Source organism: Xyrauchen texanus, chromosome 39, assembly GCF_025860055.1.
Source record: "Xyrauchen texanus isolate HMW12.3.18 chromosome 39, RBS_HiC_50CHRs, whole genome shotgun sequence".
Classification (NCBI taxonomy): Eukaryota; Metazoa; Chordata; class Actinopteri; order Cypriniformes; family Catostomidae; genus Xyrauchen; species Xyrauchen texanus.
The window spans coordinates 26856938-26990031 of NC_068314.1; the positions used below are offsets into that span (position 1 = coordinate 26856938).

Below are 133094 nucleotides of genomic sequence, written 5' to 3' on the forward strand. Positions count from 1 at the left end.
TAGTGATTGAATGTTAGAAGATGTGTATCTATGTGTGTGTATGTGCACAGATGGGCATGCTTCAGTAAGGTCATTAATACAGAGCGACTGGGGCTACAGCTGGAAAGCGTGGGGCCATTTGGCACTGCAGGATTATCTCCAATGTGTGAGTGAGAAATTCTCTGTGAATGTTAAACAGTGCTGAGGCCTCATGATCTGAGGATTATGAGCTCTGAATAGCTCCATTTAGCTTTGGAGGTGCCACAATTTAGACGCATATCGTTCAATGTAATGGATTTGTGTAATGCCATTGTGGACAAATACCATAGGTTGCTGTAATGGTATTTCTGAATGGAAACAAACAGAGCAGAATGGATTGAAATGAATTAATTGTGTCTATTGGTAATATGTGTGTTATGGATAATTGTTTCTAGAAATGAAGAATAAATACATTGCAATTATTACATTGCTGCATGCATAACAGCTTGTGTGTATGGATCTGTTTTTCAGCATAATTGAAGAATGTTGACTGAAATGACAATACACTGTAAAAGAAAATCAGTCATTTTAAAAGGTAAAAGAATGTAAAAATGATACTATATTTAACAAGACAATACATGTCATTTAATGGAAAAACATTAGGGTATTTTTTAGATGTAAAAATTGTGATTTGAGCATATAATTGACAGTAAAAAAAACAAATTGTGAAAAACAATAACTGGGTGTCATCAGAAATCCCTACATGACCCATCCACATGTTTCTTCATATTTATATCAGTTATGTACATTAAGGTTATCTGTGTAATATTTTATGTAGTTTCACAGGACATGTTATCCTAAAGTTGTGTGTGACACTACATGTATTAATTATTTCTCCTGGAAGTTCCACTCTTGATGAGCTTTAAGTCATCATGTTGCCTTCTGTAGTTTCTACGGTGATAAATAATACATTTAAAGATGAAAATCAGACTTTTATAGTTCCAAAAGATTAGCACATCATTTATTTCATTAAATAATATAAACGGTGGTGAACCATAAAATATACATGGATCAAAATTACATCCCATAATTAAGCCTGAAACTGGGTCACCAAGTACATTTCTAGCAACCACAGCTGTCAGTATTTTACAAGTATTTGGCATTTGAATGTCATCCAGAACGTGACATGGGAAATGATCCCTTTACTAGATAAAATGAAAATTATGCAGACTGAAATGAGCTTCATACTTACTCCCTAACTTTCTGAATGTACAATGAATTTTAAAAGTAGATAACCCACACTGATTTGCAACCAGCCATATCGCAAAACAAACCTTAACTCTAATAACTGATCTTATGTCACCTTGTCTATCTCTACCTAAATGAACACACATGATGAGGGCTAGTCTAAGGGACTGCAATAGATAGCAATAGATGCAGCTATGTGGACTACAAACACTGAAGCATTGTAGAGCACTCGTACATAATTGAATCTGGCTATTTTAGGCTAATGTGAGCGTTGATTCAGTGCCGTTTTCTGCATAAGCATCAAATATGTGGTTCTTAATAACACCTGAAAGAGCCTCTGTGCTCCACTTTAGTCATAGAAGAGAAATGACTCCAGTTAAAAAATTGTCTCCATGCAGACAGTGTGGAATATTCTGATGACCTGTTCATGACCTTAGTTTTCTATATTACATCATGTTAGTAACGCAAAGGGAAACAGAAGTACTTGGCAAAACAATGGTATGCAATGTTAGAAAGCAAAAAAGCCCTCAGTCCAGCCTCTCCAGCCTATTGCGGACAGTCTGGGCACTGATGGAGGGATTGTGGGTTCCTGGTGTAACTCGGGTAGTTGTTGTTGCCATCCTGTACCTGTCCCGCAGGTGTTATATTCGGATGTACCGATCCTGTGCAGGTGTTGGTACACGTGGTCTGCCACTGCGAGGATGATCAGCTGTCCTTCCTGTCTCCCTGTAGCGCTGTCTTAGGCGTTTCACAGTACGGATATTGCAATTTCTTGCCCTGGCCACATCTGCAGACCTCATGCCTCCATGCAGCATGCTTCAGGCACATTCACACAGATGAGCAGGGACCCTGGGCATCTTTCTTTTGGTGTTTTTCAGAGTCAGTCAGGGCTGGACTGGTAATCTGGCATACCGGGCATTGTATTCCCCTTACATGTATTCCGTTACACCCCAACAAACAAATATATATATATATATATATATATATATATATATATAGTACAATTACAATTTGATGGAACTATTTGTTTTCTTAGATACACAAAGTATTTAGAGAGTTTACAGTATGATTGTATATAGACAGTTACATTATTATAGCTCCTGAGATAAATTAGCATCAAAATAAAGTAGCACTGGATAGAAGAGAACAATATTTAAATAGGAATGTTTGGCTGTCTCAAGTGGTTATTTCTTTTATCACTACAAGTGCTTTCTACATCAGTTACCTCTGACATAAATGCTCTAAAAGCATAACGTTAATCCACAAATTGCTGAAGTGACATATAACCCCAACAATAGATGGATTAACTATAAGCGCACATAATTTATATATATTAATTATAATGGTTTTATGTAAAATGCCTTTTCTCAACTCTAGCCCTTAGATTAATACAATGTCATTAAAAATAAGTCTCATTCTGGTTTGATGAAGTATTCCATCAACTAAATACAGTTTTTAAATGGATTATTCACTCAGAAATTTAAATTATCTTATCATTTTCTAGTTCTCTGGCATGCGTCAAGCACTAGAAAGTGTAATCGAGTTTGAATCATGATCATGCCCAGAGACTGAGTTGGCAACATGACAGTGAAAATGGAGTTATATTTTGGTCTGCTTTCACTCAAAACTGATTGAATTGCTCCAGAAGGGATTGACCATTTAAGTCAGATCCAAAAAGCACAAAAGCATCATAAAAATAATCAAAAGTAATCCATATGGATTACTTTTATAATGCCTTTATGTGCTTTTTGGACCTTCAGAGTTCTGGCCACCATTACTTGCATTGTATGGACCTACAGAGCTGAAATATTCTTCTAAAAATCTTAATTTATGTTCTGCAGAAGATACAAAGTCATACACATCTGGGATGGCATGAAGGTAAGTAAATAAAAACAGAATTATAATTTTTGGGTGAACTATCCCTTAAGTTATTGCTTAGCAGTGCAAGAGGACTCCGTATTTTATAAGTTATTAAATTAACGAAGGAAATGCTTACAAATATTAATATTTGTGGAAGAAAACATGTTATTTCTCATTTTACCAAAGATAAAACTATGATACAGGCCATCTCTATGTAGGTAAATGCAAGCTAGTATTAAAGGGATAGTTCACTCAAAAAGTAACCGTAATTTATTTCCAAACCCGTTCAAAATCTTCTTTTGTGTTGCACGATAGAAAGTAAACTATATAGGTTTAGAACAACATGAGGGTGAGTAAATGACAAAGTTACATTTTTTGGGTGAACTACCCCTTAATAAGTATTATTATTCAGAGACTGTGTCACATGACCATCTAAAATGTCCTAAATAAGCACAGACAGGAGCGTTTGTGTGAGCTTGTGCTTATTTGAGCCACAGTTCTCTATGCTTAACTCTGCCACATGATCTCATGATCATTCCAGCCAAGAGGAATACAAGAACATTGGCTAATTGGTGGCCACATGGCATAGCAGACTTCCATTTGCAAATGATCTGAAATCTTCAGGGAAAAGCAGACATGAGCCACTGCCCTTAACAGCAAAGACAGGTTTCACAATTTTCATTATGACTGTACTGTAAGTCAAGCTTGAGTTGTCTAACAATTTCATGCTTTTGCTTTGTCTACAGTATCATAACTCAGTGGTCCCCTGGGAGCTATTACTACAACACTCTATCATGCAATCTGTGCCATTTTCAAGTCGCATCGCTTTACTGTCAAAATACATGATAGAAGTAGCTCTTTCTGCTATAGCCAGCAAAACACACTTGAAAAAGTGTGACCAAGTGACCAGCAAACAGAAATGTGTTTCAAGTGCTGAAGTGGCAATACTGACCAACAGAGCAGAAGACAGCAAAAACAATCAATCTGCCCTTCTCTGCATTCACTGTACTCAATGATGCGGTCAATGAGAGGATTAACTTAAGGGTTGTGGCCTGCCTAGTGTACATAAAATACTTTTTGTGTTGGCCTTTAAAGTATTCCTTCACAAGTTCCAAGAAAGATCAAATAAGCATTTATTTGATAACATATTTAAAACGGAGGGACAAAAATAATTCCACCCGGTCACCTGGCCAAAGCTCAAATGTAGATCACGTGTTTATGCAGCTGGTTCCTCCATAACACTTCCAACTCAAGCTCTCTTCTGACCACCTCTAAATACATATGAGGACAAACATTCCTCAGAGAGTAGCACAAAGTCTCTAATGTTTCGGGTCTATCACGGGCATTAGTATTTGGCACTTTTAAGCTACAGTTCAGATACATTTTTCAGACTTAAAAGTGCATGGGAGTGTGGTAATGGCTTATAAATATATGAAAACCACAAATGTATTAGTTAGCAGTTAAAATAGCATTCATGGTCTGGGTGTAATAAGATAGCTTAAAGTTTTCTGCTCCACTTTGCCTTTATGGACTGGAATGTACTGACATACAGTCCAGATATCCAAAGGCGTTTCCCTTGCGCCACACTTTTTTTTAGCTTGGGCAAAACTGAAAATGACATGACTGTTCATCAAAGCTAAATTCAGTTCTCTGACCCTTTTTGACCAATGAATATCCATTAATTTTCCATTAACTGTCAGTAGTTTATGATTACTGGAAAAGGATTTTAAAAAAAAGTTTAAAATTCAGCAAACTGATTTTGCAGTGAAATCTGGAAAAAAATAGGTTGACTTCTTTAGCTAAAATCGGTCTGTGCTTACCGAAAATCGAAACTCTGTCCCCACTAGCCGAAGCAATGAGAATTGTTTTCCAGATGTGATGTCCACAGAGGGGCGCCAAAAGCAAGTTGTTGGCTGTAATACAGTGAAGGACTGCATATTTTATGAATTGTATGCCCCAACCCAAACCTAACCTTCAGAAGTTTAAAAATGTAATGTTGAGAGGGAAAAATGCACTTCGAGTCGTACCACAAAGGAAGGTAAACATGCTGGAGCCGATGCAAAAATGTCTGATAGGAGATGGAGCTTGTCGGCGAGTCGGCACAATGTGGCAGATCCGGAGGATGCTGGAACTCTCTGAAAAAACATGCTGACTTCACATGACCATGTTGCATTCAGATCAATGAAAAAAAAAAAAGATGCTTTGCAGAATGTTCATACTGTTCTTTTCATACAATTAAAGCATATAGTGACAATCTCTTTAGTCAAACCTGGTCTGATGCGTCTTGAAATCATATACAGCATACAAATGCAAATTAGATTTATAAAAATGAAAAAGATCTCCTTTACTGTTTCAAGGAATAAAGGGGATTTATATGGATTTTGAATAACGTGAGGCCCACTAAATGACCACATTTTCATTTACCAGTCTGTTCCTTTAAACCAGCATCTTAACGGGTTCACTCTGATGAGCTTCTAAACATCTGAAGATGGTAGTTTAAAACTAAAACACTGATTTTCCATAAGCAATGTAATTAGCAATGAGGTGTAGCAGTAAATCTGAGGCCAGACATTTGGATTCTTCATTGCACTGTGGTCTTTTGCATTTATGCATCGAGCAGATGGCGAGCGTGTTTGTTTCATCTAAGACGGAGAACACAGAAGGCTCTGATGATGAGGAACCAAGAGCCGTCAATCAAATCTCACAGAAATACTTTTTAATTTCCAATACATTAAAAAAAAACCAAATAAATCAGCAAATTAATGTGCATGCTTAAACTATTTTCTCTACATAATGCTTAGTACATAAATGATTCTATTGATACAAAATATAAAAATATGTGGTACATAATTTACAACTAATTTACATTACAACCTTAACTTAGTGAATTTTCTTCATTCAAATGCGTATATACATTTCATTATTGACTCAAATGGGATTTTCAGCCCAAAGCAAAATTTTTCTAAACTTTACAGGAAAAAAAGGGCACTGTGCCTGAATGCTTCACGTAACAAACAAATGCACATTAACTGTGACAATCGTGGCAACAGTACTGCAGAATGAAGGTGAAGTCTAAATAAATGTAACATCCAGAATAATTTAGAAATATCATATGGTTAAATTAAAAAACTGTGTATTATTAACTGATAAGCCTTTTTATTTTTAAACAGTTATTTGCAATGGACCTTAGTCAGGGTAAATGGCATATTTAACTGAGCACTCAGTTAAATGTTCATGTTGCGCTGAACCTAGTGGCGTAGATGCAGCATCATGCAAAAACAGAAGTTTTCAGTTACCAATGCCATTGTATAAATGCACTATTCACTGTCAGCCATGTTTGCAGACGCAACCTTTGTCTTTGGACGCGCACATTTGGAGCCTACGCTTATTTGTACTTTGCAATTGATTCTTTTCTAAGAAAAATATGGCACAACCAAAATTCACTCGCAAACAAGTTGTCGAAATCCTTTTTGACGACAGCGATGAGAGTGAGCACGGATCTGATCCAGATCGGTTTGATTCAGGTGAAGAGGATCAAATCTTGGACGGAATCGATCCATTTGAGGAGTAAGTAGTTATGAATGCAATATTGCTGCTAATAAATTGTCTAATATGTAGGCTATTGTATCGTTTTTTTAGTAAAATAATTTTATTTTAGCTTTTCAGAAATAACGGAGCAGTAATCAAATAATGTGCGCCAAAATAATGTGCACATTTGGGCCGCATGTAGTCCATCTTCATTTATAAGCTATTTCGATTACTTTGCTTGTCTATTTTATTGTAATGTTTTTTTTAGGGAAATTGTATTTCAGCTTTTCAGAAATAATGGAGCAATAATCAAATAATGTGCGCCGAAATAATGTGCACTTTTTGGCCGCATGTAGGGCCTAGTCCATCTTCATTTATAAGCTATTTTGTTTACTTGTCTATTTTATTGTAATGTTTTTTTAGGGAAATTGTATTTCAGCTTTTCAGAAATAACTTTTGATATGTGGGAATCTAAACTAATGACAACATCTGTGTGTTTTAGTCTAAATCAGGAAACCACAGAGCAGCCGAGTACATCAGCTGAATCCAGGACCCCGACCGCTCGCCCTCTTCCACACAGCACCACTTCTGCTCCTCCTGCAGCCCACAGATCTAGGTCTCCTCCTGCAGCCCACAGATCTAGGTCTCCTCCTGCAGCCCACAGATCTAGGTCTCCTCCTGCAGCCCGCAGATCCATTCGTCCTCGACCCGGCTCCTCCAGCACTGCCGCAGAGCCACTGAGATCATCTGCAACCCCTGCCTTGAGGTCGCGTCATAGGGGAAGGAGGCCCTCTGTGTCACAGAGTCAGTTTGGCTCCCCAGTAGGCCAGTCACTTTCACCTGTCAGATGTCCAGCACCACCAGACCAGCTGGAACAAGGATGGAAGACCGAAAAGGATCCTGATGTGGCCCCCATTCCACATAGGTTTTGCCCCAGACTGGAACCTGGAGTGCAATTGGACACCTCTGTAGAGCAAAGCCCCCTCTGCCTTTTCAAGCACTTTTTTAGTGCTGATTCAATCAGGACATTGTGTGCCAACACAAGCAAGCTGGCAGAGAGAAACATTGCTGCTGGGAAAAGGTACAAGTGGACCACCATCAACCCTGCAGAGATGTTCAAATTCATAGGTTTAGTTTTGTACATGGGAGTTCTAAAGCTCCCAGCAGTAAGTGACTATTGGAAGAGAAAAAACATTTTTTCTGTGAATTTTCCATACACTGTGATGACAAGGGATCGGTTCCGTACCATATCTTGGAACATCCATATGAGTGACCCAGAGGAAGATGTTGTGAATGACAGAAAGAAGCAGACTCAGCCAGATGAGTATGACACACTCTTTCGCTTGAAGCCACTGATGACTGATATAAAGGCCGCCTGTCAGTCTGCCTACCATCCCAGGAAGCAGCTTTCCATTGATGAGAGGATGGTGGCCACCAAGGCAAGAACTGGGATGACCCAGTACATGAAAGCAAAACCCACCAAGTGGGGGATAAAGCTGTTTGTGCTGGCAGACTCCAGCAATGGCTATACATGTGACTTCAATATATACACAGGTAAAAGCAGGTTGGCCTCTGGGCTAGGGCTCTCATTTGACTCTGTGGTGGAATTGATGAAGCCATCTTTCCTAGGCAGTGGTTATCACCTCTACTGTGATAATTTTTACACCAGCCCAAAACTCTTCAGGCACCTGCTGTCCCTCAATTTTGGAGCCTGTGGTATCATACGTGAGGGGAGGAAGGAGGCTCCAAAAACAAAAATAAACCAACTGACCAAGAAATCCCCCAGAGGATCCCTCAGGTGGATAAGAGATGGTAACCTTGTCTTCACCAAGTGGATGGACAACAGGGAGGTGGCAATGTGCAGCAGTGTCCATGTTGCTTATGATGGGGACACTGTCAAGAGGAAGCTGAAAAAGAGGGATGGATCCTGGGAGGAGACAAACATACCAGTACCAAAACCAATTGTTGATTACAACATGTACATGGGGGGAGTGGACTTATCGGACCAGCTGATACAGTATTACTCTGTTCACCACACAACCAGAAGATGGTACAGAACCATGTTCTTTCATTTTATTGACATTGCTGTGACCAATGGCTTTATAATGAGCAGAGAACTTCAAAAGCTGAGGAACACACCTGCCAACCAGCTCATCACCCACAGGGCCTACGTGGAGCAGCTTGTGGCTGAGCTGTGTGGTGTCACAGCCGGGGGCACTCCTCTACAAAGGAGAACTGGACATACACCTGTGCCAATCTCACAACCAGCTGCAAGGCTGAGGTGTGAGAAATGTAAGACTGATGGGCTCCCAAGAAAAGACACCTCATGGAAATGCAATGAGTGTGATGTGCCACTCTGCCTACAGCCAGAGCGTAACTGCTTTCATTTGTGGCACAACATGTAAGAAAAGTCAAATGCAGTGCACAGTGACATCTAGTGGTGTTTTTTCGATGTTACTACATTGAAATAGAATATTTCATTCAAAAGAACATTTTTGTTCCTTTTATATTTTCTTGTGTGTTTTTCAAAAAAAAAAAAAAACGTATGGTGACTAGAGTCACATAAATGTAAATAGTTGTTTTTTCCCTTTATATTTTTTAATCCAAATTTTTTTTTAATTTGTTCTAAAGCCTTTGAGGAATACATATTTATTGAAAAATTCCTTATTCATTTATGTTCAATATTTTTTATTATAATAAAAACAACAAAATTGAATTTCTGTTTTTGTATTTTTTGGTGATATATCACATCAGAACATGTACAAATGTCTCAAGAAGTGTATTTACAATGCATCAACATTGTAGATGAGAATCTATAGAATCCAGAAATATGACTCTCTTCACTCTGCTATGAAAATTGACCATTCCAGAAGCCAAAATATCAAAATAGTGCCAGGCGGACTTAAGACCCCTTAGACCTTGGAGGGTTAATATATTCTACAAGTGAAAGCATCAGATTACAGGGGATTATTGAAAAAAAAAAAAAGAGTGAGTAATATTTGGCTGGTCAAATGATCTCAACATGGTGGCACTCATGCCCAGCACAATATGTACAATAAAGTAGCTTTTTCTCTCATATGACGAGTCTTCATATCATGTAAATGTACTAAATGTTTAAAAAGAAATACTATTCTACTTGTTTCAAAGTTTAGAAATCAGCCAATTACATACTGAGTGCACCATTAATTTGACTCGAATCAAAACAAGACTTGCGTCAAATTAAAGATGACATCTACCCTGACTTAGTCTCTAGGGACGGATTAAATCATCTTGTGCAAGATTGTGGAGGGTGCAGCAGGCGTAACATTTAGGAGATAATGCAGTTTTTGCTTTTCCTACGTTTGCGTTTGTGTAATTGTCCACGGCTCCCCAACTGACTGGATGCGCCCAGACCTGAATTGTTATATTTGCGTAGTAGCTCTTCGCTAGTCATATACCTCAGCTGGACTGGTCTGGGAATGGGCTCACCCAGAAAATACCCTTCATCCTCTGACTCGGACGATGAGGAACATGTTGAGCAACAGTCGTCATCATAATCGTACTGGTCCCACGAATAGAGGCTTTGGTGTCTGTGTGGGGCGGGGTTTTGAAGCGTCAGGTCAGAGGTTGTTCGAGGGCAAGGTCTAAACGGCTGCTGCCTCAACCTACCGCTTCCACCACCATGCGTATCCCGTGGTCCACGAGGAGGAAACTGGTTGTAATCCTCACGAACATGAAGCTGAGAACGTTTTGGGGCCGGGCGGCGCTCTGCAGCAAGATTAAGTGCGTTTTCTGAACGTGAACGTCTGGAACGGCGAGAGCGGTGATGGTGTCGTTGCCGCGGCTCTTCCTGGTCAATGCTGCGGCGGCATGTCCGTTCACTCATGGGTGGTAGACGGGCGTTGTTGGCATTGCTGACCAAACTTGCTCGATCTTCCTGCTGATAGGCAAACCCAGGTGGCAAAGCATTAATTCCAGATGGTTCACGGGTGTATTTCCCAGGACATTTGACTTGCACTGGGGCTTCGAGCTCCAGGTAGGGCTGTGCGGAGTTCAGGCTGCGGAGTGATTCTGAGCTGTGGAACTGTACTGAAGAGTTGAGTGTGCTCTTTTCAGACACATTCATGCCAGAATCTTTGCTCAAATCTGGCATTGAGAAGCGAGACAAGTGTTCTTGCCGCTTTCCGCCACCATATGCAGAGGTGCCTGCAGATAAGAAACAAATGCAAGTTAGCCGTCAAGTCCTATAACGTCATTACCAGATCATAAACTAAGTGTAACAATATATAAAAACGCTGGACAAACAGCAGCACTGTAAAACAGTAAAAAAACAAATCACTTGAGCACATTTTTCTTTTGCTGCCATGACGTTTTTCTTGTTGAAACTGGGTGGGATATATTGAAGGGTTCATCCCCATGTTTTTTTAAATACCCAATAGTTTACATCAGAGCCACAAACCGTGATTTGCTACTTGCTATTGCTAGTCTGAGGCAGGTGGTATTGGAGAAAGGAGCCCTCTCATTCTAGAAATCAATTCATTGGATGAAAATTTTTAGAGCATGGTGGAGTCATCAATATTTTTTGGTCCGCAACATTTTAAATTAGTATATCTACTAAAGGTTTGTTTAGTCAACTTTTAGGAGTACATTAGCATACAGATGGTCTTAATGCTAAAATACATGGACTAAAAGGCACAAAACTTTTGATTTAATGGGGCTTTAACAGTTTCACCATTCAATCCAATTGAAACAAGACTTGGTTTAGTGGTAGACTGATATTAGTTTTTACAATGACTGATGCCATTACCAATATCATAAGAGCAGAATGGCCAATAGGCGATATAGTTGAAATGCCAATAATACAATTTAACAAAACCAAATCTGATTTGAGTTCTAAAATGAAAGTTCAAAATGTTGTATTCAATATTTACTCAAATTTGCACAAAATTGAAAAGAAGAAAATAAAAAGTGTTGACTTTGTCAATGGAAAGTCAACACTTTTTATTTTCTTTTCAATTTTGTGCAAATTGATTTTGGAACTAACACAAGGGAAAGATAATACTTCTGTTAATCGGCCAAGCGAACATGGATGTTCAAAAATGGCTAAATAACACCCGATTATTCATCCTGGCCAATATATCAGTCTAGTACAAGTTACCTGTTGCATTAGACAGAGCCAGCGATTCCATAGAGCCATGTGGAGTTTGCTCAAGTGGTGTGAGCTGCTCGCTAAAGCTAAGTGCACTGATGGGGTTCCTGCTGCGGCCCATCTGTGGCCCAACTTCCATCTCTTTCTCCCTCTGGAATACATGCAAGCTTATGGACCGTTTATCCATGAAGCTGTTCTGTGGAACTTCTTTAAAGCTAGTCTGTGTCCTCAGTTTGGGTGAGTAATAGTCCTCTGGTCCTTGTTGGAACCAGTTCTCATTCAAAGACTGTCCTTTTAGAGCAGAAATGGGGGTTCTCTTGGAGGTCACAGGTTCCTTAGGCCGGTGATCTGCTGGGTGACCAGGAGATGGAATTGAGGGACAAGAAGGTTGGATTTTGCATTGACTGAGCATATGAAGCGGGTTCGAAGAGAGTTCATCACGACCCTTATACCCATACATTTCTGTCTGCATCTTCCAGGATGGAGGTTCCCGCGTCAGACTGGGCGTTTGACTGGAAAGACTAAGCAAATCCATTTGAAGAGAAAGTGGGTCAACGTCAGCAGAATAATGCCCTGCAGAACCATTCCTCCCCTGGCTCCCTTCTCCTCTACTACTAATGTTATTGGTGCTCTTGTTGGATTTGGAGCTGCTGCGCCGGGCCTCGCGGGAATGAGCACTCTGGAAAGCAGAATCAGAGGAATCGGAGCCGTTTTGGTCATCGCCAACGCTACACGCCCGAGAGCAGAAGATCTGACCCTGTTTGGGTAGAAATGGGCAGCCAAGCAGTGAATTCTTACAGCGGGCACAGCTAAAACAGTCTTCGGTGGCATGCCAGTGTTGGCCGTCGTATGTCATCTGGCCTTGGTCAATCCCTGGAATAAAAAAAAAAAAAAAGAGGACCTGCATTACACACAGGTCAAATGTACATATGACACAGGGAAAGATGTTGTGCTCATAAGCCACACTGCATTACAGCAAATGCAAAAGAGGGTAATCTTTTAGGCATGGTGTAAAAAGATTACATAGAACTAAACGTTTTTTTATTCCTTGAAAAGTTCATATATATATATATTGTAGTTACATAAGTTTAAAATCCAAAAATGGATACTTTATACAATGGTGAAGCCTTTGTAAATTACAATAATTTTCCATGAGCTACTTTACCTTTATAGCCGGATTAATGCAAGTAAATATAAACGGAAGAAAAATTGCCTCCTTCCCATGAGGTGTAGAATTGTTTACAGAAAACTGATTATACAGCACACCGCATACTGCAGAAATACATTATATTTGAATCACAGCTCTTTTAAAAAAGCCCTAATGGACAACATCTGTTTTCAAACCCTTCACTAATGGTTCCTGTTTATAATCAGTTTTACAAAATTACTTTCTGTGGTCCAGTGTAGAAAGTAATTCCAGATTTGAATTTCTATGAAACAAGTTACCAAAACGTGGCTCAATGTGAAAGCCAGAGTCCTTAGACTAAACTCTTTAAAACAGTGTTGCAGCTCTTGATCTATACTTGGATATTATTCACAGATATTAAGCAATAATACAGTTACTAATGATAGACAAAAAGCAGGTATGTCATCCTTTGGCAGTTGCAGAAGTGCAATTTCTGCATGAGAATAGATGAGGGTAAAAACTTTTGTTTTGCTCTTTTGGGATAAGGAATAAAAAAAAAAATCTTAAACCAGCCTAAGCTGGTTTGCTGGTCTTGGCTGGTTTTAGATGTTAGTACTCAGCTGGTTGGCCTAAAGAAATGCTCAAAACCCCTTAAAAACTAACCAATAAAATCAGCCTGACCAAGCTTGGAGACCAGCTAAGACCAGCAAACCAGTTTAGGCTGGTTTAAGATTATTTTTTTCAGCAGAGATTGCGTAAACACTGAGAATGGCAGGTCGGCTCTGATAGATGGGCTCTTACCAATGTGTTCCCCACAGGAGTCACAGTATTCTGCGTACAGCGACTCAAAGCAGGTGCAACAGTAAGGACGGCCCTCTTTCATGATGTAACGCTGGCCGCCCAGAACCATATCACACTCGAAACAGCAGAAGTGTTTCATGTGCCAGTGTCTGCCCTCTGCTTCTGTGCACTCATCTGCAAAAATGATCTGAAAAAAAAACAAAAAAAAAAACAGATTCAAATAATGTGATTACAGTAATGTTCAGAGGAGGCAATGTTTGTGTTATTGCAGAGCATTCTACCTCTTAAGCCCCACACACACATGTAGCGACTTTATCACTTGATGTTCCTACTGCTGTCGCTCTAATGTTATTGGTGGACTGCATGTCTGGCCGTATCTTTACAAATTGTGATCACAAAAAATATCTATTGCCGGTACATTTTCCTGTCCACGCATCATTTTTTATTATATCCATGTATTCGGTTACAGACAAATCATATAGAACAGTGAAATCATTCCCAGAATCCTTTGTCCTCTGTCTTGCCTGCACTCGACTCCATTACCACAAAGGATACGGGTGATGTGAGCTCCAATGAACACAGTCTTCGCTCCTTTTAGTTGTCGCTCTGAAAGTCGCTCCTCATTTGCATCAAGTTACATTTCTCAACTTTGTCCTGTCGCTCGCCATGCCCACATCTAGTCGCCAGAGGTCGCTGTCAGTCATATCGCCGGAAGTCGCCAGCTCTCATTGAAAATAAATGGGATTGTGTCGCTTTATGTGTGTACGGGTCTTTGCTCATCAACACTGAGGTTTGGTTATTAAACTTTTCTGCTGTTTTCAAACTGTGAAAAGTCTTTATTTTTTATCTTTATATTAAACTGGGAGATAATACATACTAATAAGAGTATTTACTTATGCTAAGAGGTTTATGTCCTTTAACAGCAAGGTGAGAGTGTCTAACCTCATCACAAGCAGAACAACGTGGTTTGAGTCTCCCGGCGTGGTGACGGCCACAGAAGATCTTCCCATCCTGGTAGAAGTAGATAAGATCCACCAGCAGCTCGTCACATATGCTGCACACAAAGCACTGTGGGTGCCAGCACACCCCATGACCAGCTCGGGATGCAAAGACAGCAATGTCACCACCATTTATCTGTCCTCCACACTAAAAATTAAACAAAAATGTAAACAGATGGAGAGTGTTAATGGGCAAGTAAGAGATAAAGAGTGCAGAAGCAGCACAAAGTCTCAGTGACATATACCAATCAGCCACAACATTAAATCCACCTGCCTAATTTTGTGTAGGTGCCCTTTGTGCTGCCAAAGCAGTGCCAACCTGCATCTCAGAACAACATTCTGAGATTCTGTTCTACTCACCACAATTGTACAGAGCGGTTATCGGAGTTACCATAGACTTTTGTCAGTTTGGACCAGTCTGGCCAAAAGACATTTCCGTCCACAGAACTGCCACTCACTGGATGTTTTTTGTTTTTGGCACCATGTGGAGTAAATTCTATAGACTGTTGTGTGTGAAAACCCAGGAGATCAGCAGGTACAGAAATACACAAACCAGCCCATCTGGCACAAACAATCATGCCACGGTCCAAATCACTGAGATCACATTTTTATCCCATTCTGATGGTTGATGTGAACATTAACTGAAGCTCCTGACCCATATCTGTGTGATTTTATACACTGCACTACTGCCACATGATTGGCTGATATGTGTACATGGGTCATATAGCAGCAGGGTGAAAGATTAAATGAATAACCACTACCGGAGACTCACTCTGAGTAACCTGGAGATGAGTATGTCCAGTGACACAGCACGAAAACAAAAAAGATTATAAAACGGTTTTCTTCTCAGACTTGACACATTAAAATGTGCTGTCACATTTTACGGTGTGAAGTTGCTACACTGCTTGGCAACTAACTGCTAAGATAATGAACCATATTACATGTTGGAAGAATGCTTTATTCTGATCATTATTTATAATAAATTGAACTCTTTATTAAACAATGGTACCTTATCATATTGCTTTTATTAAACGGTGGTAACTGCACTAAGACACTCGATTATGTGCCTTACAGTTATTTCCCACAAGCAATGGGGTTTCCACTTTGCAATGTGCCCAAGAACACTGTAAACACAAGGCCTCTCAGAGCTTGTTTTTTTTTTTAAAGGGATAGTCCAACCCAAAAATGATTCTCTCATCTTCTACACACCCTTAGTAAGGACTTACATTTTGGTCAGTTTCTCACTCAAAGCAATTGTATCGCTTTAGAAAATATGGATTAAAAGCAAACTCGAGTCTTATGGATTACTTTTGTGCTGCCTGTATGTGCTTTTTGGAGCTTGAAAGTGTTGGACCCCAATGACTGTATTGGGGTGCAACATTGTATGGACAAAAACACATCATACATCCTTCAAAATATAAAATGTAATACGTGTTTGAGACAAAATCAGGGTGAGTAAATGATGAGAGAACACGCTTTTATTTGGGTGAACTGCTCCTTTAAATGGACAATCAGTGGCCACTATATCATATATATCTATGAGAACAAAATGTTTAGCTGACATTAAATGATTGCCGTGCTAGCTCCATTCAAAATCCCTTTCATTATTTCACAATATCTTACGCCATTTGTAGAGTGAGCAAATGTTTAATGTGATAGACAGATGTGTGCACCTAACCCCCCTTACACATCTTTGTCAGTTAGCTTCACGACCCATATTTACTGAAAATACTGCTTCCTTAGATAGCACTGGAGGCTAAATCTTTAACTGTGGCAAAGCTGGGGATAAATGTAAAACATGCTAAAACAAAAACAAACTGTGACAGTGTGACATCTGTTCCTGAGAGCTAACAGAAGGAGAAAGAAGCAAGGCAGGTGGTCACACACATACATATCCAGCTTAGACTCTAATTCACTTACACAACATCCCAGGTGGGTTAAACACGAGCGCACACACGCACACGTTGAGCGAAAAATAGGTTCCAAAATACTGCAATATTTAAAATCACAGTACTATATCAAAATTCTATAGCCAAGAATCAATATATTATGTTTCATTTTCATGTTCATATTTCAAAGAAAAACAGAAACAAACCACCATTCAGAGCAATTTCACTTAAGCCCATCCACACACACAAATATGAACAATTGCACACACACCTGTTCACATATTGCTCCAGTCATAGTCACAGGGAAGGGCCTGACATTACCACGGCCCAGATTCTCTCTCTTTCTCTGGTTACTGAAGTGCTTCAGCTCCCTCTTTTCCTCATCATCCAAGCCGTTACAGTATCGCACCTGCACAACAATAGCTCAGGTTAGTGGTGTATTAAACAGGTTTATATTCCTGGAAAACCCAGTTTACACCAGGTTTTAAGATGCGTTTCAGGTGATCTGATCACATGTGGTCAGTGCTAAATACAGGGGCTCTAAAAGGAAATAACCGTCCGATCGGAACATTTGAAAAAGCGGATACACGAGAACTTCAAGGATCTTCTACAGTGTGTCTGATGTCAACAAGCCTGACCACATGGGATCAGACCACCCGAGAGCATCTTAATATCAGTTGTAAACGAGGTCTAAATGATGTCATGCACAAATGCACATGCATTTCTTGACTGTTGACCTTATCATGCAAAGACCCCATGGTGATCTTACCTCATTGTCATGTGGGGGCAGCTGATGCAGAAGCTGCTTGATGCGATGTTTCTCCCCAGGACTGTTCACGTATGGTACCTTCTCCTCTGGCAATGAACTGTAATACTGATGAACCTGGAATGACATTGGAGAGCATTACATATATGAATATACATATATATACAGCAGTGTTGGGTGGTGCTTTTCAATAGTGGATGTCCCTTGACAATTGCAAAATAATACTCAGATTTTTTTATGTTGGTGCTTCTCTTAAAAAAGGCTTTTCATACTACTAAAAAGTGAACTTACTATATGTACCATATCTACAAATGGAGATAAGAAAGAAACAAGATAGTGAAAGCTGAACTAAATTATTAAACCAACTCTACAACAGACTTTAACTGTTTCTCCATCTCAGAGTACTCAAGAGTATGGCATTGTTTTTACATTTTAAACACAATCTGTCACATATTACACTTTCAATAAATCTTGCCAATTTCAGAGCTCGTCCAATCATCAGGGACAAAAATACACTGATTGAAAAGACCTAAGGTCCAGTAAACAATCAGATACATTTTCCAATACAAGCAGAACTCAGTTCTCATAGGAATCAAGCTCTCATGACTCCTAGTGAAGCCCAGAGTCCAAGTGGGACCAAAAATGACATATTTAGAGCGTCCAATGAAGCGTGATATCTTTACAGAAAGAGATTTTTTGAAGCGTCAACATGATTCATGCTTCCACAGCTGAGCTTTCAAAAACACCAGGTTTGTAAGAGGAGGTTTTTTTGGGGGACCTATGATGACATGTGTTCAAAAGGTTTGTTGATTAACCAAACACTAGACTGATTTTTGCACTTGGGTGACAATGTCACAAACACTAGATGGAATTTCTATAACCCGGTTGTTGTTGACCCCTTCCCCCCTATTTCTCCCAATGTCCTTACCTTTCACATACACACACAGCTATAAAAGTCAGGGTGATTTATGGATGACCAATAAAATCTGCCCTTCCAAACCCTCCTGACATGCTTATATTGGGGATTCTTTATCTCAAGATAATGTGAAATGTCCAGAACTCATTCCAGCTTAATTAACCATATGAGGTTTAAAAAAAAAGTTAAATGACTTAGGACATTATCATATAGTTATCTAATCAACATTATAACATTATTACAACACATCTTTCATTTCATAATTGGGGAAATTATAAAATAAAAAACTAAAATACACTATGATCATACTATAATTATTGTATTTTGGTAAAATAATGGCTCAAGTATTTAGGAAGCAATCAGACCAGCTTAGCAAGAGTCTTAATAAGGTCCTGCAGCCTCAGACCACTTATCCTAACCTATTACACAGTAATAGGTTAGGATAATAGGGTAAAGGCGTAATCTGAAATACTGGGGACCCATCTGCCTCGGTCTCCATACCATATAAACAGCAAGGAATAAATGAATATGCTACAAAATAGTGACGAGTAGCTACTGAGACACGAATTGTTACAGCTAATGAAATAAAATCTATGAAAGCACCAGTGCTCACCTTAAAGTTAAAGGTGAATTGTGTTATTTCTGCACAGGGTTTGGCTAACTGATATTAGCAATTAGCCTCTGCCAGTAGAAACTACAACTACATCACCGTATGAAAAATCATCTCTCTCAACTGATGGTCATTCAAAAGTAATTATAGTAGAATTTATTTTGCATAGAACATAAATTGCATTTCATTATATTACTGTAGATGGCTCTTAAAATTGTGAACTGGATTTATATTTTCACTGAATTCGTCAAGCTGTCTCCCAGATAGATTATAAAGGCTTTTCTAAAAACGCAACGTACACATGCATCAGACGGACGCTTTTGAGCATCTCACTTTGGTTGCGTCACATCATAAGCGCAGCGTTTTTAGGTCGTTGTGTCGTTAAATGTAGTTTGAAATTTAGAACTACGTCTCGAGATCCCTGCATTCGGAATCATCATGATCACATGGCAAGTAAGCATGTTTCCGAGAGTTCCGGAACCCTAGGATTGGCCACATTATACAGACTCACCAACAAGTGGCATCTCTTATCACACATTTTTGCATTGTTTACCTTCCACTGTTGCACGACCGGAAGTGCGTTGTGTCAGTAGCGTGGGTGACCTGGGTTTTCTGAACCATGCATTGAAACCATGAAGTAATCACATTCGCATAAGTGATTTGCATGATTCGGAAGTTGCATGTTTCCCCTCTAACATTAACTTTTTTCTCCACTGATGGTTAGCCTTAGTTTTGGGATTTGGGTTGGGCGTACAGTTTTTTAAATATGCATTCCTCTCACTGTATTACAGCCTGTACGTCTTAAAACGACTTGCTTCACAGCTCTCTTTTGCCACCCCCCTCCCACAATATTATGGACCGGGGACATGATTAATGCATTATTTTCACTGAATTAATGCATTAATTCACCAGCCCTTGTTTTCACGAGGGCTGGGAAGTACTTGAGACGCTTCTTCGGTGAGGTACGGGAGACGTTCCAGAACCCCGATCCATGTCCACTGTTCAATGCATCCCCCTAATGAGAAGCTGTCTCTTTAAATATGATCTGATGGCTCTTCCGTTGCTTGTTTTGGCCAGTACAGTGTTAGTGAGGGGTTTGTGAAGGACCAGCTTAGTGTTTGAGGGATAGCTGAAATTTCACGAAACACCAACTGTGGTCTGGTCATGGTAAATTACAGTGCAGACATCCAATAACAACACTCTTTCCTCAATAACACAATCTCTGGGCCAGCACAAACTGTTGTGATGCAGTGATCAGAAGGACGAGGACCTGAAGCCCAAAGCATTCGCAGAGAGCTCACAACACAACAGCTTGTGGAAATAACTATAATCAGCATGAAGAGATTTGGCAACCTGCCCTGGTGTCAAGGGATCTGGCAACTGCATTTTGTGTCAAACAGAGAGAGAGTGAGGAAAATGCAAGCACTCTTGATTTGGGGCAAAATAGCCAGAGTCCAAAAAGCCATTTTCCACTGAATAAATAAAGAGGCAATATTTTAGAGAAAGGAGACCTAGTATATGACACAGTAAATCCACAGAGCACCATAACACATTGATGAAAAAAAGAAAAGGCAAAATAAAACTTTTGAACAATAATGAAGTTTTAATTGAACCAAATATATAACCACAAGCAGAACACTCATTCAAACTGTGGCTATTCTTTCATCAGAATGTAATTGTATTTTGTGTGTAGGGAGGATACACATACCTAATGCTCTGTTTGGAATAGTACACTACCATACTATTAATATGTATGCAGTATATACAGTAGATACAACATAAATAGAGTTGTATGTTAGTACGCTATTGCAAATTTAGACATGAATACAAACCATATTATGGTCTCTCAATGCATCTGACTTTCCACCAATAAACAATACATGTGCTCCTCTTTCTCAGCTGGTAAAACATCAATATATTTATTAAAGGTGAAAAAAATACATGTTTTACGTGTATTGTGGCAAATACAGTTTCTAAGATGACCCAAAATGACATGGCATCAGATTTCTAAAGCAGACTAATTGGATCACTCAACTAATTCTACACAAGTGAGTTTTTGGGAGAGCATGTGAGTGTCAGAGAAACTCAGTAGACAAACAAGGTTGGTGTCTTAAAGACTGAAATGCAGATCAGTGCAGATATCTTTTCAGATTACAAATGTGACTACCCAAATTTCCACTATGTGTAAGCAAATCTAATTTGTCATGGCTTGAGGTAATCACTGTCTCTGGGTGAAACTGCAGACACCAGCTTTCAAAGCACAGACAGAGGCATAATTAATGGCTTTCTAAGAACATGCATGGACACAGAGTTCTTGTATCCCAGCAATTTCCTCCCATCCATCTACCTAAACACTGAAAAATGTGTTCATATTGACTTAACCAGAGTATCTACAAACTGAGGACTTTTAGAAAGTAGTCTGGAGAATAATTGATCAATATAAATGTAAAATATCGGCGATACAATTCTACAATATACAGGCTACTATCGTTTCTATCATAGCAAGGCCTATACTCTATTTATTTATATTAAACAAGTGATGATAAATAGGTTCAGTTCAAAGACATTATTGTCTTTCCTAGATATTTTTTAGCCTAATTTGGGTATTTAAATGTGAATTAATAAAGAGTAACTGATCACACACAATGAATGAGCTCCAGAGACCCATTGTAGACGGTGGAGGGGGTTTATAGCTTATTGACCCGTTTTGCTATAATGACTTTCAGTTCATCAAGAAAATGTAACTAATATCTATAAAGGATTTCACAGGCCCATAAAAAGAGCTCTATACACACCATTGCCATATAAACCTGATACATACACCCTCTGAAGCAGAGCATTGCTATAGTAACAAAAATTGTTACAGCAGGAATGAGGCATCGTAAAGACACATTCTTCTCAAGAGTTTCTGAATTCAGAGTGTTTAAAACCTTGTTAAAATTTCATCCAGCAAGCCTCAATGCTTCTTATAAAATTGAATATCTAAAACAATAAAATAATAATACAAAATAAAAAACACACCTTGAACCAGCTTAAAAGGAATAGTTCATGCCATCCCTGATGTGGTTTGGTCCTCACAAATCAAGTGATGGGTACCAACATTTTTAAGCTCAATAAAGCACATAAAGGCAGCATAAAAAGTCTCCAGTGGCTAAACTAAATCTTTATAAGTGATTTGATAGGTGTGAGAAACAGATCAAATTAAATATTGATCTGTTTCTCACCCACATGTATCATATAGCTTCTGAAGATATACATTTAACCACTGGAGTCATATGGATTTACATTTTTGATCACCATTCACTTGCATTGTGAGGACCAACAGAGCTAAAATATTCTTCTAAAAATCTGTGTGTTCAGCATAAGAGAGAAAGTCATACACATCTGGGATGGCATGAGGGTGAGTCATTTATGAGAGAAATTTAATTTTTAGGGGGAACATTTCCTTTAAGACTGTTCACTAATTTTCCAGCCTAGTCAGGCTAGTCTGGCTGCAGGTTTTAGGTTCTTTCCATAGATACATCCAATGCTATGAAACATGGGTCTGGTTTGAGCACATAACAGTGAATATGTATTACCTGCTCAGGTTTGAGTCCAGGTGGCACCCAGGCATACTCTTCCAGAACACAGCCAGAGTCATCGTCAGATGTTGAGTTCCTCTGGAAGTCATACATCAGCTTGGTCACGGTCTTCTCCATCTCTAGAGGCATGGCTGCGACAACATGCTCCTCACGAGGGCACTTACAGTGGAGACAGATCTTCCTAAATGACAAAAAAAAAAACACTTATTAAAACAGTCTGTTGTAATAAAAAAGGTGAAGTGCGTAAGTTTTGCACCACTAGCGTCTCCAGAAAGACCTGCAAAAATAATCAAGGTTTTCTGAACAAGTAAAATATTTGAATTGGTCACACAACCAGACAGTCCCACACCAAGCTCACATCAATGGTCAAGTCAATGTTGCTACGTTGATCTGGTTGGGATGCTCAAACTAACAGAACAATGTTTTGATAGTGAAACAGAGCCACATATTTGACACTTTTTAGAGAAAAAAAAAAACAACGGCTGGTTAAACAATTGATTTGCCAACAAATTACGATTTTCAGTTCAGATCCCAATATTGATTCTTAAAAACGCCAAGATCGATCTTTTACATTTAAAGTTCAGGCTACTTCAGTATGGTTGTTGATTATTATAGCAGTTAAATAAATAGCAATAGACCTTATTCACGCTAGCGCCATCTTTGATTCTTAATGGGATTGACAACAAGGCTGTGAAAGATAGACTTACAGTCTCTTCAATGGAACGAATGGTATAAAGCTGTATAAAGCTCCTAGATCACATCTGATTTTGTCCAACTCATATTGTCTGGAGGTCTTTGTATACTGAATGCTCTTGGACAGATGTTTTATCAATGTTTTGTCAGTGGAATAATCTAAAAACACTTTAAAATGCAGTATAGCCCACTGAAGAGACTGTACGTCTATCCCTCACAGCCTCGTTGTCATTTCCATTAAAATTCAAAGATGGCGCTTGCAAGAATAATGTCAATTATTTGCATTCTTTAGGCCTTTTTGTTGTTCTTCAATATTAATATACAGGAAACTTTCTAACTTGGTACATTATACGGTTGCGTGGCATATTGATGGAATATTGGGACACCAAAATTTCAAATGGTACAATCTCATCTTGTTGCTAATTTCTGTATCATCCTAGTGTGGACAATTTAAGGGATGTGAATGAAATAAATGACCATGACAATTAATAAAATGTAAATTTTGATACGGCAAAGTGTGATCATTATACAGTAGAAGGATGTCATGTAATAAATAATATACCTTCAACATGCTGTACACTTCAGAATGCACAAGAGGTTTTGCTGTGCTCTGTATCATACTTCACACACACATACTAAAACATATCGAACATAATGCTGTGTGTTTATTTTATGGGCAACTGTGAACACACACAAACTTCGCCAGTGCTGCTCTGAGATCTCAGCATTTCATTTAGAACGCAGACCTTTTTAAAACTTCCACTCTGGAGAAACTCAAAGGTCAGTCAAAATAAACTGTTCTGCCAAAATAAAAGCCATGTGGATGCGTAAAATGTAAGAAATTACAACAGAAAAATGAAATAAAAAAAAATATTTAAAGTAATAACAATACTGCTACTACTACTACTACTACTACTAATAATAATAATTTAGGCTACATCCATGGCAATAAAGTTTTATTTGAAATTTTATTTATTTATTTTTCCTCTACGTTTTGGCCTTCCACCCACACCGAGACAGCGTTTTTGACAGTGAAAACTGAGCTTTTCAAAATCACTCTCCCCAGAGGATGAAATTCAAAACGCTGTCTTTCCATTGTAATATGGACATGGAAAACGGAAATAGCTAGGGCAGCACAATTAATAAAAAAAAAAAACAATCGTGATTACGTTTACGGCTGTCCTGATTATGTAATCGTGAAAACTGAGGATTACAATATTAAATTTAAGACTACTCCTCTTGCGTTAATGGTTTCTATATAGAACGTGTTTTTACATTTCGAACTAATCCCAGATGTGTGTTGAGCAATGAAATGGCAATGGACAATTAGATACACAGTGAGTCTACAGTACAGTCCTATCAGAAATAACCATTCCGTACAAGTTTCGAATATTATGACATCCAGATACTTGCTTTAAAATATATTTCATCTTGGTTTGCGATGGCACACAAAAATTAGTGCTAAAGAAACATCACCTGACACTCGAATAGAAGCTGTAGAACAAAGGCGAGCAATTTTGAATCATTTTTAATTCATTAAACGTTGTGCAGTTTTATTTATTGCAGGTAAACAAACCACAAAAAAGCAACATGAGAAAACTAATCAAGGTACAGACTAAATAAGTGATTAAGTTTATTATGAGTGCATTTGTGGTCGTGCCAGTGAGCTCGTGCCAAACTGCAGGGCTCAAACAGTGAGTGACAGCTTCAGTCATTACAATGGGAGTGTTTTAATTTTTGTTGCGTTGCTCAAGAAGAAGAACAGTTGTATTGATGCTTGATTAAATAGCTTGTTTTGAAGTCAGCTTGTTTTGGATGTAGAAAAATCTTGAACTTCAAATCGCGTCTGCTCAAATAAATGCCTTTTTGGGTGTAGGTCAGGCTGGTTGGTTCCCCAGCCTGAATCGTGTGTTGGAGGTATGTGACGAGGAGGGCGTGGCCGGGCCGTGAGGATGCATGCCTGGCACAGAGTTGCCCCAATCAGTGGGAGAATGTGGACGTAGCCTTAATAATTTTTATTTTTATTACAAGTATGCAAAATTATTACAACAAGTGTACTGACTGTTGAAAATTTATTTTAATTGATTAAAATTTAATGTATTCATTTGATTAAACACCGTTTTGATTACTACATTTAATTAAAACATAAAACATGGAATCCAGTAAAATTCAACTGGAAAATGCAGAATTTATAACTGGAAGACTTTATGCAGTTCTCTTAATCAAGTTATATTCTGTGTTTTTATTTGTTGCTGAAGTATCGATTTGGGCCTAGTTTCGATACTGAGGTACCAGGGCTGGCAAAGCCAAAGTTTTGGTATTGGAGCAACCCTAGTACATTTCCAAAATATTAATATTTTTCATAATGTACTAACTTAGAAAGTTCCCACAACATCAGATAAAATAAATAATTGTAAATATAAATTTAATAAAATCATAAAAAAATGTTGATCCAAGATGGCGGCGCGGTAGCACGCAACGGCCACTCCGGATCCAAAACGGTGCTATTTTTGTCACTTAGCCCGACTTTTACGGCACATGGACTTCAGAGCAACCGGTGTTTGTGTCCAACATCGCCAGACACTGTTAAAATATAAGATTCATGTAACAACCAAGATGCGTGATGATTTGCAGGAGTTGCTAAGCGAGCTCAGCTTGCTGCGGAGACCAGGCCTCCAGTCCTCAGCGTCGCCTGATGCCGGTGCCTGGGGGAGGGAACATTGTAAGCGGTGTGTGAGAAAGCGAAAGTGCGGCAAGAGGGCGGGAGTCCATGCTAGGCTAAAAATAAACCCTCGCCGGCTGGCTCTCCCATCTATCCTGCTCTCAAATTTTTGCTCCCTGGACAATAAACTGGAATACATCCAACTCCAGCAGACTACGCAGCATGAGCTTAGAGACTGCTGCGTCTTTGTTTTCACGGAGACTTGGCTCAGCGACGCCGCCATTCAGCTAGACGGGCTCGCCTCGTTTTGTGCTGACAGAAATGCAGCTCTGTGCGGTAAGACTCACGGTGGAGGCTTGTGTGTTTATATCAACACAGAATGGTGCAAGAACTCTATGCTAGTCTCTAGTTACTGCTCATCGCTTGTGGAGCTTGTGACTGTTAGATGCAGACCTTTTTATTTACCACTGGAATTCACCACTGTTATAACCAGAGTTTACATTCCCCCCAGCGCTAACGCTAAGGAAGCATTCTGTGAACTGTATGGGGCTAGGAGCGAACTGCAGAACGCTCACCCTGACGGACTGTTTATTGTCGCCTGAGATTTCAACCACGCGAATCTCAAGACAGTGCTCCCTAAATTCCATCAGTATGTGGACTTTGCAACGAGAAGGGCGAACACGCTTGATCTCGTTTACACAAACATCCAAAGCTCGGCTACTCCGACCACATCTCGGTTATGCCAATTCCAGCATACAGACTGCTCGTCAGATGCACAAAACCACTCCAGAAGCAGGTGAAGCTGCTCTTCAGGACTGTTTTGTGTACTGACTGCACATGTTCAGGGAGGCTGCAACATATGGCGACTCTACCAACTTGGAGGAATACACAGCATCAGTGACCAGCTACATCATCAAGTGCATTGATGATGTCACCTTCTCCAAGACCATCACCACACACGCTCCAACCAGAAGCCATGAGTGACTGAAGACACGATACTCCGTCTTCAGAGCAGGCGAAAAGGCTGCCCTAAGAACAGCAAGGTCCAAACTGTCCCGGGCCATCAGAGGCAAAGCGCGCACACGCCCAGATAATCCAAAGTCACTTCCAGGACAGCTGCAACACGCGGCACATGTGGCAGGGCATCCAGGCCATCACCAACTACAGGACAACAGCAGTTGCCTGTGACAAAGATGCCTCCCTTCCAGATGCGCTGAACGACTTCTACGCTAGGTTTGAAGCACAGAACGACGTGGTGCGAGGAAGACCACACCTCCTCCCAATGACCAGGTGCTCCGTCTTACCACGGCTGATGTGATAAACTCTACGTAGAGTCAACCCACAGAAGGCTGCTGGACCAGACAACATTCCTGGCAGAGTGCTCAGAGGATGTGCAGACCAGTGGGCAGATGTTCTTACCGACATCTTCAACATCTCTCTGAGCAGTGCCGTCGTTCCAACGTGCTTCAAGTCCACCACCATCGTCCCCATGCCGAAGTCTTCTTCATTGTCCTGCCTCACTCACACCCATCATCATGAAGTGCTTAGAGAGGCTCGTCATGAGGCACATTAAGCTGCCCCCCTCACTAGACCCACTGCAGTTTGCGTATCGTCCAAACAGTTCAACAGACGATGCCATCGCCACCACCCTCCATCTGGCCCTCACCCACCTAGATAAAAAGGATTCATACGTTTGAATGCTTTTCAAAGACTTCAGCTCAGCATTCAACACAATAATTCCTCAGCACCTGATTGGAAAGCTGAACCTGCTGGGCCTGGACACCTCCCACTGCAACTGGATCCTGGACTTCCTGACTGGGAGACCTCAGTCAGTCCGGATCGGGAACAGCATCTCCACCACCACCACACTGAGCACTGGGGCCCCCCAGGGCTGTGTGCTCAGTCCACTGCTGTTCACTCTGCTGATTCACGACTGTGCAGCAATGCACAGCTCGAACCACATCATTAAGTTCGCCAATGACACGACCGTGGTGGGTCTCATCACAAGAACGACGAGTCAGCATACAGAGAGGAGGTGCAGCGGCTAACGGACTGGTGTAGAGCCAACAAACGGTCTCTGAATGTGGACAAAAGAGATGGTTGTTGACTTTAGGAGAGCACAGAATGACCGCTCTCCACTGAACATCGACGGCTCCTCTGTGGAGATCGTCAAGAGCACCAAACTCCTTGGTGTTCACCTGGCGGAGAACCTCACCTGGTCTCTCAACACCAGCTCTATTACCAAAAAAGCCCAGCTGCGTCTCTACTTACTTTGAAGGCTGAGGAAAGCACATCTCCCACCCCCATCCTCACTACATTCTACAGAGGGCCTATTGAGAGCATCCTGAGCAGCAGAATCACTGCCTGGTTTGGGACTTGCACCGTTTCAGACCGCAAAGCCCTGCAGAGGATAGTGAGGACAGCTGAGAAGATCATCGGGGTCTCTCTCTTCCCTACATCAAAGACATTTACAAAAAACACTGCATCCGCAAAGCAACCAGCATTGTGGATGACCCACACATAAACTCTTCATCCTCCTGCCGTCTGGCAAGAGGTACCAAAGCATTCGGGCCCTCACGGCCAGACTGTGTAACAGCTTCTTCCCCCAAGCCATCAGACTCATCAATACTCATGGACTAGATTGACTGACTGACTGACTGACTGACACACACACACACACACACACACACACACACACACACACACACACACACACACACACACACACACACACACACACACACACACACACACACACACACACACAGTTGCACTTTAATTATTGTCACTTTATACCTGGCTGCTTTGTGCATAGAACACTCATCTCATAGTATGTTATGTTGACAGTTTCTAAAAATGCCAAATGTAATCTTTTTGCACTACTGTGTACTGGTCGGCGCTGCAATGTCTCTCACTGTGCCTATTGTCCTGTAAATTTTTAGTAATTTATTGTACTGTCCCGTAATTTTTGCACACATTTGCACGTGCGCTTTTAAAAGGTATGTTATTTAGTCGGTCTAGTCTCATGTGGTTCTGTGTTTGTCCTGGAGGAACGTTGTCTCCTTTCACTATGTACTGTACTAACTGTATATGGTTGAACGACAATAAAAACACTTGACTTGACTTGAAATACTTGGAAAGTATCATCAAAAAGTTTACACACCGACTAAAAGACACAAGCACTCAAGTCTGGATACTTTTTTTTAAATATATTTTTAAATAAATTTTTCCTGTTAACAGTGATGTTTAGTTTGGTTAGATTAGTAGAGATTATTAGACCCTTGAATAGACAGTTCCATTCATCTTCTGTAATAAAAGATTTCTTTTTAAGATTTCAAATAGGACCTATATATTAATGTTACACACAAGGTGACACACTATTCCAACCAACCATTTGCTCAGATAGTGAAGACAGACTCTTTTATATTCATTTACTAAAATATTAATGATAAAACTGAGCGGCATACAACTAAATCACTATGCTCTTACAGGTGAGCCTGTACACCTCAAGTTCAACCTCTTAGTCAACACATCTACTCTTCTAGCTTTACTCTCTTTATTCTTCAACTTTCTCTCTTGATTTTTCCACTTTGTCAATCAACATGGCCACATTTGGTTACAACCCGCAGCGACCTTAGATTCCAACAAAAACCCTCAACACATCCAATAATTCATGTTATGATGAAACGCACTCTACCAGTCAAACACGCTGCGTCTGGTTAGTATCCAGGCAAGCAGACACAGGCCCCAAGATCTGCCAAAACCACACTTTGAGCATGCCTGCCAGTTGGTCAGATTAACTAACCTCTTAGACCAGAGGAAGAGAAAAAAGCCACCCACTTAGGGCCAATCCCATTAGCAGAGACCTGACAGGCTGCAAGGTGTCAAAGACACAAACTGGCGACTAACGCACTGATTGACTGACTTTTCATATTGGCCAAAATGGCCAGATGGCTAACTTGTGAACATGTTTAATCTATAGAATCATCAACATCAATGGTCTTCCTTCAGGACAAATATTTTACATAAGGCATCAAGTGACAAACCAACAAAGAACTAAAATTATTTACCCTACAAAAGTAACTCAAAATGTCCTTAAAATCAAACCATGAAAAATATTTGAAAAACTTAACAGGCAGTACTATGTAATGGCTTTATTGGCTTGTGGATATGAAGAGGGAGTCATGGTATTTCTTCTACATATTTGAGATTGTCTTGTATAGAATACAATAGTTCATTTATAAATATTTAAGACACGGGAACAGGAACACCAACCTATAAATGGCTGAAGTGCTTTAAAACCTGCATGAACCCCATGTAGCTTAAAAACAGCACTTTAAATCAAAACAAAAGCTTTGAAGCCAGAGTCAGAATCGCTGTAAGGTTTCAGAGGGAGGTAACTAGTGAGCAGGCTTATATATAGGCCATGCTGCTGGTCTCTCGGCAGTTCCAAACACCCTTGAGCAAGGGTAATTCACCTACATTAAGGGTGGCCACTTCACAAATCATAAGAAAAAGTTATCTGCCCTCTCTGCAGAGCAAATCAGACAGAAAATAAAAGTGTGGAAAACAAAAAAGAATCAGTACTACAATCTTGTACACCTTTGGGATCTTTAGTCTTACATCAGTACACTCTAACTGGTCAAAATTACTAATGCATGCATGAATATCTGGAAAGGATGAACCTATTTAGCTGCATAAAGCATTTAAGATTACTTTGAAAAGGAATCCACAGAGATGCTGGTCTGATCCAGAGAAATTAACTGGACAAAAAAAATAATTCACAGGAACTCTGGCCTTTATCCCTCTTATCCACACAGGACAGATTGAATGCGATTCCAAAGGCTTCCTTCCATGTTCTACTATGCGTCGCACATGACTGAAAATTCTGGGCTCAACATCACTCCATGGACCACCAATAATGTTAATCCATAACCATCAAAATGTGATCGGAATTAAAAGGGATGCCAGGCTGCTACTATGCATACTGATTTCATTACAAACGTCATGCTAAGACCCAGTTAATGTGATCTACAAGACTTCTCCACTGAGAGCCTTTAGAAAGGATTTGTCCTACACAGCAAATATGGAAGACTGGGAATGTAATCTAGGAGGAACGCTATGCCCCTGAGGCATCTAAATCACAGGGCCATAACCACGATATACATTGAGGGGGACAAGTCGCCTGCAATAATCAGATATGGACAGATTGCCCCCCCCAATAATTAATATAATTTTCGCTATTCTGCAGCAGTTCATTAGCAACCGGTTTAATTGTCATTAAGTTGTTGCAGGAATAACACAATGGTTAAAAAATAAAATTAAAATTACTTTTTAGCATGCACAGTAGTCTAACACCGCTCATCAATGTCATATGAGATAGCAATAAAAACGATGAATGTGGGACTCAAAATTAAGAAGCTGAGCGGGAACCTCATGAATTCTTTCAGCGCTGCATGCAGGTATTAGTGTCAGGAGTTCAGGTTAAGAGTGTTAGTGTCATGCAAGATGTCAGTACTAAATATGCAATATTTGCCCACTATTTTATTGAAATGTTGTACAGACCAACAGTCATTTCCGGTGGTGCAAACTATTCACCATTTGGCAAAATTTGCAGTTTTTAATAAAAAATATGTCACGTACAGTTGTGATTCATGTCATTCATAATTGTGAATGTGAAAACATTAACAGAGCCATTTTAAGCATATCAGGCTAAAGATAAAGAGTGAATGTGTGTATATTGTAAAGGAATTGAATGAATGTGGTTATCTGGCGAGTTTCTGAAGTAGCTTTGTAGAATATTCACTTGATATCGTCTTAGAAAATGATCAAAGTAGAGTGTTTTCACCCTCAGATTAGATCATGTAAGACCTGTGACATCAATCGAGTTTTTAGGTTGTGGCAAGGACAGTGTCATATATTTGAAATGCAAATATTATTGGGTAATAATTTAAAACTAAAGATTTTCTAAATTATTATTATTAAGTCTTTAATTCTGAATTGTGTGCAGCATCTCCTAAGAGTCTTCTTTTAAAAGTGACCATTTTATTTTTGAGGATGAGCCACCAGTTAAAGTAGTTCACCTAAAAATGGAAAATGAACTTTTTCCTCACTCATTTAGTCACCCTTATGTTGTTCAAAACCCACATGCTGTTTTTAAGGAACATAAAAATAGATGTTTTAAGCAACTCTTCCAAAGAATAACAGTTTATAGTGAGCCGGTCAAGCTTCAAAAAGGACAAATACTATAAATATTCCAAGCTTTCTGGGGTCGCAGAACAGCTTTGTGTTGTATGAACAACTTTAACGGTATATTAATAATTTTAAATATTTTTTTTCAGGTGCCTGGGGAGCTCAGCAAGTAAAGACACTGACTACCACAACTGGAGTCACAAGTTCGAATGGCATGACTCCAGTCTGGCTTCCTAAGCAACCAATTGGCATGGTTGCTAGTGTGGGTAGACTCATGTTAGGTTAACCTCTTTGTGGTCACAGTAATGTGGTTCTCGCTCTCAGTGGGACACGTGGCGAGTTGTCTCCTAAGCAACCAATTGGCCTGGTTGCTAGGGTGGGTAGAGTCATGTTAGGTTAACCTCTTTGTGGTCACAGTAATGTGGTTCTCCCTCTCAGTGGGACACGTGGCGAGTTGTCTCCTAAGCAACCAATTGGCCTGGTTGCTAGGGTGGGTAGGGTCATGTTAGGTTAACCTCTTTGTGGTCACAGTAATGTGGTTCTTGCTCTCAGTGGGACGCGTGGCGAGTTGTCTCCTAAGCAACCAATTGGCCTGGTTGCTAGGGTGGGTAGGTTCATGTTAGGTTAACCTCTTTGTGGTCACAGTAATGTGGTTCTCGCTCTCAGTGGAACGCGTGGCAAGTTGTCAGGATGCCGTGGAGTATAGCGTGAAGCCTCCACACACACTACGTCTCTGTGCCACCACGAGGACTAAGAGCGCATTGGGAATTCCAAATTGGGGAGAAAAATCACATCCGTGATGAAAACAAAATCTAATTATATTAATCTTTGATACAGCACAAAAAAGAAAGATGACTAAAACAGGCAAATTGCTAGCAATGTAAATACAGTGGTAGTCTTGTACAGTGTGAAACAAAAATTCTCTTTTAAAACCAAACATTATAACATTTTGGGCCTTTATCGCATTTAAAGCCTTTATTCAGAAAATGATTGCATTCAAAGCCTTTACTACTTTAAAGGACCAAAGAGAACAATTATATTTGTGACCTCAACACCTGCAACCTCCCCCCTCCAAATGGTTTGGTGCCCCTCAATGTTCAAGTCTTGGTTAAGGCCTTGAAGCAGAAAGTGGTTCATGTGATTTATGACCTAATCGGACAATTGCTCATTGTGGGTTAATCATTGGATTTTTTTTAATTGTTCAGACAACAACAGATGTGGACTTATTGTTAGCTTGAGGGACACTTATCCCCTTAAAAACCAGGCCTTGTGCCACCACCAGACAATCTCATCTAATACGTGTTAACAATAGCCAACGGCCTAGACATAAGGGCTGCATTGTAATATTTACCAAAAGCAAAGAACCAGGTCCAACACGGCTTTTCCAAAAATGAAAAATAATAATCAAATACAGCATATCTTGGATGCGGCTCCCAGGCTTTTCCATGGCATCACTCCAGACAATTAAGCAACGTCTTTAAATGGCAACAAACAGCAGAGAAGCTGGTCACAGCTGAGTGCTAGTGAGAGCCAGTTCTCCTCCATTTACTCACACTTATCTTATGTGCACATGAAATGAGTAGGAACCCCCCATTTAAAAAAAAGAATAACATAATAATTGTACAGGCTAGAAAAGGAAACATGTTAATAGAGTGTTTGTGTAAGACAGAGAGCTATTTAAATATGTCAATTTATAAAATAACTTTTAAAAAAAGAAGCTTATTTTCGGCTGGAATGTTATGATGTGATATTAATAGCTGCCTACATAGTTCTGCTTTATTTGGCACAGACCAAACTTAACAGGAAGACATTACTAGTGACTACTGTATTTTATATGAACACTGACACGATTCATTCAAACAAGACAACTCCTTGTGCTAATGAGAACTATATGAACTTTGACGGATGAATAAATGGCCGTTCGCATCGCGCTGTTTTTAATTGTTCTTCTGTGTAATCATGCGCTAGACGGACGCCTTTGACTCTCTCGCGCTGGATCGCCGCGTTTTTTAGACGCCGTGTCACGTTAAAGGGACTTTCACTTTTAAAAACACGTCTCGAGACGCCAATGTTCTGTCCAATTCGTTGCCCTGCGTCTAACTTTGAATAGCGTACGAACGTGTTCGGTATGAACGGCCCTAAATCAATTACTCGAAAAAAATTAATCAGTTTAATGGAGGACGCTTCAAATGAACAGAGGGTGCATGAGGAAACGACATTAATTTAATCCAAATAGTGCTGTAAAAAACAGATTTTCCAACCCGGTGCAACACCTTATCTGTACTGCAAGCAAGCGCGCGACGCGTCAAAACAAGAACGCTCCCGCAAGCGTACATACTCGGATTCAAAGCCAGCTGCTGGGGGTGTGTGTCTCGTTCTCTCTTCAGCGTTCCACTTTGTCCCTTCGTATGTTAATCCAAAAAAACAAAGCAAAACAAAGACTTAATCCTGCTAACAGGGACAGGTCAACTAGAGATGAATCAAATAGAAAGACGGCATACGCAAGCTGTATGCAGCTCGGGCTTTCGCAGTCATAGTAAGAAAACCAAAAACGGCAAAAAAAAAAAAAAAAAAAAAAACGTGTTATAAAAGATAACACCCCGAAAGACTGCTCTCCAATAACACCCTGTGTTTAATTTCAGTCTGCAAGTAGACTCATGCATGCATAACAGTTCCCTGAGGAAAATCGTATGTATTCACCCTATGTTTGATTTAAAAAATGAAGTCGTCTGATCTCAATGGATTTACTTCCCCAGAATACCTCGACCACATCATGCAGTCAAGGAGCTAAGGCTCGATACGTACAATACAAACTACTGACCCCATTAAAGTAACAGACAGCCACGAACACTTACCTTTTACCCTGCACGAAGATGAGAGATTGTTTCGCATTGGACAATATCAAACTCTAAGCAGGCTTCACACATCTCCAACGTTTCCGTGGGAGAAAAAAAACGATCAGTTAACGCACTTTCACTTTTCACAAACAAACGCTCGGCTCGATGCGATTCGATCCGCTATCCTGCACGTCTTTGTCAAGTAAACCCTGCAAACAAATCTGCCGACCATCCGTAGTTCGTGCAAGGGGATCCAAAAAAGACATGCCTCAAGCTCTGGTGGCTCTGTAATAATGGGGGAAAACACGAAGCCTCCCCGCACATCCAGCCCAATTCTCCGCGTTAGTTCCACCAGCAGGATCAGGACATTATAAGGCATAAAGCTATTAACAGCCTGCGCCTGGAGTCAATAACAGACTCAGAGAACCATGGCTTGGACAAGACTGGCTCGCTGTTCGCACTGCCCACTCGAGCCTGTGAATTGTAATGAGCGTCCATGATGTCAGCAAATCAACGTACCTGCATTAGTTTACGTGAATAGCTAGTGTTGTTGGAATCATTTACATGCAAAACTGTCTCTTTCCCTCCAATTGCAGACTCCAGGCAATACTTGAAATAGACAATGCTAAAAGTAACTGAGCAGGGAAAAGAAACGTTTAGAGGTTTTGTAATATTTATAAACTGTAGGCTATATGTGATGCACTAACATGCACAACTGACTTAAGTAGCATAAAATTAGTTTAGTGCCATCTCTGGGCTGTTTTGTGCTCATTACATTTATAGGACTCTCAGCTAGTGTTGTGCTATGAGTCTTAAAAGGATAGTTCTCCCAAAAATGAAAATTCTCTCATCATTTACTTACTCTTGCCATCCCAGAAGTGTATGACTTTTTTCTTCTGCAGAACACAAATTATGATTTTTAGAAGAATATTTCAGCCCTGTACATCCTCACAATGCAAGTAAATGTGTGCCAAAATGTTGACGCTCCAAAAAGCACAATAATGCATCATAAAAGTAATCCATATGACTCCAGTGTTTTAATCCATATTTTCAGAAGCAGTATGACAGGTGTGGGTGAGAAACAGGTCAATATATGTCCTTTTTTGCTTGAAATTCTTCTCCCTACCCAGTAGGGGGCAGTATGCATGAAGAATGTGAATAAACAAAAACACAAGAAGAAGAATGTAAAAGTGATCTGTTTCCCACCCACACCTATCATATCATTTCTGAAAATATGGATTAAAACACTGGAGCCTTATGGACTACTTTTATAATGACTTATGTGATTTTTGGAGCGTCAAATGTTTGAAAATCTTTATTTGAGTTAAGCAAATGAAAGAAAGTCATACACAACTGGGATAACATATACGTAAGGGTGAGCAAATGATGAGAGAATTAAAATTTTTTGGTGAACCATTCCTTTAATATTCCAGGTTCAACAAAAATTAAGCTCAATTGACAGCATGTGTGGCATTATGTTGATGACCACAACAAATTATTTAGATTCATGTCTTATTTTCATGTAAAAAAAAAAATTAAATAAAAAGCTAAAGTGAGGCACTTTCAATGAAAGTGAATGGGTCAATTTGATAGTTCATAATAATTTTAATTTGATAAAAGCACTTACATTTATTCTTCTGTGAAAACGTGTATTATTTGAGCTGAAAAGTTGTTAAGTTTGCAGCCATTTAAGGGTGTTTGGGTTTACAGTATTACGTCGTCATTAACAAAAAAGTTGTAAATTAGATATATCAGAGATTATTTTATTTACTCAGATAACAACCTCCATGGCTGTATCATAGGGGAGTAACAGGTAACGGTGAACTAGCATGTTTCGACAGTAAGTCACTGATTGCGGATACCATACAAATGAATGGGGAGTGCCGTATTAAAATAAATGAGAGATATTGGAAAGCCCAACAGCCAACCGATGTAGAAAAGAAAATCCCGCCTCACAGTTGAAAGAGCCAATCACCTTTAACCTTTTCATGAGTAGGGTCCCAACATAGCTCTGGTCTCTGTGAATACAATCAGAGGCAATAGTAACTTTAGCTGCATTAGTAGTGGAATCAGCTAACAAGCACAATGGGAAAGGCGATTTGCAAACATTCACAAAATATAAAGTCTGATACTTACATCTTCATGATATAAAGCTGGAACAGTTGGTACTGATCCATACTTGAGAATCAAATGTTTTGAAAATCCTGCTTTATATTGACACTCATTCACAAAGCAGTCCAGTGTAAAATGATTTGCACAAACATACACACATTTCTTTATGTTTTGGGGCACATTTCCAACAAAAACAAAACTGTTCCACTGCGTCTTCAGTGGCTCTGATACTGGGAGTACACGAAGACTCTTATGTTCTCTTTTACAGCCAACAACAGAACGCTTATGATGCTTACTAAGCTGAGACATTATTCTTCTCACTGCATCTGCTCCAGCGTGGGATAAAATGGCGGACTGTGTCACTCAGGGGAGGATCTATGATAATAGGGTGGAGTCCGTCACCAATCGTGACGTCACGTTAGAGCAGAAATGAAAACCATTAATTTTGACACACTGTTTTTGATTAATAGAAATATAAGAAAGGGGGTGGGTGGACTTTTAACATTGTAGGGTGGATGTGTACACACATTGCCAACTCAAATTTATGTACAAACACCATATAAAAGTGAGTTTTGCATAATAGGTCCCCTTTAAAGTACAGGAGCACAAGTCAAATACACTTTTTGTGGTAATCAACATTATTCCACAAATGCTGTTGATTGAGCCTAACTTACATTGAACCAGGAATATTCCTTTAGTAAACAGAATTTTTTTGAGTGACAAGCTGAGCATTAATGGCTTTTTACATTTTTAATACTGTAGGGGACACAAATATTTAAACCCAAAATTTAACAGTAAGTCAAAGACCACCCAAAAAACAAACATACAAAAAATTCTCAACAACACAGAATTCATAGATGATGCTAAGATTAACAGTGTGAGTTCAGCTAGCTTGAGTAAATCAATACTAGGTTGAACTCATATCAAAAGCTTTCGCTCAGTTGCCTCTCACAACACCAGGTCACAACAAAAGGAAAGAAGAATGAAAACAACAGTGGTTAAATTGCTTTATAAAACCAAACATAAATCTTTTTGAATGCAGCTGGCTCTTTAACGCCTGTGTGGATGTGCAGTCATCTGAAAAGAGGATATCTCTTATTGGACTGTGCTTCTCATTTACCAGTCCTGTCTGAGCCAAATCCCTACACACACACACACACACGCACAAGCACACGCACACGCACACGCACGCACACGCACACGCACACACAAGGATCAATTACTACTGTCTCAGTGCTTTAGGCTTTACTGAATAACACACTCTGACAGCCACTTCATTCCCAATAGCCACAAGCTCACTGACATGCCTGGCCACACGTCTATGCAGCAATAGAAATCCAGTGAAACCACTAGTCTCCCAATCCTGTGGCTGATTGGCTTCTTTTATGATAACATTTATGGGCGTGTTAAATCGCTATATTCTGACTCTGTCATCACCGTGCAGTTATGATACGTTTGAAAGCACAGTAATTTACAGACCATTTAGCCCCCTGGGTAATCACAAATCATATGTGATTGTCACAAGAGGGAAATAAAGTAAATTTCTCCAATTTGGTTGAGACAATTGACAAACATCAGAAATCTTTTTTTGTTTGAATGAAAAATGCAAAGGCACACTTAAAATTCCTTCATTTAATTTCTTCATGCTTTCTCGAAAGTACCACACCCCCTCTTACTTGGGAAAAATGCTGATGACTATCATTCTTAGTCAACACACGGGCAGCTGTATCTAAGCTCAACAGCTGATTGCTGAGGAATGCGTAGTCTTTTTCTGGTACAACCTCATGATGAGATAACCAAATTCCTTCTGGGGAATGGACTAAGTCTTCTTGTCTTTCGGATGAGATGTTAAACCAAGGTCCTGACTGTCGGTGGTCATTAAAGGGGTCATGACATGAGTTTTTTTATTGTATTATTATGTTCCCTTAGGTGCAATTATAGTATTAATATATTTTTTTTTAAGAAAAACTTTTAAAATCTAGTGATTTATGACCTTTTCCCACCCTGTTTCTCATCCTCTGATTCAAACAGTCTGTTTTGGGGGCGTTTTCCATGTAAGACTTCAGTGTTAACGCCCACTGTTATGATTGGCTAACGTCAGTGCCTATGTATCAATTATTGACGCCCCAGCCAGAACAATATGCAAGTAAACTAAGTAAAAACACTGTGATTATTCATAATGAATGAAATTGTGCTTTAAAAAGTAGTTTAAAGTTTAAAATAGATTACTTACAGTTTGCGTCGTCGTTGTTCCCAGAATAGTCGGCACGGACTTATCTTTGAGCAACAGTTTTCTGGCAAAGCCAGCATCATATTGAGATTTGTTCTCAAAACAGTCATCCTTAAAATGTACAGAACAAACACTTAAGTTAACACTGCCGTGACTGGGACGTCCGCAAAAAATAAACTGCATCCATTTTTCCCTGACGTCTGGATCTTTCGGCAGCTTATTCAGAGGTTTTGTTTGACCACAGCCAGGAACAGCACATCTGTGTGGCATCGTAATTTTCCTGTGCACAAGTAGTCTCTGTCAGAGCTCGCTGTCCATCGACTGAACACTTGTGAGGCGCACGGCGATACTGAAATGAGCGTAGTTGTCTTGCGCTTAAAGCGTAGTTATCTTGTGCTGGAGGCGGTCATATGCAAACGCTGGTACGTCACTTCTAACCGTCACGTCACTTCTAACCATGAATCCAGAACGAGCTGTATTTTGAGCTTGATTAAATGATTCGTTTAGAATGGGGAGGACGTCTTAAAATATTAAACTTGCAGGACGTTTTAATGATACAAAGACCTCTTATATACCAAAAGATCAAGGCAAATTTGGTTTCTCATGTCATGACCCCTTTAAAAATCCCATAGAAATCCCATCCCTGGCCAAATTTCCCTCATAGGCCCTTCTCAATCATGGCCTCCTAATAATCCCTATCCATTAATTGGCTGTAACACTCTACTCTCTCCTCTCCACCAATAGCTGGTTTGTGGTGAGCGTACTGGCGCACAATGGCTGCCGTCGCATCATACAGGTGGACGATGCACACTTGTGGTGGTTAAGGAGTGTCCCCCTATAACATGTAAAGCACTTTGAGTGCCTAGAAAAGCGCTATATAAATGTAAGGCATTATTATTATTATCAAGGAATCAAAGTAAAGCATACCACCTCCTCACCTTTCTATGCCCTCCTTAGGAGCCATTCACAAAGGATTTGTTGTATTGCAATTTTTTTAATAGTTGGTATTTGTAGACAAATGTCTTTGTTGTGTCATGTCTCACTGTTTTTTCAGCATCTTGCACCATGAGCGCAGCATTTTTTGACATGTCTTTGAATGTTGTTACGTATTGATGTTTTTCAGTGTCTCGTGCCATGAGTGTTGCATTTTTTACTGTTAAAAATCTGTCTTGATATGTCTGCACTCTATTCCAATCCGCTATACACTGCTTATCTGTTTTTGCTGAGCAGGGCGATAACAGAGATTTGCTTGAAATTCAGTTTGCTTTGGAGTTTGGTTAACTATTCACAGCCTGTACAGACAAAGAGAGAGAGGGAAAGACAGGCTGTGTGATACATTACTGTAAGCTATCCTGAGCCTCTGTGAGCTGCACTGGGACCCTGAGCTCCTCCTCCATGGCCTTGTGGATTGACTTGCTATTTCTGCCCCACTTCTTCCACTTTGAAAGGTTTCTCCACTATACGGAAGTGCTGCAGAGCATGAGGGAAGTTTTCTGAGCCCTGAGGAAGTACCATCCAGACCTACAAGCAGATGTGGGGCACATTTGCTTTGACAGTATTGTCAGGAAGTTTTGACTGCAGTGAAGAGCTTGAGATAAAACAATACTACTATATTGTACACTTAATGGAGGACCTGGCCCGTTTTAAGATAGAACAATAATGTGTCTCCAAAAATACACAAAGCTTTCTCTTGGACAGATCTGATGAGTCATCTACTCAAAATATTTCTCTCTCTCTCTCTCTCTCACACACTCACTCACTCACTCTTTTACATAGCTCTTATATGCACAAATATAAGCCTGTGCTTTCAGTCAGTCAGAACAATGAGACTGGGCTGGTTCAGTGACTCTCAGAAGGCCTTCCATTACCATTCCAGGACCAGTTTTACAAACTGAAAATCAATTTATTAAAAATTCACAGTAGATCCACTCAGAGATGGCTGTAGGTGTCACAACCCACAGCACAGCATGTCATTCTCACAAATACACTGGAAAGGTTCTTGTCATTTTACAAAGTCGAAAATTTGTATGAAAACTGTTTTTAAGAATTTATGTTGTTTAGATAAACTGCAGCAGAATATTCTGGGTGTTGTGGCTATTGATACTTTTTGTTAACATGAAAAACACACACACACACACACACACACACACACACACACACACACACACACACACACACACACACACATGTTGTGTTTCCATGTTTTATGGGGACTTTCCATAGACATAATGGTTTTTATACTGTACAAACTTTATATTCTATCCCCTAAACCTAACCCTACCCCTAAACCTAACCCTCACAGAAAACTTTCTGCATTTTTACATTTTCAAAAAACATAATTTAGTATGATTTATAAGCTGTTTTCCTCATGGGGACCGACAAAATGTCCCCACAAGGTCAAAAATTTCGGGTTTTACTATCCTTATGGGGACATTTGGTCCCCACAAAGTGATAAATACACGCTCACACACACACACACACACACACACACACACACACACACACATGTTGTGTTTCCATGTTTTATGGGGACTTTCCATAGACATAATGGTTTTTATACTGTACAAACTTTATATTCTATCCCCTAAACCTAACCCTACCCCTAAACCTAACCCTCACAGAAAACTTTCTGCATTTTTACATTTTCAAAAAACATAATTTAGTATGATTTATAAGCTGTTTTCCTCATGGGGACCAACAAAATGTCCCCACAAGGTCAAAAATTTCAGGTTTTACTATCCTTATGGGGACATTTGGTCCCCACAAAGTGATAAATACACGCTCTCACACACACACACACACACACACACACACACACACACACACACACACACACACACACACACACACACACACACACACACACTTGTAATATAGAATGAAAGAATATGTTTAATAATTAATCCTTTCAGCAAGGAAATTCCAATCAAAAATCACAAATGTGCTTTTAAAGCAGCAACTTAAACTAAGTTAAATAAACTGGTACAATATGCCCTGTTTAAATATTTAGTTTGGGGAGGCTGCATCAGCCTGTGAACATTTACACAGAGAAGGGACTGAGATAGTTCTGACTTGTCAAAAAGATTGTAAGAGGCAGAGAGAAAGTTACATGATAAGTTTTTTTTGCATCTCTTCTGGCAGAAAACAGAAGTTGGACTTATGCCCCAAATCATGATCACTGACTTCATATCATTACAATGTTGCACCGTTACCCTGACCAACTTAGCCATTTGACACATAATGATCCACACAGCTAGTTGAGCAATGATAACTAGCTGGGCAATTATATGTCACTCTTATCCTATCCCATCCCACATTCCAGAAACATGCAGCTCTGGTCACATTAGATTGGGTCTACATGCTTTTGGCCCCAAAAATTATAAGACTCTTAAGGCACACTTTAAAATATACACTGTAAAAAACAAAATCCTGTTAAATTTACAGAATGTAATTTTGATGCCTGTATATTTTTTATGGTGCATTTATATTATTAAATAATGCACTTGTTATATTAACCTTCTGAAACTGTAAAAATCTGCTTTTCACTTTATAATGTATTGTTAGTCACCGTAGTAGTTACTAAAGGGCACATGAAGACATAAAGTTATCAATAGAGGCCGTTCCTGGAGCAATGACCAATAAAGTGCTCAGTGTCACTCACACAAACACTAAACACCATCAGGGGTAACACATGCGAAATTAAAATAATGTAATAAACATTAACTAAACTACATTAAATATAACACAGAACACCCCAATGTACATAACCGATATTAAAAATAAGATGAAACATAACTATTCCCATAAAATATAATGAAATGAACTGGGCCACGCAGGGAATTCTGGGAATGCCCGATTATTGTTTTTTACCATAATTTGAATAATAATTTACCGTAAATAGTATGTAAATGTACTCTCTTGTTAAACATAACATACATTTTACTGTTAGTTATATAGAAAATCTGGAAATGACCACATTTTCCCATAAAACTACATGTAATGTCTTTTTAAATATATTTAAAAGAATTTACCATATATTATTAGGTAACTACCCGTTAAACAATTAAAGCATTTTTACTGTAGCATTTTTAGTCTTCTACCGTTAAAATTATTTAACGGTAGGAGTTTGGTTTTGGTGCCCCCCACTGGACATTTCACTGGGAAACAGTAGTGAAACACGTAAGAAGCAAGTCATTTTGTTTAGCAAAAATGTTGCCATGGTTACATAATGTTCATGAGATCAGGCTGACACTTACTGCTTTGGCCACTGAGGGAAGTGTTTCGAATTTCGGTAAGCACAGATCAATTTTAGCTAAAGAAAAGTCAACCTGGCTGAGTTCGGATTTGGATACTACTATACTATACATAAACTTTCTGCCATAGTCACAAATGGCAGAAGTAGTAAGAGTAGTATTGGTAGAATGCCATTCTGAACTCAGCCCTTGTTTCTGTTTTCACTATGAGATCAAACTGGCTCATCATCCATCTGGTAAATGTATTATCAGAGAGGGTGTGACCCCAGCCCAAAAAGCAATACATACACTTCCTTCTTACAGACAAATCCTGTCAGGACACACATTCAGTCATTCATCTTTGAAGAGATATATTACCTTTGAATTGGGACTAGCCTTGTGAGACCTTTAAGATTTCCAGAGGCTAACAGTGAAAAATCAGACAAGAGAAATAGTATCCTTTATAGTTGGAATTCACACAGAAATGGGGAACAATCTATTAGATGAGGAGGATGCTATGGAACAGAAGATAAATAATAGTCCAAAAGATCACAGCAGGAATAACTGTGGGTCTTTCACAGATAAGGTTGTCGGCAATGTTAAAAATGAGAAATCTTTACTTTTAAGAAAATCGAGTTTGACAACACACGTATCAAGTTAGTAGTATGCAGAGCTACACAATCGTCCCAATAAGCAGGAACCTTATTAAACAGGACTTAAGCTATTTATTAAAACTATTTATCTATTAAGACCTTAAATAGCATATGGTGAATTGCAGAATGGAATTAATTTGTGTTATTGCTACAAGGCAGAAATCATGGAGTTTTAGAAGAAAATGCTTTCAACCATGTAAGACATGGCGGAAAATGAACTAATTAAATTATAGATGCTAAACGATAGAGAATAAAGAAAATAGTATATTGAACAGTGCCTCACTCTGAGATCTTAATTTTGAATAAAGATACAAATTGAAAGCATTTAATGTATGAGAAAGTGGATTAAAGTTCAACCAGATATAAAGCTATGCCAAAAAAGCCAGAGGCTCGAAGATAAATGGGCAAGTCCGTAAGAGGGCATTCTTAGGGCCACTGTGTCTGGTGCCCGAGTAAAAACAAGAGTGTGTGATAAATTTCCCCAGAGAGGGAAAAAAGATAGACTTTATTTTCCCATTTTAGTTCCATAAATTTTCTTTGCACTTTAAAAGTTTTCATATCTCTAAATCTCTCCCTATGTTCTTTGCTTATTTACATTCACCTCATATGAATTCAAGAAGAACGTTACACCCTACAAGGCATTAATAGCCCAGGCAGACATCAAGCGGAAAGGGAAGTTATTTGAACTGCAAATGATGGGGGAAGGAGTGTTTGTGTGTGTTTGTGCGTGTGTGTGTGTGTGCAGGTGGTTTATGAGGACATTTTTTTAGGTTACAAACTGGTATTTACAAGGGTATTGTGCTATAAATGTGGTTTATGAGGGCATTTCTAGTGTCCCAGTAATTCAAACCACTTAAAAAACATACTAAGCGATGTGTTTTTAAAAATGTAAAAATTCAGAACGTTTTTCGTGAGGGTTAGTTTTAGGGTTAGGGGTTAGAATCTATAGTCCGTACAGTATAAAAATCATTATGTCTATGGAGAGCCCTCATAAGGATAGCCGCACCAACATGTGTCACTGGATACGGTAACTGTTTGGTGTTAAACTGCAGGTCTTGGTCTATTTCACACCTATCTATTTCACACATAGTGTTTTCACAGTGCTCTTGTTTCTCGTGGACTCCCTCTGCTTCATACACAGATGCTTCTCTGTATGGGACGTCCCGGATATGTATCAGGGCTAGAGGGGAGTATACACACACACACACACCAAATTGTTCATTCTCATTAATTTTCCTTATTTACTAAGTAAGAAATAAGACAATTGTCAGCCCAGATCTGATCAACATATGGAAAACAGCCCATCTGTCACAGAATTGCATCGACTCGACATGTTCCAAATCTCCACAGTCTTTTTAGCAGGCTGCCAGTGATTAAATATGGAGATTATTCTGGGAAGACAGCAAGATCCAAGGTATGCACAGGCACTGAAAGACAGTAGGATATTGACTCACTGGCTAATGCAGGGAGCACAGTGAACTTGCTTAACCTGATAGATGCACTTGGGGGGGGCACCCAAAATCGTTTGGTTTCAGAAGACTGGAGTCATGTGGATTATTTTAATGCACCCTAAATATGCATTTTGGACTGTTAAAATATGGAGTACATTCACTTGCATTGTTTAAGAGGAGGAGGCCTGAAATTAAATCCTAAAAACCTTAAATTCTGTTTTGAGGAAGAAAGAAACATCTTGGATGGCCTGAGTAAATTATCAGCAAATTAAAATTTTTAGGTGAACTATTCCTTTAATGCACAAAACAACGTAAGTCCATAAGTGAAATAACATTAGAAGAGCCTCAGAATAAAATTTTACTTGACCCAGCATCTTAGCACACACAATTGCACCAAACCCATTTGTACTTGCACGAAAATACCAAAACTTCATGACCATGCCTATTGACTATATGATTTATGGCATAGCACTGCACTTAGTGCTAGCACTCTTAAAATAGGGCCCCTTTTGTATTCCAAAAGACATGATGGTAAATAAATGATGAGTTACAGTATCATTAAAATGTTGAGAGTGTCTGTGTTTATATGCAGAATTTAGTTTTTTTTTTTTTTTAAATCATGTAATCTAAATGGCCCTGCGATGGACTGGCGACCTGTCCAGGGTGTCCCCTGCCTTTCGCCCAATGTTAGCTGGGATAGGCTCCAGCCCCCGCGACCCTGTACACAGGATAAGCGGTTGACGATGGATGGATGGATGGATGGATGGATGTAATCTAAATGCATGACAGCCCCGTTTACCATTATGAAATACTCAGTCCAGTTTGTCTGCCTCCCAGTGGCTCCTGACTTGATGTTAATTACTGATTAAAATGTTAAAACCGTTTAGCTCATGGCTGAAATATGTAATCGTTCCACATTATCATTCATGGCTGGCGCCGAGAGACCAATCAGCCAAGCTCTGCATCTGTTGCCCCTTACAGCAATTGTACTAACACTTCTGTCCTATCATATGACATAATTATCCCATTTCAATTACATTGCAATACAGACATTACAATGTCTATGTTATGCACTAGCTACAAATTCACCCACACACACTATGCAATTATTATTATATATTGATATTATATATTTCTTATTTTTATTAAATGTTAAAAATACTAGGCTTGAATGCCATATTTTTGATGGTTCCTGGAGAGAATGTGTGAGGAAAAGTGCTAGAGAAAAGGACACTGTGTCTGGCTGAATCATGCTTACTGTCCAATCACCAGCCCCAGGACAGATTCAGAGGTCAGTAGTGCAGCAGCTAGCACGCAAGTGAGTGAGTGTGTGTTTGTGAGTTTGTGTGTTCTATACCTTGACATACATCAAGACACAATTAGCACATTTTACAATACAGGCATTGTAATACAATTTCTCTCAATTTGGAATGCCCAATTCCCACTACTTAGTAGGTCCTCGTGGACTCGCGGTTACTCACCTCAATCCTGGTGGCAGACGACAAGTCTCAGTTGCCTCTGCTTCTGAGATTTTTATCTGCATTTTATCACGTGGCTCGTTGTGCATGACACCACGGAGACACCACGGAGACTCACAGCACAGGAGGCTCACGCTACTCTCTGCGAACCACACACAATTTACCACACACCCCATTGAGAGCGAGAACCCCTAATCGTGACCATGAGGAGGTTACCCCATGTGACTCTATCCTCCATAGCAACCGGGCTAATTTGGTTGCTTAGGAGACCTGGCTGGAGTCACTCAGTATGCCCTGGATTCAAACTCGTGACGCCAGGGGCGGTAGTCAGCATCAAAACTCACTGAGCTACCCAGGCCCCCAAATACTACAGTCTTTGCAAAGATTCTCCAATGGCCTCCTCTATGGAGATCCAGTAACACAGCAAACATGTAGCGCATAATCAAAGCTTCAAAACCACTGAAGAAACACACAAACATACACTATAGTGTCCCCAAGAACAGCACTGTGCTGTTTTTAGGGTAGTTGAGACATGTTGCAAGTTATGATTTTCAATCTCAATTAACCAAATCATAGATTGGAGCTTGTCAAATCAACCAATCATGAGGTCTTTTTTCTTTTCTTTTTTATAAACCAAATGATTGAGCAAAAGTAGCAGCTAAAGTAGCATCTTAAGTTTTCATTTGTCCACTCTTATTCTTCCCTTGACAGTGACAACTTTTGTGCGCAAGTAGATGAACATGCTGTTTAAGAGATCTTGTCAAGATAAGAACAAAGGGAGTTCATGACGAGACTGGTCACACTAACAAGAGGCTCCACCACAGAGGGCTGTTTTAGAGGCCAGTTGAGGAATTTGACAAACCAAAGCTGGTGACCATGGTAAACTTTCAAGATGCTGTGGTAGCAACAAAAACAAACCAGCTTGCACACAAATAAAAACTGCTCTTTAACTCTGGGAACATTTTTTAAACGGATTCACCACCAAACATTTTCTTAATCAGTATTTTTTATTATTGTTTCCCATAAAAATGTCTAAATGACCTTAAAGCAATGGTTCTAAATCTTTTTTTGATGAACTCCCCAACTTCATTCCTCGCACCTTGCTTCTCACTGATTCTCAGAGCTGCACGTTTAGGAGCTCGAGACCAGTCTGCGAGTAAAACACACCTTCTTTGTGCTTGCGTGGCGCTGCTCTGCCCATTGAGCCGTATCCATCTACAGAGCCATGCAGTTGCATTAGCCGAGGTTGTGCATCCGCCTGTGTAATTGACACTGCTAAACCAGATACTACAGATGTGTCGCTAGACTTCAAAATCAGATGAACCGCGGTACAAATGCATGCCAACCCATAAAATTTAGAACCAACTGATATACTCCATGTGTAGATAAACGTATTAATGCAATGAGGAACTTGACATTAGATTTTATTATTATGATAAACACCCCTAACCTAACGCCTCCTCTCTCCTAATTTGCTCTTTGCGACCCCTGGCAACTTTTGAACACCCCGTGGGGGGTGGTACAGCACACATCGAGAACCCCTGCTTTAAAGGAATATTCCAGATTCAATACAGGTTAAGCTCAGCTGATGGCATTTGTGGCACAATGTTGGCTTGCAATGTTTTTCCTTCTTTCCCTAAAAAAAGGGGGGTGAAGAAGCAAAAATCTACAATCAAGCACTTACAATAGAAGTGAATGGGGCCAATCAGTAAATGCTGAAATACTTACTGTTTTAAAGGTATAGCCACAAAACGTAAACAATATGCTAGTTAACAGGATTTTTGACAGATATAAGAATGAATTGCTTTTAGAAAAATATAAACTTCACATTCCTTCCTTGAAACACTACAAAAATTAGCCCCATCCATTTGCATTGTGTGTTTGTATGTAACCTTGTTTATTCAAAATACATTTACTTGAGAAGCAAGTAAATATGCTTGTAAAGAATATATCTTGAATTAAGTTTATTTTCTTATTCAATTGGCAATTTTTTTTCTTCTGAAAACAAGGCTAAATGTCGCAGTATTCAAGTAATATCAAGAAAACGTTATCTTCTTTTAATGTTTAGATTATTTTACTGAAACTTAACTCAAAAATACTGATTAAGAAAATTATATCTTCGCTGTTCTAGATCTAAATAAATATGGAAATCATTTTAGCTTATGACTTGATCAAGAGTAACAGTCTCATTTAAATGTCCCCGAACTATCCTTAAAATAATTAAAGGTGAAGCATGTAATAAGTTTTCCAATGTTAAAATACATTCTCCTATCTCCACTTAATATGCAGACACAACTAAGTAATTCTTAGACTGAGTCCCTTAAAAGATGTAACAAAGTGGCACTTTCAAAACATTACACTGCTTGTTTGAGCATCCGACAAAGCAACATTGGCTTAACCAATGACGTACGTTTGAGGCGGAACTATCTTTTTGTCAGACAAATTACAGATGTGGAAAGTGTTCCTTATCTTTGCTATTCCATTTGGTGATATTACTGGTGCAGAAATCACATATTTATACTTCATAACAAAATTTCTGAAGCCGTTTCAGAACAGCGGACACAGATTTCCGCATTAGTCAGACATAAAAAAAGACCAACTGGAAATCAGTTGTATCAAAGCCTGACACCTACTTAATAGAGGATCTGATCACAGGATGATTCATTTTTATGTCCTTTACATTTTCTTTACAGTTTTGCAGAGAGCTGCCTCTAATTGTCTAGAGATGACAATAATGCTAAAGAGATGACTCACTTTGGGTTTAACTTCCTCTCTCTGTGGACCTGGTAGCAGCAGAAAATTCCCTTTTTTTGCTTTTTGCAAAGGATCATAAAATGTACAATATTAGATTTGTTTAAATGGGTAACTGTGCCAACATCCTATGACCAAGTCTGCTGCCTCTTTGTCATCCATTAAATTACAGAGACGGAAATGACAGCAGCCCACTAATGACAGACATCACCATGATGAGCAAAGCTTTCAATCTTATTTTATGTAAGGAGAGCATAGGGTTGGTTACGTTGGTAATGCATTTAAAAGACTGGGTGTAATGCAATTTAAAGGGATGTTTCACCCGCAAATAAAAATTCTGTCATTATTTACTCTGGTAAACTTGAACTCTGTTACTGTTAAACACAAAATGAGATATTTAGCAGAATGCCCAAGGCAAGCTGCTCTTTTCCATATAACGAAAGTAAATTGTACCTGGTCCCATCCACTTTCATTGATAGCAAAAAAGCAACTTGAGCACTCTGCTAAATATCTCATTTGGGGTTCAATATAGAATCTTCTTTTGTGTAAACCTTTGGTATTCCATGCAAGAAAGAAAGTCATTCAATTTTATAATGTCATGAAAGTAAGGAAAAGATTACATTTTTGGATTAACGACCCCTTAAATGAGAATACGTGACAGATTTAGGTTCAGTTTGTGTACGTATGTGTCTCAGTATTAAAGTGTTTGTTTTTGAGTGTACAAATGAAGCAAGGATTAGAATGACGAAGGCTGGGACATCAATTGCAGAAAACTGTCAACGTGGCCATTCAGAAACAACCACTCATCAAGCCCTCAGGGAGTGTCTATATGTGTGTGTGGAGTTGACAATGAGCTTTAGGAGAAACTTACAGTAATTGTTTGCAAATGGTTTAGTCAAGCGAAGATTAAAAAAACGCCATGGGGCTAAATGTCTTCATATGAGTGAATGTTCAACATATAACATGCAGACAAGAATCCAAACACAGACTGGACATGGGTATGTGGGGGCGGGGGGGTGGGGGGGGGGGGGTGACTGAGACACATCCAGTTAATTTACTGAAGCATGACTATTCAATGGGAGGGATCCATCACAGTTCTCCTCTTGCTAGTATTTAGGAGGTTGTTGGGCCAACCATTTATTCTGTGGTGGACTTAAAGTGATAGTTCACCCAAAAATGAAAATTCTCTCATCATTTACTCCCAGATGTGTATGACTTTCTATCTCCATCAGAACACAAACAAAGATTTTTAGAAGAATATTTCAGCTCTGTTGGTCCATACAATGCAAGGGAATGGTGATCAGACCTTTGTACCGAGGTTGTCCTAAAAAAAAGTATCAGGTACCAGGTACTATCCACAGTTTAAAACCCCAAAATAGCAAGCAGAGTCGAGTTGAGTTGTACTGTGCAGTGGAAAAGCCCAATATGTTTCCTTAAGGCATGTCATAATACTAGTTTTACAATTCCCCTATGTCTCGCAATTTGCGAGAATGAGAAAAATATGTTTAAATATTACATATGATTTAAACTCAGTAGTGTAAATTGATATGAATATTTTTTTGTGTATAGTTGACATATATTGATGTTTTGATTGATATATTGAGTATTTGGTTTTACAGTATTTTATGTATTAAAAATCGTAAATACAATTGGCTACAATGGAAATTTCAAAAGTTAGGGTTACTTTGATTGAAAAAAAAAAATCCTTTTTCAGATTTCAGAGATTATTTTTGAGCCATTTCAAGGCAACTATATGAACATTGTGATAGATTTAATTTAGCCAAGAGGCTGAAAGATTTTGAGATATAATGTTCCAATTATCAGATTACCCTTAAAGGAATAGCAAAACTATATTTTCTTAACTTTCCACCATACATTTAAAAAAGCACCCAGCATTTTAAAACACAATAAGGGGAAAAGGATCCAGAAAGCAGAAAAGTTGGAGGTCATTGTCAATCTATAAAGAGAAGCTGGTTTTGTTTGCCAGCATTTATTGGACTCAGCCATCAGACAGAAAGACAAATAGGTTTCTAGCGCTTTTACAATTCACTGTTGAAAAATGAGGAATAAAGGAAAGGAGAAGAGTGAGAGAAGAAAAAGAGAAAAGACAAAGTTTGCCCTCTCACGCTTGCATTGACAGAGTAAACAGGAGTCTTTCCTGTCCTTTTCACAAAACCCTTTCACAAGCTTACATTTTTCAATAGAGCTGAGTGTCAAAACAAACACTTTCAAATGGGAGTCTTCAGAAATGCTCAAATCTAAAGTTTAAATTGTTTTCATGTAAAATGCTTACACAATCCTCATCACACGGCTTGTGTTATATTTTATAAAGGCAAAAAATGGTAACAGTAATTATTCGGTAACACTTTACAATATTCGTTAACAATAGCAAACTACGTTTGCTAAAATGAACTAACAATGAACAACACTTACAGCACCTATTCATTTTGGTTATTGTTAATTTTAATATTTACTAATAAATTTTTTACATTAAATGCTGTATATGTTAACATTAGTAAATGCATTATGAACTAACACAAACTAACAATGAACAATTGTATTTTTATTAATTAACGAAGATTAATAAATGCTGATAAAATATTGTTTATTATTAGTTATAATTTATAATATGTTTTAATTTCTCTTATCCCCTTTCACATGCAAAGACATCTGTAAGTAACCCATTTGTTGCTACCCTCCAAAATTTTAAATAAGCTATCAAAATATTGCTCTGTTTGTTTGAGCATTCCTACCAGCCCAACATAGCAATACTGGCTCAGCCAATGGCATGAGATTAGGGTGGGATTGTCTGCTTGTATGACCAACCGCAGATAGGGGGAATGTTCAAGAAACCTGTTTGAAAACAATTTTGATAATACCTATTAATACCTATCTAGCCTCAATACAATATATCTTCACAACCATTGGAATTTCTTCTAGTCTTGCATGTGCAGGCATGTGAAGGATCTACAGCAGACCTTGTGGCTGGAAGGGAGGTGTAAAGCCCAAGGGAAGCTAAAGAGGTGGTCTGTGTACTTTTAAATGCAAGGGTTGAAAACTAGAACCAGTGCCAGGAATACTCAACTGGGAGGAAAGTAATACTGTGGCTCACCTTCTGGAATTACACACACACTTAAATTGTGACACAAACAAACTATGCAGTCCACATTTCAGCAATATTTAAGCACTAAAACGCATGGCCAGTGCTAATTTGTAGACCCCATTCGCCTAATTATGACTACACAGCCCATCAGTCCCAGTGAAAGGCTATAGGAGTGTTTTACATTAATAACATCACTACAAGCCTTATCATTCTCAGCACAGCTTTCAACAGCTTAATGAGTGAAGACCTGCTTAACAACATCTGCAAAATTATACCACCAGATGAGGCCATGTGCACACGCACACACACACACTCTCCCTTACACTGCATCTAAAAACTGCACCCTCAGTGTTATTCCTACAACTAATACCATATTGCACTCAAGCACTGGATGTTGTCACTTGTGTGGCTTTTGATAGTTTTAGTTTGAGGACAAAAAAATCCCAGAAGTTAGCTAAATCTGGCAAAAGCTACCTTTGGAGAACTCTATTAGAAAATAATGCAAGAACTTTACTTTTGGGGTAGGGTTAGGTTTTGAGTAAGTCCGCAGTATTTATTATCAACTTTACCAATATAAACACAATGCCTGTCTACTGCAAGCCATTTCAACCTTTAATCACATGCATGACATGAATTACCGATAACAATTAAATTCTTTACTAGTTAAAATGCCAGTTTTGGATATCAGGAATGGAATTATTACTAGTGGAAGTGAACATTTTGATATCAGTAATTACATTTGCACTAGTGAACATGCAAATTCTTCATATCAAAAAATTGCATCATATTAATACACATTCTGGAAATCAAAAAAGTTTTTTCAACTAGTCAACACTGTAATTTTTTATTTCTGTAACTGCATTTTCACTATTTTCATAATTTGGTCATTCACTACTATGCAAAACAATTACATATTTCTAAAATATCACATATCAGCATTGCACTTCTAGAAAAAAATATAATAAAACAAAATGACTACATCAATAATTGCTTGTTAGTAGTAGTGCAAATGTCAATTCCGGATAGCAAAAAATTAATTGCAACTATTAAAAATGCTATGCTAATGTTTTTCAGATGTTAATTTCAAATATCTTTAATATGATTATAATTATTCAGAAAGCCTTTTTAAGAAATCTTTAATTACTCTCCAACGTATTGATCTGAAATCCATTTGCAGATATTTTATTTTAAATGAACATATTCACTTGTGAAAACCTAGATCCACATTTTAAAAATTAGCATTTTTACTTGTTGTAATTCAATTGTTGACATCAGAGATGGATATTCTTACAAGTAACAATGTAATTATTGATATTAAAAATAATAATTTTTACTTGTATGAAGTGCATTCCTGACAAAAATGGAATTCCAACAAATAATAAATTCAATAAAGATATCTGTAAATATGTTTTGAACAGGAGTGGTTGAGGTACCAATACAAAGAGGCCCCAAATCACTTTCCCGGACTTTTGGCTTCACTGTACCTCAAGGGTGGAACGACCTTCCCAACTCCTTCCATGAAGCAGACTCCCTCTCTATCTTCAAAAAAAAGCTAAAGACACAATTTGTTCATGAGCACTTGAAACCTACACCCTACACCAGTTGCACTCTAATCTCTATCTTGGCTAATACTTCTCTAATACAATTGAAAGCATTTAATAAGGCAGCATTTTTCGTGTTACTGTATCCTAAAGATGAATCGCTTATGTTGTATCTATCCTCATTCTGTAAGTCGCTTTGAATAAAAACACTAAATAAATAAATGTAAATATGACTGAATGACAGATAATGTTGATATCTATCAGAGGATGCTGCATGGAAAGATTGCTACAAGGCAGGATTACTAACAGATGTGTAATTGTTTTATTTATGCATATTGGTTTGTGTGTGGTGCGTTTAGCTCTACAGTTCTAATTCAAGTGCAGACCTTTCTGATTTGCAGGATAAACAACATTTGTGCCATATCATCTTGATTAAAAGAGGAGATTAAACTTATCAGGGTTGAATTCACTAGGCCCACGATCAAATAAATTAAAAAGGCAATGGTGGCCTCCAAATTCTGTGTAAGGATGCAATTGCATTTAAAAGCATACTGCAAAATTCACATTACCCATCTCTTCTGGCCTTTTTGTTCTTCTCTATTTCAACTTTTCTCTGGCCACTTTAGATTTCTCCTCTCTTGAATTTGGGAAATCAATATTGGGCAACAGTGCATTTTTACTTGTTTGGAAAAGACTCGTGTCCCTGAGGTGTTGAAAGAGTTAGAACGGGGGAGGCAAATACACAGAGCTTGATTTTTTGGAAGTTTGTCAGGCTGGGGGAATGAATGAGCTTGAACCAAACTTTGACTTGTACTGGTATCTACATATTGCCTTATCGGAAATCAGATGAAATAGAGTAATGGTCCAGTGATACCTTTGCTGGCAGAGCTTTGTCAGCATGAAGGCCAGCACTGTGAACTTAATTGAAACCGAATACACAGCTGCAGATCTACAGTCATTATGCACGTACACACACAATAACAAATTTGGGATTTGAATTTTTCATTTGAAACATGATCAGGACTTGAGCTTGGCAGAACAGTATTTAAATTAATGTATATAAACGAAGAGGAAAGAAACATTAGGGTTTGGGTTTTGGATACTGTAAAAGTCTGTAATCTGGTTAAAGAAACTTAAGTAGATTCGGTTCCGCAAAATAACAGTATATACTGCCAAATACATGGCTTGAGTTACAGTCAGACTCCATTTTTTCTGATAATTAGTCTTTGTATTAGTTTGATTGCTATAAATAAACATTTTAAACTGACATGGCTGTTACTTGTGCTTTTTCATCTTGAGAAATCAGTAGTTGTGTGTATCCCAAAATATTACATTTCTGTCATAATTTACACTCCCTCATGTTTTTCCAAATGTTTATCTTCCGTGGAACACAAAAATAAATGTTGGGGAGAATCTTAAGAGACTGACAGCCTCAGAGAATGTTATGAATGAATGTTACACTTACATAGCACCTTTCTGACAATTCTCTCAATGCCTGGACAGCCACCTGGATAATGTGATGGCAGCCATAGTGCACCAGTATGCTCACCACACACCAGGTATTGGTGGAGAGGAGATAGTAGAGTGATAGAGCCAATTCATGGATGGGGATCATTAGGAGGCCATGACTGATAAGGGCCAATGGGGTTGATTGGCCAGGACACTGGGGTTACACCCGTACTCTTTTACGAGAAGTGCCCTAGGATTGTCAATGACCACAGAGAGTCATGACCTCGGTTTAATGTCTCGTTCGGAAGACAGTGCCTTTTTACAGCATAGTGTCCCCATCACTGTACTGTAGTCTTAGGACTCACAAAGACTGCAGGGTGAGATCCCCCTACTGGCCACACTAACACCTCTTCCAGCAGGAACCTTGGCTGTCCCCAGGAGGTCTTCTATCCAGGTACTACTGACCAGGCTCAACCCTGCTAAGCTTCAGTCGGCAACCAGTCTAGAGCTTCTGGGTGATATTGCTGCTGGTCAAATGTCTGCTAGTCAGTCACCATTCACTTTCATGGCATCTTTTTCCATACAATGGAAGTGAACACGACTCTGTCTGCCACCTTGAAAAAAATCTCAATCTTGTCACAATATATTCTGTTATTGCCCAATACGTGCAATGTTGCTTTAAATTTCGGCCAAAAGGAAGATAAATCTTATAAGGCAACATCATTTTGCTACATGATTTGGAACAGACTTCAAGTCAAGAGCACGCCTATGATGCCTAAAAATTTTACCTAAGTAGGCAGGTAACAGTCATATATAATGATTCTGTCCGTCTGTCGCTCTCTTTGTTTCTTGTTCTCTTTTTTGTTTAATTGTTTTTTATTATTTCTTCATTTATAATTTTCATTCTTTGAAGCAGGCTGCTGTCCTAATGCATTTGCACACACAAACCTATCATTTTTTAATAATTCCTTGAACAAAAGCCTCCAGTTTGAACAGGAATATGAAGACATCATGCACAGCAAATTGGTGGAAAAAGTCCATGGAACACTGTTGTGGATATATCTCTTGTTGTCTGGCAAATTACACAGAGCTATCTCAAGCATGTCCAGCAGTTGTATCCTCTTTCACACACATACACACTGTAGGCCATTTGGAAAGTTCCAGAGGTACACAAAGAGCAGTGCTGGCTACAATGTAAGAATATGCTTCAGTTGGGAAATTTTCCCTTGCTCTTCTCTTTCTCTGTGCCTTTGCCAAACACTGTAAAAGGAATTGCTGAAAAACATTTAACAAAATCAAGGCAACATGATGCATTGAGAATTTCATGTTCTCTCAACAGCTCACTTCATAATTATTCACAGTAAAACTCATTTGGATTTGTTTGGTCATTAAATGCAAAATGTCTCATTCAGCCAATCAATTATTTTCAAAGCTACTATAGGGCCCAGTTGCATTTTACATTTACATTTATGCATTTGGCAGACACTTTTATCCAAAGCAACTTACAGTGCACTTATTACAGGGATAATCCCCCCGGAGCAGCCTGGAGTTAAGTGACTTGCTCAAGAACACAATGGTGGTGGCTGTGGGGATTGAACCAGCGACCTTCTGATTAACACTTGAGTGCTTTAGCCCACTAAGCCACCACCACTCCTTGCAGTAAACCCCTTGAATAAAAAAAAAGAAAATACATATAACGGTATTGTCACAAAGGTGTTTTATTTATTTATTTTACCTTACGCTGCATTTCTTGTTCAGCAAATTATCAATTATCAAATTTAATACATAATTTAATTCTTACATATGGTTTCATATGACACTTAAAGCAAAATTCTGAAATCGTCATTCAATCGAAGAGAACATATTGTGAAACTTTACATGAAGTTTTATATAGATGCCCACAGACCTCAACACTTAACACACAAACCTCAGTAATGATGATAACCAACAAGCATTATTAGAGGTATTTTTTGTTCATATCATCTTGGACTTACACTGACACCTAGGGGAATGGATGCAGCATCATTCAAACTCAATAGTTTTCAGTTAACGGTGCCATTGTTGGAATACACAATTCACAGTGAGCCATGTTTAAAATGTATCAGTTAAAGTGTACAAGATAGGTCAGTTACTGAGATTAAGTGAATAGTATTTGGCTGGTCATGTGATTCTAACATGGCAGTCCCTATGAGGGGACTCTCTTCATGTAGAATAAAACAGCTTTTATAAGGTTACTGACATGACTGGTGATGATTGTATACATATGTTTCAAAATTATTATTCATTTCTTTAGGAGTAATACTTATGTAAGTCAAAAAATGTACTGAGTATAGTTAAGTAAAAAGGCGGGCTCTTAACATCACAACTAACAGTAACAGATAAAAACAAAAGTTGCATAAATAAAGTCAGTGAATATTAAAACAATAAACCTATTACACTAACTTTATAATAGATCAGTGCTGCGATGCATGCTGAGAAATTGCAGAACCACAACATTGTTCAATATGAAACTGTTTGTTCAGACACACACTATTTCGATTATTGGGATAAAGATTTGGGGGAATATTATTGATAATCTATATACAAAGTAATTCACATTTCTTAATATTTGTGACTCAAAAAGCATGTATGCTGGATAAAATGCAATAGCTTTTTGTACAGTGAAGGTTTGACTGATGATGTGGCCTATGATGCTGTCATAGCCTGCCCTTTCACATAGTACATAATCATTTATTTTTCATCTGACATCCGTTCATATTATCATATCAAAGAACGCACAGTAAAGTTCACACCTGCCTGACATAAGCATGACTTATTGCAAGTCATCCTCAAGGGCCTGTTTGCTATTTTGTGCTGCAAAACTCTGAAAACGAGCAGAGAGAGAGGGAGACTGTGTGTGTGTGTGTGTGTGTGTGTGTGTAGATCTGAACTTGCATGGATAGATGTGATGGAGTAGTAGATTGTTAGCTGCCAAGACTGCGGTTTTGAACAGTCAGCAACAAAGAGAAAGGAAGAAAGAGAGAATAAACGAGAGTGAGATGAAGGAAAACATGAGAAGGGGAGGGATTCTTCATTATAGACCCATTTGTCATCCTGGGGACTGTGGCTGCACCTTCCTTTATGCCCCCATTCTTTTTATGTGTTCCTATTTCTCTTCCAGAGACCTGCTGACTCCAACTCTTAATATCTTTTTAAATTCCATCCATATGTCATCTTCACATTTTCTTACAAACTGCATCCCCAAACCCTTATCCTGTTTCCAGGCCGACTCCGAATTAATGTTGCAAGTTGAAAATGAGCCCATCTACAGCCTCTACACAACCTATTCCCCAAATATCATGAGCATTTTCAACCTGCATTAGCTGGACAGGCCTCTCAGGGTGAGACACAGGTGGACATGATGCATCACCTCCCCAACGATCACAGAGCTCTGTGTAGGGCAGCAATTCGGCCAGCATGTTTTCCAGTACAAAAATTTAATTTCTTGAACAAGATACATTTACTTGAAAGCTAAATTTAAAAAGATATTGTATCTTGTGTTCCGAGAAATTTAACAAAATTAAGTAAAAGTTATGCTTGTAACAAGAAAAAAACTTTTTGTCAGTGGGGTAAGAAAATAAAAACTTGATTCAAAGGGAAAACAAGTTTATTTTTCATACCTCACAGGCAAATAGTTTGGTCTGCAAGCATAAAACCTGCCAAATTTTGTTTTAATGAATTTTTCTATAAAGCTACTTTAAATGATTATATTGTGAAATCATTTTACAAATAAATATGACTTGACTAGACTTGACTTAACATCTAAAGTAATTCTGCATCTCAAGTAATTTTTCCTTGTTTTAAAGATAGTATAGATATTTTTTACAGGAATGTAAGTCATTAAGTCATCAAAACTTAAAGGGTTAGTTCACACCAAAATGGAAATTCTCTCATCATTTACCCACCCTCAAGCCATCCCACATGTATATGAATTTCTTTCATCTTCAGAACACAAACGAAGAGTTTTAGAAGAATATTTCAGCTCTGTAGGTCCATGTAATGAAAGTGAATGGGTGCCAAAAGTTTTAAGCTCCAAAATCCACTTAAGGGCAACATAAAAGTACTCAAGACTACTCCTGTGTTTAAATCCTTATCTTTTGAAGTGAAGTGATATGATAGGTGTGGGTGAGAAACAGATCAATGTTCAAGTCCTTTTCCTTCACTTTCTCCTTCTGTTTTTGGTGTACATTATTTGTCTATATTGCCCATAGAGGATTTTATGACAAAAAAATTACTTAAAAATGTATCTGTTTCTCTCCCACACCTATCATATCACGTTTGAAAATATGGGTTCAACCACTGGAGTCATATGGATTACTTTTATGCTCCCTTTATGTGGATTTTGGAGCTCCAAAATATTGGCACCCATTCACTTGCATTGTAAGGAAAGAGCTGAAATATTTCTTCTAAAAATCTTAATTTGTGTTCCACAGTAGAACGTAAGTAATACACATCTGGTATGCCAGGAGGGTGAGTAAATCATGAGAGAATTTTTGGGTGAACTTTAAGACATTTTTGTTTTTGTTGTAGTGTCAGGATTGTGGTGGTTCTGCTGTAGCTCAGCTGGTATAACATGGTGGTATCAATGCCAAGATTGTGGGTTTGAATCCCAGGGAAGAGTTTGCCAAATGAATTTTTTTCCTTATTGTATTCACTTAATTCTTTGAACTCATTTGTGACCTGTCTTGCTGACTTCTGCCATTGGAATTGTGTAGAATAGAAAATAATTTATTTGTGGTTTCTCTCACTCTCAATTGATGGCAACTTTGCCTACAGGTCTTTGCTGAATTTGGCCTCTCTACTATGTCAAGCTGTATTCCCCAACAGGTGAATACAGAAAGGCAAATCTCTAGTTCATATAATTAGTAAATGAACCAACAAAGGCTTCAACCTCAGACATATTCCTGTCTAGCTGCAGCAAGGATTAATATTAGGGTAATTTCATCATAAACAAATAGTTCACTACAGAAGTGAATACATATAGAGCCTATACTTCCTAGAGGAGGAAAAAGTATTTGGCTTTATGTCAACCGAGCAAGCATTCCGAGACTAAATCTGCCTTTACAAAATCTCATACATTGAGGCTTCATGAATTAACACATTCAATTCCTTGCCATCAGTAACAAAAAGTGTCACTTGGCTCCATGCAAGTCAGCAACCTTTAAGCTTTTTAATAAAAATCACTGCAACTATTAAATGCACTATATTTAAACCACAAGCATCCCCAGGGTTAAGGCTCTTGTATTTCATCTAGGCCAATCTTTTCCACTTAGCCTCTCATGGTCCGCCAGTCTTTGGAATCACATGCCATGCCAGACATTTGTATGATCACAAGAGGCTATGAAATTTACAGTCTGAAATCAGTGACAGCAGGAAAATGGTTTTCCTAGCACCAAGAGGGTCAGGTTCACAAAGCATCCAGAAGAAAGAGTAGACAAACAGTGAGATAGCAGATCTTAAATGGTAATATTAGCCTTTAGAATTCAATTGTTGTCAATGTAGACATCTGTCTCGTTCACTAACCATCTGATACATAGTGATAGGCTGGACAGAACTTTCTCAATCTTAAAAGCTGTGACTGGCTAACTTAACGCAACTTCCTGGAGTAAGGGAACACAAGGGATTTTAACAATCTGTCTTGAAACAAAGTCGTGTCTACAAGGTTCTGGGATGATACAAGCGGGTTGAGGGTAAAATAACAACAAGTTTGCCAGGTTAGTGACATCAAATCTTTAAAAGATATTCAAAAATGTGTTTGAAGCATTTAGTAGCACCTTACTTAGATATGTAAAACTGTATATTCTGCTTTGTTTTCTGTTAAATAGTCTGTACTTATTTTCTGAACTATATTGTATTTTCAGATTGTTGTCCGTTCAATCATTTGAGCAGACTGCCGCGCCATTACGTAAATTTATTTATTTCTCCAAGCAGAATATAAACCTGTCCCTAAAAAAACACGTAAAAAAACAATACAATTTGTAAGTGATCACTTTACATGTCAGTCAGGCGATCTCTTCTTGTCTAAGTGGGCGGTTCTTGGCCAAAATGCTGCAATGTGGACCAGAAATGTTGTCGTTTAATCAAAGGTCTGGCTATGTAAGACTAGTCCCAGGACATTGCTGTAGTTTATCAGCCACCACATATGCACGAACACAGCAGATATTAGACATGCCTTTGGTGTTGTTTCACATTAACTTGACACAAGACATGCTTCAAAATAAAAGTCCCGCTATTGTACTAGATATAATGCAGGCAGTATCTGACCATAAACACTCAAAAATATATACAAAAATGCATAAAACAATTGCTAACAAATCATGGAATTAATTAAAGCCACTAGGTCTTTTACAATTAACACGTGACCTTTGGCTTCCAAGCATTTGACTTCAGTGGTCATGTCAGTGTCTGGGAGATGGTCTATGATCCCAGTTAGTCTGTGCCATCAATAATCACAGATGGCTCTATGCTAAGTGATTACAACCGCAATGCTACCAGAAGCCTTGCTTTAACCATATATGCTCTGCCTGGAGCAGCTTTCAAGTTTAAATGGGGCAAAACTCTCCAAACTCTGTTTAATATGGCCTGGTAGCACATGTGCATGTATTTGTGGGTGTATTTTTCACCAAATCCATTTATTCCATTTTAAAATCAAAGACAGTGAGCCAATAAAAGACTACAGTGAAAGCACATACACTTTCACAGAGTAAATCCTATAACTAATTTTAGCATGACAACATTTAATTAAGTCAAACAGCTCAGATTCCAGCTCAATTAGTTAAACCCAACAAAAAGCTTCTCATTGTACTACATAAATCTGTGATACATGCAAACAAGCCTTCCCAGATACCCTGTCCTGGTTTGGTGACATGCAGTTCCACTTTGATGATGACTTGCTTTTAAAAAGAGCTTATTAAAATGTATATTATCATTATATTTTCAATTCAGTTTGGTGACATTAGTGGAGCAGAAATTACACACTTTAATTGTGAGCACTGTATATTAAAACAAAGCATGTATCAGCTCAAACAATGGCAATAGTGAAATGTAAAAATGAAGATTAGCATGTTAACCAATAATATGTTGTGTATTTGTGTGTGGGTTTCAAGCACAGCAGTATGGAGAGTTAAATCCAATGTGTGAAACAAAGATTGATCAATGATCCAATGACTGGCAACTAAATTGCATGACTAAAATGGATTGTAGATGGCTGAAAAATCAAAGGAAACTTTCGCTCACAAAAGCACTCTCTTATTGACTCTCTTTCTTACTGTCATATTCTAAAATTGTGTGTGTGTGTGTGTGTGTCTCTGCCTCTCAGCCTTTTTCTTTGGCATTTCCCCTCTATCATCCCCTCACTTGTGGTCGATAGACAAAAGCACTTGTGTTTGACTGACAGCTCCTCAGAATAGCAGCTCCCTGGCAAGGAGGCATTAGTGGGAGTGCTGAGTAACAGTCCGGTTTGTTAAAGATACAGTGAGTACAAGCTTCACATTTCTGCTTTTAAACCCTCCAAAACATTACTTCCAATGTAAGTGAGGGATGAGACTAAATATGTTTTTGTGGTAGTTACAAATTTACTTTACATTAACTTTAATATAACGTTTTCACTTTAATTTCCTCTGTATTGTGTTTTATGTCTGTTTTTTCCTATTTCTAACTTGTCACTTATTTTCCCCTTTATTTATTTATTTATTTTCCCCTTTACTGTACCATAAAGTGTACTATACTTTACTGGCAATATCTACAGTATTTCTATTTTACAGAGAAAATAAAGCTTCATATGGTGTAATTGTTCATGTTTACAATATTGCCAGTAAAGTATTTTCCCCTTTACTGTACCATAAAGTGTACTATACTTTACTGGCAATATTGTAAACATGAACAATTACACCATATGAAGCTTTATTTTCTCTGTAAAATAGAAATACTGTAGATAGGAATGTTGTGGGTGGTACAGTCAGAATGTATATGTCTATGCTTTGAGTGCATGTGCTTTGGTTTGTGTGTGCATATCTGACAGGAAAAACCACACAGGGGGTATGCAGAATGCCATACAGGGTATCATGTAAAATCTGTCCCCAATTCAGGCAGTGCCATGATCCTTCACATGAGAGCATCATAAACAAAGACAACAGTATGTCCTTTCAAAATGCACCGTCATGATTTACAGTCCTATCCAGATGCACAACAGAGATAGACTATAGCAAAATATACGGCCTTATCCTGTCTCCACACATAAAATTACAGTCAAAACGGACAGTGGCCCTGAACTTCAGAGATCTTGCAACAAAGGCAATATACATAAATAAAAACGTAGCAACAAAAAATCATTTATACCAACTACATGCTGGTTTGGCCTACCTCTACTGTAGACCGGGAATAAAAAGTAGAGGTTAAAAATAAAGCAAGCGGCATGTCGCACAGCTGTGAGTCGCTTTAAGATTTGTGTGCTGCCAGTACACAGTTAAATCTCAACAGCTGATATGACAGGAGGACTGTGTATTTTTTTAGCTCTTGCCTTTTGTCTCTTTGCTCTTCTTATCTGAATAAAATCAGTCTGTTAATCATAAGGGTTGCTTTCAAGAAACATTTGCTTGCAATAACCATACCACAAAGACATTCTCACCAAACCAAGATGCTATCTGGCAATTAGAAAGATGAAAAGCAACTGAAAATGAATACAGCTTGGACCAACAACATTTTTTTTTTTTTTTGCAAAAGTCTTACAGGTCAGCTCCCTTGACAGGCTTGTCAGAGAAATAAGTGGTAGACAAAAGAAGGTGTCAGAAACGCACATGAAAGACACAAAACACAAACCATAGACTGTGTAAAAGGTACTCACCCCTTCCTTTGTGGCTCTAAGTTTTTGCGGAGAGTTTAAATGTCACACACCTTCCTGGGATAATTGCTTCAGAATGACAGGCCAAAGTAAACCCTCACATTGCCTCTTTAACTGGAAAATGAGTGACACATACGAGGGGAAGCAGAGCCAAAATGGGAAAACAAGTAAAAGACTAATGAGCGAAGTTAATCGTGGTGCCAGAGAGAGTAATTGTACTCTTCACTCCATAAGCTCTGGCAGAGCCGTTAAAAACAAGAGCTGATGGAATACAAGAATAAGGGCAAGGAATGAGAGAGAGATTTTAACAAATACTGTACATGCAGATCAATGCTGATAATGCTGAAAGATGGCAAGTCGACTGCCTCTCAGCACCCTCCACCCACTAAACTCTCTCCCACCGTCCCCCATCTTGAGTCATCAATCTCTCTGCCAATCACAGCTCAGAAGTCCAACTGATTAAAATCACCTCTCAGCTGAAAGAAAGGGAAGGAATTTAACCAAAAGCCAATTGACCACTACCAGGTGTAACTTATTTTCGAACGCCTTTTGGTGTTCAAATTATTCACTTTGATCATGAACAATTTTTTTAAGTAAAATATCTAAACATCCTTAAAAGCTACATTTTGTTATTAAAAGTAGTTCACCCCTAAAAAGAAAAATTCTTTCATCATTTACTCTCTTTTATTCTTTACCCTCATGTCGTTGCAATGTATGATTTTTTTTCTTAGGTGGAACACAAAAGGAGATGTTCGGCAAAATGTTAGCCCCAGTCACCATTCACTTTCATTGTATGAAAATAAAGATGCAGTAACTGAAGCAAATGTGCTGCCTATTTTCTCCTTTAGTGTTTTACAGAAGAACAAAAGTCATATGGGTTTGGAATGACATGAGGGTGAGTAAATTATGGCAGAGTATTCATTTTTGGGTGATTTATTTAATATATTAAGACTTGTTTTCAGAGAATACATCTTGAATTATATGAATATTCCAGGTTCAGGAAAAATTAAGCTCAATCAACAGCATTTGTGGCAATATATAAAGTTGATTTGATCATAACAAAAATTAACATTGACTTCTCCCTCCTATTCAAAAGCGAAAATCTTTGTAACAGTGAGGCACTTACAAAAGAAGAGAATGGGGTCAATCTGTACATTTAAAATACTGTTTAAAAAGTATAGTCACAATATGTAAACAATATAAAATACATCCTTTTAGTGAGATAAAATCGCTTACTAACTTTTTCTGTGTAAAGTTATAAACAAATTTACAACTTTGTTGCTATGACGACATAATGCAGTAAACTCTAATATGATTATGAAGACGATGATATAACTTTACAACTCAAATAATACACAAGTTTTAACAGAAGAATTAATGCGTGTGCTCTCATAAAATTATAGGCTTCATATTTGTACCATTAAACCCTCCAAAAAATGTCCTGATTCACTTTCATTGTAAGTACCCCAATAACTTAAATTTATGCTTTTTTTAAGAAAATGAGGGATGAGTCAAAATAATTTCATTAAAAGCTGTTATTTGAGACTAACTGGTATTGAACTCAAAATATTTATTGACGTTTATTTTTCTTACTCAATAGACAAATAGTTTTTCTTATTTAAAGCATAAATATAACAAAATTGAAATTACATTTATGCCTAAAATAAGAAAAATACACAAAATTCAAGACATATTCTATGAAAACGATATCTTGTTATCCTATACAATTTTGCTTTTCAAGTAAATGTATCTTGTTTAAAGAGCTTTAGATATTTTTCCTGAAAAACAAAGCGAAATTAAAAATAACGAAAAATAAAAAACAGTGCAACAAAGGAAATAATATATATATTTTGTTTTCATGATTCTTATAGGCCCATGTCCCTTTGTTTGCTCTGTACACCAACTCTTCAGAACATTGCAGAGATCTTCACATTTTATTCACACAGGACAAATAATTATTTTTGTTTTTGTGAAAGCATCAACTTAAGCACCATTATTGTGCCCCATCTAATAAAGCCTGCTCCTGTCACCACAAACCTGTTCACATAACACAAATTCCACAGAGACACATATATGACTCTCTGAGCAGCATTCTAGTTCAACATTATCTCTAAATGTTTAAAAAGATACATAATATGCCAAGATTTGGAACAGTTAAAATTCCACAGCTGCCTGCACGACTCTTTAATGTAATTATATGTTAGCTCAGCACCAGGCAACCTGCTCTGAATGCCTCCATTAAACTAAGCTTTTTGTGTGTATATAAAATGTGGCTGGTCAGATGATGTTAGAGGGAACACATAAATAATCAGCTGTTTCCTTACAACGTTCATTCTGATGGTTACATATTTCCACTAATTTGCTCTTCGCTTATTATTAGGTGTGAGCTGGGCAATACATATTAAATATTCACAATATTTGTGTGATGACTTTGCAGGTGATATCAAATATAAGCAATATTGTGCACAATGCAATGATTTTCAGGCACTTTTTAAAGGACCACCATTAGACTTTTGCGATCATTTCTCATAAGATTGTTCACACATATGTTTATAGTGTTTCTGATTTAAACCAGATGCAAAAAGCGGCATTACACATTAGTTTGAATGGTCCATTTCAAATAATTGATTCAATATTCTGATTCATTGATTCATATCACACAAAATGGTCACAGTGCATGGCAGTTTTTCATTAATTATAAATATATTTAGGTAAATATTGAGGTTTATTAACTATATCCATGTTTTGATCCTTAATTATCTTTCTTTTTTTTTGCTTCTTACATTAAACATTTTGAATTTACTTGGCAACAATGACTGCTTGGTTGAAATGATTCGTCCTCTGAAAGAAAATCTCCCTTTGAAGCATATCAGAGCAAATTGAGATATACTGTAGAATAATGTATGTTGGATGTCTTACAAATGATTGAAAAATATCAAAATATAATAATGTTTTGTTGTTATATCACACAGCTGTAGCTAACAGTTTTTATATAAAAATAAAATAAATAATTGTTTTTGAACTTCCACCAGAGTTTTCCTATAGCAGTCTGTAGTGATGCGTTTTATTAGTCAAAACTATTGCTGCTTAAATACATTAAAGAGGAAAGCATAGAAAAACAGGGAAAGAGAGAAAAGGAGAAAATCTTTCCCTTCGAGTTTCTGTGGACTCGTAAATTGTTCCATCCAACATTATCACTAATTGAAGATATCAATCAATATGTGCGTCTCAAGAGACAAGAAATCTGAGGATTTGAGAGAAAGGGAGAGAAAAACAGAGAGAGAGCTGTTTCCACACTTAATGAATGAAACATCTTGACCCAGCACTTAACAAATGCACTCTATTCTGGTATAAGAGGGAAAACTATTAGTCACTGACATATAGACATCTTTGGCTAAGCACAGGGTGCAAAAAACCACAACTCCTGAATTTTCTAAAGGGGGGAAAGAGAAAGAGAATGCAACATGCATAAAACACTTTACAAAATGGATAATAAAATCTGAGAGCAGGAAGGAAAAGTAATCAACAGTAAAACCTTTTTGGATGGTGGAGGGGTGCATGATGATTAGACACTCATGTATCAAAATCGGTCCACCTCTTAAATCAATACACTCACATTTATTTAGGAGGAAGCAAGAGATGAAGAGAGAAAAACAGGGGAAGGAAATAGAGGTTGATACGAAAATGGCTCCATCACATGTTAAAGTCATCTCTTTTCTGAAGAGTTTTTGTGTCAATGGGCTCCGACTTTATACATATGTAATAAAACCTCAATATCATAATCAGAAAACGTGAGTGAGAGTTTAAGGATTTGTTTTCTGCGAAAAACAAATTCTTTACAGTAACAACAGCCTGGTGGAGCTGGAAAAATAGCCCGCATATTAATATGGGCACTGGTTTGATGATGTGTTGATGATTTTGTATTTTATTCTTGCAATCTCTTCCTTACTGTAAACCGCTAAAACCAGCAGGTCTGTTGGTCTAAGCTGACTACAAAGTTGGTTAAGCTGGTTTTAGGCACTTTCCGCTGGTCAGGCTGGGAGACCAGCTAAATCATGCTGCAGTTAATTATCTAAAGAGCAAATCATATAGGTTGGTCTACGCATTTTTTCAGCAGGGTTTTGCTTTGCTTCTTTTTGTTCTTCTGTAATTATAAGACCATCTTTTCAGAAGTGATGAGAAATACCTGGTCTCAGTACATACTCATGTCTAGGAAATGGAGGATTTATAGTAGGGGTTTGGTTTCATTTCAGGGCCTTATTGCAGAACAGAGTTACCTCTTACAGAGGAGAGAGAGAGAGAGAGAGAGAGAGAGAGAGAGAGAGAGAGAGAGAGAGAGTGGGAGAGAGAGACTTTAAGCTTTAAAACTACAACCTACAACCAAGAAGAAATAGAATGCTAATAAACAATACACATACACGTATATTCATAAACACACAGATTTAATGATTAAAACTATTTGACAATTATGCAAATTACAATATAATGATTATAATAATGTTAGGGTTAGGACGATGTTGATAAAAAATGCAATTGAGGACAAATTACATCTGTTTATGATATATATCTCCTCATTTCTCCAACCTCAGCACTGCTTCAACTGCCTCACCACCTTGGTGTAATCCAGCTTTAAATTTTCACTGCCTCAATTCATCAAATCCAATGCTCTGCAACCACTAAAAATCCAATTGAATTTTTTTTTTTTTCCCCTCACTAATACAATAAACACCTCACTGCCTCCATTCTGAGACTGTAATAGAGAGATTTGTGTGACTCACAGCAATTGTTTATTGCTACAGACTAAATTAGCACTTTAAGACACATCTATCTATTGGCATTTAAAGGTGATGAGTGATTTATTTCAATGTTAAAAACAATACTTTCTTCAATCTCAGCTTAATATGTCAGTTGATGTCCCAGATGAGTGTGAAAACTGTGGCACTTTCAAAACATTGCTCTCTTTGCTTGAACAGCCAGACACGGCAACGTTGGTTGAACCAATGTTTTGAGTTTGGGGCGGGACCGGTGGGACCCAACATCACTCAGCTGCTGGGATAGCTCAAAGCCTGAGGTCATTGCACTGCATCAGCACAATATATTTGCTCTTACAATAACTTTTTGAGAATATGTTGCTGTGACTTTGAGACTATAAGCCACACATGGACTGAAGTCATTAAGATTCCATTGCACCGTCTAAAAATTAACTAATTTCTTAAACGAACTCGGGCATTGAGTTAATCCATGTTAGAAATTCAATTCATTGAATTAAGTAACCCAAACCCATTTTTTACATTCGCAGAGTGGAAATTCAAAAAGGCCAACAAAACTTTAATTAGTTTTCACTGTCATTAACTATTTGGTTTTGGTTTACATTTTCCATTCTGTGGCTTTCTCCAAGCCATGATTGTAACCTTCAAGAATTCCAAAAAGAACAGCCAATGCAGGGACAGTCATTTCTGTGTATTTAATTTATCCATCACAGAACCTCACTTTAGGTCCCAAAAGGCACATCACGCAAAAACTGGCAAGGTTTATTTGGTTATATACTTCAGCTGCCAATCAAATCAACTTGAGCAGAATGTTTAAGCAGTGAAGACGCAATGTGAATGTTAGTGTCACCAGTCAACCTGGGGCGACATATGTACTGGAGAAGATGGGAGCAGACTTAAGGTTTTGATTAGATAGAAAGACAGAATAAGAAAATGAGAAACAGTTACAGGTCGTAATGTTTATATTTTCAGTCTCTAAAAAGGTTTTTCTCTCCCTCTTATTCAGTTTGCAATTTAAAGGGGTCAAGTTATGAGGAATCAAATTTTCTTGATATTTTGACAAATAAGAGGTCTACTTACTTGAGGTCTTTCTATTATAAAAACATACTGTTCATTTCAGAACTCAAAACGTAATCCCCAATGCATAAAAGCATTTATTTAAACCAAACTGCCAAAATGCCTCGTTCTCTACTTCCATAATATTGTGATGTCACTAGGGCTGGGCGATAAAACAATATCAATATTTATCATGATAAAAACCTCCATGATATCGACGATAAGCTTTTGAGTAATGTTTGAAATTTAGCCTGTGTTCTACCTCTAGACATGCGTGTTGCTAAAAACGCTAGCAGTTTGGCTTTCTTACCGTATGTCTCCATAAGAAGATGGCCAAGTCATGAGAGTGAGATCTAGATGCAGCTTACTTTAATAAAAATAAATCAAATACAAGCACAGGGTAATCACTGGAACAGGTCAAGACTAACAACTGGAAAACAACGTTACAAACAGGGATGGATTACTGACCGGGCGAATGGGGTCAGTGCCCAGGGGCACTTGACTACCGGTGTGCCCTTGACTGCCAATGGGTGCCCTGGGCTTTAAGGCTGCGCGATCTAGTCTGGTGATCCCCCCGCTTGAAAACCCTTTTGGGCATGAACAACGACCCCCACCCCCCCTCAACAACATTTGACCATGAACAATGAACCCCCTTGAAGTTAATTGGCCCTAGGACCTTTGCAAGTCATAATCCGTCCCTGGTTACAAACAAGATAGCAACCGAACATGAACTGAAAGAAAACACATAACAACTGACAAAGACTGAGCAGACATAAGGATATACAAAAGGACAAACAAGGTAATGGAAGACAGGTGAAAACAATTGGAAACAGCTGGCAGTGATGAGGGCAGTGAATTATGGGGAATGTAGTCTGGGGAAACAAAAGACAGAGGCTAAACACAAGGCAAAATAACAGTGACTCATGACAGTAGTCATATATGGACACATGTCATACATTACGTGATCATTTTCCATTTAAACCTAGCACATCGATTTAATTTTTAACCACCTTTGCATTGCGTGTCTTCCTCATTCTCTGCGCGCCTGCTGTGCGTGTTATAGAGGGAGAAAAATCGCACTTATTTAAGTGACCGCAAGAAATAGGCACTTTTTGATGAAAACATAAAATAAATAACTCTAACTCAACACTTCGATGTTCACAATAAATAACAGCTGATCTGTTTGCTACTGAAGTTTGTTAGAGGTGGATACTGCTTGATATAGAGATACATAACTCGCTCGGGCTTTCAAGAAACATATATTCCCAGGTCACAATTGAAATAAATAATAACACAATAAATAAATAATTACATGTGCGGCATGTTTGCATTGTAGGGATGTACAGGAAATTAGATGATTTTATGTTAAATCAATGGGCCAGTGGCGGCCCGTGCATTTACAGTCTAGGCCATCAGTATGATTAATGCCATTAAGAAAACACAGTTTCACAATGAATAAGACACTCTATGCCTTTGGGCATCATATATTATGTCCAGGTAACTAGTAATACCAATTGACATTTTAAAAACATGTCCACGCACAAAAGCACGAAATTGAAAGGACACTTAATGCTCAAGCAAGCCTAATTATAACTGCAGCATGACGGTTTTGTGAAATGAAAATCTCCCAAACAGACATTAAAAAAATCATAATTTGTCATATGAATCTACAAAGGAGGTCTATAAAACCTGGAAAAATCTATCTAATAATATTTGCAATTTAAATGTTGCTTGCAATAAATTACATTTCATCAGGGTACACGGTTATGCTGCGTTCATTCAAGTTGGATGTGGGACATTCCATAATTCCGACCATAAATGCATTCCGTTCCCCGATATTCTGAACAGCAACGCTCCCGTTAGCTTAGCAGGGGTTTGACTCTTGTTTCCTAACAACCCAATTGATGAACATTGCTGCAGCACTAGCATTTGTGCTACAGGTGTACAATTATCAAAAGAGATTATAATGTTTAATACACCTGTTTCTGCAGGTGTTTGATAAACAAGCTTTAATATCATGTAATGTGGAAAAAACTCATTTATCGATATTACTTAGTAAAGTGAATATTCATTGCTTTGTATATATCTCCTTGAATGTCGACATGTCTGTGTGAAATTATGCCCCTGCATCTCGGTGAAATCAGAGTTGAATATTTCTGCACAAGCCTGCAAGTTGAAATTCTGACTTCAAGATGCCTTCCATTGTACTTTTCCTAGTAGGCAGTCGTAAAATCAGACCTTCTGATTTGAATAGAATGCAGCACTACTTTTCAAAACTTGACACTGAATGCTCAAGCAGCCTAATTTACAATTAGAAAACTCCTGATGTTGCTTTAACAATGCAAAAAGCACTTACCAATTTACTTGAAGTGAAAATCAGTCCTCCTTTCCTGTTTAATAAATTAAGCAATCACACAGTCATGCAGAACATCTCTTGTTTTTAAATCCATAAGGATCTCTTTCTCAACTTCAATACCAGCAGTGACAGACGACGCATCAGCAAGATCTCGCACTCTTCACTTTCAAATTATGTACATGAGTGGCTTTTCTACTCACTTTTTAAACCATTCGTTAGTATGTAGGTGTAAACACACAGAAAGCTTGTTTTTCTTATCAGCATTGCCATTTGTAGCACAGCTGAACAATAGTCTATTAAACCATCTCCAATGATACAAAAAAGGTTCCCTGCTGTAATTAAAGACCTATTGCCTTGAAAGCAGCCCAGACAAGTCAAGTAATACTGAGCACAGTATTGAGTGGGTGTGGTAAATTCTTTTCACAATCTACTGTGACTGGCAGGGCTCCCTGCTACGTACCTCTCAAATGTGACATAGGATGCTCACACAAACACACACAAAAACAGCATTCACTCAGGGCTATCTCATCCTGTGCTGCAGTGACAAAAATCAATCAGTAAGTATTACCTTTATTGACAAGTGCCAGTATAGGCCATGGTCTTTTGGATGACACATTCAGTACATGGACAAATACCATTGATCTTTACTGACCAAATGTAGCATAAACAACCTTTTCTCCCTCTGGGGAAATATATGGGCTGCCTTTATGAATATTTTATTTAGTGATATTGCTTTTTATTATTCATACAGTAACACTAAAGGAGAAAAGGATATTTGGGAAATTATTTGGTATGATCTAATCTCTTTTGGGTGAAATGAATTAGACAGCTGTCTGTATTCATGAGTCTCTGGGTAAGAATATCAGGATTAGGCCGTGAACTCTTTAGTCACAATGAAACCCAAAACTGACCCGGGAACAGCATTTATACTCATATAATACTCATATAGACACTTAAAGAATATCTGTAAATGAGTGAGAATGCTGTCCCATGGTCAGTTTAAAGTTTCATGGTGAATACATTTTCAATTGTACTATTATATAATAAAGTGATAAATAATGACAGTACTTCTCAAGCAGCTTCTAAGGCTAATCCTCAGTAAATGGTGAGAGAATTTTAATTTTTGGGTGAACTATTTCTTAGTTCTAGTATTTGTAAAGGTGTTAGAACTGGTCTAGGATCAGTTCCCACCAATGTCCATGCTGAAATAACAACTGAGCTGTTCAGAATATTTATGGAGTTTTATTGCTACAGTATATGGAAATCAGAAATCCACATGCTGAAAGCAAAGTGTAAAGTTCACAATGTTTTTGTCAGCCTGTCTGCCAGTTACGCATCGGAGAATTCAAGACGAGACCACAGAGACCACCTTCTTTATGCCTGCTCTGTCTTTATTCCTGTTCTTATCTCTCCTTTTCATTCTGTCACTTTTCTCCTTCCCATGTTCATAGATGTGGGGAATCAAAATTTCAATATACTGTATTAACATTCTAATGCTGATGAAAATGTATATTTTTAGTTAAATATTTCACATTTATTTTTTCGGGGAAAAAAGACCATCACTCAGAACAAGTGTGTGAGAAGACGACACACTGTCCTGCAGTATCAGCTCAAATGGACACTTTATAATAATCTTTCATTTTTAATGATGTCTGTACACATCCTCGTACATAATAATACATTCTCTGGAGCCAAGGTATGCTAGTCCTTTGCACATGTTTTTTCTTTTACTGACATTGATGTTCCTAAGCTCAATGCTACTTCTTTGGCTGAATGATGATGGAGTGGTGGTGGTGTAGTGGGCTAAAGCACTAAACTGTTAAGCAGAAGGTTGCCGGTTCGATCCCCACAGCCACCACCATTGTGTCCTGAGCAAGGCACTTAACTCCAGGTTAATTTTGTCCCTGTAATAAGGGCACTGTAAGTCGCTTTGGATAAAAGCATCTGCCAAATGCATAAATGTAAATGATGAAGTAAAGCTGAAGTTCAGCACTTGCTGCAGAATGTGACAAAGTCCAATAAAGAAAAATGAGAAACAATAAAAGATTGTAAGATTGTCAGTTATGAATAGCAATTCACTAAATATAAAGAATTGCACAATTATTGTGTTGTGAACCAGATATCGATATAATATCATATCGTCCCACCCCTCTTGTACAACAGGAACAAGGCAAATATAAAATATCTGAGATGTATGTCTGCCTGCCACTTGGGACCATCCGAAATCCAATTTCACACAAACAGATGTCATATATCAGAGAGAGTGAGAGAGTAAGCGAGTAAGAGAGAGACAGACAGAGGGACAAGAGGGAATTAAAGAGAGAACAAGCTTGCAATAAGAGCCAACCGGTCTTCCGTATGTCTTGAGAACAAAAACTCATCAGCAGCCTGGTCTGGTAGACAGACACACTCTTTCTCTTTTGTTCTCTTTTATTTTCTGAAGTGTGGATTGCATCCCTCATTCCCTCGAGCTGCATGTGTTAAGTTTACGTCCATGCGTCCATGTTAGAAAGCTTGGGAATTATTTAATCATAAGGGGCAGCAGGAAGAGTGAAATCTGACTCCTTTCAGACATCTCCCCTTAAATGCTGACCAACCTGCAGCCCCTCCCTATCTGTCTTTCTCCCTCCCCAGCCAGATGAAAAACAATGGAGAAGTGTAATTTGCCATGAATGCAATCATTTCTTCATTGAAATCTACAAAAACGGTCTCCTTCACTTGTACAATGCCAACCTGTCAAACATGGTGCTATTATTGGCTTCAAATGAGGCACTCGTGCAGATTCTACAGTGAAACATATTATTAGTTGAAACAATTGAAGAATAAAACTTTCCAGCTTTTCTCTTCTTAGAAGTTTCTATATGGTGCTTGACATTCATGTTAGCTAATGAGCTGCATCCTGGCAATGACAGCAGAATGAATATTTTGGTGACATAAATCAACAAGCGCAATAAATTAACTTCAAATTTGGGATTACTAAAGCAAAAAACAAACAAAGAAATATATATAAAAAATATTAAAGGGATAGTTCATCAAAAATAAAAAAAAAATAATTTTTTTTTATTATTTACTCACCTTCATGTCATTCCATACCTGGACTTTTCTTATTTAAGGGATAACAAAAGGAGAGATTCTGATGACTATACTGATAAATCTTTTTCCATGCAATTATAATAAGCATTGGGGAAGCTACATTGAAACTTTTTAAACCTACTTTTTAAAAAAAGTAGTAAGTTACAAACAAAAAGTAGCTAACTACATTGAAGCTATTTAAAGAAGATGTATATGTATATACAGTGAGGAAAATAAGTATTTGAACACCCTGCTATTTTGCAAGTTCTCCCACTTGGAAATCATGGAGGGGTCTGAAATTGTCATCGTAGGTGCATGTCCACTGTGAGAGACATAATCTAAAAAAAAAAATCCAGAAATCACAATGTATGATTTTTTAACTATTTATTTGTATGATACAGCTGCAAATAAGTATTTGAACACCTGTCTATCAGCTAGAATTCTGACCCTCAAAGACCTGTTAGTCTGCCTTTAAAATGTCCACCTCCACTCCATTTATTATCCTAAATTAGATGCACCTGTTTGAGGTCGTTAGCTGCATAAAGACACCTGTCCACCCCATACAATCAGTAAGAATCCAACTACTAACATGGCCAAGACCAAAGAGCTGTCCAAAGACACTAGAGACAAAATTGTACACCTCCACAAGGCTGGAAAGGGCTACGGGGAAATTGCCAAGCAGCTTTGTGAAAAAAGTTCCACTGTTGGAGCAATCATTAGAAAATGGAAGAAGCTAAACATGACTGTCAATCTCCCTCGGACTGGGGCTCCATGCAAGATCTCACCTCGTGGGGTCTCAATGATCCTAAGAAAGGTGAGAAATCAGCCCAGAACTACACGGGAGGAGCTGGTCAATGACCTGAAAAGAGCTGGGACCACCGTTTCCAAGGTTACTGTTGGTAATACACCAAGACGTCATGGTTTGAAATCATGCATGGCACGGAAGGTTCCCCTGCGTAAACCAGCACATGTCAAGGCCCGTCTTAAGTTTGCCAATGACCATTTGGATGATCCAGAGGAGTCATGGGAGAAAGTCATGTGGTCAGATGAGACCAAAATAGAACTTTTTGGTCATAATTCCACTAACCGTGTTTGGAGGAAGAAGAATGATGAGTACCATCCCAAGAACACCATCCCTACTGTGAAGCATGAGGGTGGTAGCATCATGCTTTGGGGGTGCTTTTCTGCACATGGGACAGGGCGACTGCACTGTATTAAGGAGAGGATGACCGGGGCCATGTATTGCAAGATTTTGGGGAACAACCTCCTTCCCTCAGTTAGAGCATTGAAGATGGGTCGAGGCTGGGTCTTCCAACATGACAATGACCCGAAGCACACAGCCAGGATAACCAAGGAGTGGCTCTGTAAGAAGCATATCAAGGTTCTGGCGTGGCCTAGCCAGTCTCCAGACCTAAACCCAGTAGAGAATCTTTGGAGGGAGCTCAAACTCCGTGTTTCTCAGCGACAGCCCAGAAACCTGACTGATCTAGAGAAGATCTGTGTGGAGGAGTGGGCCAAAATCCCTCCTGCAGTGTGTGCAAACCTGGTGAAAAACTACAGGAAACGTTTGACCTCTGTAATTGCAATATTAACCTTGATTTTCTCAGGTGTTCAAATACTTATTTGCAGCTGTATCATACCAATAAATATTTAAAAAATCATACATTGTGATTTCTGGATTTTCTTTTTAGATTATGTCTCTCACAGTGGACATGCACCTACGATGACAATTTCAGACCCCTCCATGATTTCTAAGTGGGAGAACTTGCAAAATAGCAGGGTGTTCAAATACTTATTTTCCTCACTGTATATATACACACACACACATATACACACACACACAAATATATATTAGACCTGTCAGTAGATTACAATTTTTAATTGTGATAAATCTCTTGATATTCATAGTTAATCTCGATTAATCTCAGATTTTAAAAGTGCTGAAATTTGGCTCTATATATACTTATTTCCTGTCAAAATGCGTTTCTTTCTTTCTTTGGAACGAACAACACAATAGAAAAAAACATATGCATCAATAATGCTTTATTAACATTTTCCACACTCCACAGTACAAAGACAGAACTTCTTTAAAATAGCACCAATTCAAGTAACATTAAACATTTACCAAAGTCTAAGTGGGATGTTGACTGATTGATAGAACTACTATGCATTGCAAAGTACATTCAATCTCTTAAACCCTCATTCTCCACAATATTTATTGTCATCAGTCTATCTTTTTCTTTTCATATTGGATATGGAATGCAATGCACATTGTTTCAGGGCAGCAAGTAAGGGCTGCGCAGCAGGCTTGTAAGGATTGACATACTTCTGTGGTAAAATGCTGACTTGCAAAAGACGTGAAGAACTTAACTTTTGTCAGAAGTCCCATCAGCATTTGTTTTATAAGAGATCCTTTCTCCAGCACAGACTCACTGTTGAGTGTGTATCCGGGTGTAATATAGACACATCACAAGGGTTCCGCCCTCTAACCAGTGTTCAGAAATCATATGGAGGGGGTCTGAATAAAATTGATAAAAATGTCATAATCTAATGTCACATCGGTACATTCCTTAATCGCGATTAAGAAAAAATTTACGTGTTATACATTTTAAATTAATTGCATGTGTCAATGCATTAATGCTGACAATATACACTCACCTAAAGGATTATTAGGAACACCATACTAATACTGTGTTTGACCCCCTTTCGCCTTCAGAACTGCCTTAATTCTACGTGGCATTGATTCAACAAAGTGCTGAAAGCATTCTTTAGAAATGTTGGCCCATATTGATAGGATAGCATCTTGCAGTTGATGGAGATTTGTGGGATGCACATCCAGGGCACGAAGCTCCCGTTCCACCACATCCCAAAGATTCTCTATTGGGTTGAGATCTGGTGACTGTGGGGGCCATTTTAGTACAGTGAACTCATTTTCATGTTCAAGAAACCAATTTGAAATGATTCGAGCTTTGCATGGTGCATTATCCTGTGAAGTAGCCATCGAGGATGGGTACATGGTGGCCATAAAGGGATGGACATGGTCAGAAACAATGCTCAGGTAGGCCGTGGCATTTAAACGATGCCCAATTGGCACTAAGGGGCCTAAAGTGTGCCAAGAAAACATCCCCCACACATTACACCACCACCACCAGCCTGCACAGTGGTAACAAGGCATGATGGATCCATGTTCTCATTCTGTTTACGCCAAATTCTGACTCTACCATCTGAATGTCTCAACAGAAATCGAGACTCATCAGACCAGGCAACATTTTTCCAGTCTTCAACTGTCCAATTTTGGTGAGCTCTTGCTAATTGTAGCCTCTTTTTCCTATTTGTAGTGGAGATGAGTGGTACCCGGTGGGGTCTTCTGCTGTTGTAGCCCATTCAGCCTCAAGGTTGTGCGTGTTGTGGCTTCACAAATGCTTTGCTGCATGCCTCGGTTGTAACGAGTGGTTATTTCAGGCAAAGTTGCTCTTCTATCAGCTTGAATCAGTCGGCCCATTCTCCTCTGACCTCTAGCATCAACAAGGCATTTTCACCCACAGGACTGCCGCATACTGGATGTTTTTCCTTTTCACACCATTCTTTGTAAACCCTAGAAATGGTTGTGCGTGAAAATCCCAGTAACTGAGCAGATTGTGAAATACTCAGACCGGCCCGTCTGGCACCAACAACCATGCCACACTCAAAATTGCTTAAATCACCTTTCTTTCCCATTCTGACATTCAGTTTGGAGTTCAGGAGATTGTCTTGACCAGGACCACACCCCTAAATACATTGAAGCAACTGCCATGTGATTGGTTGATTAGATAATTGCATTAATGAGAAATTGAACAGGTGTTCCTAATAATCCTTTAGGTGAGTGTATATATATATATATATATATATATATATATATATATATAGACAATATGCAATGTAGTCAAAATAAGACAAATGACACATAGCCATGAGATTACAGGACTTTCCCATATGTTCTCCCTCAAAGAGTCAAGATAATTTGAAAGCAGAGATAATAAACACTTAACATGAATTTGTCCTGAATCACTCTCAGTCATTAAACATGTGAAGCAGATGTGCATGCTTAGACAGAGGAAGAGATTTCAGTCCATAATCATTGTCAGCCTTTTGTGAGCTCGCACCTATCCAAGGAATACGAAATGGATTTGAAGCGTGTGCTGTCCGATTAATATTTATAAAGAATATACAGCTGATTTGATCCTTGCAGAGGTGAGAGAGCCATATCAAAAGTAACTCAAGGGGAACATCTTTATAACATCTAGATTATAATGCATAGCTGAGACTGTGAATGTGGGCTTCAGTAAACAACTTCGTTTCATAAATAATTTTTTTATCCACATATTGTAATATGTAAAAATAAAATGTGTGCCATTTTTACATATTTTGCAGGTAAATGCAATCAGACCTCCAACGTATCTCACTTGAGAAGCATTGGAATGCGAGGTGTAAATCCGAAGGTGCAATCCAGCATCTGGATATTAAACAAATGTTAATGCCAGAAGTAAAGGGGGTCTCTTGGTCTTTCTCTCTTCACCTGTCAACACAAATTTCTATTTATGTGATGGCACCACTATAGCCAAGTTAAATGCTTTTTGGCTGGTTCAGTGCGCACAAATATTCACTGCACTGGATCAGAGCTTATTAAAGTGAGGTAAAACTTGATTCTGATTTGCACTACAAAGGCTGAAATCGTGCGGATGCAAATAAATGGAAGAGCGAGATAAAAAGAAAGAAGTTACTTCAAAGTCTGCATGTATGTTTGCATGAGTATAATCATTCCCTCCAGTGCTTAAGCAACAGGTTATCCCAAAATCCTCTCTCTGGGCACTTGGCCTCAATGCCAGCAATTACACTGCTAATTCCACTTGGAACAAGGACTGGCTAACGCACACACATAAACACATGCACAAACAGGCACACGTGTACTTGATTTTCCATTCACAATGAACAGCATTGCACTAAAATAAATATATAACATTAAAATATATATTTTTAAATTTGTATTCCTATTTAGTTTTAGTATTTTACAACTGCCTATCCAAAAATATATAGTGTTATTTTTATGTGTAATAAAGACCAATTTTATAATATCAATGTGATAATTTTATGTAGTTTATGTAGTTCGTTTTGGAGAAATAAAAATGCATATTAGTTCAGTTTCCGTTTTCCCAATTATGTTCATTTTTAGGCTTACGTTTATTTGAGTTAATTTAAATATTTTCATTTTTTATTTTAGGTTTTGTTAATGGTGATAGCAATGTCACAAAACATTTTTGATTTCCTCAATCTTTGAGGGAACAAACTTCAGATAAGTTGGACAAATATCCAGACCACCAACCTTTAAAAAGATTCAGCATGATATAATCAAAGTGCTCTCAATAGAGTGGGCAGGTTTTCTTCACTTCAAAGAAACTGTCAGAGGAGCACTGAAAAAGGAGCAGGGGGAACCAAAGTTGTCTAATAATATGTGACATTTAATAAAGCAAATACAGTTTGCTTGGCATGAAGCTCCAAGCTCGGGACTAACACCATCTGCTTACAACCCACAGACCAAACATTTACATCTCTCACTAGTATAACAAGCTTAAACAGGCTGTCTCCACTTAAATGTAGAACAAAATGTCTACAGAGGGAACGAAGGAGAGAACGAGAGTGAGAAAGAATGAGAGTAGCAGAACTGGTGAGAAAGTGAGAACAAACAAACCTATAATAACTCATTTAAAAAGCATTACATCAACATCCTTAAAGCTCTTGCATGCATGTCATTACCAGCAATGCTACAACAGAGGTGAACAATATATGTACCTCTCACAGCAGCACTATTTTTGGCATGTTCTATGCCTGGGATATGTGTCAAGTCCAACACAAATCACAAAATGATTGAGTATAGCTCTTGGATACTCCACAGTTCAGAGGTTTGAACTATGCTCATGTTTAAGACAGGAGACTTCCAGCCCTGGTGGGACTGCACTCCATGACCTAATTCCATTGTCAAAACATTAGCTGGACAGGTGATGGCTTCAATTCATTATTATTTCTATGCAAATTTGGATGTTGGAAATGGGGAAGATGGCCAGGAAAAAGGGAGTTTTACTTCTAGGCTACTGTATTGTGCTCAAGTGAGAGCAGAGTCAATCCTTTTATAAATGGTTTAATTCGGGGGTTCTTGCTGTTACCTCATGAGTGTAAAGAGGTGAGAGAAATGAACAGAGATAGGAAAGTGAATAACACAAACTTTTCAAAACTGAAATTATGTCAAATTAAAACTATGAAATTGTATATACTGTATATATACAGACCTATTTACGCATATATAAAGACTGATCAGCCTCAATATTGAAACCACCTGCCTAAAATTGTGCCACCAAAACAGCACACTGGATGTTTTTTGTTTTTGGCCCCATTCAGAGTAAATTCTAGAGACTGTTGTGTGTGAAAATCCCAGGAGATCAGCAGTAGGGCAGCAACTAATGACTATTTTGATAATCGATTAATCTAAGGATTATTATAATGATTATTCGACTGTTCGGCGATTATTGCAACGATTAATCATTAGCTCTTTACTGATTAATCAGCATGTGCCCTGCCATAAATGGTTGAATTAAATGTGCTAACTAACAATAAAGAGGACAAATCATCTTTAAAAAATACCTCTAAATTACATTTACTGAATTAAAGGGGGGGAACATTTATTTTTATTAAGTTTAATTCAGTAAAGACATTCACTGCAAAAATCCTATTGTTATCAAGTGTTTTTGTCTTGTTTTCCATTTAAAATTGTCTAAAAATCCTTAAAACAAGACACATTGAGAAGCAACATATAATATATTTAGACTTGCTTTAAGAGGATGTATCTTAACATAAGTGTATTTTGTATATATGTGTATTATTTACTTGGTTATACTTCGTGCGAGTGCAGTAAAGACAAAATATACTTATATTCAAGATCTATTCTCTAACAGCAAGTCTAAATATCTTATATGCTGCTTCTCAGGTGAATGCATCTATTTTTAAAGGATTTTTAGATATTTTAAAATATTTATATTTATAATATTACATTTAACATTCTCAGATAACAATTTTTTCTTCTGCAGTATAGCTGCTAAAGAAAATGTAAAAATTTTTAAATTAGTTTTAGATATTTTTATTGGAAAACAAGCCAAAAACATATTTTGTTGCAGTGTATAATGGGGCGAAGACTTCCTCTCTCACCTTTCTTTCTTTCTTTCTTTCTTTCACTTCAATCCATCTTTAACTCACAAAAAACAAACTCTTAAGTCACAAGCCATTGCGTTATAATCTAGCTTTAGCTAGTGCGGGCTCGAGGGATGAGCGTCCCCGCGACAGAGCGTGCATCAGCCAGATGCAGTTTCAATCTCTCCCCCTTAGATCGGGACATTCGCGCAACTCATAGAAGAGGCACTGAACGCACAGAGAAATGCCTGAGTCGGAGTTTGTAGTTAATTATAAGACCTACTTACGTATTATTTGAACTTTAATAAAGCTATGATACATTAAAACTGCATTTAAGTTAATAAAGAGCTCCAGCTCCACTTATTCCACAACGACAGTGCTTCTGTATTTACTTATTTGGTATTTTTGTATAATTCCCTTGTACTTTGTGATGTGATCACCTGAAGCTGTTTGGAAAGTTTAGAGTGCATCTGGACTGTCATCTGTGTAATTCTTCCTCTCCTCAGTCAGACGTGCTGCTCTCGTGCATCATCATTATAGTTTAATATGATCCCATGTTACGTTAAATGAGATCAAACGACTATTTGACAATGAAAATGTTTGTTGACAATTTTATATGATACGATAAATTTATACTAATCATTTCAGCCCTAATCAGCAATTACAGAAATACTCAAATCAGCCCATCTGGCACCAACAATCATACCATGGTCCAAATCACTGAGATCAAATTTTTTTCCCCATTTTAATGGTTGATGTGAACATTAACCGAAGCTCCTGACCCATATCTGTATGATTTTATGCACTGCACTTCTGCCACACGATTGGCTAATTAGATAATCGCATGGATAATTGTTGGTGCCAGATGCTATTCTGAGATGCAGGTTGGCGCTGTTTTGGCGACACAACTATCTACACAATATTAGGTAGGTGGTTTTAATGTTGTGGCTGATCAGTGTATATGTAAGTCATGCCAAAAGAATACATTTACATTGTCTTGGAGGGACAAGAAGTGCTTGTGACTCACTCATGTGCTGGAAGAGAGAGAAGAGGGACCTGGTAAAATACAGAAAATTAAGCCATAAAGGGGGAAACTATTTGAAATGTTTAGGTAGAGCAAACAGTTTTTATGTCAGGTCTATCATGAAGCTGCCAGCCAATTCAACTGAAGTTCGACGTGACCTTTGCTGCTGGTTTGGATCCACTGCCATGGTAACATGAGCAAGCAGCTAATATTACACTACTTTTTTCACCTATAATAAACCAGTTGCATGAAATATGGTAGATTGTAAGTGTGCCTGCACTTTCATGACCACTGATAAGTCATCAGTTTCTTCATTAGAAATTAGAGTGCTGTGTAGCTTGCAAAGCAAAATGAAAAATACTTAGATAAGATAATTACTGAAATAAGATAGAAATGTACCTCAAGACTGAAAGCATGGATAGAATTTATGCTATAATGATGGACATTATTTAAGTGTTGCATAGCTCCTAATCTTATTAACCTAAAACATGACTCTTAGCTAGGCTAATATCCGTGTGTTGCTAGTGGTTTACTCACTGCTCAAGAGTCAGTCAAACAACAGATGTGTTGCTATCCTCACTGCACAGGAGTAGGTCAAACAACAGATGGTTATTAAGGATTAAACTGAACTATGTTAATGTTGAAGTCAAGCAGTGACGCAAAGCCCCTACCACCAAAGAGCTCATCATGCTCATAAGGCACTCTCATGAGTAGCTCACAACACTCGCAACACATGCACGTCTATTTTCCTATCACAGACTTTCCATTGACTGCTATTGTTTTTATATCAAGCTAATGATTCGTTCTACCCCATATACCCCCAAACATAACCCTCACAGTCAGGGCTGGACTGGGAAGGAAAATCAGCCTGGGATTTTACATGGCAACTGGCCCAACTGTTGAGCGGGAAGGGGGGAGCCAAACGTTGTTGGGGTTGGTGTACGCTGTCCTTTTCTACATATTGCGGTGCCGTTTTGTGGTCCATTCTGTTTCGCGGTCGACCCACCGGATAGCTTGGTTCGCCCCATGGTCAGTCCGCCCCTGATCGGCCCCAAAGTGCATCGGCCCACCAGGAAAATGCCTGGTATGACAGATTACCAGTCCAGCCTTGCTCACAGTGCAGGTGATTTTAGGTTTTACTTTCCTTAAAGGGGTCATGACATGAGAAACCAAATTTGCCTTGATCTTTTGGTATATAAGAGGTCTTTGTATCATTAAAACGTCCTGCAAGTTTAATATTTTAAGACGTCCTCCCCATTCTAAACGAATCATTTATTTAATCAAGCTCAAAATACAGCTGGTTCTGGATTCATGGTTAGAAGTGACGTGTCGGTTAGAAGTGACGTAACAGCGTTTGCATATGACCGCCTCCAGCACAAGATAACTACGCTTTAAGCGCAAGACAACTACGCTCATTTCGTATCGGCGTGCGCCTCACAAGTGTTCAGTCGATGGACAGCGAGCTCTGACAGAGATTACTTGTGAACAGAAAAAATTACGATGCCACACAGATGTGCTGTTCCTGGCTGTGGTCAAACAAAACCTCTGAATAAGCTGCCGAAAGATCCAGACGTCAGGGAAAAATGGATGCAGTTTATTTTTTGCGGACGTCCCAGTCACAGCAAGGTTAACTTAAGCGTTTGTTCTGTACATTTTAAGGATGACTGTTTTGAGAACAAATCTCAATATGATGCTGGCTTTGCCAGAAAACTGTTGCTGAAAGATAAGTCCGTGCCGACTATTATGGGAACAACGACGACGCAAACTGTAAGTAATCTATTTTAAACTTTAAACTACTTTTTAAAGCGCAATTTCATTCATTATGAATAATCACAGTGTTTTTACTTAGTTTACTTGCATATTGTTCTGGCTGGGGGCGTCAATAATTGATACATAGGCACTGACGTTAGCCAATCATAACACTGGGCGTTAACACTGAAGTCTTAAATGGAAAATGCCCCCAAAACAGACTGTTTGAATCAGAGGATGAGAAACAGGGTGGGAAAAGGTCATAAATCACTAGATTTTAAAAGTTTTTCTTAAAAAAAAAAATATATTAAAACTATAATTGCACCTAAGGGAACATAATAATACAATAAAAAAAACCCATGTCATGACCCCTTTAAGGGCAAATTTGGTCCACCTATGAATACTATAACTTTTGCGCACACTAAAAGTTATGAACCCTAACCCTTATTATTCAATTTTGTGGTGTAACTACAAAGTTACAGGTTTGTGCTACAATCATGAATGATCTTTCCTTAAGTGATTTTCACCTGACAGACAATAAAATGAGCAAAATAAAACCATAGACTTACATTGACTGAGGGATCCACGCTAAAGCAGCTGCTCCTTATGGAAATATATATCTCAGCATCATTTGCAGGACATTAATAATGAGTAGGTCTTACTTTGAAGAGATTTGTGGACAGCTGTTTCTGTTACTGAAAATAGCATGGTATGATTTGGTGTCAGATATTGAGTATGATCTGAAGAATTTTAAGCTTTGAGTCCAATCAAAGCCTGTCGTTTCCTTTGTAACACAAACAGGTTCACATACACACAGCACACACAAACAAACTGCTTTGATCAGGAATGAACAGAACAAAATCTCACTCTGACAAGAGAAGATACTGCATTTTCAAAAGATTAACTTAATTTTGCAGATGTCTATCTGAGACATATTGATGATCATGTCAGTATAAAAATTTAATTCACATGCCAAAAAAATAAAAAATACTGGTGGAAATAGCATCATTAAAATGCCATAAGAAAGTTGTTATGGAGTATGACATTATCTTTTATGGATACTTTGTGACTATGAGCGTCGTAATGGCTACGCCTGCTAGAGAGGACCGTTCATGCTTTTTGATGACACAATAGTCAAGGGACAAAGCCGGAGGTCTCCGCGCTCACTTTTCTTGTAACAGGCCCTGGAAAATACATTAGAACATACAGTCTAGTTCCTCTTTACAAATGGAACAATATTAATTTATTTTATTATATCTCCCAAAAGACACTTTTACCATATGGAATGTTCCTCGCTGGTTCACAAGTGCTCTTTAAAGACACCCCAGCGGACAATCCAGGCCACTCTGAATGTGTGTCTCATTGCAGCCCTATTGTATCTGCGCAGTAAGGCCCATCATCTCTACAGCCAATTGTCTACTGTCATTAATCAAGTCAGACAGCCCATTGCTTTCGGCTAATAAATGCACTAGATCCCAGTTGCTAGCACAGTGACCGCATTACAATAACCCGGCCTTACAGGAGATTCAACAAAAAGTCTGCAAGTGTAAATTCCCCCCATGATTAATGTATAACTCACTAATTTTAAAGTAATAGTTAACCCAAAACTGACAATTCCTTCATCACTTACTCACCCTCATACGTTCCTGATGATTATGACTTTCTTCTGCTGAACACAAACAAAGATTGTAAAAGTATATTTTAGCTGTGAATGGTGACCAAAACTTTGAAGGTCCAAAAAAGCAGCATAAAAGTAATCAATAAGTTACTTTTAAATGAATGTCTTCTGAAGTGATGTGATGTGTATAAGATGAAAAACAGATCAATATTTAATTAAATTTTCCACTTCCACATTTTGGTGTGGTGTAAAAAAGAACTTAAATCATGATCTGTTTCTTACCTTCACCTATCATATCGCTTAAGAAGAAGTGGATTTTTCCACTGGAGTCGTATGTATTACTTTTATGCTGCCTTTATGTCCTTTTTGGACCTTCTGAGTTCTGGACACAATTCGCTTTCATTGAATGGACGAACAGAGCTGAAATATTCTTCAAAAAAATTCTGAGAATTTAAATTTTTTGGTGAACTATTCCTTTAAGTTTTGGCTTCCAATGATTATGAAAACAAGATAATCTAGATAAAACTATTATTGTGCCGCATTTCGTTTCACAATAAAACACTTTATTATCTTTATATCTTTAAAAAATCCTTTATTAAAGATCAAATAATAAGGAAGCGGGTTATGAAAATAAACTCCGAAACTGGCATTTCTCTGTGCAGTCAGTGCCGCATCTATAAGTTGCTTGAAGTGACCTGGGAAGAGACTGAATCTTTTCCCAGATGATGCACACTCTGGTGCAGGGACGCTCCTCACCCGTGTGCATTTGCTGCAGCTAGATTATAACGTGATGGCTCGCGACGTAGTGAAAGAGAATTTTACTTGCCCAATCGGACAAACAGACTGATTAAAACGTCAATAAATAAACATAACCAGCTATATTTGTGATAGCCTAGGCCTGTGTCACTTATTAGAAAGCTCATATTATTATTCTGCTGTTAAAAGTAATCCAGAGCATGTAATTCTATAATTCGCTAGTGATCTAGTAACAGCTGCACCCTGTTTGATTGACAGGCAGCATATGTGTGCTATGTGTGAGTGCTGGACATGCACGTGTGTTCCGAAAAGGCTCGCGCTAATCCGCACCTACACAATACAAAATTCTGCCAAAATGACCGTCTTGGTGAGGCATTCATGCAAACACAGAGAGTGATGTCTAAAGTGAAAGTAAACTGCAGAGAAAAAAGCTGATTTGTACTAAATTGTCGGACTTGTAAGTATAAATGTAATGCTATATATAAATATAAATGCTAATAGACCTGCTGCTGTCTAGTGTGTCATTATAATAATCAAACAACCTTAACATGAAAATGAGAAAACAAGCACTGCTCTTGATTACTTTAGGTAATTCAGGCCAGAGCATGTGAGCGTAGCGGAGCGTGAGCGTAGCGGGGAGCAGAGCGGCAATACTTCCTCCTGAGCGGAGAGCGCCTTTCTGAAGATTCCGCTCCGCTCGCTCCGTCCGCTCAGCGCCTCTCGCTCTACCCGGAATGCCCTATTGTGATTTGCTAGTTCGAGAATCGGTGAATTAGCTAAAGCAATAGTGGGTTGGTTATGGAGTTCAAATATTGTTTTAAGGAAGTTGCGAGCCTTATGCATAAATGCACAGTAAAAATCACAGTTAAGAACGAGCAGGGAGGAGAAATTGAAAGGGAGTGTGGAGAGACTGTGAGAGTTAGCAAAGATTTATATTGGAATCTAAAGCGTCACATTGCCAGAAAGCACGAGGATGTGCTACGCAAACATGGTAGTGCAGCAAAAGGTGAGCTATAGCCTATAACATTCGAAAATAAATTAATAGATAAACTTTAGAACGCGCGTTTCTTTTACTAATGCCAGTAAATCATCCAGGTGTGCTTTGATAAGATGTTGTTAAGTGCATTTCACCTGTGTGTGCTTTTATGAGCATTATAGTCCATACGTGTTTTGTGAAGTTCTACATGCATTTCATCTTGTTTGTGTGTTTTAATATGCCTGTTTTGCAACTGCAGTTATGTTCACGGAAATAAAATAACGAAAATCAAATATACCTTTTCAGTTATTGCATTTAATAGGCAAGTTTGCCAAAGGGCTAGACATGTTTTTTAATTAAGTTAATTTAATGCATTTAAATGAATAAAAAGAACAGACTTTTATTCAAAATCACCAATAACTTCTATTTACAATCCTAGCTACTGTAATTTATACATGTATTCCAGATATTCATTACAAAGTACAAACAGAAAGCAAGTAGCCTACAGAGACATTTTATGTCTGAGCGGGATCTGAGCGGGATTTGTTTTACCGGTGAGCGTGAGCGATTCATCAGTGGAGCGTTCGCTTGGGACGCGAGCGACTGAGTGGAGCGCACGCGCATAGAGCGGAATATTGAGCTGAGCGTCACACCGCTCCGCTCACATGCTCTGATTCAGGCTCTAAGCAACTTTAGTAGCTTTAAAAAGTATTAATAAATAAAAACCAGTAGCAGTTTTGTGTTGCATTTCATTCTAAATTATACTTAATAGCCTACTGCTGTTAAAAACTTCTAAAGCTGTTAAAAGCACTGAATTTTCTTCATTTGTATATTTTGTTCTATTATTTTTAATCTATTTCTATTCATTGGTGTTTTTTATTATTATTTTATTACTGACTGTTTACTAGTCTTTAATAATTACTTGGAACTTGAAGCCATTCTTCCATAATTAACTCAGAGTTATTAATTGTTGTGGTTTTGAAGCTGGTATTGCGAATACTCAAATTTTACTTCCGACTACTGAAATGTTGGTATTGTGATAATTTATAGCCTTTATTGTACATGGTAGATCTTTCTGCAATAACATGATCACAAAGTATATCTCATCCCATAGAAGTGTGAGCACCCAATCTGTAAATGGTGGCGATGGAGGCTTTCTTTTATTTGACTACCATACATGACATAAAATAATTATCATATGACAATAGCCTCCTCCTCTACCCAGTGCAATTTACATGTCAAGTTCAAGCAAATCCACTGTTAAAATTACATGTTTTTTTTTTAAGTTCAATAAATACATGATGTTTCCAAAGTCAATGAGTAATTGTATTAAATAATAGTGATTATGATTTTTGACATAATCGAGCAGCCCTACCTTTAAGTGGCATAGATCTTCTTCAAGTGCCAGGTAAAGAAAATGAAGCACCACTTCAAACATCTCAAGGATGTTAAGAGGCTCACTCAACATGTCTGAGCATGAGCTTGAGATTTGAGTATCTTTGAGCTTTTTCTCTTTGAGCATGACAACTTTCATGATTCAACGATAAGCTCATTTTTATTGTACGGATTGATTATTGTAATAAGAAGTTGACTGGAATCCACAAGCACACACAATACACTTATCCAATAAACATAGGTGATGAAAACTATACAGGCAAGCCAGGATGATATAATCATAGTAACCCCCCCCCGATAAATGCTTGGTGACTTTGATCTTGATGCTAAATGAGCAAGAGTTACTCAGTTGCCACATAATACACAAATGTTATAGGGATGTCTTAAGGGAACGAGTACATGAAACAGGACAGCTGATGGTTGCCCTGAATCACAAGCCTTTGTTGAGTACAGTGTTTATATTTTAGTACTTTCTTCAAAGGAGAGGAAAACAATGACAATGTTCTTGTTACAAAGGGCTGAAGAAGACATCTGGATCCAACACATTCTCAAGGCGAAATCATCAGGATTCCTACAACTTTTCTTAATTTGGCTAATTCGTATGATATCGTGCGACTGAATTCCCACGACTTTCACTACAGCCAATGACATCGCTGGACATCGTTTCCATTTAATACGTGACAATTATTTGCTTCTGTCACACACAACAGCTTCCTATCATGTTTGCGCACTGTACTTATTGGTTAAGTTTAGATAAGGGGTTTAGGTAAGAGCATAATATTAATAAGTATGTCCTTAACGTCTTGTGCATGGAACAAGCGCTTCCGCATTTAAGTTGAACAAGTTTATGCAAACAACATTGTGCGAGACCATACGAAATAGACAACTCATAAATTATGAACGAATTTTCATAAGATCGGGTTTGTGGATCTTAAATCTGCTGTATCACATGCCATTTTTGGAGTACAATGGACAAACCATAATTTTTTATCCATTACTGATCTGACAACGTGATCACACAGGAAGTCGTCATGTTGTTTCCGAAACTTCTGGTACTGGGACAGGAATATACACAGGATACTAGCACTTTTACAGAGCTACAAAGAGGATCATGTAAGACATGAATCAGGTTGATGAATACACATCCTCACATGTTTAACACACTTCTTAAGCCTAAGAAATGTAATATATAAAAATAAAAACTACCACTAGACATGCAATAGCCTGTGTCTTTACTGCTTAAATTATAAAACCACAAAAATCCAAATCAAATCTTAATAAGAGATGTTTCGATTGAACAATATAAAAAAAAAACAACCGTTTGCAATCAGAGTTTGAGTAATTTCTTCTTTAAAAAGTTTATATCCAACAACAGCTGCTGCAGGTCAATTGTGTATAATAGAGCAGACACGATAACAATGACAGTGACCCGTGAATTATCATAATTTATGTAAAATCCAGTGTTTTTCCTGATGCAATGATCTGGTGGAAATTTAAAGAAGCCCTAATCTCCAATAATCTGCAGACAACGGTATGTTTCAACCCCAAAAACAGCACTTTTTGGTCAGTTTCAGCACAACTTGAGCAAAGTGCCCATAGACAGCAGTTATTTTCTGGGCAACCAAATGAACCAAGAAAGGGCGTGGCAGAGCATTTGTTTGCAAAAAGTAGTGTAATCTATAGGAAGAGTGGAACCGATGTTTTCTGAATTTGCACCTTTTATGTAAATTTGGACAGTGCCTCATAAAGGGAAAAGAACATATATCAGTGCTGCACAGAATTTCTTCCCAGAACGTTCTCGGTGGCAATTCTTCCACAGCCAAGTACTGGGTCATGATCCGGGGGTTGGGGACCTCTGAGGCCTGTATCATGAAGCCGGTTTCGGTGGCTATCCAGGTAAGTTCTAGATTAAGCTTAAGTTTGCTTCAAGCCCAGGTTTTAGGTACCATGAAAATTGGTCGGCTTTTAGTGGTGTTCATCTCCATAGCAATTTACGCTGCATGGCTAACCTGCTCTCTAGCAGGTTTTGTTCTGGATTACAGATCGCTAACAGATGCTGAACCAATCATCTGTGAGTACAATGACCTCTCTGATGCAACCAAGTCACTCCCATGTGTCTCCTGAAGCACACTTTACAAATAAAATCTTAGAAATCCACATAATCGACTCTTCATGATAAATTATTTATTTGAGAATCTAAATTCTCAAATAAATAATTTATTTGAGAATCTAAAATTTTCAGCAGATAAGAGTCTTGTAGTTTATTTAAAATGTAATTGCTTTCCTTTTACCCTCTTTAGCCATAACAAAAATATCTTTGAAAATATAAACCTAATATATTAGGCAATCTATAAAACAGCCAGTAAGATTAATATGATACCTGCAAAAAATAATAATTTAAAATAATAAAAGCTCAATATTGCTATGGAAAGGGGTGAATGCCACCCAAACCCCTTCTTTCTTTCATGGAATTGAGATGAACATACAGTATTTTACTTGAAGTTATAATAATATACACAATAAGCAATATAAGCAGTACACAAAATAAGTATTTTATAAAAAAGGACAAATTTGTCTTATTATTATTGCATACCAATTTTTTGCATACAGTATTCCAAGTGCTCACTTTTTAAATAATAATTTGTTATGCTTTTTATTTTTGCATTTGTATTTTTACTAAAGACAATGTACAAATTGTACATCAAGAAAGTGAAATCAAATAAAAAAAATACCTACAATTTTATTATGAATAACCACATCAAATAACCATTCACAACATATTCTATAAATAATATGTGTAATTAATTCCTTTACATGTTATATTTTATTTCAAATAAAGTGGAAAGTTAAGGCATCACCTAATTCGTTTTATATTAAATGAGATAGGACATCATACCTTGTATTTTAACAAATTTTGTTCAAAAATCAAGAATCTGAAGGAAACAATTAATCTAAATTAATTCATAATATTTCTAAGCAAATCCAATTTATGTTTACATTCCATACTTTTATTATTAATTATAAATGTTATTTTCTCCATTTGGTATTGTGGCATGGGGGGCGTGGTCATGTGTCGGCCTGTGGGAGAGAGAGCGTCACCTAGTTCACAATGATCTTTAACACCCATCTCTCGTTATAGTGATTGCGGAGGGAAATTTAATTTTTCAACTCCCCAAGCACGAGTCTGGTGAAACCAAGGACTTCTAGGTTGAAAGTTCCAGCTGTCAATCAACCGCAGCGCTAATACAAGATTTTTTACTTTGCTACGTGCGGCTTTAAAGTGCCTTTACAAGGACAAGGCTTCTTCACCATGTCTGCTATCAACATGCAAGCAGTGACACAGATGAGGACTACAGGTAGCCTACTCCACTAAAATAACTCAAAAATAATTTTGCACACTTTCTTTTGTGCTCTTTATTATCATGCAGTACTGGCAGCAGTAGCACTGTCATTTTGATTGATGTATGCCGTTATGAAATCACACAGCCTCCCTTCGAAATCTGAATCTGTCAAATGTTGGACAGCATTCCGTTTGTAATAATTATCCATAGCCTATATGTATAATTATTACAAATGCTGTCCGACATTTGACAGATTCAGATTTTGAAGGGAGGCTGTGTGATTTCATAATGTCATACATCAATCAGGGGCGGACTGATGGCATACACCATCGGGAGCACCGGGACTTTTCCAGAAGGGCTGGCCACAACCTCCCAAGAGTCAGAACTCGCATCGTGTATGCCTGGATTTACAGTCTCTTCAATGGGCTGCACTGCAGTTTTGGATCGTTCCATGGACATAACATTGATAAAATATCTGTCCAATAACATTCAGTATACAAAGAACTCAAGACAACATGAGTTGTAGAAAATCAGACGTGATTTAGGAGCTTTATATAGCTTTATACCATTTGTGCCATTGAAGAGACTGTAAGTCTATCAAACACACTGTGAGGCTCACATCCTCGTTGTCATTCTCATTAAAAATTAAAGATGGCACTATCGTGAATAACGCTGCCTTCACATGCTATCGGAATAATCGTAAAAGGGAGTTTCCCACTCGAAAATTGCACATGAATGACCCCTCAAGTCGTAATCATGACTGGGAAACTCGAAGATGATTTTGATACCTCTGTTTCCGAGGTGGGAGGAGTCCTAAACTTTCAACATGGCGAAGGAGAGTACAGTTTATGTAGTGAATGACTATGTATTTTTTCTAAATACAGCTAATTGTTAGCACATGCAGTTTTTATCATATTCATTTATGAATATCAGAAACCATTCTATGCATATTGTACATTTTTACACAGTGAAAATAGACCAAATTACACAGACCAAAATTCCATTATCGTTAGCAAGCTAACTGAGTGATATGTATTATGGTGTCAGAATAAAAGTTCCTCAAGAAATATGTATTAATCAGCCTGGCATTGTGTTTCCTGTTCTTTCCAAAAACGAAGCAATTAAAAACAATGCACTCATAATTACCACTTCAGAAGTGGGAAGTAGCACTATTCCGATAGCACATGAAGGCAGAATAAGGTCTATTGCTATCCATGGACACACACTTAAGTATGCATGGACATAGCGACACATATAACACAGTTTCTGCAATGTGCACACTGCACAGAAAGGCATCTACTTTAATCAAACCCATTAGTGCTTACTCTCTATCTTTGCCTACTGTAGAACCCATATTCATGTTCACATAGATAACTAGTGGTAGATAAATATATGTATGATGGGGTAGTCTCTATCAGAAACGTTTGTGTTTAAAATGAAACTGATAGTAAGTGTTAAAATGTTAACGTAGGCTCAACACTCAAAGTACTGTATATCCACACTGACAACCTTTAACAAAATGATTTAATGTCTACATTTTAGATAAAAGAATAAACTGAAGAGGTGATAAATTGTGCTTATACCTAGAATAAAGTCAAATCAAATTCAACTTCTAAACAAATACAATAGTGCCCTCTGTTGACATAAAAAGCTGCAGCAATTGAGGATTTTCAGGACAACAACCAAAATGATCAAATTCACTTCATGAAATTGACAGTACAATTTCAATTAAAGATATAGGTTAGATTGGGATCTGTTAAATTCTACAAGTGATGGACGTGGTGGGAAAGCGATCACAGGTGTCCATTTAAAGCTCATTCACAACAGAATATTTTGCACACACATACAGATTTTAATGAATGACAGCCATTTGTTCCAATGAGACAATTCATTTCAGAACATGAGGAGGAGGGGATTGGATGTAATGGGATGTGGTGTAGTGAGGGGATCAAATTTGAGATCAATAAGAGTTTTAATATGCAGTCTCTAGAAAAACCCACACTGCTGTTAAGAATGTTTAAAGCTCTCCATGTAAGTGAAAGACGATGTAAGAAATTAAGGAGAAAATTCATTTATTAAATGCTTTATTAGATTAACTGCTTTGGTTCAGTTCAAGAGTACTGAGGGGGAAGAAATGTTACAGAAAGCTTTCTTTACAGAAACAGTGACAGTGCCAGCTGCAAGAGATGGTAGACAAATGGCACAAATATGGACTAAATGCATTTATAATGTAGCATTTGATACGCATGCATTCCATGCATTTATTCGATCACTTACTGTAACTGGGTATGGTGTGGATTCCAGGGGCACTTTGAGGTGAGCCTTGTGTAAGATAGTTAGAGGTGATGACGACATGATCTGGGTGTTAAGCAGCTGCAGTTAGTCTGGTGTTTCAGTTCAACACCAGCTCAAACTTCAGCAGACAACTGACCCTGGGCTCAGGAACAAAAAATACGTCTTTACCTCTCATGTCACACACATACGCACAAACAGAGCCAGCTAATCACTGATCTCTTCCACCAACTGCACTGGGGCCCTGTGTTTGCACACATCACTAACCTTTGCAGTAGACTAATTTATTTTATCCATTTAATTTCATGCCATATTGATCATCCCAATTTTCCATCTTGTCATCAGAACAGTCTTCTGTAATGACTGGAATAAGCAAAGAGCCTATTTAGGGTGCTATCAAAGGGACCAGATAATGATCTTTATACAGGGTTTTCAACCGGGGCTTTGTGACCTGATATACAGTATACTGTACATTTAAAAAAAATGCATTTCTATTTATGGCTGATTTATTCAATAGCTTCTTTTTGGTCAAATAGCTTCTTTTTGGTCAAAAGTAACAACCTTACATAATCTTAGGTTGATTCGATTGGCAAGGGATGTTAATTAAGAAACTAGATCAACACTAGTTTAGGATAATGTAATCATTTTTTATTTATGTTATATAAACAGTGTTCTGCCCCTTTTCTCCCCAATTTGGAATGCCCAATTCCCAATGCGCTCTAAGTCCTCATGGTGGCATAGTGACTCATCTCAATCCGGGTGGTGGAGGACAAATCTCAGTTGCTTCTGCGTCTGAGACCGTCAATCAACACATCTTATCATGTGGCTTATTGAGCGCGTTACTGCAGAGACATAGTGCCTGTGGAGGCTTCACGTTGTTCTCCATGGCATCCCCGCACAACTCACCACGCGCCCCACCCGAGAGCAAGGACCACATTACAGCAACCATGAGGAGATTACGCATGTGACTCTACCCTCTCTAGCAACCAGGCCAATTTGGTTGCTTAGGAGACCTGGATGGAGTCACTAAGCACACCCTGGATTTGAACTTGCGACTCCAGGGGTAGTAGTCAGCGTCTTTACTCGCTGAGCTACCCAGGCCCCCCAGTTTTCTGCATTCTTGCATTTGTATGAGAGTATTCATGAGGTACCAGCAAACTGAGGCTGTAGGCATTTAAACAAATATATTTTACTTTTATTTTTTTTATTGGGTTCTTGTCTTGGTTGGTTTCTTAACAATGCTAGACAACATGTTTTGTTTCATTTATCCAATTATAAAATTAGCATTTTCAGGTCGCTGGGACTGTGATGTAGCATATTGAGAGTGAACTAATAGAAAGCTGCTATGAATTCAAAGAATAAACTGAACCAATATGAAGGAACCCAGCTGTTCTACATTAAAATATGTGAGACTGAAATATGTCTTTCATTGACGAGAGCAAACAAAATATCACTGACCCAGCAAAGCTGATTAGAGATCTAAGATGACGTCTCAATGAAGCAAGAAGTATAGAGTGAGAGAGTTATGACAATCTGAAATTAACTTTTGCATCAGTTCCGCATGTGACCATTTTTGCATGAGTATTTTATTTTTACCTTTATCTATTGTGAAATCTATTGGCATGTAAGAGATTTTTCCATTTATGCCATTTTAGTCATCATGAGTTTAAAACTATGCAGCTATTTCACGTCATCAAGGCTGTTTTTTATTATTATTTGGTTGATCTTTACATTTATCTGGTAAAAAAATAAATAAAAATAACAATTCTAGCAAAAAGCTGAATAAAATGAGACATCACTCTCTTTAGATGCCCTTTAGATATACCTGTATTACAAGCATCTATGCCAACAATGACAGTTATAAGAAATGCAAGATTCATAAAGTTTAAGAACATTTTGTTGACATTCTGCAGAGTGCCATATGTTGGCACATAACAGTGATGTAGCAGTATTGGGCTGTTTGATTTCGTCCATAACACTTTAAGGTTAAAAAAAAATAACCAAAAACTTTTGTGGTCTTCACCGCGATTTTGAGTTGCACGAGTGATCCTGCTCTGCGCTCTCCTGTCTCTGGAGCAAAAATATCGGGAAGCCCAGAGATAATGAACGCAACGCAACGCTCACACGAAACACAGATATGCGTGTCAGATGAAAAGAACATTTTGTACATTGTATTGCTTTTGAGATACAATGTTCTGAATTGATTTGGTTTTTGTATCTTTTAAGCCCAGAAATAGTTGTGTACTCAATTTTCTGAAGTGTATTTGTGACTAGTGGGACTATTCTGAAATTGCCTAAAGTATTATATTGCTCTACAAAGATAGATACTTTTCTATCAGGCATTAAAAAAAACGGAAAAAGGCGGAGATTATACATTTATTTTGCCATCTCTACTTCCCTGTTAATTTATTATTCAGTTTTAATAATAGTACAAAAAAAAGAAATGTATAGAACTTTTAATGTTTGTAGCAAAGCGGGCGAGTTTACTTATTTTTTTTCTAAAACTTTACCCGTTTACATGCTAAAAGAGTCATGATGCAGGTCTCCTCGATGGATTGACTTTCAGCACACAACTGAATAACACAGACTGCATGACTATGATAAATGATTACTGCAAGATTTAGATTAACATACAGGTGCGAAGGGACTTCAACGTTTCTAAATTGCACAAATAAAATATACATTTACATATTCATCTCTGGCTTGCTTTTGCTCGCATGTCAATGATTACCCCTCCATGTGTCGATGCCGAGATCTACTTTTATTAGAGATGCACCGATTGCAATTTTCTTGGCCGATTTCGATTTCCGATTTTTTGCAAGTGTGACCTGCCGATACCGATTTTTTCCGATTCCGATTTTCTTTCTAAGAACTATTATTGACCGCATATACAAACAAAATCTACCTTTCTTCAATGCTAAATTTTATTTTCATAATAAAATAAATTATTAAACAATACAATTTCCCCCAAACTGCACTAAGTTACAGGATCTTCTCTCACTTAAACAACTCTCAAAATAAAGTGCTCTGTGACTAGAAAGAGGTAGAACTAACAATTAACTGCAAATGAGTTGCTTTATATAACAGATGTCATTTCCCACTATATTTATAAATTGACCTTTTTCTCTTTATTACTCGTCTAACAAAACAATTCCAAAGATCTGAAAAACTGAAGTGTCCAATACGCTCAACTTACGTTAGATGTCCAAATATCAGTTGAAAAACTGAGCACTGCTTCGGGAATGGCTTGTAATCATATCTGTCAACACTCCTGTTTTTCCCGGGAGTCTCCCGTTTTGTTATTTCTCCCAAAAAAACTCCCGTAATTTGTACGGCCCAAACCACGTTATATGTATGAATAATCACATCAATATATTACTCCAAGGTGGTCCAGTTGCCAGATCTTGAATGAAACGCATCCTACTCACACAATCGACACATCATACAAATTACAAATCATTTATGACCACAGTCTGGCAACCTACAACCCATTTGTGCTGTTGATATCTGCGCAGGCAGTAGACGCGGGATGTTAAATCAAGCATCACTGGTAGATGGGAGAGGAAGACTCAGCTGGTGCTCCAGTGAAAAAAACAAAATATACATGTAAATTTAACAACAGCTGGATGGAAGAATTGAATTTCATATCCCGAAGCCATATCGACAATGCCCATGCCTTTTGCAATGTGTCGCACTGATTTTAATATCGGACACGGTGGGAAAAATGACCTTACTCAGCACATTAAATCACAACGGCACAATTTGTATAGTATTTAGCCTGCCTCTGCCATCCAGCACCCTACTACCCCTCTCCCGGATTTGTGTACCCAAAATGTTGACAGATAACAGGCTGCGGGTGTGACATGACACGAGATTAAACAACTCGGGCAACGCAACGTCGGAAAGTACATCCTACTCTGTATCGAGGAAATTTATCAGATTTCTGAAGCCTCTGTCCTCAACTATGGAGAACGGCTGGTCATCCAGGGCCATGAATTCCATCATTCCATCATTTATTATAGTATTATAGTAATTGCTTTGGTCTTTTCGCTGCTCATTCCAAGGAATGCTAGGAGAGGCTGCTGACTTGTGACTGGCTCTGAGCTCTGGCTAGCTTTAGCCGCTTTCACTTTTTCATCTTGAGTTCAGAACTCGTAGGTCCAAGATTGGCAACAACCCACCTACAGGTAAGGGCTGTATAACCCCTTATTAATTTCGGCTGGAGGGACAGGCTCTATCGCGTTCTTCCACAGAAGGGTGGCGATTTCCGTATGCAAGTTGGTGGCGTTCTCAGCCTTTACCGTGGTGAAGTGGACAGTGGCAAACCTGGGTGGGCACCTGTCCCGGGTTGGATGGTCCGGGTCAGCCATCGCGACGGGTTGGAAAGCGTGAGCCACGCGTCCAGACTCCGGGCGAGGGGAACCAGGGGAATAATTTCGTGGGACGTACCGGTGGGTGGGGCTCTCACAGCAGGGTGGAGCTAGGGAGGCCACATTGACAGGGTTTGAGCCCAGTGGCGCTGCTGAGTCGAGAGATATCAAAGCACTTACCTGACTACAGGTGCTCACCGGCGGATCGGTCGGGGGGTGTTTTGTCCCCATAGTCTGTCGAAGCCATCCAGGTTTGAGTACTGTGCCACAGCTTGAAACGCCGGGGCGAGGGAGCTGCCGCCGGGTGCTGAACCTGCCGGTTATGTGACCCAGGGACTGAGGAAACTGCTCTTTTGTTGAAAATGTGGGAACCGCAGCTACTGGAGCGTGCAACGAAATAAAAGGAAAAGGGAACAAAAGATTCTCCTCCCGGCCCTCCAATGGGGGATGGAGTGGTCTGCTTACCTGCCCTGGGCAGTGGCTTCTCGTGTCCCTGGGTCGCCCGTCTCAGGGGCGCTTTGAGTTCTTCTTCCTAGCGGCCGGCTGTGAGACGGGTGGCGTCTGCTTCCTGCACAGAGCCGGTGCAGCCGCCACAGGGGGACGCCCTTGGCGACAAACAGACGGGGTGTGGGATCTTGAATCGTGCCGGGGCAGGATATGATGTATGGCCTCCGTCTGCTGCTTCACTGCCAAGAACTGCTGGGTAAAGTCCTTGACGATGTCACCGAATAAGCTGGCCTGGGAGATGGGGGCATTCAGGAACAGGGTCTTGCGCATCTCGACCAGGTTCAGCCACAGGTGGGGCTCCTGGACCAACAGCGTGGACATCATCCGCCCGAGTGACCTCGCTGTAACCTTCGTTGCCCAGAGGGCAAGGTCGGTCACTGAGTGCAGCTCCTGCATCAATCCCGGGGCGGAACTACCCTTGTGCAGTTCTTTCAGTGCCTTGGCTTGGTGGACCTGCAGGAGAGCCATGGCTCTAGCCGTCAGGGAAGACGTGAACCTACAGGCCTTGGATGTGTGCTTCGGGCGCCCGTGCCAGGTGGCGGCACTACGTGGCCACAGGTGCACTGCGAGTGCCTTATCCACTGGGGGCATCGCTGAGATTGGGGGAGCCGAGAGATTGGGACCGGGCAGAGAAAGGTGCCTCCCACAAACTTGTCAGCTCCTCATGCATTTCTGGGAAGAAGTGTGAGCGGTGGCATGGGAAAGCATGTCTGTCATCTCTGCCTCCACCTGTGACTGGGAATGGGAGGTCCACTGGGATTTAAGCAGCGAAGCTGGACCCATTGAGGTCCCCGAATCGCCCCCAGTGCTTGCTGCGATGGCCTCATACCCGTAGGTAGAAGGACCAAGGGAGGGAGCCGCTGGGGTGGCTTGCTTTCTTATGAAAGTGATCCGCGACCGCAACGTTGCCATGGTCATTGTCTCACAATGAAGACATGACGCATCCACGAATGATGTCTCGGCGTGGGCAGTGCCCAGGCACGAAAGACAGCGATCGTGGCCATTAGAAGGCGAGAGGTATCGACCGCAACCAGGAATAACACACAACCGGAAGGGCATCTTTAAAAAGACACGTCACACGTTCCGATGTGTGCCGCACTTTTAGGAATATATTCTCTTTTGTGAGGGAAAACTGCTATTTTGGAATATACTCTCTTTTTTTTATCTGCTGAAGTGCCCAGGTGCGATCTCTGCAGTGCACCAGTGCAGAGAGGGGAGAAAGCTGCTTTAATGCGCCGTAAGGATCCAGCAGAGGTGAAGGATGGAAATCGCTTGCTTCACAGCTTGAACCATCGACCGTTCGCTCCGAAGAGAAAATCTAATTAGTGGTATGCACGTCCCCTCCTTTTATACCCGTATGTCCGGGGCAGGGGCATGCAAATACCACTTGCCAATTTCCATTGGCCTTTTATCCAAGAACAGAGGTGTTTCCAGGCTCTCAAGAGTGACCCCTAGTGTTACTTCATCGACACACCGTTGAGTGAGTGACAGATAGGGAACTAACTTTGTAATACCTTCTCTTGTCATTTCTATGCAAGCAATTATCAGGGGTTGTAATTTTAGAATTTAATTTGATTTAAATCATTAGCTTCTGGCATTGTTTAATGGTCAAGATCACATTCTACAGTACTATAATACATTTAACAGTAATAAACGGTTTATGGAGATTACAGTAGGAACACTAAAATAACAGTATAATGGCAACCAAACAGCAGACAGTATTAAAATGTAAAGGTTATATTCTAAACAGTAGAGTACTGTAATGCTTTTTACAGTAATAAACTGTTGTTGTAGATTAAAGTAGGTACACTGTAGAATAATAGTTTTATTTTGGCAAATGTAGCTGCCAGTAGTTTACAGTAATTTAACAGATATCTTTTTTACAGTACACATTATCTAAAGCAGGTCTGTTAGTCAGACTTCGCAAAATTCAGACAGGAACGATTTCAGTCAGACTGAAGCATTTACATGACATTTAAAAAGATGAATTATTGTTTTAGTCAGACTGAAATCTAACTTTTAAAGTGCATGTGAATGCACTGATTGATGTTGAGAGCTGCCCTCTTACAACATACAGACATAATTATTAACAATGAAAATATATTAACCTACAAGTTCACAATTTTGACATTTTGCTAGAAATAATTTATGTAAAAGAGTAGGAGTAAATAAGAAGTAGTGACTGGGTTATAGTTAATAGCCTACAGTTTCTCAAATTTATAAGGGTAAAATAAATGACAGGGAAAACAAGTTTGGAAACAGGCTTCATCTTACATATTATAACTTGAATGCATTTTGATACCTGTTCTGATCCCTTAACTTTCACCAACATTTCAGAGTTCATCAGTGAGCTGTGTATTCAGTGGGCCTCGGTCTAATGCATGCATGTGACCCACCCCACTGTTTCCATGATCACAATGGCAAATAAACGACCCTATCATTACACCCAATCAAAGACAACCACATACACAGTCCCCTCCACTAGTAAAAGCACTGTGTGCTTATTAAACACGAATGCTCAACCCATGATTCAACTACAAGGCTTTAGTATAGCTCATCTATTTACACAGGCCCAAAAATATCAATCTTTAGTCAAAATAACCTCAAACGATCATGTAAACAACAAAATCCCAGTTAATTTAGTTAATCAGTGGAATACGCATTAGTAGGCAACACAAATATGTCTGGTTACCACTTCAAAGGGCACTGGGAGTTGAGACAGCAATTCCATTCCATTAAAGGTGAATGTGTTTTAGTGGCCCTGCATTACCATACTAATTTAGAAAAGGTGTAGTTGTTAAGCTCTCTTGCTCTGTTTGTATGTGCCTGACCAGGGTTTCCTTCTCCTTTTCTCCTCCTCCAAACAGGCTGAAAAGGAGACTCCTCTTAAGTCTTATTCATATGCCAGACCGCCCTGATGGATTGGTGGGCTGCTTGTTAACACACTGAAAGTCACTGTTATGCAGATCTGAGCAGGTTACTGGGAGGCCAGATGCCAGCTGCTTTCCACACAGCTCCAACTAACTGTTGGTACATTTTAAACAGACTCTCCTGTTGAAATCTTTTTTATTTCCACCTTTGCCAAAATGCAGACACTCAATCTTTGTGCAAGTGACTGCTCAGCCAGAGGACACCCAACCCACTGACCCATCTCAAGCATTCCATCCAGTATTTTATATTATAAATACTGGCAGGGTTCATCCTAACAAGAAAATTATGATCTGGATTTTGTAAAAAAAAAAAAAACTAAAAGAAAAACCACTACAGCGATCAGCCACAACATCAAAACCATTCTGAGATGCTGTTCTTTTCACCACAATTGTACAGAGCGGTTTTCGGAGTTACCGTAGACTTTGTCAATTCGAACCAGTCTGGCAATTCTCTGTTGACTTCTCTCATCAACAAGGCATTTCCATCCGCTGAACTGCCACTCACAGGATGTTTTTTTTGTTTTTGGCACCATTCGAATTAAATTCTAGAAACTGTTGTGCTTAAAAATCCAAGGAGATCAGCAGTTATAAAAGTACTCACTGTAGATTTATTTCCTCTTCTGTTAAAACTCATGTATTATTTGAGCTGTAAATTAGTTTAAATTGTTGATTTAGGGTTTATGGTGTTACGTCGTCATGGCAACGATGTTGCAAAATTTTATATAATTTAACGCAGAAAGGTTGAATTTAGAAAGCAATTTTATTACACTAAAATAACATAGATTGTGAATGTCTTGTAGCTATACTTTTTAAACAGTGAGAATTTTAACATTTACTGATTGGCCCCATTCACTTCAATTGTAAGTGCCACACTGTAACCCAGATATTTTCTTTTTTAAAGAAAAGGAAGGGCAAGTCAAAATAAATGTTTGTGGTTATCAATATTATGCCACAAACGCTGTGATTGAGTAACTTTTATTGAACCCAGAATATTCCTTTAAAATCACGTTTTAACCCTACAACTTCAGCCATCCACACACAGTGCCATACTGCAACCAGTCGTCTATGTAGAGGGAGCATTGGCATCCATGCAAGTGTATGCCATGCTGTGTGCACTAACTAGAATGAAAATAACCAGTGAGTTTTTCACCTGCAGTTATGCAGTTATTATCGCCTGCCAACCTGAGTAAGTGGGTCACATAAGCAGACTGATCAGATAGCAAATTGTCAAAGCCCTGATGGTAATATGGGTAGTAATGAGTCTCATTAACACAAAGAAAATCAATCAAGCCAACAGCTATCATAAATTATTCAATTCATCGTGTTACACATGCTAAAACCTTCTGGGTTCATTCCTTACATACTGTAGCATGCCTCATACTAGCTGATGGGTGGCAGCAAGGTCCAAACTATTTTTTTTAGATATATATAAATTTACCTCACAGCTTTTTAAGTTACCAACAATTTTTTTTATTATTATTTTCTCATTAAATCCCATTACATTCGTGTTAGCTACTCAAAGTGCCAGAGTGCAACGGGGTTAATGGAAATGAAGGAGGTGAGAACCGGCTTAACCATATAAATGATATTTAATTAAGAATTTAAACCAAAAGGCACAAACACACACACGTATGACAGACAGCTGCCCGTAAATGCTCTCTCTCTGTCGCACCACTGTCTGCAGTTGGCCTTTATCTCTCTCTGAGGCTTGATTAGCCTGATAAGGGGCCGGGTGTGTAGAATCACAACCCACACAGAGATGCAGGAAAAATGGCCTCGACTCCAGCAGATATTTCAAGCATCTCATTAATATTTAGACAAGTATGCATATTTCAAGAGATTTTAGGCTTTCCACAGGCTTTACACAGGGTTCACACATCCTCCATGAGCGTGAGCTGTGCGTGGTTTTTGCATTGGACGGTCACATTGGCCGCGTCTCTTCCGTGAGCAACGGCAGCGGTTATCTATGGGGTCCTATGCCAAATTATTTATTTAATAAGGTCGTAATAAGCTGAGGTTATTGCTGCTTCAAGGACAACAGCAGGCAGTCACGTGCACTTCATCTTTATCAGCACACTTGGTTGTGATTGGTTAATATTGTGTCTAAACTGTACACCTATATACACAGAATGGCAAAAGGTCCGGCAGTTTATTAATTCTTTATTTATCTTATTGAGTTCACTTGCATGCAGACATACAAATTGTAGTGTATAATAGGTTCAGTATGAATAATTTTGATTTGCTTTTGTGTCTTTTCTATAATCTCCTGAATATTTAGTGAGCTTAGCCTGAGCTGTGTGGCTCAACGCAGAAACCATCCGCTCAAAGTCACGTCTGGGGCGCTTCTGGGGCGCTTCTGGGGCGCTTCTGGTATGCTTCAGAACTCGTGTTTCAGTGTAAACGGTGTCATCTGTTAATATGGGTGCCGAAATTAAAACACACCACTCACGTCCCACTCACCCGGCATTACAGATGTTAAAAATGTTGGAATATGGGCTGATGACTCATTTTAATTTGTGCCAATGCACATGTCCCCTGTTTCATCCCACTGCTTTTATATCCACTGTGTTAGCTCTGCTATGAAGATCCTTTCCGACATTGACATTTACTTAGCCTACCCATGCACAAATACAAACTAGAGCCTGTCCCATAGGGGATTTTTGAGACCGATACCAATAATAATTTTAGAGGGAAAAATTCACAGATTACCGATATGGTGGTCGATATCGTTAATTTTTGAGCTGGAATGAAGACATACCTTTTCAATGTGGATTGTTCGCCGGTTTTGCACCGATATGACTATGCAAAGGTACTCAGAAGGCTGCTTTCTTAAATAAATATTTTTAAATATAAAATAAATAGCTAAATAAACATCAGTACTGTTTAGTATGTCAATTGCTGATCATTTAAATAAAGAATAAATAAAAAAATAAAATAAATAGCTAAATAAACATCAATATACATCAATATATATCAAACAAGTTCAGGGGAAACTTTCAACGGTGGAAAACCAGACTTTTAACATTTTGTAAATGCAACAACTGGAATTGTTCAGTTGAAGGGGGTACCAAACTGCAAATCCTGAACAAAACAATTTGGTGAATACATGTTAGCTGACAAGAGATGAAAGTAGCTACATGGTTAGATAGTTAGCTATAAGCTCTTTGTCACGGAGTAAAAGATGGACATTATTTATTTACTTTCCAGCATTGCGTCTCACCAACTGTAACAACGTAGCGTGAAATCAACACTCAACAGATACAATCCACTACCACACCGTTGTCTGCTGAGCTGCAAAAAGATGCTCTGATGTTTACCTTTCAATCTGCTACATTACTGACTGCACTGACAATCTATAGCTAACACAGCAAACAGATGTGATAAACATGAGTGGCATGGTTGTCAGGGACAAAGTTAATGTTATATTAGTTATATTGTAAAGGGAAAATTATGGGGTCATCGTTTATTAGGGGCGGCTGTGGCTCAGGTGGTACAGTGGGTTGGCCACTAATCGCAGGGTTGGAGGTTCGATTCCCGGCCCACACGACTCCACATGCCGAAGTATCCTTGGGCAAGACACTGAACCCCAAGTTACTCTCAATGGCAGGCTAGCACCTTGCATGGCAGCTCTGCCATCATTGGTGTGTGAATATGTGTGAGAATGGGTGAATGAGACGCAGTGTAAAGTGCTTTGAATACCGCTAAGGTTAAGACAACAAGTGCAGACCATTTCCATTTCCATATTAACATTCCAGTATGTATTTCACAAACTAGTTATCAACTTAGAGTGAAGACACTGCATAACGCCGCATTGTCTGCAGAACTACCCTCAGCTCTGTAAACTATCGAGTCGGAGCCTACTCTGCTGGACAAACTATGTTATGACACCAATTCTAAATCACCCCTAGCATTGTTTTCTGCATTATAGGTTCTGAAAAAAGTTTTTAAAAACATATACGCCGATACTGATATATCTGTGAAAAACTAATATCGACAAATCTGTCGGCACTAATACAAACTTAAACTTGCCACTAGACTTGAGTTCAGTGCACACTGTCTAGCGGCAAGCCTGGCTCATCTCTTTGTTTTTTTTACTTACATTCAGCAAACAGGAATTTTTCTACATTATCATTATCTTAAGCATTTGTTGATATGAAACAGTCTACATACCTAAACATGCATACTTTTTTGTTTGTGAGTGTGGACACCTGCATCCTTGTATTATTACTTTGCTTCCTCCATCTACGGTCAGATCAGGGTCACGTAACTTACTTAAAATGTAAGTTTGTCTGGGAGACCATTTAGTTTTATTGTAGCACAGCAAAAGACAGGCAATTAAGGGCACATTCCAGAGCCGACTGTTGCCCCATAATAGTTTACAGCATTGGAGAACAGACAGATGAGGATTTCTTCTAAGTTCTTACCCTCTAACCAAGCAACCCCACCTTCTATAGAGCCTTCTAAATAGAGGACATGTCTTTGCCTTCTTTACAAAGCAAACAGAAGAGCAAAATGCTCTTTTAGTTGTTCTTATCCATTGGATCTTGGCTAGCAGAAAAGGTTGTTACAGCACAGAGGTCCAAAATCTTTCTCTCATTTAAAGCATAGCAAAAAGGACTTGAGAAAAAAAGCAACAAATGATTTAACGCCAAGACACACCCATACTAAGACAAATTAAAATGAAATCAGAGGTTTTTGCAGTTCAGTAATGGATTTTGAGCTGGTTATAGTTGGATCAAACAGGAAACAGCTAAGTTTGAATCTTTTCATAACAATACTCTTTTCCAGACATTTTTAAACAAACACATCTCTCTATTTATTGAGTGATCCAGCTGAGTAGACCTGTTCATGTACCAGCAAGAGAATGAGGAGAGGCCCTTGGACTTGCCCAAGAAAAAAATGAAGCTTGAATGTCCAGGAGAGCATGAATAGCTAGCTTAGTCTATACTGTTATCTTTGCACATAGAGGTCCTGTAAATTGCCTGCTAGCTCAGACACGCACTGTCAGCTCTATTCAGATTCTCTTGAATCCTTCTATGGTGACTTTATCTAGAGGCAACGAACCCCTAATTTTGCACTAAACATTACAAGTTAACCCTATCCTTCACTAACCCAACAAAACTCTTGACTTTGAAACCCATCCTTAAAGGGTATAATACAAATTTAAATTCTGTCATCATATACTCATCCTAATTTTGTTCCAAACCCATATGACTTTCTTTCGTCAGTGGAACACAAATGGAGATGTTAGACAGAATGCTAGCCTCCATAACTATTCACTTAGAGAGATCACTAAGGAAGTGATTTCTTTGTTCCTTGAACATTTCCACCTAGATGTCGAACTCATTCAAAACAAAATAGGAGTCGCTTCATTCATAGTGACTCTAACACTATTAATGTTACTAACGTTAACACGACTGTCATAAAATGCCATTATTAAAATGTGGACCATGTTGTTCGGTGGCTGGATGCTCCCTGGACAGGGTTGGGGAGTAAGAAATACATGTAACGGGAATACGTATTTAAAATACAAAATATAAGTAACTGTCTTCCACTACAGTTACAATTTAAATAATTGTTATTTAGAATACAGTTACATTCAAATAGTATTAAGATTACTGAACAGAATACTTTTCATTTTATTGTCATTTGTTTTATTTAATATTTAGTCCTTTCAGATGAAAAACATTTAAACATATAAATGATGCGATCCAAAGTGCATTTGAACAGCAGTGAAACACTGTTCCAACCTGTCCCTGGATGCCTGGAAGTTGCTCCGAAAAAGCAACCACAAATGGACGCATGAACCGCAGTAGTGAAGTGAGACAGCTGGACATGCGCAGTACTAACATCTGTAGCACACATCTTATCTCTTGTAGATGAACGAAATGTATAGCAAATAATTGTAATTTAGATAGGTAGAGCTCCAAAAATGACAATAAATTGCTCACATTTTAATAAATGAAGCAGTACAAGTCATTTACTATTAAATTTACTCATTTAGCAGATGCTTTTTTTCCAAAACGACTTACAAATGAGGAACACAAGCAATTAGTCACAAAAAAGTCAAAAACATCTGCAATATTGAACTGCAAAGTTCTCAGAGTAGCTGGAGTAGCATAAAAGCCAATGCAGAAAAGTATTTTTATAACTAAAAAGAAAATCCCTACCTTGTCCGCAGGTCATGCAGACAGCTTATATGAACGGCTTCATTATAAAAGGAGTGATACAATTTTCATGATCTATCTGCTGAGGAAATAATTGTGAGAATAAACTATGGTATACTTTCATCACCTCTCACGTTAACGCTCAATATCAACAACATGTCTGGATAAGTTACTGCAGGTAAAAGTTTGATGTTCTTTGAGAAAACATAGTAACTCAGAGCCTTATTTAATTGATCCCAGAAATGCTTTAGGGCCAGTTGTGTTCTAATACCTTTGTTATTGTTTACATCCTTGAAATAGTCTACAGAGGAACTTTTTTTTTCCCATACAATGAAAGTGAACGGTGACTGAGGCTGTCATTCTGCCTCGCATCTCCTTTTGTGTTTCATGGAAGAAAGTAAGTCATATGGGTTTGGATCAACAGAAGGGTGAGTAAATGATGACAGAATTTCAATTTTGGGTGAGATATTTATTTAACTTTAAAAACTATTAATTATTGGGGCCTGGGTAGCTCAGTGAGTAAAGACACTGACTACCACCCCTGAAGTTCGTGAGTTTGAATCCAGAGCGTGCTGAGTGACTCCAGCCAGGTCTCCTAAGCAACCAAATTGGCCCGGTTGCAAGGGAGGGTAGAGTCACTTGGGTAACCTCCTTATGGTCGCCATAATGTGGCTCGCTCTCGGTGGGGCATGTGGCGAGTTGTGCGTGGATACTACTGGTGGAAGCCTCCACATGCACTATCTCCACGGTAACACGCTCAACCAACCATGTGATCAGAGGCAACTGAGATTCATCCTCCGCCACCCGGATTGAGGTGAGTCACTACGCCACCATGAGGACTTTGCGCATTGGGAATTCCGAATTAGGGAAAAAAATCAATAACAACAAAAAAAAACCTATTCATTATTCATCCACCATAAATGGAATGGATTCTCCTCCTAAGCTGTCTAGCAGGAAGGGATGTCAGATAATATCTGTTTTAACTTAATATCTGGACATGTGAAGAAACACAAAAAGCATCTTCATAACTACAAGACAGGAGTCTTACCTCCATTTATGCAGAACGAAGCCAGGACACTGCTCTCCACACATGTTACAAGGTTGTCCTCTTTCTAGGTCATCAAGCACAGTGGGCTGAAGAAAAGAGAAGATAGAGCAAGACAGATTTTTTATTTCATTTTTATATGCACATCTGCAATGAACAAGAAAGACATTTAAGGAAAAAGCATAGCCTAATACTATATATATATATATATATATATATATATATATATATATATATATATATATATATATATATATATATATATTTACCATCTATATTAACTGTTTTTTGTTTTTTCAAGTCAAAAATATTAGATAACATGATTAAATTAACCGGGATACATGAGGTAAAAAATCTTTATAGTATCTTATAGGAGTCTGATCAGTTAAAAGTAGCTCAATAAAAACTGTTTAAACAAACTTGTTTATGTGAAAGCATATGCAGGTATAGGTCATAACAGAAGATCAAAAAGCAGGAAAAGCTGCAAAAAAAATTTAAATGCAGGCTCTACATGCATTACATCTGCATTAAGTATGTAGACCTACACTAAAATGTTAACCTTAAAACAAATTTGCTTTATATGGTAACATTAACCAAATTAATCTTAAGGGTAGATCATTAACATTCTGTGATTACTTCTTCAAAACACTGCGTTGCTTAAAATACAACTTACAGAAATACATTTGCTTTAGTGTTGTCATCGCATACAATTTATGAAGCTTACAGTAAAATTCAACGAAACAACAAAATGCTCTTCTTGAACAAGCACTAATGAAACTGATAACGAACACGGTTGTTCGGTGACTGCAGTATCAAACATGACGCCTGGATCATCTGATGAGTGTTTGTTATTCCGTAACTTCGTGAGATCACAGAGCAGGTCCATTACATCTAGACTTTTTACTTCTGTACAAATAACTCCTTCCAGAGAATCACATTTTTTTTTTACTGATTCGCGGTTAATAATAACGGTGCGTAAAAATGCAGGTCATTAAAATATACTCACCGACCGGCTGGAGTTTATTTTCTTCAGGCTTCGAGTAAACATGACAGCTAAAGAAAATAAATTTAGAAGCGTATCTGAAACAAGTCACCGACTCAAGAGAACCGCTCATCGCCGCTCTCGGGTGTTTCGGTGCTCATGCGGTCCGTCCCATCAGTTTTGTTGAGGGCTTGTGAATGTAATTACAGCATTTCCGGACACGCCAACGCTACTTTGAACTAACCTATGCGATACATTTCAAACGAGACAAGAAAATTCCAGTGTTAACTTATGAGATGACCACACAGACCTTTTCTCTAACCAAACCAAGTTTATTTCACTAAGTGACGATGGAAACACTTTAACTATAGTGCACTGTAGCTATAAAGCGCTAACCTGCATTTGTCACCTTAAGGAGCTGTTTTTTAATGTAACAGGATGATTCAAATGTCATCGCGGATTAAGTCAGATGGGAGAAGATGCCAAATTTACTTGTCACTCTCTCAGCAGCTGTAATCGAAACCCCCTCGCAGCTGTGGTAATTCGTTTTTTAAAACTAATTCCAGGGTAATATAAACACAAAGCATAATGTTATAAATTTAAACTCAATATTTAAAACATTTATAATATAAAAAAAAATTGCGAGATTTACGCAGAAAAATAAGGCGGAAACTTGTCATCACGGTCTGTGAATAAGGTCTATGCTACCCACTGCTTCAGATAAATTACTGTGTCTATGAGGCGATTACGGTAAATATTGTATTAATTTTCATATAAGTGATTGCACCTAAATAAAATGCTAACTGTTTTTCATAAAATATTGTAATTAGCTATTTTTATATTATTGTAAATTTATAGTATAAAGGCCAAACTATGTAATTGTAAATATTAATGCCATCTTGCTACCTGTCTCCACATTTCATGAATTCTGCATTTTTTTATTATGACTAAAGAAACAGACTGCATGATACTTCAAATTTGTATTGGCAAATTAGTATAGTATAAATAACATCACATCAATAATTAAAATGGGAGGGCTACAACTTAACATTAAAAATCAACAAAACACTCGAGAAAGGTGGTTTTTTCACGTGACACGGTCGCTGCGCTTTCCCTATTCGTTTTCAATGTGAGAGGGGCGGTAGGTGCCAAAACGTCTCCGGTTACACACGTAACTTTGGTTCCCTGAGATGAAGGAAATGAGACATTGCATTTGAACGCAATGGGAAAATCCCTTTTCCATGACCTAGTTGAACTTCTTGTATCATAATGCCAATCTTGTGATTGGCAATGATGTTTGAGCTCTGTCCCTTTAGGCGCGCATTTGCCCTATATAAGCGGGCGCTCAAACATAATTTCTTCAGAATTTCTGACTGAGGGATAAGAACGCATTGCTTGTTCCTCGAAACTCTGAAGCAGTAGCGTGGCCAAGTTTTGCAATGTCTCGATCCCTTCATCTCAGGGAACCGAGGTTACGTGCGCAACCGGAGACTTCCCTATTGATTCAGTTCACTTGTAGTCCCATCACGCCACACTACATAGTGCCATACACTAGAACTACAAGGGAAGAAACGTTTAGAAGAATGTGTTTATGAGGTCACAGCCCTTCGGAAGACTTATACAGCATGTCTTCAAGTGTGTATGAAAATAAATAACCTCACATGGTGTAAAGCAGATGTAAAGTTAATCTTAATCTGAGGATCTATATGAGTCATATAATACATACAGAATAATTAACCCCTTTATAAACAGAGGTAGGGAGGGAGGTTTTATTCTTTTGGAAGTGCTTGTGACTTCTAGTGGGTGTAAATTGGATAGCGGCCTACCCATGCGGCTGTATTAAAATTATAACAGGTAGCCCACCCGAAGAAGGACCTCGGGCTCACCCGCTGGACGAAGGAATAGTAGCTCTCTAGACAGAGAGGACTCGAGACGCGATGGACACCACGTTTAGGTTATAAAACCTTGCGAATGTGTTCTGCGAAGACCATCCTGCTGCAAAGCATATATCCTATAGTGATCTTTTTTCTAGTTGAATGCGCCTTTACGCCAATAGGGCATCTAATGCCCTGTGACTCATAAGCGAGGGTGATCGCATAAACGATCCATTGAGAGAGCCTTTGTTTGGAGACGGACATGCCTGTTGTGCGTCCACCATAAGAAACGAAGAGCTGATCTGACAGTCTAAACTGGCAAGTGTGTTCCACATACATGTGCAAGGTCTGCACGGGGCATAATATGTGCGCTAACTGATCCTCATCCAAATTAGATGGTGGAAAAGAGAAAGCTTTAGGTGCATTATCTGAGCCCTGAAGGGTGTGGAAAGCACTTTAGGCACAGAGGCCTTTTTGGGTTTGCAGGTGGCTTTTGAAAGCCCCAGACCGAATTCCAGACATGAACTATCAACTGACAGCACCTGTATATCACCAACCTGTTTTACTGAGGCCAGAGCCAACAGTAGTACAGTCTTTAAAGAGAGCATTAGCAATTCACCTGATTCCAATTGTTCGAACGGGGGGCTCGTGAGTGCCCTCAGCAGGTTCCTTCATGTTGGAACCATAGCAGGGTGAGGGGGGTTCAAGTGCCTCACTCCCCTAAAGTACTTTATAATCAGATCATGTAGCCTATAGAGGAATTAGTCTCTGGTCGCTACATAGACCTTAAGTGTTGATAGAGTAAGACCTGCGTTCAATCGCTGTTGAAGGAATGTAAGGATCTCTGTTATGGAGCCATTAACTGGGTCTTTGTTGTATGAAGAGCACTAATCTGCAAACACACGCAATTTTAGTGCATAGAGGCATCTCATAGATGTCTCTCTATGTTGCAAAATGTTTTTTCATATAGACTGATCCAATTCCGGCTTGTGTGCTCTCCGTTCAGGGACTATTTGTGTAGATTCCACAGGTCCGGCTGGGGATGCCAAATCGTGCTCTGCGCTTGAGAGAGCAGATCAGCGGTTTTTCCCATGGAGGGCCGCTTAATATCTCCATAATTTCCGGAAACCATGGCTGGTTGGGCCATTTTGGCACTACCAACAGAACCATTTCCTTTGCTGATGACAGAGTGGAGGAGACGTACCAGGGGAAACGCATATATGCATATTTAGTGGGGCTTGATACATGGAGTACCAAAGAGGGCAGTGGGCTGTCTCGACAGAGGCAAATAGGTCAACTTCCACTATGCCAAACATTTCCCAAATCCTCAGAATCGTCTGTGGATGAAGTCTCCATTCCCCCAGCCTGGAACATATATTGTGTATATCCGCACGAGGAGGCATTGCGCCAGGCTCATCATTGGTGGCGATCGAGTGCCTCCCAGGTGATTTATGTGTAGATACACTACTACTGACATATTGTCTGACCAAATCAGAAGACAATGATTCACTATGTCGGAATGGAAAGCTTTCACCATTATGAAGATGGCTATATGCCATGCCCATTTCGCACCTTTCTAAGTGCCAAAAGCCGGGTGTCCATCGCAGAGCACACACCCGGCTGATGAAAGTTTGGGGCTGTCCATGGTGCTAGAGCTGCCAGGCAGTGGCTAGTCGTGGTGATACGCATGCGCCCCGTATGCCAGGCGTGACTCGGTACATGGTGTTTGAGCTGGAGAGGTCTCACGTGTAAAAGACCTAAAGGTAAGATACATTTCTAAAAAGACTTCAGTGGAAATGCTTTCCTCAGTTACTGAGACAGACACTGGTGAATGGTTTAAATATGCTCGCTTGTAAGGTGCACACTCATGCTCATGTAGTCGAATCGAACCCTTGTTCGAGATTTGTTGGCTGTGAGAAAGTGTGCTTTTTGCCCAGTTGACATTGAGTCCCAGACTATTCAAATGGTGAAATATCAAGTCCCTGTGCTCGCATAGCTGAGCCTCTGATTGGGACAGTAATAGCTAATTGTCGAGGTAATTCAGAATGCGCATGTCATTCATCTTCAAAGGCGCGAGCGCCGCATCAACACATTTAATGAATGTGCGCGGGGCCAGAGACAATCCGAAGGGAAGGACTTTTAATTTATATGTCATCCCTTTGAAAGTGAAAATCTCAAGAAGAGCCTGTGATGTGGTACAATTCAGATCTGAAAGTATGTGCCCTTTAGATCTATTGACGCAAACCAGTCCTGCTGGCAGATGTGCTATAAGATCTGTTTCTGAGTTAATATTTGAATGGGTGTTTTGCAAGTGTGCTATTCAAGTGTCTCAGATCAAAGTTCAAGCTTGACATGTCCGTTAGACAGCACTTCTTGTCTAAGTGAGTGGTTCTTATTAATTTAAGCAGTCATTCAGTCCAGACCTTTGCCATTTTAGTAAAAGGTCTGGCTACATGAGAGTAGGTGAACTCTGACCTGCGAATCCGGATGATGAGAAGAAGTGTGACCGAATCCAAAACGTCAGAAACTGTCCTCTTGGCTCAATTTAAAGTAGACATATTTCAAAGCTGTGTGTTTTTATTGTTGGAGGAAAGTGAGTCAACGGTATATTTGAACATTTAGAAAATAAAATATTTGTTATTTGTGATATATTATTTATTAAAACCAGAACATCATTTTAGCATTAGCTCTGGTATATCAGGAAGGATTCTGTGTTGAAACCAGGAAATAACCAGGTTTTAAAATCAGCGATGAGCGCTATTCGGTGGTTGAATTTTTCTCTAACATTACATTTTTACTCCACCGATGGTTAGGTTTAGGATTGGGATTTGCGTTGGGGGAACAGTTTATAAAATATGCATTCTCTTCACTGTATTACAGCCTGTACAGTTGAAAACAACTCGCTTTTGGCGCCTCTCTATGGACATTTCGCCCGGAAAAATGGAGCTCACACATACACACTTAATGCTTTGGCCACTGGGGCAGTGTTTAACATTTTGGTAAGCACAGACCGATTTTAGTTCAATGAGAAGTCAACTTACTGTTTCAGATTGTTCCCACACCACAGTCTTAATGAATTAATGAATGTACATTACATTTATATAGCACTTTTCTGACACTACACTAAAAGCGCTTTACACAGTGAACAGGGGACTCTCCTCAACCACCACCAGTATGCAGCATCCACCTGGATCATACAACAGCAGCCATAGTGCACCAATACACTCAACACACACCAGCTATTGGTGGAGAGGAGAGAATGTAGTGGCAGAGCCAATTAATGGATGGGGATTATTAGTAGGCCATGATTGGGAAGGGTCAATGGGGGGAATTTGGCCAGGACACCAGGGTTACACCCCTACTCTTTTCGAGAAGTGTCCTGGGAATTTTAATGACCATAGAGTGTCAGGACCTCGGTTTAACATCTCACCCAAAGGATGGTGGCTTTTTACATTGCAGTGTCCCCATCACTATACTAGGGTATTAGGAAATACACAGCCTGCAAGGTGTCCAACCCTGCTGGAATTCCTAATCCCTCTTCCAGCAGCAACCTTAGTATTACCAGGAGGTATCACATACAGGTACTGGCCACGCTCAGCCTGCTTAGCTTCAGTTGGCAACCAGTCTTGAGCTACAGGGTGACATGTCTGTTGGTTCCTTTAGCAGGCAATAATGCACATAATTTAAAAATGTCTGTGACTAGACTACCATCTTCCAGACTGATGACTTGATTTCTTTGACTCAAGTGATAAGACAGCTGTAAAATAATTAGCTCACCTATTGGAGTATAAAAATAATAATAAATCATAACATACAAATAAAACATAAAAATAGTGGAGCAGGTAAAATATTTCAAACCAATACAGAGTTTATACAGCATTTTGAGTACCAGTACTGACCAGTCTTAATGTGGTCAGCTTCAAAATAGAAGGTCTACAAAAAGCCTTGACCTGTTTCAAGACATATAATTTTAAATATTTTTGAAATACTTTTTGAACTTTTATTCTTTCCAAAGAAGCTTTTTAGTACCACACAGGTTACGTTTAATCAAAAATGCTCACCCTTGAAGAGATTCAGTGACACCTTCAGTGGCTCAAGACAGTTCAGCATGATTCCTGCAGGTGTTTTGAGGAAGTTGTGTAATAGGACTGTATGTAGTCATGGTGACAGTAAACACTGCGTGTGTCAAACAAGCACCTGTAACATATAATCTCTCAGGACAAGGCATCAAATATATCAAAAAGACCAAATAAAGAGACACAATAATATTACAAATACCCCGTAGACTTAACGTCTATTAAAATATTACAATGATAATAGAAAAGAACTGTTTTTGGGAACGAGAAAACGAAAACTGGAACCAAACTAAATATTTTGCAAACCTAACTGAAAATGGGAACAAAGTGATTTTCAATTATTCCCGAGTGAAAAAGTTATTTTTAAATGCTGGTAACTGGTTATAACTGGTTAATTTTGTTCTGATAATTTTTAATTGAAACCAAATCCAAAGGGTTTATCACAGTGAATTTTTGGAACTACAGTACTTTACTTCATGTTGTCTGAAAAAATGAAACATGTGCTTTGATCCTGAAGGAAACTGCTGCATCACACATTATTTGACTAATTATCCATTGTGAATGTGGCATTCTGTGAATGAAGACCTTTTTAACAACTGTGTATAATTATACTGTAAACTGTACATGTAAGGAAAACATTATTAGAGGTAAAAAAAAAAAAAAAAAAAAAGGATATTTCTCAGTTGTTTCTAAGTCTTCATCACTGAATTGTTGTTAGATATGTTGCACTAATACAGATTTGAATCAGATCTGCAATTAATATGATACTTAACTGTTATTTAACTATGCTTTTGATCATTTCCATGCAGATAAATCCACCACACTGGAAAAAAAATTAATAGCTTAGTTTTTTTTTTATTTTGGGCTTGTTTTTCCAGACCAGGTTGCTTGTTTCTCTTGTGAGATCTGGCAACACTGCAATTAGTATTTCACCCATCCCTTCGCAGAGTACTGCCATTTTAAAGAACATTATTAACCATTCTTTTATTTTGTTTTAACATTTTGTAATTCTTTTATTTATTGTTATGCATACAGCATTTATGACCAGATATTAATATTATTAGACGACATGGAATATTTGTCCTTTTAAAATGCGTTACATCATAGGATCTTTCAAAATGAAGGTTGCAAAAAGTTGATTAAAAATTATAAAAACATAAAAAAATTGTAGTCTGTTACAGTACCTAAAATACACACTTTCCCTTAATATATTCATATACATTTTAACCAACCTAGTCTCACAGAATGAACGTTCTTGATTTAAATCAATGGACATGTTATGCATTATCTACATCATGTTTTAAATGGGTAAATTGAATTGGAGTGGTGGTGGTGTAGTGGGCTGAAGCACATAACTGTTAATCAGAAGGTTGCTGGTTCGATCCCCACAGCCACCACCATTGTGTCCTTGAGCAAGTCACTTAACTCCAGGTTGCTCCGGGGGGATTGTCCCTGTAATAATTGCACTGTAAGTCGCTTTGGATAAAAGCGTCTGCCAAATGCATAAATGTAAATTACACAAAAGCCAACAAGAAAATATGTCAATTATATTTTACAAAGAAAAAGAAGCATGTTTTAGGACCATTAAGATTTTTTTGGCATCATTACATTATTTCCATGACAATTAAGCACATCTCCCATCCCATTTTCATAGTGTGTTTGTTTGCAGTGTGCATAACAGAGCATTATTGTCACATAATTGGAATACCTGTTGTCTCAGAGAACAATGTTAAGCTCATGGTGGTGGTGGTGGTGTGTGTGTGTGTGTGTGTGTGTGTGTGTGTGTGTGTGTGTGTGTGAATTAGAGAGAAAGAAAATGAGCTACATAGGCAGAAACACTGGAAATATGTAATGACATAAATAGGTTACATCATTAAACATAAGCTATTTGTGGAAGGTATGCATTATATACTGTTGATTACCTTGCAGAAAAATCCTATAGACACTAAAATATTTATAATACATAAATATTTGTCCTTTATTTGTAAGTCTCTATAAATGTCACACATTGGTAAACTCTGGCTGAGGTAGCATTTACAAATAACAATGACAGAAAACAAACACAATAACCACATTTAATATCCAACTGCAGTTCACATCACTGCGAGAAATGCTAGTTGATACCCCCCATCTTTCAAAGTCAGCTAAATAATTAGTACACCCAAAAATAAAATACACTTCTCTTACCCTTGAGCAACTAATAGTAAGTCGCTCCAAACCTGTATGAGTTTCTTTCTTCTGTGAAACACAAATGGAGATGCTTATCAGTGTGTTACCCTCAGTCACCATTCACTTCATTACATCTTTTCCATTACATCCATTCATTAAAGAAATTAAGAAAGTAATTCAGTGAATTGCAACTGATAACATTCATACTTCTTGTGTTCCACTGTAGAAAGAAAGTTCTTTGGGTTTGGAATAACACAAGGGTGAGTAAATGATGACATTACTTATATTTGTGGATGAACTATCCCATTAAGGCCTATACCATTAAGGCAGTGGATATTGTAGGACAATATTTCTCAAATCTGTTTCTGGGGGCCCCTCTTATTTCCTACTTATGAAGGAGGGCTTTCCAAGAAATCAGTTTGAAGAATGTAAATTCAACCATCCGACTGCTGGGTATACAATATTTTTTTATATTTGGTTGTGTTTAGTATTTAGAACATCCAAATTCATATTCATTCATTCAAACTAATTTTATACAAACCCCTTAAACAAATTCCATGCACTGTATTTGGGCCATGAACAACATTTCATAGGTTTCAAATGTTCCTGTATTGCTCCAGATGAAGACAAAAATGCTTGGAGAGCCCTGCTGTATCCTCATTCCAATTCTTAATCTTCAAACCAAGTTTCACATCACACTCCATCTAATTCCAACCATACAAACAAAACCCTGTTGTTCACTTTTACTAGTTGGTCTTGCTTCTCTTTTGCCTTTCCCACTAAAAAGTGTCCTGCTCCATCCAACTATGTCAGAACCACAGACCGGAACGTGACCACATGGAAACACTCAGAGGACACATCTTGTCTCTTCAAGATTATAGATAAGCTGTACTTCAAGAAAAATACTAAAATTAAAAACAGACATCTCAAACGTTAAAGTATACAAAATACACAAATATATATGTATTATTGTGCAATGTATTATTATTACTACATGTACATTTCATCACTTTCAAGAAGAGAGTGCAGAATTTGTGAGTGATTAAAATTTTCAGTGCAAATATGGCATTCGTAAATTAGCAGAAATAACAAAAATTGGCAGCGTTGATTCTTGTACCCAAATACATACTGCCTTAGTTGAAACTAAAAGATGGCCAACCAACCCATTCAAAAGTATAATGATGTTTCTGAGTGTCTTTTCACATACTGGCACCACCAAATAGTCAGAATTCCATTTCCTTAGACCCAACATGTTCCATTCCCCAATAAATACCAACAATACTAAACGCACAGACTGTGTTTTTAAACTACCATCCATCCATCCATCCATCTTCAACCGCTTATCCGAAGTCGGGTCGCGGGGGCAGCTGCTCCAGCAGGGGGCCCCAAACTTCCCTATCCCGAGCCACATTAACCAGCTCTGACTGGGCGACCCCGAGGCATTCCCAGGCCAGTGTGGAGATGTAATCTCTCCACCTAGTCCTGGGTCTTCCCCGAGGCCTCCTCCCAGCTGGACGTGCCTGAAACACCTCCCTAGGGAGGCGGCCAGGGGGCAACCTTACCAGATGCCCAAACCACCTCAACTGACTCCTTTCAACGCAAAGGAGCAGCGGCTCTACTCCGAGCTCCTCACGGATTACTGAGCTCCTCACCCTATCTCTAAGGGAGAAGCCCGCCACCCTTCTGAGGAAGCCCATTTCGGCCGCTTGTACTCGCGACCTAGTTCTTTCGGTCATGACCCAACCTTCATGACCATAGGTGAGGGTAGGAACAAAAATTGACCGGTAGATCGAGAGCTTTGCCTTTCGGCTCAGCTCTCTTTTCGTGACAACAGTCGCGATAGAGCGAGTGCAATACCGCCCCTGCTGCCCCGATTCTCCGGCCAACCTCCCGCTCCATTGTCCCCTCACTCGTGAACAAGACCCCGAGGTACTTGAACTCCTTCACTTGGGGCAAAACCTCATTCCCTACCTGGAGTACGCACTCCATCGGTTTCCTGCTGAGAACCATGGCCTCAGATTTAGAGGTGCTAATCCTCATCCCAGCTGCTTCACACTCGACTGCCAAGCGATCCAGTGAGAGCTGAAGGTCACGGACCGATGATGACATGAAGACAACATCATCTGCAAAAAGCAGCGATGAGATCCCCAGCCCACCGAACCGCACACCTTCCCCACCCCGACTACGCCTCGATATCGTTTTTAAACTACGTGTCTGGTAATTCCAAATTCTTCTTCCATTTATTCTCACTGCTCATTTTGGTTGCTCTGGAACATTCTAGAATTAATGATCAAATGTAAACAATAATAATAATAAAAAAATAGATAAATAATTTAAAACAAAGCACTATAGAGCAATTCATACATATCCTCTTATATGAAAAGGATCATGTTTTTAAAACAGAATTCTAACACATCAACTTGAACCTCAGATGACTCATTTGGTGTCAGCATTATTATTTCCCAAAATGATACACATCTAGTAATATAAAGGCTAAAGAGGCTATAGGGGACTCTCAATACTCCATATTGCTCGTAAATAAACTCTGTAGTACTGTACTTGAGAATTCTTATAAAAGATTAGGTCCCATCTTATTACTTATCAGTTCTCTGATACTGTAACAGAATTAAAATATAAGATAATGTTACTTATTCATTTCCAAAGCATTATTATTATGATAAGAGCAGGAAGAAGACAGACAACTGGCTATAAATGACACAGTTTAAAAAAAGGTGTAGAGTACAGATCATAAATATTCAAGGGAGATAAGAGGATGTTCTTTAGCACCAAATCCATGACTGAATATGACAATATCTTTGTAGGTAGACATGCTGCCATTCTGGTTTAGTTCCATTGGGATAGTTCACCCAAAAATGAAAATTCTCTCATTTACTTGCCCTCATGCCATCACAGATGTGTATGACTTTCTTTCCTCTGCTGACCACAAACAAATATTTTTAGGAGAATATTTCAGCTCTGTTGGTCCATGCAATGCATGTGAAGGGGTACCACAATTTTAGTGGTTAAATCTATGTCTTCAGAATCTATATGATAGGTGTGGGTTAGAAACAGATCAATATTTGAGTGCATGTTTACTAGAATTTCTCCTCCTTTCAGTATGTGGCGATATGTGCAGATAATGCAAATCACAAAACAAAAGAAGAAGAATTTAATGTGGAGATTGATGGTAAAATAAGGGACTTCATTTTTGTATCTGATATCTGTTTCTCACCCACACTTCATCATATGGCTTCTGAAATTATAGATTTAACTACTGCAGTCTTATAGATTATATTTTTCACTGCCTTTATGTACATTTGGATCTTCTAAATTTTGGTACCCATTCACCTTCATTGTGAGGACCAACAGAGATTAGATATTATTCTAAAAATCTTTGTTTGTGTTTAGCAAATGAAAGAAGTCATACACATCTAGGATGGCATGAGGGTGAGTAAATGATGAGAGAATTAAAATTTTTGGGTGAACTATTCAATTTGAGCCAAGGACCTGAGCCACTGTTACTTCCTGTCATGTCATCACTAATCCTGCTGATTCGTCTGAATAATTAACTGAAAATTAGCAGACAACCTGATAAGTACCCATGCATCATGAAACTTCAACAAGAAGTCCAAAGCTGGAAGAGAAAGAGACAATTACCTCCCCATGTTCCTATTACCCTACTGCCATCCTGCGGATTAAAGAAGAACTACATGTAAAGTTTGAGGGACCAAATCTGTTTAAAACTAATGAAATACTCATATATTTACAACAACTCCAATAAAACTAACATGGAAAGAATAATTTGGAGAAATGATACTCTTTTAAGTATAGCTAGTGTGTGGTATTACACTTTAACCATGGATGAAATCAAGCTAAATTCTCTCTTTTAAGCTCATTTCATCTTTATAATTACCTCAGAAATCAGAAGTGTCCTCCATAGCTCCTGACTTACAACAGCTAGTTCTTTGTTCAATATGTTCACATGTCTTTTGAAACTGGATCGTTTTGAGGTGGATTCTTTTTTATCTCTGCCAAAAAAAAAGCAAAGTTCCTCTTCTGATTTCCATTAGAAAAAAACAAGGAGAACTGTCTCTACAAAACAGCAGCTGCGCAGTTGTGTTTCAATAACAGAGCACTTATTCTACGACTACCAAAATAATAAACTCCAAGCCAAAAAGGGGCAATACTTGAAGGAGCAATATGTAACATTGACATCAAGCGTTTAAAATGGGTACTGCAGTCCAAATTCAAAATATTGGAGAGCCCCGCCTGCCCAGACTCGAAGCAAACGCGAGTTGCCAGGTTGAGGACACGCAACAGGAATGAGCAAACTGACAATGGCAAGCGACGAGCCTTACACTGTAAGTTGATCAGCTAATGTATATGTTTGCAATGTTTTATTGTTTGAAAATTATAAACCAGTTCATGTGTTTTTTTTTTTTTTTGTAACTCTGTCAATGTTAGCTAGATGTATAGTTGGCTTCCATTGCTGCAGCGTGCTGTTTTTGCACGCTAACTTGTGTCAAATCTGGCAACACGGTGTGTCGAAATACTATTGGGAAATGGATAGTGGGCGGGATCACATGAACCAAAACACAAACAGAAATTCCCCCCAGCAACTGACATTTCAATGTAGATATACTGGATGTAGCATTGTTTTCGGAGAAGCCAGTATTTCAACTTAGCATGTTTCCTAAATCTCTGATACTATGACAATTTTATGCTTTAGTAGGCCTACAGTAGATATATTACACATTGCACCATTAATATTATGGTACTTTATTTATTAATCATGCAAAGGGCGAGTCTTGATAACATTATCCTTCTTATTCAAAATAATGATGGTCTCACGAGGCATCACATCATTGTGTGGAATAAAAATGAATACATCTTCGTGGTTAATGGGGTAAAACATTTGTTGAAAATTGTATAAACTGAGAAAGTGTATGAAATTAACAACTGTAGGATAGGTTAGTTTATGACTTCTATTATAATATTGCTTTATTGTGTGAGTTAATGTTCTGTAAGTCAAGCCTATAAATTGTGGTGGAATTACAGAGACTTGTGTATGTCAGCTATGGCGTAGTTCCCTTTAGAAATCCACCTGGTGCTCTCTGCCACATTAAATCCTGTTTCTGAGAGGTTGATCCTGAGGCGGCCCTGAAATGAGAGCACAAGAGCATGTTGTTCATACATTTCCAATTTTTCCTTAAGCATATCAACAGGTGGCGGTAGTGAGCAATACGGCTGTACATTAAAATTGCATTAGCAAACTAATTACTGACAGTACATCACTCTTTTTTTGTACATCTGTACATTAAAAAAATTAGTTCTGAATGTTACATTGAACATAGAGAAGTCATAGATTTAACAGAATAAAAATCAATCCAAATCTACCACTTGCAATGGCAACTGGCTTAGTCCGTATCAATATGACTAATGTATATTGCATTTATATTTAAATCCTAGCGTTAGCAATTTTATGCCATCTGACTATTCATCTGTAAAGAAAGCAGTGATAAGTAGATATGGAGAGGCAGCATGATAAAACGTTGGCCTTCTCTTAAATCTGTTGCAGCAAAACGCAAAAATATGTTTCCTGACAAACTATCCAGAAGCTGCTAGTTTACTTGTCTGATTTTAGTAACATAACAGGCGGAAGTGTAATTTAACCTTTGCCTAGAAGCATTTTAATGTTTTTTTTTTTTTTCATAGAATAATTTAATGTTGTACTAGATATGCATCTATCACTGTGCCATCTTTCCTATGTTAAAGGAATAGTTCACACATAAATGAAGATTATCTTACTATTTACTCTCATGCCATCCCAGATGTATATGAATTTCTTTCTTAAGCTCAACACAAGTTAAATTAGAAGAAAATCACAGCTCCGTATGGCCATACAATGCAAGTCAACAGGGTCCATAACTTTGAAGCTCAAAAAAGCACAAAGGCAGCATAAAAGTAATCCATACCACTCCAGGGGTCTTCGGAAATTACATGATTGGTGTGGGTGAGAAACAGATCAATATTTAAGTCCTTTTTTACCATAAATTCTTCCCCAGTAGGTGGAGATATGCACAAAGAATGTGAATTGCCCAAATGAAAAGAAGAAGAATATTTAGGAGAGAAGAGTGCTTGGGAGGGCTGCTTGAAAATGGAGTAAAAAAATAATTAAATATTGATCTGTTTCTCACCCACACTTATCATATAATTTCTGAAGACATGGATGTAACCCCTGGAGTCATGGATTACTTTTAAAATGCATTTATTTTGGACCTCCGGAGTTCTGGACACTATTCACTTGCATTGAAATGACCTACAGAGCTGAAATCTTAATATGTGTTCAGCTGAAGCAAGAAAGTCATACACATCTGAGATGGCACGAGGGTGAGTAAATGATGAGAGAATTTTCTTTTTTTGGGTGAACTATTCCTTTAAGGTTTTCAGGAAAAAATCAGATGTTGATTAACCATGGTGACTGAATGTGTTCTGTAGAACTCTTTGAACAGATAAACACTACCAATAAGCCAATGCAATGGCATGTAGACAAATTCCAGGGAATTTGTTTAGGTTATGAAAACTGAAATAGACTGAAAGAGAGCAGGGATAAAGAAAGAGACAGCTATATGGAAAATATATATTCTGTCCAGGTTTTGATGTGGTGTGAAAAAGTGGGGAAACAAAAAAAACAATAATTATACGTCCTAGGATGTAACACCTACTTACCTGTGGACAACGTGCAGCATTGTAACAGTCTCCTGCAGTGGCAAAACTATGACCTTCATTTGTAAGGGAAAGGAATACTTCCAGTCTGTGGCTAAACAAATGAAAATCAAAGGTCACTTTATTCAAGTTACTTTGACTTCAGAGTCATGAGTTTTGTGTGGAAGTAGAACTTTTTCACTATATGTGCGAAAGAAAGATGTAAACTAATGATTAAAGATCTCAGCTGCTAATTGAATAATTGAAGGTTTTATCCCAGTTGAGGATATCACTTCAGCTATCACTATTAGCCTCTTGAGCAACACATTTAGCCCCAGGTTGTTCCTGGGGGACTGTTACTGTAACTTAAAACCTGTTGATATGCATTGTGCCTCCCAAAAGCTTGTCGTCACTCTGCTTACATTTACAATACAATTTACCATCCATAAATGTTATTAATGTTGACAAATTACACATCTTTTGAAAGGTGTTCCACATCGATATCCAAGTTCAAGATATAAATGCTCCAGCAACAGTAATATAGTTATTTGTGTCAGTATGAATAAAAACATGCAATTGCAAGATGAATCCAATCCACCACACTTGTGTAATTAATCAATGACATACGTCCAGTGAAAAACATTTAAAAACAATTTATGTCCATAAAAGTAATAGATACGAGAACTATTTATATATTCTCTATTGTTTACATGAGATTTCGCATGAAAGAATTACCCTTCATCATCATTCTCCAACAAATTATGCAATCCGAACAGCATTTATGTTGTAAAACCATATAAGATCTTTTACATTAGGGTCTCACAAACAAAATGAGCCCGGCTCCAAAATCTATTTTAAAAAATGGGGCTGTAGTTTTATTCATAATAGCCAAACAGAGCAGTTGGATTTTGTGATGTCTTGAAAGGTCCAGCCTATAATTTCTCTGTGCACCACCAGCCACTGGCCTTGTGGTAAATTGCTGACGGACAGAATGTTTAGCCAGTAAGAAGACAATACCAATGATGTGCATGATGTAAATATTGCGTCGGTAGGCTTGAGTTTATTTCTATTCTGCAATGGGGGCTTTCACCATCCACCATCTATCTTGTGACGCATTTTGTGACACACCTGTCTTTCAACTGAAGTTGCTTCTGCATCCCGCAGTGTATTTGTCACACAAAATTAATGACTTTGTGAATTTCTTTATTGATAAATTTGAAATCATTAGAAATAATTTTAGATTTATGTAATCATCTGTCACAGTACCACAGAAAACAGTTTTTCATAATTTTCCTCAGGACCAACTTCAATCCTTCGCTGTTTAATCATGAAGAGTTAACAAATCTTATTGAAGCATCAAAAGCCACAACATATATGTAAGATCCAATACTCTTAAAAGCTCTTAAAAGAGATATTCGCTGTAATATCAGAACCTCTTCTTAATATTATTAACTCCTCGCTATGCTCAGGGCATGTCCCAACAAACTTTCAAATGGATGTTATCAAACCATTTATTAAGAAGCCGCACGTTGATCCTGAAAAATTGTCTACTTATAGACTGATAAATGTCCTCCCAACTATGTTTGTTTCTACAGAGAAATAGTATATACTGTATGAACAATTTCAGTCAGGATTTAGGCCCCATCATAGTACAGAGACTGCACTTATCAGAGTTACAAATTACATGCCCGTGGTTGCATTTCTCTTCTATTGCTTTTCTAGTGCCATAGATCACAACATTCTCTTGAATAGGCTTGAGAATTATGTTGGCATTTGTGGACCTGCATTAGCATAGTTTAGATCCTATTTAGCAGACTGCTACCATTTTAGGAATTGTCAAATCAAACAAAAGTTTGGAGTGCCACAGGGATCAGTTTTAAGACCTCTGGATTTCTCCTTCTATATGGTTCCCCTGGGACATATTATCAGGAATCATGGAATAATTTTCCACTATTATGACAATGATACCCAACTTTATATTTCTTCGAAACCAGATGAAATTTCACAATTCTCCAAATTAGCAGAGTGTATCAATATAATCAAAGATTGGATGGCCAGAAATTTTCTTCTACTCAATTCCGACATAACAGTGGTAGTACTAATTGTACCAAATCTTCCAAAAATAAGCTGCTAAAATATAATTTGACTCTCAATGGATGTACTGTTACATCGTCTTCTACATCAAAGAACTTAGGTGTTATATTTGAATCTGTCCTTTGAAAATGAAATGTCCAATGTTTGTAGAACAGCATTCTTCCACCTCAGAAATATTGCTAAGTTACGACATGCTCTCTGTTGTTGATGCCGAATTCATGTGTTCATGACCTCAAAACTAGATTATTGTAATGCATTACTGGGAGGATGTCCTGCAAGTTCAATAAATAAACTTCAACTGGTTCAAAATGCAGCAGCCAGAGTACTGACTACACTCTTAAAATTACACTCTTAAAATGGAATACATAGACTTTTAATTATTTTCCAACACTGACCAATTAACAAAGGACAATGCATCAACGTGAAGTTCTGCAGTTAATCCAGGCTGAACTTCAAAGACATTAGTCATTAATCTTACAGTTCATACAAAATCTTAGTTTAAACACCGGCCCTCAACACTGACCTGCACTGCACATAATAACTAATATTATGGGGTAACTGGCCCCACATTGAGCCTGATTTCTCCCAAGGTTATTTTTCTCTATTAACCAACATCTTATGGAGTTTTGTGTTCCTTGCCACAGATGCCTTGGCTTGCTCACTGGGGTTCTAAATACAATTATGATTTAATAATTTATTTTTATACACAATTTACAATTATATTTAATCAAACTACACAATGATGACTCTAAGATTTTATAGATATTACAGTTTTCATTTTTTGTTAATGCATGATTTTCTGTAAAGCTTCTTTGAAACTATGCGTGTTGTGAAAAGCACTATACAAATAAAAATGTCTTGACCACACACACACACACACACACACACACACACACACACACAGTACTACTACTATTATTTAAATCAGTACTCACAGGAGGAATTGATGCAGGCTTTCCTTTCCACAGGTTTAGAGGAGAAGGGACATTTGTCAGTAATGGCACCCTCTGCTGACATACACTGTACTGTTATCTCTGTCCAGCCCCTTCCACAGCTTGCCAAGCACTTGTACACACAATAAGCAAACAATGTGGGCAGAGTTGGAGAGTAACGGAATACATGTAATGGGATTACGTTTTTGAAATACAAAATATAAATAACTGTATTCCACATATAATTGGTAATTATAATACAGTTACATTAAAGAAATTGGATTACTGAAGAGTTTACTTTGCATTTTATTGTCATTTGTTTTATTATTTAATCCTTTCAAATGGAAAACATTTATACACATAAATGATGCAATCCAAAGTGCATTTGAACAGCAGTGAAACACTTTCTTATGATGTGTTACATTCATACGAGCAGACAGAGAAGTACGTTTGAAGTATTTTTGAAGCAGAAGAAATAGAAATAAACCTTGTGTAAATTGTCAACTTTACGCTAATCTAAAATGCTATTTCAATTCAAATTCAACTCAATCAACATAATTTGTGACACATTGTTGATAATCCCAAACTTATTTTGTCTTCCCTAAGTGAATTTCCTCCTCCTCCTTAAAAACTTACAGTACAATGGACGTGAATGAAGGGTTTCTGAAGGGTTTAACGGCAGAAATGTGAAGCTTTTTATTTAAAAAAAGCACTTACATGAATTCTTCTGTTAAAACGTGTGCATTATTTGAGCTGTAGTTGTTAAAGTTTACACATTTTTACTAAGTTTTAATGATGCTTAAGGGTCTTAGGGGTTACATCATTACATCTTCGTGGTAATGATGTTCACAGGTCCCCATATACCCACTCTCCAGGTGTTTAGGGCAAAGCAACTTTAAGCAGGGCAAAATGGGCTCAAGAGGGGTGCTATGGTGGTTTAAAGAAGAGTTAAGACTATACTCATAATTATCAATCCAGCATGAACCTCAATGCAGGACACCAGCCTACCCTGATAACCACAACCACAGGAGACTGAGCACTATAATGGAAGGAAACCAAAACAAATCCATAATGTGCAAGATTCTGCTAGAGTTCATCCTCAATGTTATATATGTATTTTGTAGATCATTTTTTATTATGCACAATGTACAAATTATATATAATTTATTTATTCAATATTAATAGCTACAGTAAGCAACATAACAGTTCTCTAAATTAGCTAAAAATCGTAGATTGCCACTTTGACATATATACACAGCTGTTACTTTGAGAAACAGTCTCTCTTAACAGGACACAATAGTTTTGTTTTGTTTTAAGGTCAGGCTTTACATGTGATCTCACATTTTTGTTTCCTGTCTCTCTTACCTCGGACCATTCTCCTGTAATCCAGATGAATGCACAGGGTTGTATGTTACAAGGTTTCATATCAGCAGGTTTACTTTGCTTCCTGTAATACATCTCAAACACACCACTGCTCAAGTCTTGTGGCCAGAACCATATTTTTTGTTGAACTAAAATAATTTATATATCAAAACACACTGAAAATGACACTGAATGTAAATTCTAGCTATACGGTCAGCCAAGAATGTGAATTCATTAGTGTGAAGCTGATAAGTGAGTAGACCTCATAAATTTACCAACTCATGTCAAGATAATGTCTTATCTGTATGTTTCTGTCTGTGTGAAAATCATGCAATAACTGCATAATGCACTTTGGCTTCTAAATACACTTTAAATATTCAGACTGATCTTGTGGGAAAATAAGCAACAAGAGGCTGAATGTTTCATCTGGTAAAATCGGTCTTTGTGAATATCCATACTGCCCCTGAGTGGCCGAACCTGGAACAACAGTTTTGCGCACACTGTCACACTAAGCAAAACTGCCTTCTTGCAATCACTTCTTTGAATGGATGAGACGTCAAAGGCACAGGGCATCCAGTTTTCAAAAAAGCTTTTGTAGTTATTGCATTAAGGTGCATAAACTCCTCTATATGGAGTGGGTCTCCTCATGGGGCTGCCGAATCTTAATAGCTTATCCTCAGGAACCGCACTGTTATTGGACACTTTAACTGATAAATTAAATTAATCATGGCTTACTGTGAAAAGTGAATTTCTACAATGACATCGGTAACTGAAAACTATTGGTTTTGAATGATGCTGCATCCATGCCACTAGGTGTCAGTGTAAACATTAGAGGACATAAACAAGAAATTACTCAGTACACCTTTAATATACTCCAAACACAAACCCTAATCATCGCCAAATTCAGATGGCAAAATATTCAGAACCTACATATAGAATTTCAGTGTGATCATGATGTAATTTTAGGTATTGTATTATAAATCCTAGCCAGCACTGGAATCCTTACTATAGGGTTAACTTCAAACTGAGAGAAAAAGGGAAATAAGTAAAGGAGATGGGAGGAGAGGTACCCGTTTCTGGGAATCCTGTCATACGTTGTAAATTTTTCACAGTTAACAGCACCAAGCTTTGTGCGCTGCAACTTGGCCCCTTAAGCATCCGATTGGCAAAGTGAGCTACTCTAAATAGGCTCCAGCTGTTTGTGTCTGCTGTGATGTGGGGGAATGGTGGAGGTGTTTTCTAAAGCAGTGCATTCATCTCATTACCCTTATATTAAGTGCTGTGATTTCGTGCTGCTAGATGACCCAGATTTGAGTCTGTCTTCACAGATTTTTCTCTCTCTCTCCCATTGCCGCTCCGTGTTGGCCTTTCCCTCTCTTTTTAAAAATGTTTTATGTTAGTGTGGTGTGTAGGTGCCACACATTTTTTTTGTTTCCCTCCCCTTGTCCCCTCCCTCATCCAGGTAGATGGGGATGACCTGCCGGCAGAAGGGGCAGAAGGCACGCAAGGGGAGGGTGTACGTCATGCCGGGGCTCACCGGACTGAGAAAATGAGGGAGAAATGTGGCAGGGTGGAGGGCCGGTCCGGGTCA

General features: G+C 38.4%; 1 protein-coding gene across 3 annotated transcripts; it reads right to left on the bottom strand.

The window, feature by feature from the left end:
• Positions 1-9127: 9127 nt before the first annotated feature.
• Positions 9128-112414, bottom strand: LOC127632372 (prickle-like protein 2). Of its 3 annotated transcripts, XM_052110925.1 has the most exons (9): positions 112316-112414; positions 111313-111398; positions 22407-22590; positions 17306-17419; positions 16808-16945; positions 14592-14795; positions 13650-13836; positions 11732-12595; positions 9128-10779 (listed from the first exon to the last, which is right to left on the bottom strand). In XM_052110925.1, the coding sequence occupies exons 1-9, from the start codon at positions 112355-112357 to the stop codon at positions 9902-9904; spliced, it is 2697 nt and encodes an 898-aa protein (XP_051966885.1). In that variant the 5' UTR covers positions 112358-112414; the 3' UTR covers positions 9128-9901. The 3 variants fall into 3 exon arrangements, with proteins under 3 accessions (XP_051966885.1, XP_051966887.1, XP_051966886.1); XM_052110927.1 differs by lacking the exons at positions 111313-111398; positions 112316-112414 and adding an exon at positions 90638-90659; XM_052110926.1 differs by lacking the exons at positions 111313-111398; positions 112316-112414 and adding an exon at positions 34812-35211.
• Positions 112415-133094: the final 20680 nt, after the last annotated feature.

What these genes read in the sequence shown, in the direction of transcription:
- LOC127632372 (XM_052110925.1), bottom strand. Translation starts at nt 112,357, where the DNA reads ATGTTTACTCGAAGCCTGAAGAAAATAAACTCCAGCCGGTCG. An exon ending in CTGGACTCAAACCTGAGCAG is followed by an intron (nt 17,420 to 22,406) that starts GTAATACATATT and finishes ATGTCATTCCAG; the next exon opens with GTTCATCAGTATTACAGTTC. An exon ending in TGCCCCCACATGACAATGAG is followed by an intron (nt 16,946 to 17,305) that starts GTAAGATCACCA and finishes ATTGTTGTGCAG; the next exon opens with GTGCGATACTGTAACGGCTT.